Source organism: Mchenga conophoros, linkage group LG20 (genome assembly GCF_057382185.1).
Source record: "Mchenga conophoros isolate Kocher_MC1m ecotype Shallow Benthic linkage group LG20, M_conophoros_male_GT1.1, whole genome shotgun sequence".
NCBI lineage: Eukaryota > Metazoa > Chordata > Actinopteri > Cichliformes > Cichlidae > Mchenga > Mchenga conophoros.
Genome location: NC_140545.1, coordinates 34,264,384 through 34,408,562, shown reverse-complemented (window position 1 = coordinate 34,408,562; position 144,179 = coordinate 34,264,384). Strand labels below are relative to the sequence as shown.

The following is a 144,179-nucleotide window of genomic DNA, read 5'->3' as shown; positions in this document are numbered from 1 at the left end:
CACCATTTTTCTGATGAGAACACATGAACTTTTATATTAGTATAAACTGCCAACAAATCCAGCTGAAAAGGCCTGAACAGGCTGCTCCTCCTGTCATTAAAATCCCATCATCTTCCTTATTTTTTAAAGAGGATCTAAAGGTACCTCAGTGTGAAATTCACATCAACCCCAACATGTAGCCTGTTTGAGAACCTGTATAATGACAGGAAGAAATGAAAGGATCAGGTGAGCTCCTCCACGCCAGCTTATAAATGCACCACCGTGATGTCAGATATTGGTAAGTTCAAATGGAGAGGAGCACAAGTCTTTATTAAAACGCTTGTTTCAATGTACGTATTGATGTACCGACTACTATCACTGGATTGCTGTGACTCTGATCATGATTTATGATTTATTTCCTCTTTGTTTTGTTTTGTCTGCTTGAGTCTCACCATCTGTACAGATGCTGGCGTTTCCCACCAGAACAGTAACTTAAATTAGCACGGAGCTGCTCACGAATGCAGCGACAGTAGTTTAATAAGAGCTGATGATACCTCCTGACCAGTAGAAGGTGCCAATGTCCTGTTAATACCTGTTGCTGTACCTGATGATTAGCAGCTTGTAATTATGGCTCTGTACGCGGAATAGTTTGCCACATTCGAAGGCCTTCGACTCAAGTTTCTACGTGTATTAGAAGTATTACATGGTACGGGAAGTAGAAGTATAAAAAAGTAGAAGTAAAATATAAAGCTGGCAGAGGTTTGGCCTTTCATGTTGTGCCTGAGAGCCTGGAGCCGGACGATAAACCGGACACATGGAAGATTGCACTTCTAGCCTTTGCTGGACCTCCAGTCTTAGAAAAGTTCAGCACATTTTTATTCACCGATGTTTGACAAGGTTGTTGCAAAGTTTGATGAACACTGCTCGTTCAGTTGCACACAGAGCTACCGAAGCTTTGATTCTTTTATTATAGACCTGGAGTTAAATGTATTAGACATTTAATATTTTATTTTCGACCTTTGCTGGCTTTTCCTTTTTTATTTTTAAAGTGAACAACATCAGGGATCATCCGGTATTAAAGCTCCTACAGGTTAACCCAGTCTATGAAGACATTTTTACATCATCTCATGAACAATTTAAAATGTAAATTATTTTATCAATGTTTCCATTCACTGTTGTGTGGAATAATGTTGTTGGCTAATAAAGACAATCAGCAGGTACAAAAAGATGACACTTGAAACTTTGTGGAAAACATATAAAAAGATATTTTCTTCCTATTTTTTCCAAATGACTGCAGCAAACTGTTGCATCTATGTGGAAAACCAAAATGAAGCCCATACATTCAAAGACATGTAACAAGGCTGGCAGCTGTTGACTCACTGGTCTTAGCACCTTCATGCTGATTAGCACTTACTGTGAGGTTATTTTATGCTCCAGATTGTTCTCCTACTCTGTGCAGGAGAAGATCATTTAAATTAACAAAAGAAACACGGGGAGGACAGGAGAAAAGTGGTGGGAAAAGGCAGCGTAAATTTTGCATAAATGCACCAGGATGCATGTTATCGGAACATGCAGAGCGCGACTGCGCTTTCAGATAACATGCAGCTCCACGCTCACTGCTGAGAGCTGTGTCCATTTTTTGCACAAGGACTGATCTATAGCCGGCTCAGACCATTTAAATCGTACGCATGTGCTATTTTATGTTATTTTCTGTGCCGTTCATTTATATCTAGTGGCTGCTCTAAACTTTTAGCTGACACACAGTTACATCGACTCACTGAGGTGAAGAGCCAGATATGTGTTTGTCCTTAAAATTGACAGATTTGCTTCTTGGTTTGCGCTCTGGCTGCAGCCAGCGTGGCACTGCTTTCACACAGCAATGTACCCGCGAGCTTTTTGTTACTAAAGCAGCCACTGTTGGGTTTTTAGTGCGTACTTGACTCACTGAACAATCCAAACCATATGGTATGAACACGTTTCTCTGACAATTCAGATCTTTAACAGCATGTTTACTCCGTGTGCAAATAGCACTGAACACTGACTTTTCATCAGCGAGTTGCACATAAAACATCTGGAAAGGAAACTCTTCTAACAGAAACATGTTGCATGTTAGAGACTGGATTTGAAAACTATTCTGGGTTCTGATATGAAACTTTTTTAGCATGTAGCTAAAGGCTAGATTATACTCTATTGTGGATGCTGGACAGCTGGAGACCCCACGGCCGAGTCACTCCTGTTACATTGTTTGACATCTGCTTGAAGTCTGCTGCCTGATCCGAGTGGACCCTTACTGCCTTGCAGACGTGGAAAGTATGATTCCTTCTTCAAACTAGACCTAACATTACTCCCTGCCTCTAAATATTGACCTTAGGGATGATAGGAGGTTAATGCCAAGCTGTCAAATTTTATTTACGCAATATAAATGTCAAAAGATGCCCTCCACCATCTGAAAAAGATGCGGTGTGACCCGCCACTCTGATATTCACGACTATGGAGGCAAAGCTCCATAGTCGTGAACTTTTCATCTACTAATTGGAAGGTTTGTGGTTCAATTCCTGGCTGCCCCAGTCTGCATACCAAACATCATCTGGCAAGACACTAACCCCATCTCCGATGCACCTGCTGCAGTGTGAATGTTCAATAGAAAGCACTTATGTAGAAAAACTATAGAAAAGCTTTTTGTATGAACGGCTGAATGAGACGAGTGCTCAGGTAAAGTAGAAACGCGCTGTATAAGAACCAGCTTACACAAAATACACAAATCCTTGCTTTATAGAACTGCATTAATTCTTTGCTTTAGTCCATCATGCTAATGTAATGCTCTGTAATTGCATCAAGCTTGCTAATGCATTGCCAGTATTCCTGAAATGAAGACATATGCCATTTTTCTCATTTTCACAGCTCTGATCATCGGCTCGGAAGTCTTCAGCCGTTCCTGCGTGCGTTCCAACACAGTCCGCTCACTTCCACTCACGATGGCAGAGCAACACAAACACACCAGAGCAACATCGCCCAGTACAGCAAAGGCTCTTATCCAGTGGATTAAATGTGCTGCCAAGGAGGAGTTGACCAAACTCGCATTGATTAAGTATTGCATATGTGTCATATCAGGATATCCTGCAGAGTTTCACCAAAAAACTGTTAAAGTAAAAGCACATCACAGCCTGTGTTCCTCTTTCACTGTAAAACCTCGAGTGAAATTTGTTTAGCTACCAAAGTGTGCCCGCGCATTAAAAAGCAACCTTAAAACCAGTTAAAGGCCTGTGCAGCATCACATTAGCTATGAACTGGCATAGATTGAATTTGAAGACGTTTCACATTCGATTATTTACCGTCTGCTTCTCAGCTGACTGCTGAGAAACAGACCGACTGCGTCACTGACACAAATCAGGACCAGCTACCATGAAACAGTCTGATAACACAGTGACTTCACAACAATCTTCATCTTTGACAAGAACAAAAAAAACATTTATTTAGCCTAAAATGTTTATTTTCTTAAAGAACGTTGTGCTAGAAACGACAGTGTCCACATTTAGGAAACCACAGAGCCTTACAGGGGAAAAGGATATTTTTCACTTTCCCTTATTGGGCGAAACAGAAAATGCCACAAATGCTCTGCGGAGTACAAAATAGTCATTAATCTGCAGATGAAATTAGTCCCCAAGAATGCACTGTTTACTTGAGCGGCTGTTTCAGAATAAAAACATCAACTTTTACATGAGTGAGGTGTTTTTAAAGATGTACACCTCTCGTAATGGATTGAAGCCAGACGTGAGGCCACAAAGTATCAAGACTACAAAAGACGTTCGAGCGTGCAATGGCATCAAAAATTCTTGACTTGCACGATTTGAATCTTTCCTATCGACTCTCAATGAAACTTTAAAAGGTAAAAAAAGACAATAAGTGAGTTAGGAAGCCTCCAACTCCCTTTTGGAGGTTTAAAGAGTTTCAGGACTGCAGAAGCAGGAGGTGTGTGAATATTAATGAGCACAGTGTGTGCACATGTATGTGTGTGCACGCATGCATATGACAAGTGTTCAAGCGGCAGGTGTGTGTCTGTGTGTGTATGCGAGACTGCTAACCACTGTTAATAGCAAACACACAGAACTTCATCACTAATTCATACAGCTGGATTACGTCAACCTCAACACGCAGGCGCACACACACACACACACACACACACACACACACACACACACACAAAGGAAAATTATCCACATTTATCTGCTTCTATCTTCTATCTAAATCTTAATCTTGAGGCTTTGTCTTAATTATTTGTCATAAATTGGTGAACTTGCTGTCTCCTGTTTATCCCAAACACCTCAAACCTTTCTTTTCTATTCTTTTCTATTCTGTTTTATTCAGTTCTATTCTTCCTCCCTCGTCCTGTTCTGCTCTTTTCCATCTACAGTTTTTAGTCACAAACGCCACTTTTTTCTTCTTTGCTCCTCTTTATTCCAAGTTTTCTACTCTGATTTTATTCTCTTCACCTCCTCGCTCCAAACTCTTACTCACCCCCTCCCACCCCCCACCCCTCTCCACCCCCACCCCTCTCCACCACGCCATCCCGTCCCGCTCCTCTTCCTCCACTCGACTTTTCCACTCCCTTCTTATTCTATTCTCAGCAGTGGTAGCGGTGTATCTGGAGCAGTTTCCATCCTACTTACCACAGCTGCTGGTGCTGGTGCGGCTGCTGATGATGAAGGTGAAGAGTAAGGCGAGGAGGAAGAGGAGGCAGGTTTTCCAGGTGAAACCACTGTGGACGGATGCAGGAGGACAGAAGAAGAAGAATAAAAAAGAAGAAGAAGTAGGAGGAAGAAGAGGAGGAGTGTTGTTTTACTGTCTCAGATCTGTCCTGCTCTGCTGCCGCGGCAACAACCACATCTCCTGTCATCCCTCTCTGTCTCACTCTCTCTTTCTCTCTCTCTCTCTCTCTTTCTCTCTCTCTCTCTCTCTCTCTCTCTCTCTCTGTGGCTCCACCTCCTGTTTCCTGCTCGACCCTCCCCCTGTCTCCTTTTTGTTTTCTCACTCTCCTCTCTCTCTCTCTCTGTTCGTTGTCATTTCTTGCTCTCTTCCTCGTGTCCCTCCCTTTTCTCATCACACACACACACACACACACACACACACACACACACACACACACACACACACTGCTCTACATTAAACAGACTGATGGGAGTTTCATGTTGGAAGGAGAGAGAGAGAGAAAAATGGACAGAGAGAGGGGGGGGGAGGAAAATTACAACTTCTGATGTAAAGTGTTCAGATTACATTACAAAATCTTTCATATCATTATCAAAGAAAAACCCTCATCGAACATACAGTGCAATAAAGTTGCAATTTAAAAACACTATTTATAAGGAAAAAATGTATATTTGTTATTAGAACGACACTTAAAATTACAGCGTTTGTGTAATAGAGACTATTCTATACTCCAAATTCTAGCACGTGCTCTGCATGCAAACTTATTTCTTTGTTAAATTACTAACTTTATTTTCACTTTAAAAACATAAACGTAGCTATGACCTTTATTCTTTATGGTGTCAATTTTAATTACTTGTGACAATTTTATTTTAAAAAAACAGAGAGGTGTTACATGTTCGTTGGGGTTGTAATGGGACAGATTTTAGGGATGTGTCATGAATGGAGTCTTTGTTTGTTTTTATAATGACTATTTTCTGTAACTTTACCTCTTGAGATACTTTCACACCACCTGATTCTGAGAACTTCAATCTAAATATTATAAATTAACATAATTGTATTTAACTGGCAACTGATGCAATATAGTCTCTATTGATTTATTCAAAAGTAATTTACTTACAAAAGTTAAAACTTTACATTGTGAAACCTTACACAGCATTATTTTTAGGCAATATTGAAACGGACAATATTCCAATAATGTTCCATTACACAACACACTGTTGTGACTTTTCATGCACAGTGACATGATGACATTGACTTTACATAGATCTGATATTTTACCCTGACTAATGCTTTGGTGAAATTACAGTTTTAACCCAGGTAAGATTTTTTTCACATATTTAAAATTTTATTTCCATATTAATTCTCAAAATATCTTTTTTTTCCTACATATCCTACAATGACCATCTGCAGCCCATTCAAACATCACGACTACATGAGGATCCATATAAGTAGAGCATCTGACAATACTCAATACGACTTTAAGTTGCAGTCATGTGTAATCTATTGACACAAAGTACAGAAGTTTTTAATTCAAGTTTGAATGTAGCAGGTTTCCTTGAATCATCTTAAGGGTCGGGTTTCGTTTGTTCCCTTAGACACTTGAAGGTAACACAATCAGCTTAAACACTTAATCAGACAAAACACTGTCCATACGCGCAAACACCCACACAGCCGGACACTGGAGCTGTGCACTAAAACATTTAAAGAGCCAGTGAGCTGTCCTGATGACAAAGCAAACCATGTGTTTTTCTGTATTTTGCTTTTTAGATTAAATGTGGAGCTGAGAATTAGAAGAGTTGGTCCCCTTCAAAGTATTTCTCCTACTACCTGTTAATCATCTTTGCATCACAGATATTGATCCATCCATTTGCTTCCCCATAAGAATTTTTCTCTAATATCAATGTTCAGTTCTTCCTGGAGGACCTCAGGGCACTCCCAGGCAAAATGAGATACAACCATTCCTGCAAGTCTGCCTCAGGATGCCCTCCTAGTTGGGGTGCCTGGAAAGCCTCACAGGGGAGGAGGCATTTGGATCAGATGCCCCAAACATCTTAAACTCAAAGTGTAGTCTGAACTTGCTCTGGATGTCCAAGATCCCCCTCACTGTTAATCTCTAAGGCTCAGTCCAATCATCCTGAGAAGGAAACTCCTTTCAGCTACTTCACCTCATCCTTGAGATCATTACCAAGAGCTGATGACCAAAGGTAAGAGTTACAGCAACTGATAAATCAACAAGCTTTACCTCTGAAGTCTCTCTGTTTGTGAAGTTCAAAAGACTGCATGCAGTTGTGTGAAAAACTAAATGTGTCACATGAGAGTTTGTAGATCCACTTATATCAGCATTTGAGTTAAAGTAATTGTTTTCTGTATGACTTTATCAGTCTGTCACATTTTTGTTGAGGACTAAGGAGAAATATGCAATGACCAAGATGAGGTTTTTTACTGGCAACCCTTCAACACGAGCCATATTTGTTCAGTGTTCTTCTAATTATGCGATCATGAACTTTAAAATCTAACAAAACTGAGACCTTTAAAGACTGAGATGGTCTGATCTTGGGATGAATCTGCTGGGACACCGACTCACGGGAAGAGCATTGTGTTAACACAAATAAATGATCCAACTTAGCAAAGCTTCTGCTTTTACCGGGGGTCACACTTGCTGATGATTACTTAATAGAGGCTATTTGATTAGTAGCACATGGCTGCTACTTACCCTCTTAATTTCTACGGAAGCAGGAAGAGTTTACTAAGTTTTCCAGGACTGAACAAAATCCTGTGTTTAAACTTTCTTTTTCGCATCACTGTAGGTATAAATCTTATCTTGAATATACAATGATTTGATGGGTTACAACAGGGGTGGGGGAAGTCCAGGCCTCAAGGGCCAGTGTCCTGCAGGTTTTAGATCTCACCCTGGGTCAACACACCTGAATCAAATGATTAGTTCATTACCAGCCTCTGGAGAACTTCGAGACATGTTGAGGAGGTCATTTAGACATTTACAGTTTTTCTCAGTTGCTTTGGTGCATTTCTCACAACAGAATTGATCTCTGCACCACTACTAAGGCTCTTCTCAAAACAGTTAGTGCAAACTGCAAAACATGGTGGATAACTTGCAAAACTGAGTCACTTCATCAAAAAGAAAAGTCAGTTGTTCAAAAGCAAGTCCCTTAATCAAAACAGATCATATATTCATCAAAAGCAAGTACTTATATCAATCAAAGTGTCAGGGCGTCACAATTACAAGTCATTACACCAGCACCTTTGGTCACAAAATCAAATGGTTTGAACATGTTCTCATTGTGACGGATTTCTTTGTAGGTGCTTCCCAATGACATGTCAAGTCTGGACAGCATGCACGGCATGTTGAAAACCATTAATTGTAAAGGAAAATCAAGACACTTCATATGCACTCTTGATAATATTTAATTGAAACTGTTCACAGCATTGTGCAACTGGGGAAATACAGTAAATCAAACATTTTACAGCAAACATAAACTCACTTAGACAGTAAACCTTACTGCAGTAGTTATGAAACAAAAAACAAACAAACTGAAAAACAGACACTGCTGCATATCAATCATTGATATCTAGATGCTCCCATCTGTCTGCCCACATATTTGCATCAACATCACAGCGAATGTCAGCTCTATCGATGCATCGGGGAAAGCATCTTCTGGAGTGTCGAATCCACCCTCTGCAGGACTCTGCTGTGATGTCATCACAAGCTGCATCCATAGCTGCTAGCAGGGTCATTTGGGTATGTGGATGCCTGTCGTATACCTTCCACCTCCAGGAAGAGAAAAACTCCTCAATTGGATTTAGGAATGGAGTGTAAGGAGGAAGAAACTCCATAAGCATCCTGTCGTGTGCTGCAAACCACTGCCTGACTACAGCAGAGTGATGGAAGCTAACATTATCCCAAACCACTACATACATTGTCCGATTGTCACCAGGATCATCCCTTTCATTTTGTGGGATTAGGTCCCTATAAAGAGCGTCCAGAAAAGCCAACAGGGGTTGTGTATTGTATGCACCAATACGAGGAATATGGGTGTGAACGCCATTTTCTGAGATTGCTGCACACATCGTAATATTTCCTCCTCGTTGGCCTGGGACATCAATGGTGGCTCTTTCGCCAATGTGATTTCGTCCACGCCGTCTGCCTTTTGCGAGATTGAATCCCGCTTCGTCAAGATATACAAATGTGTGCAGGGGTTCCCTGGCCTCCAATTCCAGGATACGCTATCCAAAGGATGAGACTAAAAAAGTCTGTAATGGTCCATTTGGCACAACAGATTGTACAGTTTGAACTGTGAATAGGATTACAGTAACATGCATAAATGTAAGTGCAGTACATGGCCTAAACTTTTACAGTAAACAGAGGTACATATGCAAACATGTTTTACCTGTACATACTGGTGACGGCGCTCCTTCACTCGATCACTGTTCTGTTCAAATGGTACTTTGTACAATTGCTTCATGGACATTTCATTCCGTCTGAGGACTCTGTCTATGGTGGAAATTGATATTGACTGAATATTTCCGAAGATGGTGTCATCTTCTACGACAGTTCTTTGTATTTCTCTCAGTCTCAAAGCGTTGTTTGCAGCCACCATTGCACAAATTCTTTCCTCTTGCTGCGGAGTCAAAAGTGGACCTCGTCCACCTCTTCTAGGTTGTCTGGCAGTCCTTTAAGCGCAAACACACTTACAGTAATTGTTACAGGACTATCATTCAAAACTCCTTTCTTTACAGCATTACTGTATTGTACCACAGCACACTATGCCACACCTGGGCCAAGTCTGCGCTTCAGTTACAGTACGTCTATACTGTATGTAAAGATCTATAAGGTCATGTCCTAATGCAAGTCTCCTGTATGACTATGAAAGTGCAGAGCAAATTAGTTTGTGCTGAATAACTACATTACAGTATGCTCGCCTGTTTTCCCGATGAAATGTCTGAATAATGGAACTTACAGTAGTTCTCCCAACATTTGGCTGCACCCTTCGACCAGCCTCGGCCATTGTGAGGCCATGGTTTATCACATGATCCACAAGTGTTGCCCTGATTTCGTCAGGGACGTGTCTATGTGGTTGGCCTCTTCTTACCCGGTTTTGTCCTCGTCCTCCACCGATCCTCACCCCTCTTCCACAAGGCTGACGTTCCATGTTCTGCAGTTTTGTAGATTCAGTATGCACCTCATGCCAATCCTGTCTGTTGGTTTACATTATATATATACTTGTAGAGTAGGGGATACTGTAACGCGATTCACCCGTGACTGGGTAGAAGAGGCTTTTCATTGGTTGCAAGTAAGAGTAACACACACCAATTTTCATTAGTGTGATTTAAGGTTCACCTGAGAAAAGTAATTTATGGAGATTTTCATGGAAACTCCTTAAAAGTAGGGTTTTCAAAATGGGTGTACAAATTGTTTGACAAGATGTTCAACAATTTTGAGTGCACTGACACAAGCAATGAAATGAAGACTATTAGTTGTAAGGACAATGACTATTCAGCCGGTACAAGTATAAATAATTGTGACATTCATGATAAAAGCAAGGAGATAGTGATGAATAGCAAGTCAAAAGTGACCATTCTTTAGATATTTGTACTTACTCAACTGCTTCATGTCCAAAGGCATTTGCCGAAATGAACATGAAACCGCCACAAGGTTGTGCCAAAACGACTACATGTTGTGAAGGTTGAACTGACTATTGTGCAAAGTTTAATTCTGTTGTGAGAAATGCACCAAAGCAACTGAGAAAAACTGTAAATCAGCTGTGTTGGATCAAGGACACATCTGCAGGACACTGGCCCTTGAGGCCTGGACTCCTAGCTTACAACAGTGTACCCAACACCCTGTGAGATCCCTTTGGTTACAATCAGAATGCTCTTCGCCAATAGTTCAGATGTGGGTCCAGCTACACACTTTTGTCAGTCGCCCAGTCTGTTGTTTCTTGGGGAGCGCTATGCACTCAAGGCCTGCTCATGAGGCTCCCAGGGTCCCTGTTTCCTATCCAGGGAACGTTTTCAAGGTTCTGGGGATACCTCTAAGTCTGTCCCGTTAGCTGGCATCAGTTTGCTTTGGGAGACCATACAAAGTCTACTGTCCCAGAATACATTTGAGTGAGCAGTACACTACAAATATCATAAAATGACAAATTTAAAGTGAGAAATAAATAAAAAACTAAAGTTAATTCAAACATGAGGCAGCAACATGTTTGAAAGTGTGAGTGCAGCAGGTTTACACCCCCACACTGACAACTCACTCCATCACGATTAAAGAGACAACATGCACACCCGCACATATACACACTTCAATTACAACTAAATAATGAATGTGAAGCAAAAAAACCTCTTGGTCAGCTGCCACTCACGGTGTCATCACAGACACACAAACCTAAAGACACATCTTCAGACCAGCTGGATGTCTAAAATAAAATAAAATGTTTTGTGACATACACAAAACATTTTATTGTAAAGCCTGACTGAGTGAAGCTTCACAGGGTCAGATCACACAAATCATTGCATCTTTGACCGAGAGGCTTCTTGGATGTTTTTCACATCTACACGACCCTGAGACACAGCAACTCCTTAGTGTTAACACTGTAACTCGCTCTGCTGCCCTTCAGGGTTTTTCTGCGATACTCATTTTGTGATATCTTTGCTTTTACTTTGCACTGAGAAGACCAACAAAGACCTTTGTGTTTTTTAGGGGTTTTGTACAGAATTCAAGCTCTTGCCACACATGCTTTTGTTTCACTGTGACTGTGCAACAGTGTTGATTACCCATGTGTCTTTGTTTAACCCGACTCCTGCATGTAAAGATCTGATTTTGTTTTCTGGTGACATAATACTGAAACCTGAATAAAGCTGAATGGAAAGAATGAAAAGTGATCTAAGAGGTGATGAGATAGCAGGATTGTTACATGTACACCATTTATAGTTAATGGGCTGAAAGAACAGAAGTACATGCATGGCCCTTTAAACGAGTTTTCCATTGATTGAGCCCTCAAGCCCTGGGCAATTTTCTTTAATTTCAGCCTGAAAAATATCCCTGAAATCAATCAGTAACAGCACCATAATGTCAAGACCAAAATGAACAACTCTGAGCTCTATATGAGACCCCCAAGTGCACAAAGCAAACAACCGGCCCCCAGCACAACACTGATAGTCAGAAAAACATCATAAAGAATCAAAAGAACAATTAAACTCATATGGTTTCATATATTACGCTGGTGAAAGAAAAAGCTAAGGTTAGCCATCATGTTGTTACATCGGGTATAAATCAGTATTTAGCAGGTAAGTCAGTGTTAGCGAACATTGCTGGAAGAAAGATTTACCCATAAAATCTGAAATTTGACAGATGCCGGGGGAAATGAGGGTCCGGATAAGCAGGGAATTTCATTCATGGACAGGTCTTGGTTTGGGCTAATATTAGCTGATGAGCTCATTTAGCTAACACACATAAACTGCATGTCATCTTCCCCAGAAGGAAATATGCTGGGCAAGGTCAGAGCATTAATCCAAATTTCTAGGTCTAATCTTGCTGGTAACTTAGTGTCAGGGTCCTGGGTCTCCTGACCCAGCGTTTTAGTTCTTTGTGATTTTTGTATTATTGTACTTGTGTGAGTTTCTATGGTTTCTAGTTTCGATCCCTTGCCCTTCATGTTTCTCTGTGTCCCCTCTGTTCTGTGTAAGTCTGTGTCTGCATGTTTGAGTTCCCCTCTGTGCCTCTCGGTTCTTAGAGTCCTCTGCCTTATGGTTTATGTCTCTGTGTTTCCTAGTTGCTGTCTCCACTGTGTCAAGTTTGCGTCTCTGTGTGATCCTTCCTGTTTTACTTTGTAGGTCCGTGTCTTATGTGAATGTGTCCTGCTTTGCTTGTCTCATCAGTTCTAATTTCCCCCAGCTGTGCTCTCCTTCTGTGTCTCATTCTCCTCGTTACTTCCCAGTGTATTTAGTCCCTGTGTTTCTCTGAGTCAGTGTTGCGTCGTACCCTCAACAAGCTGTGTGTGTTTTGCCTCCGTGTTACCAGTGTTTTGTTTCCAGCTCTAGCTCCAGTTCAGTATTTCTGCTTCAGTGTTTTAGTCCACCAGCGTTTTTGTTGTCCTTTGGTGAGTTTAGTTTAGTAAGAGGTTTTCCCAGCAATAAAGCTGCGCTTTAAGTTGAACTTCTGTGTCTGAGTCCTGCATTTTGGATCCACCACTCCTGCTTGCCTGCCTGCCACACAGCCAACCATGACACTTAGCTCCAGATTTTCTGGCTTCTTCATCAACTAAAGCTAAAAATTAAATATCACCAAATGTCAGTTGACCGGTTACTGTGGATAATTTCACCTTCTAACATAAGCCATGATGCTCTGTATTTGATACTGGCCAGCACTAAATTACAAAAGCAAAAAGGACAATAATTAACATTTGCTTCATAAGGTATCGAGCAGGAGCTGCCACCAAACTGTCTCAGCTACACACTGTCCATCAGCTGGTGGCTGACGTCTTCATGCTGACACTCAGATGTACATGTGAGTTGGTTTCTCAGTTACGGTACAAGATAATTATATAGAGTGCAGCATATATGACAGTCCTCTGTAAGTCTGCCAGTATTTTGGCCAGTGCTGGTTTGGAATAAGCATGAGCTGCACACAAATGCAAACAGCTAAATGGTAACTGCAGTTCATTTACGACAATGACTGTCATTAACAACAATGGCTTTCTGGAAGGTAGGCTGAGTGCTTCGAAATTTTAGGGCCAGCGTCAGATGTAGAGCAGTGAGTCAGGGCACAACTGCAACATACCAACGAAAATAGATAGATAGATAGATAGATAGATTCATTCAGGCAAATAGACTTGAAAAAAATCCCTTCCAAGTGTGGAAATCAGAGTGATGGATATGGAGTGTAAGTCTTGTCTGCTCTCACAGCTGCCATGACTTTTATGAAATTATGATTCTTTATGACACCATCTGGTCATTTTTCATAGCCAGTTTGGATCTTCTTACATTACTCTGCAGGTGTATTAATATTGCACTCATTTACTTTACTGTGTCTTTGAAGCCTCCTGTGTTTCATTTTTGTCGTTTTTTGACTGTTTTTCCATTTTGCTGATGCACTTATGTGTCTCCTTTTGGATATTTTACATCTCTTATGGGTATTTTGTAATTTCATAGAAGCTACGTTTGGCTGGTCCCCTGTGACGTGATTTGCAAAGTTTCTATTTGAACCTTTCAAATGAGTGTTTTTTCCAGTAACACTTGGCTTAATGGTTTCATTCTGGAGACTGAAGTTACATCCAGCTTTTATACTCATGCTGGTAAAGATCACAGCCTGCAGACTCCAGCATTTGTTTAGTGTCTGTCCATATATAAAATTAACCAGCTGACTGTCAGTCACTGTTGTCGATATACAGCTACTAATCAAAGTCTTCTATAATCTTATTACCTGCATATTTGTCTCCAAAGATCTATCCGAGGGTGTGCAAACCGCCAGCATCTACTGGGTTTAATAGAAGTGAAATGTTCATCAGATAACAATGTGTCACTCCCCCCGTTACACAATGTAAGGAGTTTAATGAGTTTTGGATTTGGTCTGAATTTATTTTTGCATTTTCCATTTTTATTTGTCTCGTCTGGTTTCGTCAAAGCAAAGGTTGGGCTCTAATTGTGTTGACTGACTTGCTGTAGGAGACACAGGAAATACCACGCACACACGCACACACACACCATGCAATTACACTCATTTTTGATGAAATATTATTTCTAAAAATGTATCATTTGAGTGATTTCATGAAGATGTGTGTAATAAATAGTACAGGAAAGGTTTCCATTGCACACCTCCACAATGGCCCAGAGGCCTGATTCATGTTCCCAGTACCTCCAATTTGGTTTTGGGTTTCAACAAAGACAGCAAGTCCTGGAAATAGACACATATTAACCACAGGAAATGAACTCAAGGAGACATAAGAAGGCCAAGAAGAAATCAGCAACTATGAAATAACTAAACTACAACAAAGGATCTACACATTACATACAGTGAAGCTGCTCAGTCCTCGGCATGGATGGTCATATAGACTTATATACATGAATATTAGGCTGGAAACCAGTCTCCAACAAAAAGCCAGTATTTTCTACAATTTCACACTACCTCCACCTAACCAGTGTTACAGTTTTGTTCAAGTTCATGGTCAAAACACAAAAAACTGCTGAAATCATTGAATGCAGTTTTAAGAAGTTGTGGTGCTTCGACTTGATCCTTTTATGAACAAGGTGTCCTGTAACGTTGCTGTGCTGGCTGCAGCTGTATTGACTGTCAAGTGATAACAGTCAAGCTTTAGGGAGCTGAAAGTTCTGCACTAGGAGGTTGGAGGGATGACGGTGTCAGAAGTTGCAAGTTTGTCCACCAAACTTTTACACCTGCAAGCATTTTGTTTCTCTTTGTGTCAGGGCCGAAGCCAGAACGTGAAGTGGACCCAAACGCAGACTCAGAGGCTCACAATGAAGTGAACAAGAACTTTAAGTGATGTTGTGACAGCAATATTTACAAGTGCTAAAGCTAGGAGTGAGGCTAGGGTAAATGAACATGAATGGGGAATACTATGAACAGGAGCTATGAGATACTGTGAACATAAGCTGTGATAGACAAAGACCAGCAAAGGGAACTGTGGTGCGAGAGCCGATGGTGGAGAGGCACTGAAACAGAAGCTGAGTCAGAGTTGGTTTGGGAAATTGGTTCGGCAGATCCGAAGAATGGAACAGCCTTACTCGTTCGCAGGTAGAGTTTAAAAAGAGGGGGAGCGTGGAGACGAGGCCTGGGTAAGTCCAGTAGAGTAACGATCCGAGATTCCAAACAGAGACGGCAGGTGAGACTGGAGAAGACAAACTGAGAGGCAGTGGAGACCTGAGTAGAGACCAGCGTCCATGTTAGTGAGATTATTGTGATGATGATGGAGTTTTCCAAAGAACCACTGAGAGAGCAAAGGTAAGTACATGAACTATGAGAAACATGGAAGTCATGAAGCCGCACACTAACGTAGGTTAGCAGACAATCTGACGAAGGCTGGTTGTGAACGCTGGTCTTAAATACAGCTGGCTTGATTAGTCTCAGGTGGTCATCCTGGGAGGAGTGATGAAGACTCCGAGAGAGCAGGGACTGTGGAAAATTACTGTGACTCACCCACACCATGACACTTTGTTTCATCTGTCACTTAATTTTTCCTTTCTAGTCATGTTTGGAGACTAAAGCTACCTGGGCAGGTTTGGGTTCAAACATGCACCTTTCATTGCCCTGCAAGTTGGTAGATGGCAAGTTGGGAGTGACAGACGATCTACAGCCAACACTAAGTACATTTTGTATGTAAATGAGCCGAGCCAGCAGATTTGACAAACGGCATTAAGTGACACCTGGTGAATGAGAATGGGCTGAGGGTCATCTTCCCCCCTTTGAGGGTAAAGGTGAAAGTTGTTAAAAAGGATTTCAAAGTACAAAGTGGAAATTAGTCTTTTTGTTTTCATAATTTATGTTCACATTTCCACATAATCAGTTCATCTGATTTATTCACCTCTTACTTTCTTCATGATGCTGAATGTTTTCATCACATTATCATCACACTTTCATCTAAGTAAACACTGAACAAAGAAAACAAGCAAACAAGGCAACAGCAGAATCTCAAAGCTCATCACTGTCATCGTTTTGGTTTCTAAAAGGGTTCATATGTGGGTGTTTCTATCTACGAGGCTGCTAACATTTCTGGCTTTCACAGTTATAACACAAAAGTCAAATTTCACAGAACAAGTTAAAAGGAAAATTCACTCTAAAATACAACAGCATGGATCTGGAGTAGATTTCAATTCATGGGAGATTTTTTTTTAAAAAAAGTAATTGCAGCTAAAACTACTACTTGGATGTGATTGAAATATGCACAGATTAAACTGACCAGGACTCGTAACATTAAATCCTCCTACAGAACAGTTTGTGATATATTACCATGGGTCCCAGTTATGCACAACATGGAATAGAATAGAATAGAATAGAATAGAATAGAATAAAATAGAATAGAATGAGCCAGGAGTAAAGCGGAGAAGTAAAAGGAAAGATGAAGTGGAGGGAGGGTCAGAGGAAAAGCTTTTTGTGGGTCAGAGGAAAAGCTTTTTGTGGCTGTATTGATCACAGAGGAAGACATAGTGTGTGTGTGTGTGTGTGTGTGTGTGTGTGTGTGTGTGTGTGTGTGTGTGTGTGTGTGTGTGTGTGTGTGGCCTCATTAATAATTCAGAGCGGTCCAGTGCAGTCTTGGCAGAGGGATGGAGGGAGTAATGAGGAAAGAACAGAATAGAAAAAAGGAGGAATCTAAAGAAAGGAGGAGAGAAGAACACATGAACAGTGTGTGTGTGTGTGTGTGTGTGTGTGTGTGTGTGTGTGTGTGTGTGTGTGTGTGATGCCTATATATAGACATCAGTACTGAGTGGACTGACATTTCCCAGACAAACCGGGAACTCCCAGTCTCAGGGTTCAATGAGGGGAGATTAGAGTCAGACTTCTTCTCTGGACAAATCTTTCTTTGAGAAATCAGGATCATGTGTTACCGAGGAAGTACTGGTCATATAATAACTGAACAATATCAATGAAGATAAAACGAAAGACAAACTGAAAGTTAATACAAATATCAAAGGCTGAACTTTATAAACCAAAACAAAAAAACACTTTTATTTTTTTATTTTACTCTTCAGTTTTCCCACCTGGCCGGACAGCGTCCTCTGAGGCTGATAAATGAAGCTAATCTGAATGTGCCAGAAAGTGCAGTTTATCTGATGGCCACAAAGCAAGTCAGCTTTCATAAACAAGTTTTCAGCTGGTTACAAGAAATGATTTTGGTCTCTGGAGCTTGTTTCCTGTTCTTTACAACTCCACACTGGTGAACTTTTGTATAATTCAAGCATTTCAATCTTATCAAAGCTTAGAGGTAACGGTGGCTGCTTGACCGACACGTTTGCCAGCACAGGAAGTTTATCATTGGACCTTGTTAAAAAGCCAAAATCCCGATTCCAAAAAAGTTGGAATATTGTGTAAAACGTAAATAAAAACAGAATAAAGTGCATGTATTGATTTGCAGTGCTCATAAACTCATATTTTATTCACAATAGGACATAGAAAAAAGGAATAGATGCTTAACTGCTTCTATTCCAACAGCATGGCTTCACAGTAGAAGAGTCCAGCTGCTGAACGGGCCTGTCTGCAGCCTACACCAGCTTCACCAGCTGAAAACACATCATGAAATGAATGAAATATGAGAAAAAACCAGGGCTGCTGAGCAGTTAGAAAGTCCAGCAGCTGGTGTCCTCAGTTCCCAGATGTTTACGGGATGTTGTTAAAAGACGAGAGGATGCTGCACAGCAACTGTGTTGCTGCCATCAAATTCAAAACATACTAATATTGATCATGTTCCTCCCCTCTGATGTTAGACTTCAGAGTCACTTCCTACCTTCAGTGTAAAAAGCCATCAAACTGCTGCTCACACCATCATTCTCAGTCCTGACTGAGTCCATCCAAGCCGAGGTTATTAAACAATCTTGCCCATGATGTCCAGGACTTTTCATCTTTTTCTGTTTATTGACATATTGAAGCAAAAATGCCAGAGGACCAGGGCAAACAGGTGAGAATACTCAGGAGAATGGCCAGGAGGCATACTGTCTGGAGGCTTGGAGGTGGGGAATGCAATCAGCATGACTCTGGAGGGCGACTAAGAGGCAGAGCAAACATGTGATTGGCTGAGCACACTGGAGACACCGAACCTGCAGGCACAGTCCTTCAGAACCCGAGCAGGAGACTGACTCACAGCCAGTATGTTACACTGGTATCTGCAGAAGCCTTTAAAGACATCTGGAGTCCCTCCTAACAGCAGCTCCGTCATCAAAACACCCACTTTTCATTTCACTCCGAAGCAAAAGAGTCACTCGCCGTCATCGGTCATAAGTTTATAACTCATCTCATCAACAAACACTTCGCCACGCCGCTCTGTCATCCCTGTTGAATCATCTCCAATATCGCGCTCGTCCTCCTTGTTTAATAGTCTGGTCTGAAGCCTCCAGAGAGAAAAACTAATAAACTCACTGACTGTGTTGATATGTATAATGTACTGATGATCTATGAAGTCAAGCTTATTTCACTCTGGACATTAAAAAAGCGGCAGTGACTGTGAAGTATTCCCTACCCTCGGTGCAGGAGTTTACTTTGGAAACACGCCACTCTCCTACAAAAAAGCTTCACTCTAACGTCTTTCAGCCAATCAGATGATGTTTTTTTAGAGTCCAGCAATAAAACCTGAAGTGGCTTTGTGTTTCTTGCAGAGGGCCTGAGGTTGTAAATGCTGGGCTGAGAGATTGTGCTAATGTAGTATGTACCCAGCAGCTAAGAGTTTGTTTCATGTGTAATTTATAAGAGTTCCTTCTCGATGAATCATTCATGCAGAGGTGTAAATAGTTCTGTGGAGGTTAGCCGGGATTAGCTGAGCGGTGCCCTGCTACACCTGCGCGCCAGGTGTCTCAGCGTTTTCCATTCAGGGAAACCAGATTACTTTTTCAGAAAGTAGGACACTTCTGACAACAACAATAATTCAACTGTTGAATTAGGAATACTGTCTATATTGCTGTATTATTAATGCATGAACCTGTATTTTGAAGCCAAAAGTTCTGAATTCTGAAATATAACACAAGTTCTCTGAAACTAATTTTATTCTCAGTTTTAAAAACTTTCCAACATTTCACCATGAGTTCATGATCTCTGTCCAATAAACTACAGCTCACTACACCAGGGCGAATAAAGCTTTTACTTCCTCCATGTGTTTCACAGCTTTTTTACACATCTCCTGTGTGATTTACATTTAACTGAATGATACTTTAATATTGTTAATTTAATTTTAGTTCTATTTTAATCAACAGGAGTTCCCCTGATTACAATTTCTTGTGATCAACTAGTGGATATCGTCATTCTGCAAGTTTACATTGTCTAAAAATTACATTTTCAATCCATGAAAAAATATATCAAAGTTTTTAAAAAAATAGTCAATCTATCTGCACAGTGCTGTATTTCTTGTGCTAAGCCTTGTTTTCCATAAAGACTGGAAATATAGCAAAACAGCTAGCTTGGAACAAACTTCAAAACTAAACATATGCATGCAGTTCAGTGGCTGACCGGTGGATAGCTATAAGACTTCAATATGAGAAGGTAAGCAATACGTTATGTCTTGTTTTAATAATTCTTGTTGTTAATTATGAGCTAAATCTAGCAAGCAGGATCGACGCACACCCCCACTTTTCAGTTATTTATTTGTAAAAAATGTTTGGAATCATGTATGATTTTTGTTCCACTTCTCACATGTGCACCACTTTGTGTTGGTCTTTTATGTGGAATTCCAATAAAATTGATTCATGTTTGTGGCTGTAATGTGACAAAATGTGGAAAAGTTCAAGGGGGTCGAATACTTTTGCACTGTATGCCTTCTGTGCTTCTGTGGAACCTGTGACAGTCTTGACACTTGGCCAATATCTTGATATCGTCTACTGGCAGTGATGTAGACACCTATTCTAAAGTTTCTATGTAAATCAACGGTGAAGATTTCTCTGGTCAGCAGACAAATCAAATCTAGTTAAAAAAGCTTTTAAAAAAAGTTTGTTGACTTTGCCCAAGATGAAGTTAAAAAACATTTTTCTTAAACAAGTTATACTTCTACTGTATGTGCACAAAGTAACACAGATTGTCTGGTTCCACCCAGTTGAAAAAAATCGCTGCATTTTGAGTTACGGATACAGAAAGCCAAGACAAAGTCAAATATCTAGTGTTTAAAATGTCTACGGTTTAAATCTCTCCTGCACTGTGTTGTCTAACAGATCCTCCCATAGATTTCTGTTGATTGCTCTGATTTTATCCAAGGCCCAAAGAGGCTTAGAGACTAGTTAGTGGCCCCCGAGCAACCACAGGTTGCTAGGGAAAACTATGCATACCCTGACTGGTTGGTGACTGGTTGCTGGAGGTTGCTAGCTGTTGCTGTGGAACTGGTTGCAAGGTTACCAGTCATAGGGGCCTAAAGACTAGTAGCCACTGGTCGCTAGAGAACGTGTGCATTTCCCAACGACTTGTTAAGTGGTTGCTGTAGGCTGCTGTTGATAGTCACAAAGAGAAGTTAGATGCAAATTTCACCTGGTGACAAAGCATTCACAAGCAATCCTTTCAGCAAATCTCTTTGCTAGTATGAGCCGCGGCTTTTGAAATGTATTGATTGAAACTTTTATCTTGAGGACAAACATCTCCAAGTATCACTTGGAAAGTAGTTGGTGAGTGTTTGCAGACAAGCAGGGTACCTAGGGGTCTTCCAGGCAGCAACAGAAGTCTGTTGGTGACCAAAACAAATGCAAAGAGGTTTCTGGTGTAGCTCTTTTGTGACTGATTTCACCTGAAACCCAAGAAACTTCAGCAATCACTGGCTGGGGAACACACCGGATCACAGTGACCTGGTGTGTTCAAAGAGGTCAAAGAGTCTTTTAACGCTCTGATAACATCTTAGAGACTTGGTGCAGAAACTATTTTTTATGTGCCAAGGGAGAGCAGCAAGGTCTTTTTTAGGATGATTCAGATCCCCTAAAATGATACAGAATCCCATTCCATTACAGACGAGGAGCAAGAGCCCAGTATAATGTTTGAGTGCAAGGTAGATGGAGAATGGACAACACCAGCAAGTACCCCGATAACATCGAGGCCTGATATCCATCTACTGTTTACTCTCTCTCTCTGCTAGTTTATGTCTCTCTCAGAGTCAAGGGGATGTCAGCAGAGGGCGGAGCAGTGACCCACAGTTTATAATTTAACACTCATGAAAGATAGATGAGCCACTCACACAGAACGAGCCAAATTCAGACACAAAGTCCTGCATTTAAAGGCTGAAAGACGGAAGAGCAGAGGGAGGGGGTAAAAAGATTTGGACAGAGAGAGAGAGAATATCTACAGCAAAGGAGAATAAGAGAAGAAATGCAGGCACAAATATAGTTGCACACATAGTGTGCAACTATATTTGTGGGTTTAAACAATAGAGAGAGAGAAAAGAAGACTGTTAGGAGGATGAACAGAGAAAGATGAGACAAAGTGACCTCAACAAGAAGAGGAAAAGATGGATAAATGATCTGGTTTGATAGAAAGATCAAAAGGGGGGACTAAAGATTAAAGAGATCAATTAAAAAGAGGTGAGAAAAATGAGCAGAAAACAACAGGAAAGCAAAGAGTAAAACAAGGAGAATGACAGAATGATAGAAGATACTCTTCTGAGGGTCACACTGCATGAGGAAGCAAATCTACTAAAATTAAGCTGTGCAAAGTCTCAGCAAACATACCGTGGGAGTGACATATGCATAGGCTGTGTATAAAATAGACAACAAGCAATTAAAGAAAGAGGTGTCAGCATGCAGGTTTCCAGAGGACAGTTTGGTTTATGGGGACCGGTGTCAATGAGAGAGCGGAGAGGTGGGTTGATCCAGGTAAGGAGTCCAGAGGAATGTTTCAGAGTATTGTGTATGAGTCGAGTACGATTTCTCATTTGTGAGAAGCACAGAAGGATTCTTAGATGGGGACCAATGGTTTGATTGAGTCCAGTGAACAGAGTCGTAGTTGGACGGGCAGGTGAGCTGATGTGGTGAGATCGCCGATAAAGAAGGACCAGCTCAGCAGGAACAGGTAGGTTATGCTGGAGGAAAGAGTCAGCGTCTCTGAAATCACCGTGTTGAGTGTTTTTTGTACAGTAGAGACCATCTTTGTATGAGATCAGCTAATGTTAGCAAGCTTGGTTAGCAAGCCATCTCTATAAACTACATTGGAACAGATATAAAGACATGCTAATCAGTACCAGTCATACTAATGCCATTACTGGAGTATATGATTTTGGGTGGGCTGCTTCTGCAGTCATCAGGTCCTGTTCTATGACTGGATAGATGAGCGATAAAGAACAAAATTAACATCCATATAGATATTATGAAGTACCAGAGTAATAAAATGCTAGAACTGAAGCACATGTTGGTCTACCCCACATAATGGAGATAGAATTAAAAAGGTGAGTTATTTAAGTTCACCCACTGCAGAGTAATTACAAGGGAGAAATATTCATGGGGTCAAAACTGTTTTGTTTTAGTTTTTGTATTAAGCTGTGAACATAATTAATTTCTGCTATGAGCTCGGCCGTTTTAAAATAGGAGTCTATGGGACTGACTTTCTTGCTCAAGTCAGCCTCAAGTGGCTACAAGAGGTACTGCAGATTTTAGAGTCAGAGCTTGCCTATGTGATGCTTACATATGCTCATGTAAGCATCACAGGCTTTTTAGATGTGTTTCTACTGCCACCATCTAACAGTCTCATGGCAGTGGGCAAAATTAATGTTAATTCATGTTTCTTGAAACAAAATTTTCCATGATAATAATACAATCAGACAGTATATTTTACTCCAAGGTGTGCTTGTCTACTGTGTGACCCCTTCCACAGCAGGCATTACAGAATAACTCTGTGTTAATAGTCTGACCCTGGGGATGATTACACTCATGCAGCCAAAATTCATGCACTTTCAACACACTGTGAGCATCTGTTGTCATTGTAGAGAATCCCAGTCTTGGTCGTTTGTGGTGGTGTTCCCTCAGGGCAGACATTTGCAGACATCCATCCCTGAAGGAATAATTCACAGTACAAAGCACCAAGTGTCATGGTCCTGCGGCCATGACTCAGTGACTTTGTGTTTGTGTTCTTTATTGTTATTATTCTCTTTATTATTCATGGCTGTTTTGGGATGGTTTGTGTTTTGGGATTTTAGATACTGGGTTCTGGGTTTGTGCTCCCTCTATTGGTCCCTGGTGTCAGTGTTCCCCTGTCTCGTCGGGTTAACCAGGTCCAGCTGTGTCTCCCACCTGCGTGTGATTTCCCAGTGTCTCTGTGTACTTATAGTGTGTGTTTGCCTCTGTTCCTCGTCGCGTCGTCTGTGTTCATACCCTGTGAAATCCCCCGCGTGCTCTCCCTGCTGTTCTCCCTTCATGTTCAGGTTTGCTACTCCTTTGTGTAGTTTCTCCCAGTTTAGTTCGTCCTTAGTTCTGTTTTGCCATCTCCACTTTATGTTTGGTATTGTTAATAAATTACCCTCACGTCTGAATAAGTGCTGCATTTGAGTCCTCCTTCCACTCTTCACACAGCCGCTGCCCCGAGCGGTGACACCAAGAATGTCAAAACATCTGACTTTGCTACTCTTTTTGTAAGACATGCTTCTTTTCTTAGTCTTTGGGGCGATCGTGGCTCAAGAGTTGGGAGTTCGCCTTGTAATCGGAAGGTTGCCGGTTCGAGCCCCGGCTTGGACAGTCTTGGTCGTTGTGTCCTTGGGCAAAACACTTCACCCGTTGCCTACTGGTGGTGGTCAGAGGGCCCGGTGGCGCCAGTGTCCGGCAGCCTCGCCTCTGTCAGTGCGCCCCAGGGTGGCTGTGGCTACAATGTAGCTGCCATCACCAGTGTGTGAATGAGTGGATAACTGGATATGTAAAGCGCTTTGGGGTCCTTATGGACGAGTAAAGCGCTATAGAAATACAGACCATTTCCCTTTAAAGACAAAAAAGTCTTTATGGTGCACACACAACTATAAACACAAACTTTATTATAACCTTGACCTTGCAACCAAGTCAGAATCCTCAACACGCAACAATCTAAAGACTAAATGTCTCAGTGTGGAGGTCGAAAACTGCAGATGTTACACTGCACGACAGTGTTTTTGCACACGATCAGGCAACCAGAGGCCAACAGATGCAGATCCTGACACGCAAACTATATGCTTGAACACACACACACACACACACACACACACACACACTGGAAGGTCAGTGAGTGGTCGATTTACATTTACAGAGAAAGCAAAGAAGCACTTCCTTCTCACGCAATCCTCTCTACCTCTCTCTGTCTCTGTCTCTCACACACACAGAGTCATTCACACACTGTCTCTAAATCTCATTCATATTCATTCATATTAACTCATTCATGCACTGAAACAAACTGGGAGACTTAATTCCCATCCTGTTTTGCATCATGGACTCTTTTCATTATGGATGGACTGGGAGGCAATCCCAGGGCTCCTGGCACAAACAATGTGTCAACCCCCCCACGTAACAACCAACCCCCCAAGACCTCCACTCTGAACGAGATAAGAAGACGACCACAAACCAAAGAAGTGTCGTTCATCTTTATATCCCTTTGTACCTCCAGCTGTGTGTCCTACAGATGTGCTGTGTCATTCAGTGTCTATTTGGAGTTATCATTATTGATTTAATGAAGGAAATTCAGAAGATCAGTGTCTAAATGTTTTGGTTTATTAGCCAATAGTGATCTGAGGCCACAGAGCTGCATTTTAGGCACTGTGTCAGGACGAAATCAGATTCTCCTAAAAACTCAGATGAGAGTAAATAATTCACGGTGCAGGAAGACCCAGACATTTATTTTTAGCACTCTAGGCTACTGTACTCGTGCTTTGAAGGTCGTTTTGGAAAGCCGAGCAGACAGCTGCGACCCACGTCACTCTGCACTGTCTGGTCCACGGTGACAAAACTGTCATTTGTTTAGAAAGAAATTCAATATCAAATCAAATCTATAGTTAACACCCACACGCGCTCTGAGCCAGCCCTCACTCTGAGGCTGGTATCATCTTCTTGACATGCTTGTTCTATAATTAAACTGTCGTCCTCAACATCAGACTCCAGCTGCACGAGATACACAATACCATCCTTCCTGCCACAGTTTCACAAAAATACACACGTGGATGGATTACTCAACATGTTTGAGTTGAAATTCAGCTCTGCACTAATTGCACAAGCTTACATAAAGAGTACATGAACAGTTAAGTTGGAGCATTTATTAGTGTACTAATATTTAAGCTTTCCAACTGTGTTTTATAATAAACTGTTTGTCAGAAGCAACAAATTAACCGAGCTATGATTCGGTTAATGCTTAAAAGGAGCCCATCAGGCTGCTCTGGAAAAGTTGTTCTACATTTACGGACGTTAATATGTATATAAAAGATTGACATAGCCGCTGTGATGTCAACCGTGAGTCTGAATGTCAAGACTAGCGTCAAAGATGTCTCCATGGTGGTTTTTTGTTTGGAAGTGATCAAATATGGATGAAAGCAGCATCCATAAACTCCGCAAGTGCAACACACTGAGTAAACATCCTTTAAAAGACTCACACACAACAGAGGCAGTCAGGCGGTTGGTGTAGTCAGTGTAGTCCATGACCAGAGATGGGCAGTAACACATTAAAAGTAACGTGTTACTGTAATCTGATTACCTTTTCAAGTAACGAGTAAAGTAATGGATTGCTATTGTCCAAAAAGTAATCAGATTACTGTTACTTTCCCGTAAGCACGCTGCGTTTCTAAACCGTGTTCTTGTTTGTGAGAGTGTCACATGACATTAACGTAGGAGCGTGCAACGTGGAGCTGCAGTTATGTTCATTTAATTATTCAGCTGCAGCCTAACAAGCAGAGCTACTGAAAGGAAAGCAGGTGAAGACCTGAGATCATGAAAAACCGTGTGAAGCAGCCTTTATCACAGCCTGGCACCAGGAAGTAACAACGACAAGACACCAAATGATTTCATATTGTATCACAACACAAGATAACGCTTTTTAATGTACCATTAAATGCCATAAACAACATCCTAACCCTACATCAGATTAGCCATTTACTGTAATGAGGCTGTGATTGATCAGTAACAGTTAAAAGCTGATTTCAGTCACATTTGTTTGAAGTGGACTGAAATGAGAGGAGTAAAGAGAGAGCTGCATGGTGGTCTCAGCTGAGCCAAAATTAATGAGAGTTCAGAGAAGCTGGGAGAGAGTGCAGGCGGGTGGATAATGGGGTGTTTCACAGAATTGGACTGTAGAAGAAAAAGAACATGAAGAAGTAATTATTGGTGTTTAATGATCTACCCACTGATACAAGGAGGAGGAGCAGGTCAAGAGTGAGAGGATGGAGTAGATACATGAGAAATAAGGAAGTGACGGTTGGAGGAGGAGCGCAAGAAAGCTTCTAATGGTTTCTCTCTCTGGCTTATGTGTCACGGTCTGGGGGGCAGACCGTGGGGGATGTTGGAGAAAGGACCCAAACGCTGGACTTAATGAAATGAACAGTGGGTTTATTTACAGTGAGGTAAATGTACACCACACATTGAATCTCCAAAAGTGCTCCCTCGACTCCCGTGACGTGTCTTCTCCCAAGTGCTGGTATCCCGTGCTCTCTGCCCCTGTGCCTTCACACACCCCGTGTGTCTTGCAGTCCTGTGTTCCACTCTCCTGAGGAAAAAACACAGACACAGCCGTTATGGCACCAACTCCAGCAGGCATACACTGACCAGCACTACAAACACTGACATGGAGTCTAACTCAACGATCCTGCGCCGGAGGAAGCTCCATCGCTCTGTTAAGTAGCTCCCCCGACGATCCTGATCAGAAGCAGGTGTGTGGTAAGCTAGGCGTGACCAGCAGCTGGCAGGGCCACACCCATCAGGCCTGCAGGTGGCTGTCCTTCATCCTCCAGCCTCACACACATACACACACCAGCATTGAACACAAGAACACAGTGCAGCAAACATACATCCAATACACTAATAACAATAAAGGTCCACACTGTTCACGAACCCCGAGTCCCCGGAACCGGGTCCGTGACATTATGTAGCCGCACAAAGGCAGCTTTACACACAGCAGGCAGGAAACCAAAGACGGAGAAGAAGATGAAAAGAGAAATTTGCATTCAAAACATAAACTAGCTCAAATCAATATATCAAAAAAATACATTAATTTAAAATGCGTTTTGCTGCAGGCTGACAGCTCTGACCAATCACAAGCGCCGTTGCTGCCCCAGGCGATGACATTATCTTCGGGAAATCCAATTAGATAATGGGACATGACAAGATTTTACCAAGTCTGTGCTGCTTTAATGTTAATACAGAGAAACCAATCAAATCAGGTCAGTGAACTTTACCAGGAAAACTGTGGCGTTTTTATTTTTAGAGTCAAAAGAGCTCAAGTGCAGTTTGACAGAAGCGGCTGTCCTTGGTTTAAACTGCGAGTGTGTCCACCGTACTCAATGTGAGAAAAAAGACGGCAGTTTGCTGCCACGACACGATCTACACCATGTTTATGAAATATTGCAAAAAACTATATTTTAATGTCACATGAATAATATCACTCAGCTGGAAGCTTCAATTTCAGAAACTGTTGATTCCCACTAATGGAAACAAATGGTGCCGTTTTTGTGCCACATAAATCCATCTTCTCCCTCAGCTGTCGCACAAACAGCAGCTGCAATGAGACTGAGACGTATTTTTATCTTGCAGTGACGACTGCAGAGACGATCTGACTCTCAGTGTTAATGAGGTTCCATCTGTACATGAAACTTATTTTTCATAAGTTTGTCTATCGCCTGAATATGTGACAATGTATTTTTCCTTTATTTTGATGTGTATATTTAATAATCTGCCATCGTTAAAAAATAGACACTGTAAAAAGCAAAAGAAACCTTCTGAGAGCAGTCCACCTGACCCACTCACTGGGCTGTATTTCAAGGAGTGATGCAAACTTACTGTCAAATGCATGCACTCGTTTCATTACACCTTGCTTGTGCTGGGATCGGCCAGGTTTGCCTCTGAACTGCACAGATTAAAGATTTGAATGCTGGAAACGTCCCTCGCAGATCTTCGTCCATGTTAACATGACATCATCACACAGTCGCTGCAGATTTGTCAGCTGCACATCCATGATGCGACTGTGGTGTTCCACAATAACCCAAAGGTGCTTTATTGGACTGAGATCTGGTGACTGTGGAGGCTGTTTAAGCACAGGGATTCATTGTGATGTTCAGGAAACCAGTTTGAGATGTTCTTTTGTGACAGGATGTGGTATCCTGCTGGAAGCAGCACTGTGATCATAAAATAATGTCAGCAAGGACATCCTGGCAGGCTGCGATTTTTAAACAATGCTCACTGAGGCTCACTAAAGGGCCCAAAGTGTGCCATGAAACCTAAACCATTAACACAAGCTGGGATGGATGTTGTTTATGGCGAATTCTGGCCCTACCATCCAATGTTACAGCACAAACAGACTCATCAGACCAGGCAACGTTTTTCCAATCTTCTCCAAATCTGGTGAGCCTGTGTTAATTGTAGCCAGTTTCTCTAACAGGAGTGACACCCAGTGTGGTCTTCTGCTTCCAGGTTTGACGTGTTGTGTATCCAGAGATGTTGCCTTCCCATCAGCTCAGAGAAGTCTGGCCATTATCCTCTGACCTCTGACATCAACAAGGCATTGTCACCCACAAAACTTCCACTCACTGGATATTTTCTCTTCTTCAGACCGTTCTCTATAAACCTTAAAGATGATTGTGTGAGAAAATCCAGACAGTTCATCAGTTTTTAAATACTAACACCAGCCTGTCAGGCACAAACTAACATGCTGTGTTAAAAGGATGTTCTGATGCTGAGTCTGAGATTCAATAGATCATGTCTACACACCCAAATGCACTGAGCTGCCTGATTTCATATTTGTTTTACCAAACAAATAACTTGGTCTATCGAATCAAGTGTAGGTGGGGATCAAATTGGGGACCATTTATTTTCGTTTTAAGTTATTTTGCCATATTTTACAGCATTTCTGAGCGCTCATAGCCTCCAGAGTACAAGAGCTCCATAATAAGTCCTAGATTCCAAAATATACACTGTACTCATTGCAACGCTCTACAGTAAAATAACAAATGACAAAGTTTTACAGTCACATGTCAGTGGTCACTATTTCACCTCTGTAATATTCCTGGTATTTATAATTGATCTATTGTAATATATCGTATTATTTAATTAGTTTAGTCTGTTACTGTTACTGTTACGGTCTTGGAGCAGCTGTAACCCCCATCATGTCCTTAGGGATTATTAAAGTATTCTTTTTTTCTCTCTAGTCTAACTCTTAGGCATTAAAATATTGCAGATTCTCTTTTGAAACTAACAATACTCAGAAAATATTACTCAGACTCACCTAAACAAACAAGGTTTTGTCTTTAATTTGGAGTGGGTGTGCCAATAAATTTGATTGGGGAACTTAAAGCTCAGCTGTGAAAAATCAATATTTCTATTTCCTGTTGGGTTTAAAACCCCACTGACCAGCACCTATGTATTTCTAGTGTCTTCCACTCTGTGATCTGTGAACCAGATCAGAGTGACAGAAAGGCCCAAAACCTGCAGCTTCATGGAGTATTTTATGAAGTATTTATGATTCAGCCTGTCAAGACTGAACAGCAGCATTTTATTGAAAACATTTTAATTAGTGACCTCACTGATTTTTCACACTTTGCAACAACATCCAGTCAGCTGATTCAGGCACCGCCCACCACATATTTGAAACTCCTGCTGTGGGAGGTGTCTGTCAGTCTGCAGTTGAGTGTTTGTGGAAACTTTGAGGGACGAAGGAAACCCGATGCTCTGTGTGGTTCTGCCTGTCTGGTCCCCAGATCCTGGTCTTTGTGTCCAGCTGTAGTGTCACACACCACAGGAACAGGATCAGTTGTGACTCTTACCTGTCATTTCACCTGTCCATCCATCCTCCCTGCACAGTCTTACCTGTTCAGACCCGTTTGTCTCTCATATGTAACACGATGCTTTCTGTCTGCAGCCGTCCCTCTCAATCTGTCTGCTGCCCAACGGTGCAGCTAACAGAAAACCTCTTTAAAATACATGCAAGTTGTGTAACAATGTAACTACTGTATTTACATGGGGGGAAAGAAAAAATAAAAACAATCTAAAAGTAACCACGTATGTTATGAAACATGAACCCTGGACTGAAATCTGCAGCAGGCATGAGGGTGGACGTGTAACTATGAGGTGGGAAAAAAAGGTTATAAATCCATCAAGTGTTCATCAGGTTTGGTTCGCGCAAAACAGTAAAATCTATTTTTTCCATTTCATGAAACATATTAGTTTGTTTTCAGTGTTTGTAGTTGTGGAAGAATTTGGACTTCAACTTTCCATTAAATAAAATGGTTTCGTTTATCTGTTTGTGCATCCTTCCTGCACTCACAGCAGAACCATGACTGTCACGGGACTCATTGTTCTGCTGTGATCATAAATGCATAGAACAATTACATAATATGTGATGTGTTGGCACAAAAGAAGTGAAGCACAAACTTGTTCCATGTGGAATCTAAATAATTGCATCTGTGCATTCATGCTCATGTTTAGATACATGGAATTTAAAGAAATGCAGTATTGTCCAGTGATTCAGCCGAATGGAACAAAATATCCTACATCCCGTTTATCACATAGCTCAACACTAAGACTTCACAATAGAGTTAAATGACACAGAAAATGTCCCTAAAGCATTTTTAAAGGTTTCATATTGATTCTTAATAAAAAGCTTCACAAAAACTTTAAATCTGACTTCTGTGTTTTGTGCAGTTTTGTGTATGTGGGTTGGAAATCCTGTTAATGTAACATGTACACATCATCCATCGTAGACTTACATCTCATTGACTTAGACATGAACATTAATTCCTACACATGTTTAATCATCTCTTAAACAGATGCAAAGAGAAACTGTATACTACAAATTACTTAAACTTGTGAAATTAACTATTAACTAATTAACTAACTAATAAACTAATTTTCAAAAACAATCTTTGGCCACATTTTTCCAGGGTTTCCCAGACCAGCCGAGAGATATAATCTCTCCAGCGTGTCCTGAGTCTGCGCAGGGGCCTCCTCCCGGTGGGACATGCCTGGAACACCTCACCCAGGAGGCGTGTCCTCCTTGTCAGATGCCTGAACCACCTCAGCTGGCTCCTTTCGATGTGGAGGAGCAGCGGCTCTACTCTGAGCCCCTCCCACTTCTCACCCTGTCTCTAAGGGAGAGGCCAGCCACCCTTTTCCGCTGCTTCTAGCCGCGATCTCGTTCTTTCGGTCACTACGCACAGCTCGTGACCATAGGTGGCAGAATAGTTAAGTCTGAATAACATTATTTAGGTTATTCAGTTTTCACAAACAGCTGTTGGACGCGATGCCCCAAAACTGTGCTCACCCTTCATTAATACATGAGTAGAAAGTACGTTCATGATGCGCACTGTTCGGTGCTCATAGTCAGCCTGTGTTCACCATCTGCTTGCTGCCATGCCACCACTTACTGTGAAGTGGATCATGGAGAAAACGATAAAGGAAAAAAGTAAAGAGAAAAAAATCACCTGGTCTGTCAGCCTAAGATGAGAAGCGTCTAAAATCCTGAAAGTCTGAGAGATGGATCCAGCAAAGCTGCCACAGTGAACGAGCTAAGCGGTTACACCTGAGGTATGATCACATGTGGGTGGGGTTGCTGGTGAAAGGGCTGAGAACAGGTTATAAAAATAGGGCTGGCACTTCAGGCTGCACCTGTTCGGTCAATATTTAATTCTATGAGCGTGAATACATAATGACCAAAACCAACGTTATCATTTTATTACAGTTGTTCACAAAGTACAAACTCACACGAGAAAATGTTGAGTCCCACAGCATCTGAATGAGAGATTACTGAATTAACCCATGAACCCATGAAAAAATGATATTTTTTACTATAATTTTATCATAAAAATGTCCGGCCCTGTGTCCTATGCTCATCTGCTCTGATGTCTTTTTTCACTTTTCTGCAGCAGATCAGTCTGCGAGGCGTTCAGGTGTTCAGGGTCAGGATTTCTCTCAGCCTGACGGCTTCATTATGTTCAGCGTGTGTCCATCAGCCTACCTGTCGTCCTTATCTACCTGTGGATCAGTCAGTGACGCGCTGAGTTGACACTCTGTCTGTGCGCTGCAAAGCTTTGTCTTCGACCCCAGATTCAGTTTGTGTTCGGCTGTCAGAGGTGGCGACGGGTCGTCCTGTCTGCCAGCTGGGACATTCGTAGTGTTTTGTTTTACTAAACACTCACTTGGCATCAGGGCTGGGCTGGTGTAGGGTGGAGGCAGGATAAACTTCTATGTGCAGTGGAGACAAAAAGAGATGCTAATAATATTGCCTGTAGTAGAAATGATCAGTAAGCAGGACAAACTAAAACAAGAACGTACAAATCGAAATAAATGTTCATTAATTCGCTGAGGAAACATTTAAAATAACTTTCCCAATGAACAGGAAGCATCCAGTGGGGGAAAGATCTCCAAAGCATGCTTCCACCTCCGTGCTTGACCGTAAGGATGTGCTCCTTGGGTCAAACTCAGGTGTGGGCATTTATGAGACTGCAGGTGTGGTGCACAGAGTCCACCTCTTCTGTGGAATCAAACCACACAGGTCGGTTTTAGCTTCAGCGAGCCTGTCACAGCCTGTGGTAGATATGATTCACTTCATTTTTTGCAGTTTCTCTGGGCATTGCCGGTCTGACCTTGGGGTGAATTTGCTGGGATGTCGACTCCTGGGAAGATTGGAAACTGCCTTGTGAATAATCTAGAATCATGGTCGTATGTATGACCCTTTTCAAACTAACTTGCAGCAACAGTTTCTTTTCTAAACCTGCTGCTGAAGCCTTTCCTCCTTAGCATTGTGCTAAGGAAACGCCAGGACTTTTGCTTTTACAGGTGCTGATGACGATTTGATCGAGTGCATTTGACTGGCAGCACCTGGCTACTACTTTTTTCCACATGACTGTAAATAGTCTGGTTATATATATATATTTTTGTTGTTGTTGTTAAGTGCAAAAAAATGTTATGCTGGGGAAAAAAAGCAAACTAAGCAGCTTCACTGTAAAGTTGTCAGGAGTCGTCCTGCAGCAGCTCTGGGGAACCTGATCCTGCTGCACCAATGAAACCTCATTAAGTCCAATCAGGTCACATAGCAAAGACAAGAGGGGGCGGGGGGTGAGGCAGACAGACAGTAGGGTCATGTGACCTGGTAGTTAGGTCAGTCTGGTTTGATGTCTGAACTACACACACACAACACACACCTGCACCAACAACAAATACTGAGTGAGCACGCAGCAGGCTTCACTCGTTAATCTTTCAAATGAACCAGCTGATACATAATAATTATAGAAACAGAATAATTATTTAACCTGCAGCCAAGTCACTGGGAAAATACAGAGTATGACAGTCCCGAAGGCTCGGGGGTTAAAACAGTCAGAGGTTTAAAATACTGTAACTAAGCATGCAGAGAATAAATGAATGAAATCAGATTTCGATCTATAGCAGGACATACATTCTATGTGTGTGACCCAGAGATGAACCTCAGATTTTATTATTCATCACGTCTGATTCATACATGCAGCTGGGTTCATGATCCTGTGCTCAGATCTGATGTATGGAATTATTCACTGATGTTTAAGACTTCATGAATTATGTGCAGCTCGGGTCACTTTCGGGGTCGATGCAGCTCTCTGGGTTATCATTTATTTACATATCTGTCTCTGCACACTTATATTGTTCTTACTTTAAATGAGGATCATAATGAGGTGAAAATAGTAGCTTGATCATCATCCTTTCTGAATTTAAAAAATGAAGTTTTTTCACTACAGCCCTACAACAGATTGCCAACCTGTGCACAGTGTACCCCTCATTTTACATGTCCGCTGTGCGTGGGAAGAAAACTTCTTTTTACAGCGAAAAAAACCCCTAAACCTCCAAGCAAGCACCGAGTGCGCAACAACGTAATGGGAAACTCACAGAGAAACTCGCGGATTCTTCAACTGACCGCGGCACACCTGCACCAGGGTAAACCTCCGCCTGCCCCACTCCTGCTTTACAGGTGAAAATAGAGCAACAGGACCGCTGAGTCTTTGACTTTATTTATTTTCTGCTGTGTTTTACTTGCATCTATTTGAAAGACTGAGTGTAAACACAAAAAATATTTTATGTGCTGGAATTTGCAGAAAATAGGTTTAAATGTTAAACTAATTTCTTCCAGTCAGAGAATGTTGCATATAATTACATTTTTGCTTGATGCATAAAGTTAAAAGATTAAAACTAATAAAACAAATTTTAAAAAGAGACTTTTCCATTTGATTACATTTTGTATGATGGATTATGTAGAAAAAGTAGAATTGGGCTGAAAGATCTATCACTTTATCACCTACTCAGGTTGTAAATCGGGTTTTTAAAAAGTAACTAAGTAACTAAGTAATTAATTACTTTTAAAAATAAGTAATCAGTAAAGTAACGGGATTACTTTTTGGGGGAAGTAATCAGTAATTAGTTACTGATTACTTTTTTCAAGTAACTTGACCAACACTGGTGGTCATTGTCACAGCAATGCTTCCAAGCAACTGTGCTGAGTCAGTCTGGGTACTAATGGAAATGGGGCTTTTCTGTTACGTAACGATCTCCAGTGAGGATGAGAAGTGACCAGGGTGCACCATCTGTGTAGTCATTCAAAAATAGCTACTGTATTGACAAATGCAACTTGAGACACAGCAGCTGTGATATTACACAGGAGGCTAATTTTGGCTAGTAAAGATCAAACAGCTAACTCCTTAGAAAGACTTTCAGTAAAACCAAGCACACCTGCCTGTCACTCAATGAGGCCACACCCTTAATGAAGCATAGCTTTGATATTGTTAAGCAATGCATGTGTCGTTAAAACTGTAAAGTGAAACCAAAACTGCAGTTTTGAGCACGTCTGAGGTTGCTTCCTATTCAGCCCTCTGAAGGTGCCGCTTGGCAGAGACCAAAACCTGAGCTAAAAGTTACTACAAAGAATTTTCCAACACATTCAACTTTTCCCTTTGAAGGTAACCAAACACACTCACAAAGGTTCACCTCGGTTAAAAAGTCAAAATAAAGGAAATGTCAGAGAATCCCAAACGTATCTGAACTTCATGCTCAGGGGTAGAATGGATGAAATTTCATGGAAATCCACTTAGAGTTTATCCAGGTATTGGTTTGGAGGCTTAAAGGAGACCGGACAACAAATCAAAGAGAAACAAAGTGAATAGAAGATAAATTACATGAAGAAAGAAAGAAGTGAGGAAAGTGGAGAGCGGTGGTGTAATCAGACCTCAGGCTGTTTCCTCTCAATTACAGCCTCCCACACAGCTCACAGTGAGTCTATATAAAGACATGTACATCTCTGATACTGCATGTGTGTGTGTGTGTGTGTGTGTGTGTGTGTGTGTGTCTTGCCGCAGTGCCACATCTCTCTCCTCCCACTCTGAAGCTAAAAACAAACGCAGCGGCTTTCATTACACACGCTAAGAGTCCAATCAATACTCAGAGGCCTCTGAGGCCACAGTGCACTCTGAGTGTGTGTGTGTGTGTGTGTGTGTGTGTGTGTGTGTGTGTGTGTGTGTAGTTAAGTCCGTTTAACGCAGCAAGTCTGAAGCTGATGTGAGTTCAGGTTGTTGTTGTTTGTCCTGCACTGCTTATTAAAGATGGATGTGGCCATGGCAGTGAGGCCTCAGACGTGATGACTGAGGGGTGCACGCCGATGTCTTAGCAACTTGCCAATCACAAGGTAGCCCCGCCTTAAAGCTGTGTTTGTCATCCTTCCGGAGACTAATGTGGACATTTATTCACAAAACAAACATCGTGTTGCTTTCAGCAGAATGTAAAGCTTGTTACAGAGACCATGAACTCATCAGAAAAGTCTTTAGTGAAATCAAACATCAAGCGAGCAGTAAGGTCGTTTTCCTGTTGAGTTCAATCGGATTTCTATACAACCACAGAAATCGCCCCCTGCTGGCCATAAGAAAGAATGAAGAAGAATCATGTGTTAAACAAGACGTCATAGTTTAGTCCCGCCCACTAACAGGTGCCATGATGAAGAAATAATACGCGTCATTCACTGTCGGTGGTCTTTATTTACGCCTGATCGGTGTATTTGTGTTGCGTCTGAGTTTTCCCGTCAGGGTGGTGTAGTGGAAGACCACAGTGCCTTCGGACTTCACAACTATGGACTCTCCCACTGTCCACTTTTTCAGTAACTCTGCACACCTCTGAGGTGAATCACAGAACACACAGGTGTAAAGATGCAGCTGGAAGCTGAACATCTCTGAGAAGATGACTTTGAATCTGAAATCAGCAGATTAGCAGATTATGGTTCAGTTCATTCATGGTTTATTTGTTTGAATTTGCCAATGATGCCTTCAATGTCCTCCACTGTGATGCAGCTAGCGTCTACTGTGGAGGACTACTGCGTGTGTGTGCAGCTGATGCATTTACTTCTTTCCTCCTTATCTCTGATGATGACCTTAGTTTCATTTTCTTTTCCTTTCTCTCATATTTGACTTTATTGCTCTCCCTCGTGATGCCGATTTTCTGCTGATGCATTCATCAGCACGCAGTTCCTTCTTACGTCATGTTTGCAGTCTGTTGGTTGTGTCTGTGTTTCCTCTCATGATCATATGGTGATGTGTTCACAGACTTGTTGGTCTCTTGGCTGTGTGCTGTGGTGATGCGTTTACTGTTCATCCTCATGATGTCCACTGACTATTTATGGTGCATCATTTACCAACATCCTGTGATGCATTTAAGACCTCTCTGTTGTGGAGACGGATTCTGTATCTCTCTCTCTCTCTCACACACACACACACACACACACACACACACACACACACACACACACACACACACACACACAGTCTATATTTAGCAGTCTGCTGCAGGAGAAAACTCGTGAATTTTTTAAACTCTGTAAACCAACTTCCTCCTCCCTCTCCGTGTAACTGTCGCACCCTCATTCAGATATGAGGGGATCTCCACGGCAAGCCCCTGGTTTCCCGGGGCAAAAAGAGAGTCCAGTTACATAATCACCCCGACCTCACACACGTCTCTGCATCTGGATTTGTGAGGACGTTCCCCGACACCCTCAAACCAAAAGGAAACACGACAGCTTGTCTTTTCACCTGAGGAGCTTCAGCCTGTCCGCTTCCATCTCATCAAGTCTTCAGTCTGACTACTTATCAAACATCCACTAATAAGTTGATCCCACAGTCTGCAAATCTTTGTTCTGTGGCATTGTTATGAATGAAAGTCTGACTTTGGAAATGCCGGTGTGGACGACGTTTTACTCAGGAAACAGCAGTGATCTGAAAAAATAAAGGCAGTGCTCGAAAAACTGAAGTTCCCCAAATGGCCACTTGAGGCTGGCATCACTAGTTGAAATGTTCAACTTTAGAGCAGAATTAAAAGGTTTGCAGTCTGCTACAGTCTTCATAATTAATATTACTTTTCATAATAAAAGTGCAGTCATAACTCACCCGTGTGTCCGGAAAGAAAAAGGTCTTTGTGTCACAGCTGGGAGTAAAGACAAGCAGCCTGGATAAACGGGAAGCTTGAGTAAGGAGGCCGGTTTGTTGTGAAATCTCCACCAAATCCAGAATTAAAGTAAATCCATCTCCTGGTGACCCGTTGGGGAAAATGGTTTGAATTAAGTAAGCATCTAAGTAAGACGTCTGTGTGAGTAATAATTAAGTGCATTATTAGAGGCGTGGCCACTTTCCATTAGGTCTCATCTCTGCTATTCAGCTTTGTGTGTGGTCAGTTCGACAAATGTCTCTTCCACACTTGGTGAATGAAGTTCTAGTGTTTTAGTACTAAAATATTACCACTAATCAGCAGGTATCTGTATCTGAGTCTGTGAGACTTCCACCTTGCTAACCAAGATGAAACCCTCCATATTACACTCTTAAATATGGTCTCTTCTGTCTCCAACTCCAAACACTCAAATTGAGGCTTCAAACTTTATGATGTCACAGTGGCTACATCCAACTTTTGTGTAACGCATGAGCATGTCGAGGTTAAACGGTAGATTAACTCTGGCAGTGCACCTGGTTCATGTCTGTGAAGCGGTCTGCATGACTCCCACTCGCACTTTTACTCTGCATGGGGTCTTTTATTTTGAAATCTGAGCACATTCTTTATTCTGTTCCTCTGTCGGACTTCATGCCCTTGTCATCCGCTCTGTGCAGCCCTTCAATAAAAAATAAACCCAGCACTATATTATTTTTTCAGTGAGTAGCTGGGCACCGTTGGCGCTTGGTGCTGTGACGCATCTGATGAGATTGAGACCGTAACGTTGACGTGTATTTCTAAAGTGAACCTCAAAGAAAGAAAATAAGAAGAGTGAGTTTGCACTTTTTACCCACATACTCAAGTCCTCAAATCTCTACAATGGAGACGGAGAGTGTAAAGTTCATGTAACCCATAGCAACAAAACAGACAGTTTATAGGACCCTTTTAAGGTTCTTTGAGCATCTTTATGAACAGAAATGAGTGAATTTGAGATTTTAATGCAAACGATCACCAGAAGATAACCTTCCTCTCCTCATCTCTCTGCTACTGTTTCACCTCCTCATCTTATCTCCTCCCCTCATCACTGTCATCTTCATCTCATCTCTTCTTTCACTTCCTGCCCTCTAGGCCTCAGGTCCTTTCATCCTTTTTCTCTCCTCCACTCATCTCCTCCTGTCATTTCTATTTTTTATTCCATCCTCTCTTCTTTCATTTCCCAGTGTCTCCTGCCTTTTTTGCAGTTTGTCCTTCTTTTGAAAAACATTTAGTTACAGTGATAATTACTGCGAGGAAGAGTTTAGGAAACGTTACTAATAATGAGGCAGTGATTCACAAGATTACGGAGCAAAGCATCAATAACACTGTTGGATCCAAATATAGGCCTAAATTTGACAACTGAACAAAATCAGAATATGATTAATATGTGAGAAAAGAAGGAAGCCAGAGTATCGGAGAGAACCCGTGAAAACTCAGAACCTTCTTGCTGTGAGGCAACAAAACCACAGCGTCACCGTGCTGCCTCTATAAAGTTAGAAATTCATGAAAATTTGAAGATTAAAGTCACAAAGTTAGTAGAAAACAAGTGTTTCTTATTGAAAAACTGCAGGTTCAGATCAGTGTCATCAAAAAACGAATAGTTAAAAAGTTTGAGAGTAAAGCTGGTGACGAATCAGAGAAATACAGCTCTCGGGCTGTCGGCCTCCCTCTGAGGTTTCCTTTTAATTAAAACTCATCACTTTCTCCCCTTCAATTAACCCACAGCCTGGCCAATCAGGCGCTATCTCGTTAAGGTGGACCCCGTCTGCGGTGAGCGGTCACCTCTTTAATCCGCCTCTCTCTGTGGGACAGGAAGCGCCCGAGAGCTAATTAGTGCTGAGCCAGGCGGCATCTCCCTGCAGAGAGCCGCGAAGCTCGACCTCCATCTCCAAACTTTACTGGGAACACAAAGAGTTGGATTCTGAAAAAAAGGAAACAGCGAGGATTGTGGGATGGCAGAGAGGGCGGAGTCTGCCCTCCTGTACGTTTGTCTGAAGAGTGAAACTTCAGAAGAAACCGAACTTCATTCAACTTTTAGAAGATTTTTAGGAGCTGATCCTCAAACACGTGGTGCCAGAACTCAGACTCCTTCCTAATCCAGGACTTAGACAGAGCCCTAAATCATTTCAAAATAATAATTCTTCAGTTATTTTGATCAGGACTGTCCAGCTAAAGAAAAAAAAACTAACACTTCAACTTCATGCCGTGCCACTGATTAAAGTAGCAGAAATGTTTAAGAACTAAAACTCTGAAAAACACCTGTGTGTGATTTCCTACAGCGTCCTTCAAAGCCCGACTGCTCCCTTTCTCCTCTTCACTCCTCTGTTTCTTATTTTTCTGTCCATTTATCTTAATTTCAGGGCCTCCCAAACTGGTCAGACACTGCTGCTAAATTATGGGAGACTCCAAAATTAGGATTTTATTCAACATGATGATTCATATTATTCATAACAAGCGTCGGGCACTTTAAACTTTAAAAATATATGGATTTCATTGAATTTAAAAATTATTTCAAAAGGCAAACAGATAAAATATAAAGTCTGGGGTAACAGGGGAGACAGGGTTGTACTGGGGGTGATGATCATGGTAAACGAACCAGTCTTTCGTCACACACACACACACACACACACACACTCCGATGTATATCAGGGGCAAATTGAGATTCAGCATCTTGCACAAGGATACTTTGACACATGCACAGGAGGACGGGATCCGTCCACTCCCTTCTGATTGAAGTTTGGTAAACGACCTGGTCGACCACCTGAGCCGCCCGATGTCTGTGAGACAGATACCAATCCAGCACAGCGAGCTGCAGCCAACAACCAACCTTTGTCTCGCAGACGGGCAAAAACAACTGAGAAACAGACGGCTGCAGGCAACCAGATCATCCTCCACAGATTAACCTACAATATTTTACAATGTTTACTGTTTGCAACATCTCACTTTTAGGTGGTAACAGCTGGTGACCCCTCGATGACCCCACAGAGAGTTTTTGTGCTGTTGTACAGTCTTTAAACTTCAGTCTGGTAGGACTTCTCAACACTGGATGAATTTAATAATATTAGAAAGGTTTAGTCTGGACTGACACAAAGAGCTGAAACTAAAGAGAAATAAGCCTTTGGTTTCTTTTTGAGCTGCTTTATCAAATGCCACCACTGAGCCCTGTTAGAAATGGGGCGCGCCTGATAAAATCCGCTTTCATATTCATTGGCAGGCAAAGTCGTAACTGAAACTAAAATCTGATAAAATGTCCAGGCCTAATCAGCACCACCATTCGTCCTGCATATTTGACGGCATGAAGGAGAATTCTGCGTTCAGATCCCCAAAATCAAGCTTTGATTTAAAGGCAGTAAAATGTTGGAAAAATTGAGCCGAAAAAACCCGAACACGTGATCATCATGTTCAGACAGTATTTTTTTTTTTAAATCACATTTCGTCATAGTTACAATAATTAGCGTCATGATCATTATCAGCTTCATAAATAGATCAGTTGATTTTTCATACAGTTAGAAGTCATATCGCAGCGTTTATGTACAGATTTAAACATTGCAAACAAAAAGCTCCAGCCGAGTCCCTGTCCAGCACATAGACCAATCCCAGTGGATCAGGTTAGTGCCATCTTTGAAGCAAAAGTGGAAAAAAAAAAAAAGATCTGATTGTGGTGCAGCTCAACTGCTAAGTGATCATTTTGGGGGAATTTTCAGTTGCTTAACGTTTGGTTTAAACACCCTTGAGCTTAAGATTTGAAAATCCTTAAAGCTGCACCAGAAACAGCTCGAGTTTTCCTCCCACATGTTGACATTTTAAACTCCTAACATCAGACGGTGCTGGATATGTGCTGCAGTGTACCCAAAAAAAACAAAAAAAAGCAGTGATATACAGGCAGTTATAACATAAAACACAAAATCTGTTACAAGCATAATGTCCAGGATATAATCACAGCCCAGTTAGATGGAGCTAGCCTGGGGCAGAGTATAATCCAGGGCATAGTCAGGGCCCAGGGCCAGAGTCCAGAAGAAACAAAGGCAAAGCAAAAGGGAAGTGTCTGTCACTTCCTGTCAGATTTCACGAAACAGAAATAAATGCAACGATACAGTCAAAGTCAGTGAACATTATAGAGCAGGAAATAGACCCACCCTGCAGAAAAGCAAAAAAACCCTGAAAACTGTCTTTGTTGTGTGCCATTTGGTGACTCCGGTAAAGAGGGAAGTATTCACAAACTGATAATAGTGCAAGAAATGTTAGAGCTCTTTTCATCCAGGATATAGACACAGACCACACCAAGGCAGTCATTTAGCTTTTGTTGAACCATTGTGGATCCCAGGCTGCGTCACGCTAATTAAAGCTGTGCAGATTTTTCCTTGTCCAGCTATTACTGATTGCTGTTTGTCATCAATGATGTTTTTAAACCAGGTTTTATCCAGAGTAACCCGACTAAAACAAAGGGAAACATAATCACCAAATCTGCTGTTTTAATATTTTAGCATTTCAGTTTTTATTTCTCGGAGATGTTATTTTGAATAAAAGCCATCGAAACACAGAAACACGGTCACACTAGGTTCGACAAAAGAAACTGTGTCTGAAAATCCAGCTAATAGTCTAAGCCTGGATCCCTTTGCCATCCCTGATGAATTTTAATGACTGTTCTGGTGGCAGGCGCTGAAACACACGGGAGACCATTTTGCATCCTAAAGTGTATAAAAAGCAATAAATAAAGGCCGGGACGCAAAATAGCTGCACAGAGAACCTGTGACGCCTAAGACATTTCACACTGTGAACTCCTGGACGTAGCCACAGCCCAACACAGACAGATAAAGCAACTCTTAATTAATCTAAGGACACAATCAGTTAACGTGTGACACCAGCTGACAGATTAACAGGAAGTTTAACGTGAACATTTGTAGGTAGTCTTTAAGGTACAGGCATTTATTTTTTCTGGTGGTTATGTTAAATCTGTTAAAGCAAACAAGCTTTCCTATGGAATGAAGTTCTTTTAGAAAAACACTTAATAAGAAGTGTTTTTTTTTTTTTAGTGTCATCACAGTTTCACTATAACGTGTAAAACTTGAGTTTCACCAAAGAAAAGGTGATTAAAGCTGCAACAGCTGGTGGATTATCGCTCATTCTCTGGTTGAAACTGCTTAAAAAGTCCAAAGTAAGTATTTTATTTTGAAAGCTCAGTTGCTGACAAACAGCTAGCCTCGTACTACTTTCCTGGCCTAGTTTCTGTGGTGTCTTTGACGTCATTCACCTCAGAGTCTACGGTCTGCTCTGGAGGTCTGTTGGTGGTTAGATGGTCGTAGCCACTGATATAAAAGTCAGAAGTGAACACATCTGGACGAGAGTTTGAACGACATAGAGGACACCACAACAGAGACCTGACCACCATGCAGGCAGGAAAGACAAGGCAGTGGCGAACTGAACTTTCAGAATAAAATATGCAAATACTGCATCTTTTAATTTGGGGGGGTGGGGGTACTCAGGTGTCATGATGACCTCATAAAAATCTTACATTTGGTTCCCTAAGAAGATCAAAAAGGTCAGCTGACAGCATAGACATAGCCCACATACTCAGTAATGTGCGATTCGTTAGCAGACGGGACATAATCAGATCACAACAGAGTTACTGCATACAGGAACCAATGTCAGTCATTTAGGATAAGCGTCCTTCAGGATATAGCCAGGCCCTGACAGACAGACAGAGTGTTAAGACATAAAGTAGAAACCAGTGAAAGCAAAGATTTACAGACAACAGAAAGCACGAGTCTGTTATAATGTGACCACTGCAGGTCGTAGCCAGGACTCAGAGCAAACTGAGCAGTGCGCTCTAATGACAGTACATTCAACATAGACGTACATGAGTTGAGGCCAGCTTTTAATATCCTCAGTGTTTCCATTCAGTGTCTTCTTCTACGCCTTTAAAAAGTACTGCTTCCTCCAGGCTGAAAAGCATGACATGGACATTATTTCAGCATTTAGTCACAACCCAGGCTGAAATGGTGAAAACATAACAGCTTCAGGCAGTAGTCAGAGCCTACAGCAGGTCTTAGCGCAGAGATGGGGTAAGGAAGAAAACTTGGTTCCAGGTGTTAGCCTGAGTCTGGCTGACACCTTCCAGCTGAGGTGAATGGTAGTGGTGAGATGGAAGTGACTGCATGGATTAATCCAGGTGATAGCCTCATCCTGACCCAGCAGCACTGCTACCGGGACTGCTCTCTTTACTGAGACGAACTAATTCCTGGGACAACAGCTCCAGGTCCTGCAGAAAACAGAAAGAAAATGTTTATATATCAACAGCTTTACAGCCCATCTCTGAAACAGCAGCACCCGTTTTTGGATAAAATCTTACTCTGAACATGAAGACCAGGAGATACGATGTAATCTTTTATCATTTAATTCATCTGCAGCTAAAAGAAAATAACAGCAGAGCCCAGACTATAGTCTGTATCACAAAAGTGAATTATTACAAACCTATAAGCTATAAATTTGTAAACTCAGTAATTGAAATGATTTCAAGCAAGTGCCTCAAGTAAAACATCATTTTGTAATTTACAACATCTGTTACTAACAGCTGCAGTACGCAAGTACTTAATAAGACACATTTCATGGAAAAAGGTTGTTCCATGATTAAAGCCACTGATCTGTGCTTGAAGGCTCTGAAAACTGAATTTTCTCTCAGCTGATTGATCAGATATGTAGCCATTTTATTTTGAATGGGATGTGGCTGCACTGGTCAGCAGAAAACGATTTTTCAAAATAAAATGTTGACAAATGGGACATTTAAAGTCAATTCTTTGAATTTCTCCCCCTAAACCAGTGGTTCCCAAACTTTTCTTTCGCTAGGCCCCTCTTTGTTTTACAAGAAAAATGCCCCCCCCCCCCCAAGAAAAAAACAAAACACGTCCTCCAACCACACACGCCCATATTTTGCTCCACTGCGGTTTATTTCACACCTCAAATATTTACTAAACAATTAAGCAAATACAAGTAATCTGCAGGTAGTAAGAAAATAAACTACAAACTCTTTTACGTTGCGTCCGCACCTACACGGGTATTTTTGAAAACGCAGCCGTTTCGTCCACGTAAACGGCGTTTCGAATCACCGAAAACGGAGATTTTTTTAAAACTCCTTTTTTCCGTTTATGTGTGGACGAGGAATACAGAGTTCGTCACGCAGCGTCAAAGGTATGACCCTTTTTTCACGTCATGCTGTGGCCACGTTATTGTTTACATGAGATGAATAGCAGATAGAGACAAAATACTGTTAATCTGACTGTCTGCAGGTTTTACAGGCTTACATACACACACAGTTACTGTCCCTCCATTTACAAAGGCAGAGGTGTCACGGTGTGATTATTTTGCGTGTAGTTGTTTTTTTCCTGTGTAATAATATTCAGTATTACTATCAAATCAAAAAATGCCTCTCTGTGCAAAATGGGTTCAAAAACAAACAGCTGTGGGATCCTGTTTGTCTGTGATTTGAACCGGGGGAACAAATTACGGCAGGATCAGCCTGATGTTATTTGTATCCCGCTGTAACTTTACTGTATAAAGAGCAAACATCTCTAAACTGTCAGGAGTAGGGATGGGTACCGGTGCCCGAAGAGGAGAGTCCTGGCCCCTAGCCCTGCCAGTATAGCAGAAATGATGAGGATGATGATGCAGCAGCAGCCGTTCTTCTCTGCGTGAGTAGCTTAATGTTGTTCGTGTGTAATTTACGTTGAGTAGGCTAACCACGTTATTACATTAATGCATGTAAGGTGAACTAGCAAACATCATCATAGCTACATGCGGCTGTCTTCTTGTTTGATGGCAGATACTCCCTTCACCCTGGCTAAAAAGGCTAAAATGACCAAAGAAAAAGTGGAAAACAGCTAAACATGAGAGGTTTTGGATAAAGTTTGTGTTTTTTTCCATTGTTTAAGCTTCCAGCCAAGAGTGATACCATATATGCCCCATAGCTGCAGAAAAGGCTAACATTGTTATCTTTTTACAAAAAACCAGCTGAACATGAGAGGTTTTTGGACCAATTTTGTGTTCTCCATTCTTTAAGCACCGGTTTGAGCACCGTTTGAGCACCGGCACCGTTTCAAAAGTACCGGTTTGGCACCGGTATCGGATAAAACCTAAACGATACCCATCCCTAGTCCGGAGCAGTTAGTCATTACAACAAGTGTTTGTGAACTAAAAGCCAAGAATGTGGGATCCTGTTTGTCCGTGATTTGAAGAGCCCAGCGCTGCTCCCGATGAAGGGAAAACCAATTCTGCAGGGAGACCTACTTTGGCACTTGTGCAGGTGAAACCAAAGGGAAGATGCTTCACCATATTTTCTAGTCTTTGTCTTGGAAGGAAGCTGGTTTGGAAACATATTCAGCGATGCTTCATCTCCTGCTTTGCGTCCGTGTGGAGCCCCGTCAAAAACCTGTCCATTACGCTAGCAGTGTCCAAGCGTTTTTGTTTTTTTTCCCCTTTTCATGCCACGCCCCCCTTGCAATGGCTCTGCGCCCCCCCTAGGGGGCGGGCCCCACACTTTGGGAAGCTCTGCCCTAAACCAACTCGCTCTCTAAAAACTGATCTTAGATGCAGCAGACTTATGGGGGGTTGGGCTTCACCTGGCCGAATTTTTCGATTACTTTTTGAAGTCGTCCTTGGCTGTGCATCTTTCTCCTGTTTGTGCTCTCGTTTCTAATCCAACACACAACATCTGCTTCCTCCGTTTTTGTCGGAACTGTAAGCTGGCAAACAGCTGGCAGATAGATTACAGCCACCTTGTGGTGGTAGTGGTACACTACATGCACAAGACAGATCGGACAGATGTCCGTAAAAACGTAAATTTTTTTTATATTTTATGACAAACTTGTTTTTGCGTAAGGTTAAGCTTTGTAAGCTATTTTATTTTTATTCAAAAACCATGAACATCCCCATTTATGGCTGATTTAGACTTCTGAGCGAATCTTTGTACAACTTCACCGTGTGTGTGTGTGTGTGTGTGTGTGTGTGTGTGTGTGTGTGTGTGTGTGTGTGTGTGTGTTCCAGCCACGATAGAAAAAAAGAATATGTCAGGACTTTTCCCCCCATTTTTTTCTTGTAGTGTGTTTTTTGTTTCTTTTTCAAAGTCAAACGTGTTTGTCCCTGAAGTGTTTCCACATCTTTGGACTTTACCTCACGCCTGATGCTTTCAACGATCTCCCTCTAGGAAGATCTGACACTTGAAAGAGCGATGATTATTCCTTATGCTGAGACAATGATTGATATTCTCTCAGTGATTCATTCAAACCTGCGGTGAAATGCTATATGAGGAAAAAGCATAGGAGGAATCAATGTTACGGAACAGGCCAATCACAGCAGTTGCGTTGACGTGGCGTGCTGTTAGATTTTCATCAAAGCGCCCGTATGCACAGCACAGATTGCTACACTTGCTGTTACTGCGTGTGTGTAATTGTTTGTGTGAGATAAAAGCGAGTGGTAGACCATGGACATTCGCTGTTTTGGCGATGACCTCGCACTGGGGCAAAGTGGTTTGGATGAGAACCATCAACTCCAAGTCTGAGCTGATGGTTCTTAGCTGGAAAAGGGTGGAGTGACCACATAAAGAAACCCACAAGGCTGATGGTCTCCGTGTGTGTACATTACCTTAATGAAACTGTACATACATTGTTTACGTGTTTCATCTTCAGTCTTTTATTAAGTGTTTATTGATGTTTCTATCAGATTTCTTTCAGCTGTATTAATTAATCATTCTCAGTAATGAGATCAATGAAGATTTCCTGGACAAAGATGAATGCAGCAAACTGATGGATTAGCAGATTAAAAATTAATAATAAGACCTGTGGAAACACTTCAATCAGTCTCAGCCAATCTGAAAAAACATTGTTTAGCCACCTGTGAAACTTCCAGGCTGTTCTTTCTGCTGTTATTGGTCTAAACAGTCAAGTCGGTGAAGATGAAAATCATCCACCCTGTGTGTGTTTGAATCGGTAATTTAAAGGATATTTTATAGAACTAAACCCTCACCCCATGGAAACTGTCCATGTAGCATGTTGGTGTGGACCGTTACCTTCTGCAGGTGCATGTTCTTGGTGAGCTGCTCCTCCAACATGTGCTGCAGCTTCTTGTTCATCTCCCTCAGATTCTCGTCTCCTGGTTTCACCAGCTCTCTTAGGACCGAACCCAGACCTCCCCGGTCTCCCTGAGAGCCTCCGTGACCTCCGACTGTGCTCCCCGACACATCTGAGCAGAAAAGCAAAGACGCGAGATTCAACAGAGATTCGTTTTAAAAGAAACATGCTGGTCAAACGGCCCGAAGAAAACACCAGAAGCAGTCACAACAGGGAAATAAGGAGATAAGAACAAGGAGATGAAGAGGAGGGTGAGGAGTGGAAACAGGAGGTTTGTTTGTTTTGGTGTTTTCCTTTATTTCTAACCAAACGTTGCACACAAAAACACAGAGGTGAAGCTCGCCACCAATCATGGAAACAGACATTAAAAACTGACTCTAACGGTAAGAAAACACAGCGTGGCTAACATTAGCAGTGCTAATAGTACCAGCAGGCTCACCTGCTTGGTTACACACCGCTTGAATAGTTACGTCTGTATTTACTCGAGCACAGCAGACACACAGCCATTTATGTTCTACATCAAAAATCTTCCCACGCTGCTAGTTTGCAACACAGATCATGGACATTATCTACGAGGTCTGTGGTGCAGGACACTCTGGGTAGTTACAGGTGGCTTTGAACATTTCGTTTTTGGTAGCCGAGTCAGCTAACCCCGTCATCAATCATCGGCAGCTCATCTATTCGATGTGTTTCCTATCATCACAATAAATCGTTTATACGGTTTACTGGGGTGACTCTGTCATCCCTCCAAAGCTGTTTCACCCAGATTCTGGCGATCACAATATCAGTGAGTCATCATCTCGCCAGGAGCTGCCGAGAAGCCCTCAAGCAAGGCACCGCCCACTCAACTGCTCCTCGTATCATGCTGGAAACTCTGCAGCTGGTTAAACGGACTGCAGCGCGCTCAGTCAGCTTTTCAAGACAAGTTTTAAACAAATGTAAATGAACACTGAATGTAAAGCATATAACTGTGTGTGCGAGTGCTTTTCTAACGAGTGCAGTTTGAAATATTCACACACACACAGACAGTCCAGCCTTTAGAGAAGCAGCTCCGCTCTCAGTTTTACTGCCCATTAGATTTACCATCATTACTGCGTTAATGGGAGTGGAATGGAGAGACAGAGGAGGGCTGAAGCAGTCAAACATGAAATTGAAAACAGCAGGAGAGAAAGGACAGCGTGAGGCAGCGGGACGAGGGGGGGAGGGATGGAGGAAAGGTAACTATTTATACAGCACATTTCCCACAGAGTCGTTCAAAGAGTTTTACACTGAGGGGAGCGAGAGGATTAACATGAGAAGCTGCTTTTTGTTTACTTCTGTTTAAAATCCAAACCTGCCACGTTTCAGTCCATCTGCAGTTCACACTCAGACTGCACGATTGTTCAGATTGTTCTATTTTACGGCTTTAATTTGATTTTTTTACCACAGAAATCAAAGCCACAAAAATAAGGCACACAATATCTATCATATCCTTCTGCAGCAGCGACCAACTTTCTAATTCATTCTAAAGAGCCACATTTATTACAACACAAGCTGAAATCAGTCGCTTGAAGTGGACCTCTGCACCTCTTACACCTGTGCGGTGAACACTGGTGCTCCTCAGGTGAGTCAAAATCTGGCAAATGGTCCAGGTGTGACCAAACAAAGTGTATGTGAGGCCAGGAATGATGACCTTGAACATAACTTCAGCCAGACGAGGAGGATGATACTTAATTGAAAAATAAGTCTGCTGATAGCTGAACAAGTTATTAAAAACACTTCACACACGGCAGCGTCACCTTTTGAAGACGGACGAGCGGATAAATATAGCAGCGGTGAAACATCAAAGACGTACAAATGTATTTACAGAGACGTGGGAAAGTGAAAATCACTCAGACCAACGAGTTTCTCCGTCCTGACATCCGTCCAGCACGAACTTCTCTCCGTCGAGTTGCAGTGGAAACGGCTCGGCACGAGCGGCACATGAAAGTGTTAAGCACGCCTGTTTTTTCCACCGCTTGTTCCTGTTTTCTCCAAACACAAAGAGTCCATGTAAACCTGAGCGCAGGTAAGTGAAGCGGCAGATTAAAGTGGTTCTAATTAAGTGTCACTGTCAGATAAACGACGTGCTGAGCTGGCTAACTTTCTGCTGACTGACGCACTTTAAGTACCTCAGAGTTTGGATTAGCACTTTGCACCAGCGACTCTTCTCTCAGTTTTACCACTGAGACGAGGATTATTTCAAAGACATATTAAATAACCGTTTTGTACCTCGGTCTGTTAAATGTTCCAAAACACTAAAAATGAAGATAATCAGCATTTTAAAGAAAATCTTTTTCTTTTTTTCTTTGAACTACATCACACTCCTACCTGGTGCTTACTTTACAGATCATAAAGCAGAAAAAGAGCCCGGAGTCGTTTAGCAATGGTGATGTCATAAAGTTTGTGAGGACAGCATTTCCAGCTCCGGTGTTTACAAAACTGTAGCAGCAAACAGAGTATCGATAGATATCATATCCATTTCCAGCTCCATGTTTTTAGTCTTAGGCTCAACTAAAGTAGCTTTTCGTGACTCACAGTTAAAGATGAGATGACCATGTTAACGCTCAGCTCTCAGTGACAATATACAGACCCAAAATCACCACACCTCACACCTGTGAGCATCGAGCACGGCTCCACAGAAGAAAAAAGCTGAAATGTAGCTAGCTAGGTCAGGAGCTAACTATTATTAATAATGCTGAGTCACAGAGTGGATGTCCACAGCAGTCCTGACATGACATTCATGGCTGTTTCCCATGAATTGGGACTCGACACCACATCTCCACTTTCTGACCACTCCTGCCTGCACACACGTTCATGACGCCAACAGCCGTCTTTGACATGTCTTTGCCTTTTTTGCTAAAAGAAATGTTCCTGGTCTGTGGTTGAAACAAAAACTGAATCACAGATGCTCCATAACTAACTACAGTTAAGTTCCAGATGTTTCTGTGAGGAGATGAAACGATTTCTCACCTCTGCGGCTGTCCATCACGTACGTCTCTATGATGGCGCTCTTTCTGCAGATGTCTTCAGCCATCGATGAACAGCTCACCTCCAGATGTTTCACCTGAAACAGACAAAAAACACAATTAGTATTCACTGATGTCACAATGTGTTTATGTAACAACAAACTAAGTCCTTTCTTTAGCATCATTAAACCTGAAACAACTTATTAATATTTAAGTGATTAATAAAGTTCTGCTGAATTATCCACTGGCCTCACAGTGCTACTATACAAACTACCTAAATATTAAACAGACATTAATAATGCATCTAAAAATACAAACCTGCATCTAAAAACAGGACAGACGTTTTACTGTTGACTCGAATAACAAAGAGAAGCATTAAAGCCTCTAAAAGGCACAAGTGAGGCGTTAAATCAGGACGTGGAGAATGTTCTGCTTTCTCTGTTAGTTTTCCACTCCTGTGTCATGTGCTTAGGACTTCAGGAACAGGACATATAGTTTGCTTTCTGGTTTAGCCAAAGACTCCTCACCTTCTCCTCCAGCATCCATTTCTCCTGCTGAACCTCAGCGAGCCGCTGGAACAGCTCTCCGACCTCATCATCGGATAATTCGGCGGGGCGCTGAGACTGAGGGCTGCCTCCTCCGGACTGACAGACACACACAGAGGCTTCAGTTAATGTGAAAGCTCTGCTGCCTTGCTTTATAGCACTTCAGAGCTCATTCAAACCCAGAAGCTCATTATGCAACCAAGAGGGAATTCGTCACATTATTGGACACGTCACAGGGAAGAGTCCTAAAGAATCGGATGAGGTTGAGGCTGCCTTATCGTTAACAGTTTATTTGTAAAGAAAAAGTACTGAAGCTGTGTCTGATGTACTGCACATGTGTGGAACGCCAGGACTGAAATAACAACACTTTTATAACCACTCTTTTAAGTTGGGTTAAACACACTGGCCAGAATCATCAGGAAAACAGACACAATAATGTTTGGTAATAGACTCGTCGCTGTAACTGCTTTTTCTGTGTTTAATCAAACTCAAAAGCTGATCATTCGCTGTATCTCAGAGGTTACAGTGTCTGATGTGCAGCTTCCTGCTGGTACAGTCAGGTGCTAATGGCAGGACAGTGAAGCCAAACTACAGACGTCTTAAAAAAAAAAAAACTTATGGTGCCACATGAGGAGACTCTCAAATGCAACTGTGAGAGTGTCGTATTTCCACCTGAGAAAAGGTTTCTAAGACAGAATTTCTCCTCTTCCATTATGGAGGCATGTGAGCTATTTGATAAGAGAGCTTATTAGCAGATTTACACGTTGGTCAATCAATAAAGTTGTTCCTCTTCTCTTAAGTGTTCCTGGAGTTCCTGCATTGTGAATCGTTTCATCCTCTCTATGCATCTTGGAAGCAGGTGAAGTTGTGCCAGAAGCTTTTGCTGCCTTTCACAGGCTTGCTAACATGAACATTACCTCAGTTGTGTGCGAGAGGATCAAACTGCTGCCACAGTCTGTTCTGCTTTTACACTTCGGTACAGCAGCTGCTATCACAGTTTGGGTTCAAGATAATAAGCAGACTTTGTAGTCTCGCGTGTTAAACTCTGCTGAGCCGAACTTTAAAGTCGGATGGAAACAAGCGAAAAAAGTCATCATCATCAGCCCACTGAGATCTATATGTCTGAATGCACACAAAAGCATTCAGTTTGTAGTTTCTCATTAAAATTTAAAGTGTGGACCAAAACAGGACCTTTGAAGCACGCTGAGGCTTTAATCATCACAGAGGTGTCTGATGGGAAAGGACATCATCAAACCCTCTTTTCTCTCATGTGATGCTGTTGCTAATAACAACCGCATCACCACAGTAAACTGAAGTGATGGAGGACTCTGCAGTGTCATGTTTTGACAGAAACACTCATCGACATACAGAGAGTCTGTCAGCTCTATTTACAGTGTTTCTATCAATAGAAACACACACACACACACACACACACACACACACACACACACACACACACACACACACCACTGACAGAGATAAATATGGCACCAGGAACTTTAAAGATAAATCAGTTGTAAAACGTAATAAAAGAACAAAAGAGAGGATGACGGGATGTTACAGTTAAATCTGTCTTTCAATACAACCTGGAGGTCAGAGGTCGTGATTTGACCTGACACAGAGCTAAGAGGTCAGGAGCAGAAGCTTGTTTAGCTTTCACTGAATACACTAAAAACACTAATTAATCCACTTTTAACATGACAGTTTTTATCTGTCGAGGTTTCAAACTGTGACTTTTTCTTACATTTAGTTTTAACACAGCTTTAATAAATACCACTGTTTACATTTTAATGTGATGAAAGCGCACAGCCGGTCAGAGCTATTCTCCATTATTCTGCCAAATTAATTTTCTGCTTCACTTTCCTAAAGCCTGAAGTATTCAAACAAAAAGGCAAAAGTTATCAGAAGGTTCTGAGAGCAGCTCCATAAAAACCTGTTTAAAATCCTACTCTTGGGCATATTCACACAGCTTCCAGCATGGCTGAAATTTTACATCACATTAACTGAACTTTGAGTTGAACCTGGGTCTTTGCAGGAAATGGTCCAGAGGTGAACAAGAAGATGGCCTTGAATGTGAACATATTTTAATCACACATTTTACTCAGTTTATTATTGTAGAAGGTTAAAAAAAAAAAACCTCAGATGTTAACCTTTTATAGCTGTTGCTATGAAAACAATGTGTCCTTCCAACAGCATTAGTTTGTAGCTGCAGACACAAAGTAGCACTTCAATTAAACCTTCATCTGAAATTGAGATTTCTTCAACTTGCCTGAGGTTTTGTGTAAGCACTCAATGTGTGCTCCAGTAGCTGAACAGCAGAGAAGTCGTATCCAGTAAAGCCTTTAATGATGCGTAAATCTGTCACAAAGTAACATCAGCAAACTGCAGCTGGAGCATTAAAAGGCCCATCAGAAAATTTTCCTTTCACTGTTTCCTCAATCAGTCGATCTGTGATCTCGCTCACGGCTGAATCCAGAGCCGGCCGGAATCTCCACATCCTGAAGACGATCCAGCTGCTGTTGCTGGTCATGTATGAAGTACTGATGGAACGTTTTCAGCATTTTCAGGCGTTCAGCCAGAACGCCATTCTGGCTTAAGCAGCTGCTGACTCCAGGCTGACAGGACATATTCTCAGATGTTCATGTTTGTGTTTGGATTTTGAGATTCATGATGTTGATCACATTTCAGCCATAAACCACCATCAGTACAATGAAAAATAAATAAATAATAACGTGAGATATTGAACCAGACGAGGTCCAAACACCAGTCAACAGAGAGAACAGATGAGTGCATGGCAGCCATTCAAACGCACCATGATCAGGCAAACTGAAAAACACTGCCTGCTCTGTAAGTTGGAGCTGAGTGTGCTGGCTGGGATAATGTCCACACCAAAGCCTGAAGTGTCACAGACATCAAGCTCTGTGTTTAAGGTGGCGAGGAGCTCCACCCACCTTATTCTGATTGGTCGACTGAGACTCCTTCATCATGTCTTTGTAGGAGAAGGAGGACACGGAGGACGAGTCTCCGGTCTGCTGAGTTCGACTGGGACTGTTGATCTCTGACAGAACTAGCTCCTCCAAACCTGAAAGAACAACAATTTCACTCTAAGCATCAGGACATATTCACCTCTTTAAAGCTGCAGTCCACCCCAGACAAACTCTAAATCCCCCAGCTGTTTGACAAAGACTTTTACTTCAACTGCCTTTAATACGTAGCCTTTTACTTTGAGTCTGTTCAGTCCTGTGAGAAATTAAGAACACTCCATGTTTCAGTAGCTCGTAGAAACACTTTTAGCAGCATCTATATGACTTCATCAGTCTCTCACATCACTGGGGAAGAATTTTGGCCCACTCAACCTTGCTTCAGTTCATTGAGGTTTGTGGGCGTTCATGTTCGCACAACTGTCTTAAGGTCCTGACAGAGCATTATAATCCGGCTGAGGTCTGGACATGGACTGGAGCATTGCAACATCTTGATTCTTTTCTTCTTCAGTGTGCTTAAAGCAGGACACTGTTCAAAGCACAGCAGTAACATAAGGTCTATTTATGGCAATAAATGATCCCTTTAAGCAGTGGATTGGTGAATATACCTTTTAAGAGAGCATACGTTCTTTGAAAGCAGAAAGCCGTCTCTTTAGAATTGCAAACATCCCTTAAAGACAGTAAGTTGTCTATTAAAACGTACACTGCCCCTTTAAGACTGTTGTTTGAAAGTGGCAAGTTGCCGTTTATGGCAGAAAACTGTCTTTAAAAACACCACAGTGTTTCTGTAAGATACTGGACCACCATGTTAAGCATGTGGACAGTCCATTTAAAGACCAAGACTATTCCTTTTAGTATATGAACATCATTTTAAAGCCTCCTGTTCATATAAGACCTATTTATGGCAATAAAGGCTGTTATTGCTTTCAGAAAGCAAACTGCTCTGTTAAGCTGCTGGACTGTCAAACAATCTTTTTAAAAAAATGTGGACATCCTTTTAAAGCAGCAAGCCGTTTCTGTAGGAATGCAAACAGCCCTTTAAGGCAGTAAGCTGCCCATTTAAATGTGGGCTGTTCCTGTAAGAGTGTGATTGTTGCTTTGAGGTAGTAAGCTGTCTGTTTACGGCAGTGAAACTGTGTTTTTAAAGCAGCAAGTTGTCCAAGTAAGACAGCAGTGAGAGAACTGTCCCTTTAAAGGACAAAGTCACTCCTTTAAGGATGTCCTTTTAAGGCAACTGGCCGACCCTTCAGGCTGTCCCTTTATTGTCCAAGGCAATGAACTGTCTCTATAAGACATCCCACTTTACCATTAAGACCGTGGACTGTCACTTTTAAAGCAGCACGCTGTCCTGTTAAAACGACAAACTGCCCCTTTAAGGCACTGGGACGTCCCTATAAGGCAGGTACTGGGAGAGATGGATAAGTAGCTACTTTAAAATGTCTGATTCTCAGGTTTGTGCAGAAGAGGCTTTTAAACATTCAGCACTGCTCATAGATTATACATGAAGCTCAGAACTACCCTGCACCGCTCCAACTGAGAGTGTGTGTGTGTTTGTGTGTGACAACAGAGAGTCTGCTAAATAAGCACCAGAGAATAAGAAAATATGCAATAAAAGAATAACATTTAAATAATATTAAGTGGAAAAAGTTAAAACTTTCAAAATTTCATTTGATGCAGGTGTGGGCAAGAAGTGTTTTGGTTGTGTGTGTATTTGCTTGTGTTTTGCCAGCAGACGCCAGTGTGTCCAGCTCAGCTCTGGGAACCAGAGCGCTCCATTAAATATTAAGCAGGAGGTTCCGGACTGAGCCAGAACCTCCTGACGCAGGGCTAGCATGCCGCTTATTATCGGACTGGTCACGTTACAATCACATCTTGGCCTCACACACACACACACACACACACACACACACACACACACACACACACACACACACACACACACACAAAACTGCTGTCTCTCCTTCCTGGAGTATTTAAATGGGAGCACCATCCTGTTCGGGGATTTACGTCCTCTACCTCTAAGTTTCAGAGTCCCGTCAGGTTCAGCTTTATGGAGCTCTAAGTGTGCAGCAATCGATAACCTGCAGAAACATGCAGTGCTAATGTCTACAGATTACTCGAGAGAGGAACAGAGTTTCCCATCCAGAGCACATCACACCAGGTGTTTTACAGGACATGAAACTGGTTTTAAAATGCCCAGCTCTTCCAGGATAAGTGGGTCGCCTGCTTTAGACACAGACTGATTGCCATCCAGGGCTCCAGCCTCCAGCACAGATGCTGATGATCATGGATGAACTTGTGCTGCATGAGCACAAGGCTCTTGGCTCATTGGTTGGAGGCATGATTGTGACAAGTGTATCATCGAGCAAAAGCTTGGACCACTGTTACTGAAACGACACCTAATAACTGTGACATGACTTCAGGTATGGTGTCAACATGTTTCATGCTTCTCATATACCCTGTGTTTGTGAATGTTTCGTCAGCAGCAGACGTCAGCATAATCTTGTACATTGTGTCCTGAGGCATCTCTGTGATGACTTTTAGTTTTTTTACTGGAACGTTTTTAACAATTACAGGCATAAATCAGGACAAACCTACGTAGACTCATTTTTAAAAAGCTATTATTAGAATTTATCAAATCGTCATCAAAAACCTTATTTACACCAAGGGGGCAGTTTTTTCCTTTCAAAACATCCTGAGCCTGGAGGCATACAATAATGTTGAAGTCTCCATGTAATGTACATGTGTTACTCCACAGAAGACTCACCTTTTAAAACTACGGGCTGCTTACTTAACATCTGTTCTGTGAAAAAGGGCGATTCTGAGCATAATGTGCACATGAAAGAGAATCGGTAACGATAGACAGCAGTGCTATGAACAAAAAAAAATGTACGCACATATCAAGCTCCATAGTTTCCTTTTAAAGTGTACTACAAGGCAGCACAGGAGCACAGTGGTTAGCACGGTCACCTCCCTGTCAGCGAGATGCTCCTGGACTCAAATCCACAGCCACCTTCGGTCTTTCTGTGTGGAGCTTGCACTCTCTCCCTTGCGTGGTTGCAAGTGGACTGGCTCTTGTACAGCACATTTATACTAGGCACAAAGCTTTATACAACATGTCTCATTCACCCATTCACACACACATTCACATATCATTTTTCTATATCCAAGGCCTTTCTATTTAACTTCCACACTCCAACAAATGCATCAGGAGCAACTCAGCAACTACAGTATCTTTGGCACGCAGATCAGAGCAGCCATGGAGAGAACCACCAACCTTACGATTAACAGATGACCTGTTCTACTTCCTGAGCCACAGCCTCCCCGTCACACTGTTTAAGCCTCTAATTGGTTGCCCTGCTAACAGCAACTACCAGAGCAAATAGGTGGGGCTTCTTTCTGGTTTTGTAAATCCTGATGGGAAAATTGACCATTTCACCGAATGAGAGGAAACAGATTAAAGGTTTTCAGACTCTGAAGCTGATGTTGCGTCAGTGGGACTGAAGAATGAACAGACAATACCAGCATTTAACTAAACGTAGGGGCATGCAGACGTGAGGACAGCATCACAGTTCGGGGTGCGTACAGTACCTGTCCTGGTTTTGCTGTTGGTCAGAATCTCCTGGAGCCTCTCCTGCAGTTTGTCTGCTCGCTTCCTCTCCAGCTGCAGCTGCCGCTTCAAATCCTTCAGCTACACACACACACACACACACACACAGGTTTATTTTCTAATTATTATTTTCCATGCACCACTGCTCTCAAATTACTCTGCTAAATATTTTTCCTTTCTCATTGCTATTCAGATTCTCGTCTTGCAGTATCGGTTCATCAGTCTGCGTCTGTCACTCACACAGTCCATCCGTCTCTTTGTCTCTGGCAGCATCAGTCAGATAAACAGTAAACTTACCGCTGCGCTTCCCTTCTTCTCAAGAATCCTCTGACCGTCCACAGTGTCCTTTATCTCCTAAACAAAGAAAGCAGGTCAGAGACATCACTGTCAGTTACTCTGATCGTTCTAGTTCATTTCCAAAGTAAAAACGCCAGAAACATTTCCTGAACTGAGAATTTACTGCTTCTGTTTGTCAGACATTATATTTTCTGACTTTTTCAGGGCATTTTATACTATTAAAAAAAATGCACAATACCAAACATGAACACCTGGGTCCATACTGTAAACGTGCCAGATCTAGCTTAAAATGGACATTTTCATCTGCAGTCACGATTGATGAAATTATTAAACACGAAAAAAACCCCAAACCAGCAAAAACACAGACACCAGCCAGAACCATGTCAAAGTGAAAGCAAGCCTGTAGCTGATTTTAAATCTGCTCAGCAAATTATTTTGGTTCCTTAACATTTTGGCCCACAAATTCTGTGCTGTGATCTGCAGAGCATCGTGCAAACACCAAGCTAAACAGACGCTCGCACCTCCACACAGCATAAAGGGAGGGTGACGCTAAAGGCAGACACTAAAACACATAAGCTGGGTGAATAAACAAAGAGAAGAGTAAACAGATTTTGGTGCTTTTTAAACAGGTCCACAGTTCCTGGGTTCAAAGTGACACATTTGTAAAGGTTAAAAACCTCGGCCTCAAAGGGACCGTCTCCTTTTATCTCTAGCGTGGGCCGCTGCATCAACCATGTAAAGACCTTTCAGAGGACCTGCTCAAAGCTTTGCTGCAGTGCTGCAGACCACTTCAGCTCTGCTGGGAGAAATCCTAGTAAAGGTGATCGGCTTTTTCCATTAGGACTCCTAAACTGTGGAACCGTCTGCCCCTTCACACCAAAATACTCTTTTAAATCTCGTCTTTAAATTTTCTCTTTTAAAAGGCTTTTGTGAATCTTTGGTGTGGCCATGTTTTCGATCCCGTTGTGTCTCCTCATTATTGTTTCTTTTTATCATGTTCTTTGCTTTGTTCTTGTAGAAGTGTTTCACCCTTTATCATCCAAGTATCATACAGTGATAGACTTGTTTTAGAATTCTGAATTTTCTCTCTAGCTCAAAAAAGATGAGCAGCAGCGCTAACGTTAAGCGTACCTACTCAAGTCTCGGCAGAACGGATTTTCCTGCCCGTGTTCAGACAGCAGTGCGTTGTGAATGCTTTGTGATCCCTGAAAAGCTCACCTTGGAATTTTGTCTGTAGCACAAAGGTTACCGGAGTTACAATGATTTAAAGAGCATTCGAAAGGCTAGAAATAAATAAGTAAATGTATTTGTGTATTATTAATTTCTTATTGTAAAATTCTTTGTCATTTATTAAGAAGTGTATGTAAGAAGGGGGAGGGGTGGGGCAGAGACTCATGATTGACAGCTTCTGTGTAGGGGTGGGTGTTGATTATCGATTTATCGATTAAAATCGATTCTAGCTTGGATAACGTGATATCGATTCATTAAAATCCTGAATCGATTTTTAAATATACATTTATTTTGCCCTCAGGTTAAACCTCACAAAATTTAAACAACCATCAAACAGCTAAAACAGTAACTGAGAGCAGGAACACGGATTCTGCACAAAGACGTGAACACAAAGCTCGACCCGCTGACCGATCAGAATCAGCGAGATGTCGCCTTTCTCACCGACACGTCGGGGCTGAAAGCCGACAGCGCGCTGATTCTGATGTTTCAGTGGGTCGAGCTTTGTGTTCACGCCCTTTTTGCTCTAGATTCAAAAGCTGCAGGTTTTATCTCTCTCCAAACAATATTGACTGAACCGGCAGCAAAAGAAGATCCAAACTGCGCTTCACATAAACATCGTCATGAATTCACTCTGACTTTTGCTGTTTTGCTTCCACCAGGATAAAATCACACTTCATGCACAGCTCTCTCTCTCTCAGTACTTCAAGAAGTTTCCCGTCTAAAAGTCTGTTTTCTGCATTATTCACTTGCTTGTTACGCACAAGTTGTTTACAGCCTGTCGGCCCCTGGTTTGTTTTTTTTTCTTTTACTTACTTCCAAAAAGAAAACCTAATTTCTGTCGTTCAACAGGCTGCTGAACAAATGTAAACTTTTTACATTTATGCAAAATTGCAAAACTCTCAGCTGTGTCTGTAATCAAACCTCTGTAACTTTGCTCTGCTTCACGTCAGCAGCATCAGGTCACGTTCATATGTTGATTAATGGTTTTCCTCCGTTTTTGATCGACTGCAGAATATTTGTATAAAATCTCAGGCCAGGAAAATCTCCTTCATGTTTTTCTGTTTCATCCTCAGCTACTTTGACACAAAGGCCTCTGCTGTGATGCTCACACCTTTGATAAAGTCTCACAAGTCTCAGCTTTCTTTTTATAAATATAAAAATATGGAAATGTACTGATGCATGATCAGAATTATAATATTTCTGACTGTCTGAGGCAAAATTTCCCCGATTCAAATCTAATTGAATGGGCCGTTTAGAACCACCACTTCATCTAACCCCACTAACTGCATGTCTTTGGACTGCGAGAGGAAGCTGGAGAACCCAAAGGGACCAGTGCTAATCACCATCCCACCGTGCTACCTGCTTCTGACAAATTAAAAAACAAATTAATCAATTTAAATTTACGAGTATTAATTTCTGTTATGTTTGTTTCTCATAGCATTTTACTTGCATATGAAACAGCAGGTATTTGTGTCTGTTTATGTCCATCTTGTACATACAGTGTATGGTCTCAGCCCGCTGGTTCATACTGTAAACATCAACCTTTATTTACAAAAAAAACGAAAAATCACAAATGTAGTTCCATTTTTATAAAGCTCCTAAAAGCTGCTCTCTGTTCTATCATTATAAACAGTAGGAAAAGGACTATAAGGGACTATTTACAGCGGCGTATTAAACCACATTTGGTCTCGTAGACAGAACCGTGTGAGTGGGTCTGAATTAAAGTTTGCAGTCTTTGGACACTGGAGGAACGAGATATATCAGCTCTGATACAAAGCTATTACCTGTTTGAGTTTCCCGATGGTGTCCCCGTGCTCCTCCCTCTGCTTCTCCACCTCCACCAGCTGCTGCTTCAGTTTCTCCATCTCTGACTGCTTCTCCTGCAGGACACAAAGCGACACATCAGGATTTCGTTCAGCAGCTCAAACATCTGGAGGAGAAATGCGGCGAAAAACATTTAAACAAGCTACATTTGCACCTCCAGCGATGCCCCCATGCTCTTAATCCATCTGACACAGAGATTAATTTGAAAAAGGAAACTGCTTTTAATTCCCTTCTAATCTTCTGCCGCTAATTAATTTGACTAAAATCTACATTAAAAACATCTGCAGGCTGTAGCCGCTCACCTGACAGAGGGAGGGGGAAATGTCATTCTGGAGGAAAACAAGAGTCTGTTAATTCCCTGTAACGTCTTACACCTCTATCAACAGCTCACCACGTGGTGGGAGAGAAGCTCTGAGACTTTACTGAGATGTATGACATTATTTATTTAAAAAAAAAAATCACAAATAATAATAAAAACTCTAAACTGCAGGTTTTAAACTCATTTTGTAAGAAAACTTGTTTATTCTTTGCTTTCTTACAGGATGCTACTGTAAATAAAAATATGCCATTGATGACCTGCCAGCTGTTCCCTCTTCATTGCAGCACACAGATGTTTTAGACATAAGGGCACTGACACAGTTTTTCATACTCGATTTAATTGCATTAGTTATTTTGGAAGATTGGAAACAGTTTCTCAAATACAGAAATTTACAAGAAGTACAGCATGTGGACAAAAACCCTGAGCCACCTACACATTACACCTGCAGGAGCTGCTCGACCACAGAGACCCTTGGCATGAAGCTCCCGGTGCAAAGCTTTTGTGCTGATGTTAAAGCCAGAGGAGGCTTGGAGCTCTGCAGCTACTGAGTCAGCAGAGCGCTGGAGACTCTTCATCATTTTGGTTGATGGCTCCCCTTGGTAGCTTTCTGTGGTCGGCCACTTTTGAAATAACACCACTGACAGCTGATCGTGGAACATCTGGGACTGAAGAAACTTCACAAACTGTTTTGCAACAGTGGCATCCTGTTACGGTACCACTCCTAACTTCAGCAGGATCTTAAGAGTGACCCATTCTTTTACAAAAGAAAGCAGACTTCATGGCTAAGTGTTTGATTTTACACATCTGTAGCAATGGGAATTAAAACACCTGAATTCCAGGATTAAGCCTTGTGGAATAAGAGATAAGACTTGCATTTAAATACCTGCTTCTCCAGCCTCTATAATTTTGACTTAATTTCTTCCAAACTATCATTTTTTTTATTATAACTGTGTGCATCAGGTGAACATATTACAAGATATAATTTATAACATCGGAAAAAATGTATTTTCATGCAGATGATTAGATATGGTGAACAGCGTTTACAAACAGAATGCTTCGAGCAGTTTGAGTGATTTAAATTTGTAAAATCAGGCTGCAGGACTCGTGTGCTTTAAGGTTTATGAACAATCAGCTATTTTTTTCAGCATGTTCTGATGTAACTGGAGAGAACAGGGTGAACTGATTATTTTTAATTTGCCATTTAACGTTCGGTTTAACAAACCTTAGCATTGATGTTCAGGAACGAAGACAGGAAACGACATGTGACGGCTGAAACTCAAACCCCCGACACGTGGAGCACCTGCCCGGGACCTGACCTGCCCTCTAATTAGACTTCTTCCATCATTAATTAACTTTTCCTATTAAGTTTCCTCACTCTGGTTTCAGTACCAGGCTGTTATCCAGCAGATAAAACACACACGCACACGCAGACAAACTAATCAGTGCAGCAGGTCTCTGAGGAGAGACTTTCTCACAGACGTATACACGATCACCGTGGTCATCTAATCTGCTGAAAGGGCTCGTTACTGATAACCAATAATTACGCTCATCAGTAATGAGAATTATTATTGGTTATGAGACTCGAATGGTAACCACATATGGAGCTTGTCGCGAAATCAATCAATGTAGAGCAGTGAGACAAACCACGGAGGCCCCAGAGAAGTGCAATCAAACGATGAGTTTATTAACAGCCCGGAGAAAACATCAGCCTATGTCTTCTGACCAAAATACATGTTGTGGACACTTATAAAGCAGTGGGGTACACGCCCCCCCATGGCGTCAATGACAGATTAAAATAGGTTCCAGACATTAGTCACAGTTAATGGTACATCTTTAATGCCTATAAACAGACATAGAACTTCTCTTTTCTATAACACCTTCCATACAAGGTAATAAACTTCAAGCCCTCAGGGTCTCTGGGGCTAATTATTGACTCTGATCGTCTGTTACCAAGTAGAATAAAATATATTAAGACACCAAATGAGTTAAGGCCGCAGGCCTGACACATTCCTAGATTATATGTGTTATATGTACTGTAAGCATGCATTGCAGTTATCCTTCTATGTTCTGGTTTCCCTCAGCATGTATCACCTGGACAGTCACGCCAGTGAAGCTTAAGACCCTTAATGAACCGAACATCAACTCGAAATAAGCACAAATATGCAATGTGTATAAAATACTTCTAACCGTACTTGTAATAAAAGTTAACATAGTGGAAGGATCCTCAAATGAACATCTTCAATAAACAACTGTAATGCAGTATCAATACTGTGAGAAATATTATTAGATGAAATAATGCTGTAAAGAATGTTATTAATGAAATTATAATGATGCAGATTATATGGCAGCATTTCTGTATCTCCACAAGCTGTAGCCACAATCAGACTGTGTTAATATTTGGGTCTTTACTCCTTTCAGTTAGTCTTTGTGGAGTTCTGTACACTAAGTGTGTTTATATCCACTGCAGGAATCAGAGCAGGTGGCAAGCGCTCTCCTTTCAGTCTTTGTTTTAGCTGCAAATTACATTTAGTGTTTATGTTTGGATTATTTGAACTTGTACGCAGCCTGGCGGCCCATCACATCACCTTACATCAATAACAACAAACATCTGCAACGTTTAAAAATCTCAGCATCTTTTGTCTGTTTAGTGGAGCCATTTCATTTACAAAACTCTTCTAGAAACAGTGTTGACAGAGCTAATCCAGTGCTTCTTAATACTGACAGTGTGTCACAGTGACCAATTACAGCAGCGCGGTCCAAAAAGCGCCCTCCATCCATCCTCGTTTCACAACAGAGATGTCTGTAAACACTGCAAACAAAATCAATCAGCTTCAAGACTGGAAACAAACACCACCGCGTCGAGCGGTATCCACTCGTCGCACGCTGTAAACAAAGCCTCGTCTTTGTGCTGTGAGTGCACGACGACGACGGGTCAGTGTGGAAACGAGAATCACGGCGCTGAACAACAAGCTGAACTCCGTCCTGCTGACAGATGGCGTGAAGCGTTCAGGGTGTCTGCAGCAGACTGTCAGCGTTCACATGAGCCGCCTCCACTCTGATCGGCTGTTAACACAGCTTAACCTCTCCAAGTTACCATGGAGACAACTACGCTTTAATTAGAAACGTTTTCAATTAGAGCGCACACACAAACGTACATGCCTACACGCACTGTGTGCCTGTCTACACACACGCACACAAGTGTTGATATTTATAGAGGCGCCTTCTGAAACGTCTTGTTCTGGACGCGGATGCTCCGTCTTCACCTGAGCTGCAGTTTAACATTCAGAAATGATTTCAAGCCTCCGTAGAAGCTTCAAAAGTGCAACTGTTAAGAGGTCACAATTACTGAAAAAATTGTCTATGCATTTGATTTTTCTAGGCTGAAATACTACAATTCTTATCAGCAGGCCGTTCTAAAGCTCCCTGAAAGATTTCAGTTGATCAGAAAGGCCACAGTCTGAGTACTGACAGGAACCAGAAAGAGAGATCATATTTCTCCTGCATTAGCTCATCTTTATTGGCTTCCTGTTAGATCCAGAATTTAATTTACAATACTTCTTCTCACATACAAAGGCATGAATGATCAAGCGCCACCATCTCACATCACATCGCTCTCAGACTGCAGCCTTGCCTGTGCTCTGTGGATGGAGGCAGAGCCTTCAGTTGTTCCTGTACATTTGGGAGACGAGATTCTCTCAACTTTTCAGAAACAGGCGTCAAACTTTCCTTTTTGATAAAACTTTTAGGTAGGGCTGGATCAGCTGACCCTCAACCATCCCTTAGTCCTGCTCATGGCCCAAGAAACACTTAGCACTTTTCTCCACATCCACTCTCCATGGATATTATATCCCACTACTGCAAGCCCTCATCTTGTGCCTTTTCTCTCCTGTAGTTTATATTTTGTTCTCAGCTTTCTATCCCTTTTGTTCCTGTTTTCCCCCTCACCGCTTGACTGATCATAGTACATGGCTGCCCAGCCCTGAGCCTGGTTCTGCTGGGGGTTGCTCATAGAGGTTGGTCTGACTGATGGGGTCTTCTCTCCTATATTGGAGTTCAGGCTTCTTAATCTAACTAAAGCACCTTGACATGACTGCTGTTGTGAATTGGAGCTTTACTATATAAATAAGACTGAACTAAAGTGAATAACTATTAAACCAGCTACAGATTCTGTATCATTTCATCTCATTCTGCACAGAAATGTAACTGATTCTCTGACAAATTAAATGTGTGCTGATTAGCACGAGTCATTAATTAAACTGCATATGTCTCACCAGATTATCAATGTTTCATGCAGTCATGGGGACCAAAAAAAAAAAAAAATCACAGAGGAAAGCATCACTTGTGGAAACACTACAGAGCACACTAACACATGAAAAATTATGATAAATCCTCTGTCCCAGTGCATGCTGGGAAGCAATCACACAAATCATTGCACGGTTCTCTGATGCACCACTGCTGTGTGTCTCAGAGAGCAGGTTTAGCTGAGCCCGGCTCTGCAGTTATATCTGCATTTCAAACCTCTGAAGCCCGTCAGATCTCCGTAACTGAACAGCAGGTTTGCGACATCGCTGTGAAGTGATTGAAGCGATTGTCTTACTACAGGCTGTGCACTAATGCAGGAGGCCAATCACTGCACGTATGCACACAGGAATCCAGTTTAAAACCGTTGCATACATGGTGTGTGTATTCTGGGTCCATGAGACCAACACGCTGGGATAAATAGCACAATATCTCCTAGAAGAAAATATCCATAATAACTACTAAGATGGGAAATTGTATTTTTATAGTTCACAGGTGTGCAGCAGGCAGTTTGGGTTTGATATCATCTCATCCACATTACTGCTCAGCAGTTTAGTCGAGGAGTTCAACTGATTAGATAAAATAAATGCAAATGGAGCAAAATGTTAAACACAGCTCACTGTATTCATTACTTTTCTTGTTACAAATCCTCCATTTGGAGTTTAGAGAGACATGATTATTCTACCAGACAGGCTACAGGAGGAAACGTAATGTTATGCAAAGGAACGGTTATGCAGTGGGTTATGATAAACACAGTTTACTGATGATAAACAGAAAAACTGACACAGTGCCTGAAAATTGACCTAACGCCTGTCAAAGGTGTGATGGTTGGATATAAGGAGCTTTTCTTGTCCGTCATTTCAATCGAGTGACTTTTATACATGTTTGTAACTCCACCCCAAGATGATCTTCCTCAACTGTGCTGAACATAAAGAAGCGACATCTATAAAATGTTGAGTGAAGACAGTCTCGGCATCTTTTCAGCATCTTTTTCCTGAGGCGAAGTAGAGACGGAGGTGAAACTGTCAGAGCTGATTACTGCTGCTGAGTTTAAGTCACTTCTACAGGATCTGTTAATCAATGTTTCTGTGCTCGCTTTAATGTGTGTAATCTCATCAAGTGTGACAGTCATCGTCTGTTGTCTGCTTTTGTTCTTATAACACCGGCTTTCATTCTGTGCTCACAGAAAACACATTACTCTTCTCAGTGACACCTTTACCTGATTAAATAAAACAAAATGAAAGTGTGTGTGTGTGTGTGTGTACCTCCAGCTGAAGTTTGTGTTCTTTCCACAGCTGCTTGATTTCCTCCTGATGTTGCAGATTGTTCTTCTCTATATTCTCCTGCTCGCATCAGCAGACAGATAAAGTACAGTCAGTCACAGAGGAACACTTGGAATCAAAGGAACTCAGAATCTGCTCAGCCGAGAAGCTAAAAACTGTAAATGTTGGCATTTTCACTTTAAAATAATGATGCAAATGTGCAAACTCGACCTTTAAACTACGGAGGATTTGGAGGACGAATTGGCGGAAAAGTACCGCTGGTTTATAGGGTGACCAGCCAGCACTCAGCAGATACTGACCTCAGCCTCTTTGAGCCGTCTCTCGAACCATCCTTTGGCTCCCTCCATGGACTGGACCTGACTCAGCAGCTCCTCCACTCGGGGCTGTAAACCCTCCAGCTCCTTCGTCCGAGCCTGAAAACTCACAAAGCGTATCGTGAACTTGTGCGATAACGACTCTGCTGCTCGTGTTATACGAGACATCTGGAAGACACACATCAGGAGTTTTCTTTTGTCTCCTTACCCACTTTCACCTCCTGCGTGCCTCTTTACCTTTTCATCTCTAAGCTGCTGTCGGATTTCTTCCTCAGAGCGATTCTTGTCTTCATGAAGTCCTCTGAGCTCCTTCTCGTATCGAGCCCTCACTGCAAGAACCTGAAAGAGAGGAGGAGACAGAAGAAGAAAATGAGTCAGGGAATACAGAGAAGAGACAAAAGCAAAAAGAATTCACTAAATCTGATGAAAATTTGTGGCTTTTCTTTATTTTTGCACATTTTAAAAACTAAAAACCACACAAACAAAAACAGATCAGCGATAATTCAAAGCAAAGAAACTATATAGAGAAACCAAACAAAGAAGACATGAAAACTGTGATGGATAAAAGCCATTAAAAGCAGCAGATCCATGGCCACTCGCCTCTTTCTCGTGCTGCAGTTTGAGGTCTGACAGCGCCTCCTTGTGGTCAGACTTTTCCTGGTTCAGCTGCATGGCCATCTCATCCAGCATGGCCTTCCTCTTCTCTGCTGTCTGCTCACACACAAACAGGTGTAAGTGTGTTTACTGGTTCAGCTGGTTTGTGTACAGACACCATGTGGCACTCTGTGTGTTGTTGTTGTTTATGTGTGTACCTTCTTAGCCTCGTCCAGCTCTCTCAGCAGTCTATCCTTCTCTTGTCCTTCTTCGGTTAACTGCTCCAACAACTTCCTGTTGGCAAAACTCGACTCCTGAAGGACGTAAAGTGAGAGAAGCAGGAAGCCACGTGTAAACAAACAGCTGGAGAGTCGTTTATATCGGCAGAACGAGCTGAGATAAAACCCAAAGGTTAAACAAACCACTGTTTAATCTACCTGCAGCTGGGAGTTGAGGTCATCCCTCTGAGCCAGCAGATTCTCCTGTTCAGTTCGTCTCTGCTGCAGTTCGCCCGTCAGCGCCTCCTGCTGCTCTCGCAACAGGTTCATTTCCTGCGTCTTCACCGTTTGGATCTACAAACACATTTCAAACACTTTATTTCTCTTTACAGTGTTCACTTTAATTCCTGAACGACTCTTTGCAGTACCTGTCCAACTTAAACACGTACATGTACAAGAATGTCCTGGACAGATAACAACTGCCAGAAAATATTAGATAGAAAAGAATGATGACGACAGATGATTAAGATGAAGCAGAGAACAGTAAATGACCACAGGTTAAATAAGATGTAAGTTGTAGCATTAAATCATTTGGCCTTTTAGGTATAACAATGGCATGAACCCCCACACACAGATCATTTATCTACATATAGATCCATGTCGGAGGTCCATCTCTATAGGTCACCCACATCAGCTGACCCTCTTTTATATCCCTTCAGGCTGTAGGATTACACCCTTTGGAGCCACCACGGTGATGGCTGTCTAAGCAGACTCTAGAGTTTGTGCCACTGCACACTTCTGATTGGTAGCAGCCTAGCTGCAATTTTCAGCTACTAATTCTGATTAAACTGGTGGTGATTTCCAAAAATCCATTTGCTTACTGTAAGGTATTTCAAAACATTCATTTCAGTTTTTTAAACATAACATTGTCCAGTTCAGAGAGCGAACTAGCCGGCATTAGTAAGACCCAAAGCAGTGAATCTGATAAATACATTTTAATTTCCAGTTTCTTTGACAGCAGTCATGCTCTCATGTTCTAAAGCAGCACAGCTCCACACGGCCAGGTTTGGTGTGAACATCAGTGTGTGTGTGTGTGTGTGTGTGTGTGTGTGTGTGTGTGTGTGGGTCTCAGAGGAAACACAAAAAACATTTTACTACCATCACAAAGTTCCTGGGAGAAAAATGTTTTTGTGTTATTTTGATTTCTAGTCAGAATATTCACGTGTACAGCACAGTGACTTTAAGTGAGAAGAGTGTAAATGTATACTTTGGCTTTACAAACCACACAAAGATTTGTGTAAGTCAGCACATGGATTGTTTCGTCTGAGAACAGAGGATGAAGCATTTGGAGCGTCTCCTGAGTCCAGGTTTCTAAGTTTAAGAACGTATTTAATCCTACAGTGCGTTTTGTATCGGACTTAATGATTTCACCGGCTTAACTGTTCTTTGCAATTTTCCGTTCTAAATCAATCTTCCAGTTTGAGGCTAACGTGGAACATCAGAGCACTTTAACTGTTGCTGGCTCATGAAACCATGCTCGTCAGTGTTCAGGACTGTCGTCAGCGACAGTGTTTGTTCACTGACGGTACGGACATCATAAATCCCGCCCCTTCTTATTTTTTTTAGTTAAAGTGGTGACACTGAGGAGTGCAGCGATTTTTTAAAGCTCAACTATTTTCAACTTGTTACTCGTTTATGAACAACAAGTGCACCAACTCAGTCCTGCAGTTTCTTATGGACGTGACGAAAAGTGCCAACGTAAACACCAATGATGATCATGAGACCTTTTCTTTAGTTTATGACGACACAAACAAGAGTCACAGGACACAAATTATACTTAAGTAAAAATTTTGTATTTGTATGAATAATCCGGTGAGGTCTATGTCATGGACAATGGCAAAAGGCCTAATCTTTACCTCTGAGGCCCAACAGTATGCCATCAGAATATGCAACTTTTACTTTGAAAAAGTATTTCTCCAAGTCTTGGGATTTGGGTGGAAAAAGTCTGACTGAAAAATCAAACACTATTTAGAGTTTTTCTTTCTAAAAAGCATTTAAGACATCAAAAGGTGAAGATGTTGCCCTCCAAGTAACCTGAAAACCTAACATATAACACAGTTGGTTCCTGATTTATTCTCCAAAATAAAGTGTTTCAGAATGACGACAAAGAACAACACGAACAGATCTAATCAGGCCAAAGGTCGTACATTTCATCAAATATATATCTTGCTAGACACAAACAAAGAAAGCAACATGGACCATGGATGTGAACCCTAATGAGCTACAGCTGAGGTTACTGACCTCCTCCAGCATCAACATTTTCATTACATAAATCAGAATTAAAGCAGGAACCTGCTGGAAAGCAGGAAAAACTGATCATCGTGATTACTTTGAGGAGCTCCAACCAACTAATCTCAGTCACTGTAACCAGTCACTCTACTTAGGCTTCTGGTTCAGGACATCAACACATTCTACTCAGCATACACAGTCATGTTATTTTATTTTTAAGGGGATCAATCTTTAAAAAAAAGCCTCTAGAAAAGATTCTAGGAATCAAAGTTCATTTCAGGACCTCAATCTAATGCTAAACTCTACATGAGGAGTCAGGAAATAATTACCTGTTCAAGAGCGCACAGATTAGTCCTCAGAGCACTGTTCTCCTGCAACACGTGTTCCACACTGACATTAAAGACAGCTGCTACAATAAACAAACAGGTTCTAGATACTCTCTCTAAAAAAGCTATTCTAGATTAACTCCACCTACCATCATTAGTTGGGCAGCCCTCACAGATCTATCATCTAGTTTCCTGCAAGCGCTTTGAATTTTACACTTGCACAAAAGATTTAATGTAAGCCTCTCTAAAGTGTTCTGTTGTTAGCACTCGGTGCAGCAGTATGTAGTTTAGTTTTCAAGAGTCACATTAGTCCAGAAAAACAAGCTACGGTTAGGGTCCTAGATGAGGGCTCTACTCTAGGGTCAAGCGTGCACAGATCAGTCCCCAGAGCACTGTTCTCCTACAAGGTGAGTTACAGTTTGATAGTGTGTGAGTAAAGTGTTCTGGATGATCCTGTTCAGGGTCAGATTTACAAAACCTCACGTGAAATGACATCAATTACAAAAAACAGTAAGTGGTTCAAACCAGCGTTTTGAGGTCAGAATTATATAAAACATTAAACTTCTTTCTGATTGGGCTGTCTGTCTTTAACCTGTAACCAGTAAATGAAGCTATTAAACAGCTGAAGCTGAATGCGCGGAGCATGACACGCTTTTCTTTGCATTAACACAGCCTGATCCAGTGTTCCATATTATACATATACACATATACACTGAACAAAAATATAAACGCAACACTTTTGTTTTTGCTCCCATTCCCCATGGGATGGACGTAGAGACCTAAAATTCATTCCAGATACACAATATAACCATCCCTCCCAAACAGTGGTCACAAATCAGTCCAAATGTGTGGTAGTGGGCACATCTGCTATATTGAGATAATCCATCCCACCTCACAGGTGTGCCACATCAGGATGCTGATCTGACATCATGAGTAGTGCACAGGTGTACCTCAGACTGCCCACAACAAAAGGCCACCCTGGAATGTGCAGTTTTGTCTCACAGCAAAATGCCACAGATGCCACAAGCAATGAGGGAGCGTGCAATTGGCATGCTGACAGCAGGAATGTCAACCAGATCTGTCGCCCGTGCATTGAATGTTCATTTCTCAACCATAAGCCATCTCCACAGGCGTTTCAGAGAATATGGCAGCACATCCAACCGGCCTCACAACCGCAGACCTCGTGTAACCACACCAGCCCAGGACCTCCACATCCAGCAGGTTCACCTCCAAGATCGTCTGAGACCAGCCACCCAGACAGCTGCTGGAACAATTGGTTTGCACAACCAAACAATTTCTGCACAAACTGTCAGAAACCGTCTCAGGGACGCTCAACTGCATGCCCGTCGTCCTCATCGCGGTCTTGACCTGACTCCAGCTCGTCGCCGTAACAGACTTGTGTGGGCAAATGCTCACATTCGATGGCGTCTGGCACGTTGGAGAGGTGTGCGCTTCACGGATGAATCATGGTTCACATTGTTCAGGGCAGATGGCAGCTGAGAATGTCCCAGTTCTTGCATGGCCAGCATACTCACCGGACATGTCACCCATTGAGCATGTTCGGGATGTGCTTGACCGGCGTATACGACAGCGTGTACCAGTTCCCACGAATATCCAACAACCTCGCACAGCCATTGAAGTGGAGTGGACCAACATTCCACAGGCCACAATTGACAATCTGATAGACTCCATGCGACGATGTGTTGCACTGCATGAGGCAAATGGTGGTCACACCAGATACTGACCGGTTCTGGGTCCCCAGACCCCCAATAGCGCAAAAAACTGCACATTCCAGGGTGGCCTTTTGTTGTGGGCAGTCTGAGGTACACCTGTGCACTACTCATGATGTCAGATCAGCATCCTGATGTGGCACACCTGTGAGGTGGGATGGATTATCTCAATATAGCAGATGTGCCCACTACCACACATTTGGACTGATTTGTGACCACTGTTTGGGAGGGATGGTTATATTGTGTATCTGGAATGAATTTTAGGTCTCTACGTCCATCCCATGGGGAATGGGAGCAAAAACAAAGGTGTTGCGTTTATATTTTTCTTGAGTGTATATATGGAACAAGTCGATTACAAGTAATTCTTGTAACAGCAGTTCATTCTAATAAGCAAAATTTCCTCTTTTTTGTAAGATGCTAATATTTTGTAGATTTTTCTTAACCTTTAAAAAGCTTCAGCTGCTTGGTTCGCACGGCTCTGATCTTTAACTACTTGCTTTGTGTTAGCATGGTCCAAGTCCAGGTGCTGCAGACAATCACAGTAATGTGAATTTATTTTTCCACTTGACACATTTTTGTCATTTCTTTCTAAAGCAACAACTGGGATCAGGTAACTGTTGTGTGATTAGCAGCAGCGTGATGGTCTTTGAGGTATTAATGACTTTTTCCTCATTGGTCAGTGTAACGTTCTTGTCAGTTTCTCTAGTACACAGAGATGATGTACTGTCAGGGTTATGGTACTGTTCATCAGTTTTATTACATGTTAAAAGTAGCTGGGTTAGTGCTCAGAGATGACGTCATGCTTATGAGGGGTTCTCCGGGTTTCATGGCCACTAAGTTAGTGCCGTTAACTCTCTCCATGCTGTGTAACGTTTATTACCTGTTCTAGAGCAGCTAGGTTTGTCCTCAGAGCATCGTTCTCCTGCAGGATGTTGTCCACCTGTTCCTGACTGACTGCACTCTGACTGGCTACCTGCAGTTGCACCAAACCACCAGCAGGGGGCGTCAGAGGGGAAAAGATAAGATGGGAAAGAAACCAGTAAAGAGCAAATAAAGAAAGCGAGAAAAACAAAGGCAATATAGGAGGTAAACAAAACAAAAAGAACACACACAAACGTAAGAGTGTACAGGTAAAGAAATTTTAAATGACAAAGATGACAGAAAGAACAGAGTCGAGGATTAGAGAAGGATAAAGCAGTTCAGAAACACACAGAAGTACCAGTTCCACTACCAGAGTGATATTCCAAAACATATTTGTACTTTATTAAGAAAAAATCATCTGTATTAAGGAGCTTTCTCCATCCCACCATCTCTCATTTCATTTCCTTCATTTTAAAAACCTGTTTTTGGTGAAAACGGATTCTTTTTAAACATTTATATCACTTTGGCAGAGAAGCAGCTTCACAGAGAAGTGAAAGAACCGAAAACAGTCAGCTTTAATCAAACTCCTACAACCTTCACACTGTTTCCTCCCTTGTCCCCTTTTCCCTCAACCTTATCCTCTTCAATTTAAAAAAAAGAAAAAGAAAACTATTCTAATATGTGTGTGCAGAATTTGGATGTGGACAAATATCTAAATAAGAGTGCCGTCACGTCTTTATATGTGTGTGTTTTACTGCACTCCTGCTGCGCCTGAGACATGGAAATATGTTCAGAAGTCTGCCTGTCTGTGGCAGGATTCACGATCTCTGACTCAGAGTGTGTGTGTGCGTGCACGCATGCATTACCTCGTCCTTCAGTGTGTGCAGAGCCACCTCATGTTCCTTCTCTTTGCTCTGTAGCTGCTCTCTCAGCTCTGACACCGTCTGAACAAGAAAACGCACAAACACAAATGATTAGTTTATAAAGTAAAAAGTCAAAGTTCATAACGAGGGTGAAATGATCGTTACAGAGGAGAAAACCGAACAGAAAGTGACTCTTTCACTATGTTCACAATGACATGTGAAGTGTGCAAACTTTGGAATTCAAAGTTTTTTTGTTTTTGGACTCGTACAGAAAATGTGACGTCACGTTTAAATGAAAAACAGCATGAATGTTTTATTAATGCATGTTTTAATTATTCAGTGTGTCCAATGGATTCAGTCTGATTCAGATTCTCCAATAACACCCAAAGGTGTTCAACAGACGTCAGCCACAGACATGAACTACTTTTCATGATACAAAGTCTGATTTTTAAGAGTTTCTGTCAATTAAAAAAAACATAAAGTCCAAACAATGAAGACATGGTGTGTTCTTAAACAAGTCCAAACTTTCATCACTGTGTAATTATCTCAGCAGCTCACTGATTCTTTTCTTTGTTAGATAAGACCCAAAAGTATTGTTCTGCTTTCACTTCAGACATAACTGAAGAAAACTAAACAGCAGCAATATCTGTGATGTCATTAACGCTGGGCTAGTTGGTATCTAGCTACAGAGCTATAGCTAGGACAATATAAACACATTAACACAGCCAAGATGGAGGATGAACATTAAAGTTTCCCCCTCAATAAAAGCTATTGTGGTGGTCCCAGATGGACAGAGACAAATGAAATCATAAGACAGGAAAAAAGCACTAAAAGAGGACCCAACTTCAGTCAAGAGAACATCTGTGATGATCCATCCACAACACCAGGTTAGTCAATAATATGCTGCTGCGTGGTTTGGATTACTCGTTATGAACAATCTGCACATAAAAAATTCATTTCAGATAGAAAGTGCTTTGTTTGTTTTCAGTGGTTAAACTTACACCACACAACATCGAGCAAGACTTCCTGTGTTTAGTTTTTTGTAAACTTTTATCGTACATAAATAATTCCAACATGGTTACTTTTCCTTGTAGGACATTACCCTGACTGGGGAAAGAATCATAGAGGAGCTGGGGGAATGTACATAGTAATGGACTGGTGCGATTTCTTAGCGAGATCGAACCTGATTGGCTGCCATGAGGTCCGTCTGTAGTTTCTGGACACGGATATTCATGGCCTTCAGCTCTTCTTCTTTTCTTTGGTTGATCTCATCGATCTTTGTCCTGCAGAGAATCAAAACCACAAAAGGTCAACATTTCCACAACAAGCAGCACATTTAAAGGGGAAAAAAAAGCAGACACCCTGAACCGTGGACATTAGAGCCGTCAATACACTAGTGGGAGTAAGAGCAGCGGGGTGCCGGCAGTCCTGACCTGCTGTCGTTGTACAGAGCCTCCTTTTCTGTCTGCAGACGCTGGAAACTGCAGGAGAACAAAAACATAAGCTTTCGTTTAGTTGCCCAGAACAGATTAACATGATGGTGAATCTGTTTCCAGACCGGGATATATATTCTTTAAATCTTCACCTCTACTCAAGTAGCTTTGATTCACAGTTTAAGACGATCCTTATTCATTTCTTACTTGGCTGGGGTTCTCTCTCTCTAGTACTGCAGGGTGTTCTACCTACAATATCCAGCTGCTGTGAAGGTTAAGTGAACTGAGCCACGCCTGAAGCAGTTTATACAGCACTGCTGCTACATTACTGGCCGATAACTGTGTCAAAAAGCTGTGAATGTGACTGCGGTTAGGTCATCTCACCTCTCCTGCTTCTTCTTTAGCTTGTCAGACAGCTGCAGGACAAAGAGACGGAAACAGCATTAAAAAGCTGCACCTTTAATAGCCAATATCAGTTCACTGGCATAGTTACTGCAAAATAAATCTCTATTACACAGTGGTTGTGTGTTGTCAGCCCTGAGAAGATTTACCTTTGTTATTTCTTCCTGCAGTTTGGTGATTTCAGCCTGTTTGGACGCCTGGAGGCAGACAGAAAGCAAACGTTCAGTCAACTGAGGAGAGAGACACTTACACTTACAGCATGCTCAGTGCTCACTTTATAGATCCTCCCCACTTTATTAAGTACACCGATGCAGGCTAATGTCCAAAGAGTCTAAAAAGTATTGCTCTGAATTACATTTCCTTAACTTTTATTAATCAAAGTGAACTTATTGCTCCTCTGAATGGATGTCTCGTCTGTTCCTAGACCAACGACGGTAACTGCAGTCAGAGTTTTGGTTCTTGGAAGTCCGAACACAAAGAAACTCAGTTTGCAGCATCACGATAAGTTTTTCCAAAAATCTTTGAGCCTTTTAGGATTACGTGCAGCTCTTTCAGATTCATTTGCTCCCATTAACAATTTTACCATCAAGGTGATATGAAAATAAGGCCCAGGTTTAAAACTTTAATAACTCTGGTTAAACAGATAATCCTGCAGCAAATATTCACAAATGACTTTCCAAAAGAAATACAGTTCACATATTAAAGTAATCTTAAATCGCATTTGGGTGATGAAAGTGGATTTTGACAGGTGTCATGTGACCAACAGATCCTTCTGTTATCAAAACCTTTAAGCTGAATATAAACCGTGAGAATCTGGAATCATGAAAGATCTGTGGTGATATAATGTGTGAAAAATCAGGAGTGTGTCAGAGATTAAATCAGAGCATCTCATAACGCACTTCTACCACGATGCGCTACGACTGAACAACCAATAGGAAAGCAGCATGACGATGACATGCTGATGAACTCGATACCAACACTTTTGGAAAAAGGAAAAAAAAAAAAAAAGAGCAAAACAAGTCAAACAGTCCAAACAAAGCTACATGTTTGGAAATCCAACAAAAAAGAAAATCTAGCTGAGCTGTGGCAGCAGAAACGTGTTTATATGATGTGGAAACAAAGGCTATGAGAAGTGCAGCCTTCTGTCCAAGCTCAGGGTTCACGTATCAATCACACAGTCATCATCCACCAAACAAAATCATTTCTAGTGTGGGTGACCCTGACAGAGCTAGCAGCAGTTTTCAAAATCAAAAAGTAAAAACAGAAACCTAATTTAATGACACGTTAACAGCAGACTTGTGACTTTGGCTCAAATTGTCAGCTGTGCCTGCTGGCTCATTTGAAATGCACACTGTAGCTCTTCTGTTTAAATACTGTCAAGCATTCAAATTCAAAGCTGGACTCAAACAGGGGCAGCACACAGCGTTTTAGCTGTTTTGGTTTACAGCACGAACACTCTTGATCGTGGCTCAAGAGTTGGGCGTTCGTCTTGTAATCGGAAGGTTGCCGGTTCGAGCCCCGGCTCCAACAGTCTCGGTCGTTGTGTCCTTGGGCGAGACACTTCACCTGTTGCCTACTGGTGGTGGTCAGAGGGCCCGGTGGCGCCAGTGTCCGGCAGCCTCGCCTCTGTCAGTGCGCCCCAGGGTGGCTGTGGCTACACATCACCAGTGTGTGAATGTGTGGATGATTGTGTAAAGCGCTTTGGGTCCTTAGGACCAAGTAAAAGCGCTTTACAAATACAGACCATTTACCACTCGAGATGTTTTGTCCCCTCCTCCTTAGTACTCATTTGTCAAACCTGTAATGTTCAACCAATTTAAAGGTCAAGAAATCACAATCATCTTCAGGCATGTTTCCCATAAAAAGCCTCAGTGTTTCCATCAGCGGGTGAACGCTGAGGAAAGGACACAGTCGTCCGTTAGTCACGCTGACATTTCACCGCTGCTCTCCATCTGCCGTTTATGTTCCTGTCATGAATTAATTAGTTTCCTCTCTCACTCACGACATACAACTGTTTCATCTGCCAACATTTAGACTTTTTTTATTCTTTGGGCTTTTTGGATAAGTGGAAGTTAATTACACAACAGATCGAGCAACATTACACCACAAAGAAGCAGTATGAAAAAGAAGAAGTAGATGTTACTGTAATATTCTATAATGTTGTCTAATATTTAAACGTTATTCCTGTTCATATGCCGTTTACTGCAGAATGGAATCAATTTTAAAATTTGATCCGATGATCTGCTGTGATCGGCCTGGAAATACGTCAATACGTTCATCTGTGAATATTCTCATTTGAGATTGCAGAACCAGAGAAAATACTGAACCAGTCCACACGTGGAGCTTATGGAGTCCAGCAGCAGACGTCCACAGACTGAGACGTCATATTTTTGTGTTGTTTCAAAGCCAAAAACTCAGGAGGAGAAATTTTAGGAGTTCACTCTCAGCTAAATCCATCAAAAACATGTTTGTTTGGCTCAGTGTGGGATGCTACCTAAAATTAGCTTGCTAAGGTATTATCGAACAATAATTATTGATTGTTACTTCAAAGTTATTTCTGGTAAACATGATCCAGTGTACTAATCGAGCCCGCAGTGTTGGAGCAGCCTCCTTGTGTAAGCATCCATGTACTTCTCAGAAGAAACACAAGTGAAGGTGAACTAACGCTGAGTTACACTTCTGCACATGTCCTACACAAACATTGGACAATAAAACAGGAAATTATGACCTGACTTTGGTTTGCTCATTTAGATTTTACAGAGTAAAACAGTTCATTTTAAGTAGTTTTAGTTGGAATTTTTTTTCTTGGGAATTTGAAAGCATTACTCTGGGGAAAGTTTTTTATCGCTTTAGACTTTTAGTGAAGTAAATATATAAAGGAAGTACTCGAGTAGAACTTACTCTGATATATGTGAGTGCAAATGTGTTTTTTGTGTTTGTTGTGTGCATGTGTACCTCCAGGGTGTGGATCTGCTCCTTCAGCAGCCTCTTCTCCTCCTGCTCGGTGTTCAGGGCCATCTCCAGCTCTGGTCCAAAGCAGTGAGTTATTGGACAGAGAGCAGCCGACCAGCCTAGCGCTGCCTGCTTAGCTACAATCTTCTCTACGCTCTTCTCTGACAGGCCTAAAGGGGGCGCCGCACACAGCAGGGGCAGTCCGTTAGGCCAGACACACACTACACCAGCTCCTCACTTTACACGCCGTCTGAGAGGTTGGGCTTTTCTTTTGTTTTGTTTTTAATCTCTGGAGGAGGCAGACAGAGTCGGAGCCCAGGATTTTCCGGGTGAGCTGCAAAGTCAAACATCAACTGCTGCATCTTGTGAGTTTGCGTTCACTGACAGCATGCTTATATGAACTCTGCAGGTTTTCACTTTCAGGTCCATTTGTTTGTAGAGAGGCGGTGTCATCCAACATTGATCAAAACAGAGAACAGCAGCGCAACATTTCTTCACTTCACTTATATGTTACCAGAAAAATAACCAGTGGTAACTTTGACTCACAGGCTGCTGCAAAATACAGCTATTTTTTACCATTTTCAGTATGATTGTCTCACACTAATTATGTATTGAAATTAATAATCACTTGTTCATATTACAAGAAATTCTCTGAGCGTCTCCATAAAGTGCAGAGACTGCAGGAGTGACTGCCAAAAACAAAGATTTTATTTATAACAGGTGGAAATGAGTTTGGCTCTGCAGCTCTAACAGGGAATACCTGCTCAAGCAGCCTCAGCTGTTATATCCACATTAAAGCCTAATTAATCTGCGGCTTCCTAACAGATTTCGTTGTTTTTCCCTGCTTCAGCTTGTAGTGTGTGTCTGCCCTGAGCCAGCTAGCTGCTCTGCACCTATAAAGCCAGCTGTGGGTTCACCTTACAGAAGCCAAAAATTCAAACTAAAAGACGGCTGTTAAAACACAGCGTGCGTTTGTAAGCTTGACAGATTAAAGCTTTTCTTCAGACCAGCGTGGCGATCAGGTTTTAGACTGTTTTCCTTTCAGCTGCTGGCTTCAGGTGTAAATCGGTTTATAAAGCTCGCTGCACGAAGATGACCTTATTGAAGTCTGAGCTGTCAGATCCATTCACACACAAAATAAAACCATTTTGATCATCTTCGTGCAGCATGTTGATACAGTTAGTTTGCATGTAATGTGGTAATGAGCACATAAATAAAAATAGCTCAAATGCTAAAGCCCACATGTTACACCTAAAATCTTGTGATATTCAGCATTATTCTTCTTGTCAACAAACCCCCTGTGCAGATAGAAAATAAATCTATCAACTCAGAGCTCAGTGCTGCTTCAAAGACACATCAGTGAATCACACTGCTGTTCAGGCACCTTCATTACTACCAAGACAGGGAAAAAACACTCAAGTGTTTTTAGAGCCAGTGTGCTCAAAGCTGAGAGGCTCCAACAATTAGAACGTTCAGTAAAACAGATTAAGGTCCTGTTGCACAGGGGCTGCCAACTGCAAGAAAAACCCTGAATACCATCAGAAAATTCTCTCTGTAACTCAAAACTCCATTTGACATCAAAATCCAGTGTTTATGTTTCGAGGTTTATGTTAAGTGGAGGCAGAAAGCAAAGCTCAGTGTAACCCACTGTGGAGGATAAATCCTGTCTCTGCATGTGAAGCTCATACGGTTCATTGAGCTTCCTGTCTTCTATAAGTACGTCATGGTCATTTTTTCAGGGCAATAAAAGTACTTACAGTGAGACAGACACCATTACAATACTTTAGTCTTTAATTATGTAATAAACAGCATATATTTTAAATGCTATTCTTCAGGAAGTTACTAATTACCACATGAAAGAACAGGAGTTATTCCTCTGAGTGGAAACACCGTGTGAGCAAAAGAGCGAACTGTAAACTCACCGTGTAGCTGTTTCTCCGTCTGCCGCAGCTCAGGCTCCGCCTGAAAAACAGACAAGGGAAAAAAAAAACATACTTATTACAGTATAGTGTGCTATAACATGAGCACACGTGACGGGACAAAATATTAGAAGCACTCAGTAAACTCTAGTCCAGCAGCACTACATCAGGTGACTCGCACTAAAGTCGAAACAAGATTTCAACTTAAAAAGATTAAAGCACCTTCTTCATCATATCTAAACTGTAAACTTAATATTTGAGGATTTTGGATTTTTGGTCAAAGAATATATTTAATCTGAACGCATCATCTTCGATGGCTGAAAATATCACAAACATGCTGCATCGGCTGTGTCTTTGACTTCCAATCACCTGTTCCAGTCTCTCATTGGATCCTCCTGGCAATGACTCCTCCCCTGTCCCTGTGACATCAGAGACTCCATTGGTACCTGCTGATCCGTCAGTCTCTGTGGTCGCACTCTGGGTGCCCTGAACGGACGCCTGTCTCTGCAGCTCCTTGTCGAAGCGCTCCTGCAGGGCTGGAGGAGAATTGCAACTCACATCATTCATTCATTCAGTCAATCATTTCATGAAGGACTAACAGGAATCACAAGGTTTCCACAGCTGTACTACAAGCCCAGCGGTCACTGCACCCAGGTTAGCTTCATAACTTTTTACATGAAAATGTATTAAAACCTTCAAAAAGGGAAATAAATAACCAGGCACAAGTTATAACTCTAAACCAACTTTACTTGTTCATCTGTCCACTTGTCACAAATTATTTGTCACTGTATGTGAACGAGGTCAACCGTGAATGCCTGATGTTGCAAACATGCTGTGATCAACCAGATCAGTAAATGATGTCTGTCTGGCCAATAGGAGCTTCTACCTAAACTTCAATCTAAAGAGCATCTAAAAATCACACCCACGTACCGACAACGTTCCCCAACACACACAAGTTAACTCTCACAGTGAGAACATTAAGAATTCATGAGTATGATGACAATGTTTTTGTCCATACCTTCAGTCATCAGTACACAATACACCCAGCTAATTACACACTGCTAACACATGTGCCGTTTCTCCATCCGTACAGATTTATACAAGCTCGTCTCATCAGTCTAGTTTCTAGCATCCTTCTCTGAGTCCTGTTTGGGGTTTTGTTTCATACAACACTTCTCCTTTCAAAATTACCTAATTTCCTCAAAAATTACTGGTCAGTTAAAACTGAGGGCAGCAGACGAAAATGACTAATGTTTGCATATGTCAGCAAATGTTTAATGATAAAGGCCTTCTGTGGACGAAGAGTTGAGTTTATATTGTAATGTGTCAGGAAGGTTTATGATTACATTTTTTTAAATGATGAATTCTAAACCTGTGAAAATTAATACTTATATGCCGAAAAACAACAGTAGCCTCTGTCTGTCTCCTGAACTGCACAGAATACGACGCTGTGGGGAGTTAAAGGAGCTCTATCCACCCCCAACACTGCTTACTGCGTGTCAAAGTCTTTAAATATACTGCTGCTGATGCAGGAAGAGAGAGAGAGAACACAGGTGGGCGAATATCAGCTCGACACCTGAAGATAAACTATCAGATCGTGATATTTTTCCTTTACTTGTCTTTGGCTCTACACACCTTCAGGACGATTTTTATGTGAAAAAAATATTAAAATATGAGCCTCTAAAACTGCAGAGATGATAGATCTACACCTTTTAAATGTCACCTCACCCTTCATTTTCTTCTGGAGGGTGGAGTTTTCTGCTTGGAGGCGGAGCAGTTCTCCATCCACGGGGCTGGATGCAGGGTTAGGTGGGGGGCTGGATGCAGAGGCTGCTCCTCCTTCCTTCTTCAGGCACTGATTCTCCTGCTCCAGCTGCTCGATCTGTGTACACAGCTGGAAAAATAAATGTTATAATGTTAAGATCACAATAATGATATGAAGCTTCTACAGTGCCTGAACTACACACAAACACTCAGACTCACCTTGGAGAGTTCAGCCATCAGTGTGCTGTTCTGTAGTCTGAAATCTTCCTCCTGACTGTGGAGTTTCCCCTGAAGCATCTCATTCTCACTCAGCAAAGCATCCACCTCCTACACACAGAGAAATAACACACAAAATAATACATTCAGAATAAAAAGCTGACTGCAGGTTACAGAAACTCCAACTGAGATCACTCACACAGACAGACTGACCAAACTTTCATGATGTAGTATTTTGACATATTGTTATATCTCTGTCATTTCTTTGCAACTAAACCATCCAAACAGTGGCGGGTGATTGGGTGTCTGTGCCAAACAATGCGACAGAAAGCTAGTGGAACATGTTGCAGTCAGAGTGAATTAACATTTTCGGTGAAAACACTACAGTGCCAAAAATAGAGAAGACGTCAGCACCAGGTGAGAATAAACACAAACTTTAAAACCACAGTTCAGTCGTACTTCAGGTTTTCTTCAGAACAGAGAAATGACACATGGCCAAAAACTAAACTCTTATTTTTCTGATGCACTTCCAGTTCACCTATTGCCTGAATGACCTTTAAACATTACAGCTTTCACCAGAGAAGCAGAGCTTAAACAGCTCCTGGGATGTGACGGTACAAGAAGACGCGATGTTTGCACTGCGGTTTGTCTCAGTTACAGAAATAACCTCCAATAAGCAGATTATTGGTGATTGTGTTAGCATAATAAGGAAGCCATAAAGCATTAACAATGACAAAATAAGGAACAATTAAAAGGACATAATTGAAAAATGTTTACTCTAGAAATTCACTGAGGTAACAATTATCATCAAACAACAGCTTACCTGAGCTTTCTTACTCTTAGTCAAGGCCTGAAAAGAAGAAAAGCGGAAAAACATTTAATGTAAATCAACAACATGAAGAGATGAGGAAAACTCTTCGCTCAGCTTTGTTAGAAAATAAACCCCCAAATTCAGGTCAGCAGGTTATTTTTTTCCAATTACTCATCTACAAAAACAACTACATAGTAATAAAGTGTTCGTTACCTTCTGTGTTTTGACAAAATCTCTTTCCAAAACCACATTCTTCTGACGGACGGCATTCAGCTCTGAAATGCACCAGGACGACATTTAATTATAGAAAACACACGTTTCCTCTTCATTAAAGTTTTACTGCTAACATGGGCCAATCAAATATTTATCCGATGAATGATTTCATGTTCGTTAGCTGAAGTGGAGTCTGTACATCGACTGCATTTAAAGCCTGCTTGTATCGGTGAATGTCAGGGGGCTGGGGGCAGATTCCCTCCTGTAGGCTTGCGTTTTCGTAGACCGTCTCATGTTGTGTTATTTTATTCTAGTGAAGGACCCTGCTTGCTTTCATGCAGGCTATGCTGTGATATGTACACACTTATCTGTGTGCAATTTATTTTGTGTGAATATGTACATTTTAAAAAGTGGGACAGAAATAAAAATACCATCACTATGACTATTGGACCATTCCACTTAAAATGCTTCCCACCTGAGCCCCTCCGTGTATTTAACAAAGCCATGGAAATTTTACCTTCATACCATGACTATATTACAGAATGATTACGACCTAGAAGGAATTGTGGCTAGAGATGAGCCTGATATCAAAATGTAGGTAGAAAGAAGACCTTTCTGTTTATCTATTTATGCTGTCTTCTTTTTTTGTCCAGCCATGTAAATGTGTCTTTTAACTCTGAAATTTGTGGATATCCTTGTACTCATGGACCTATGAGGGCTTAAAAGTTTTTGACCCAGATCTGTGCACTCTTGAGGGCCTGTTACTCAAGGCACGGATTCATTTTACACAGGACGGCTCCAAGTTAACTACACCAAAATCCTCCTCTGGCCTTACAGTGTTTCCAACTACACATGTTTATTTTATGACTTTTTAAAATCCAGCTAATCCCAGCCCTTTCTACACAAACAAAGATTCATCTATCCGGTCCTGTTTTCCTGGAATAATATGCAGACGGACCTGAAACGGTCGTAAACAACCCCACAGTTAACGGTTTGCATCAGTCACTTGTAAACCCTGAGACAAAAGCTTCTCGGTCAGTGTGGTTTCTCTGAAACTTGCAACAAAATGAGTTTGAAGTCATTTTGACCTTGACCTTTTATTTTGTATTTCATATAATCTCAATGTTGTGTTCTCTCTCATGCACTGTGTGACATTTGCACTTGTCCTCTAATGTCTCTTATAATGTCTGCTGCCCCGTTGGCAAGGTCGCTCTCGAAAAAGAAATTTAATAAAACTTTCACCTGGACAAAAACTGCTCAGGTGGAGCAGGAAAACTGGTTTTATGCTGTGGGTCTTCTAATCAGTGTTTTTAAAAAATCTGTTGCTTTAAAGAGCCTCTCGTGTGCTTGTGGTCATTTCAAGTGTTGATGAGATGAAACAGCAGGAACAAGAAGGACAAAGAGTGAAAGGTTTTACCTGCCGTGTTCTTCCTGAGATCATCAGACAGCTGGTAGTTCTGCGTCCGCAGCTCCAACAGCTGGGCCTGCACAAGGATACACACACACACACACACACACACACACCAGTATTAATTTATGACCGGCTTTACTTAGAAACTGCATGAATCATGTTGTGTTTTTGATTGGCCAGTAGGTCAACTGAAGATGAGCTTATTCATCTTTTTAAAAACAAATCTAGCATGTAAATAAACTGATTACTGTAACAAGCAGCAGCATGGTGACCAGAGATCAATGAATGTCAGCAAGAGGCAAAATAACCGCTGGTGATGCACAGGTGGTCCCACCCCTCCCCAAAGAGTTAAATACCTGGGACCCCCTATCAGGTTTCAGAGCTGAAGATGCCCCTGAGATGAGAGATGAAATGTCTTCATGAACCAAGAAGTCCAGCTGCCTTCAACTGAAGCACTTAACACAAGTGGATTCATAGTCGGATCCATCCCAGATATCCAGTTTCAAGAGGGCGACATTAAACACCCTGATCTTGAAGCTTTGTAGCAGGACTTCGCAAACCAACGGGTGACATCATGGCAGCTACACCCACCCAAAATGCTGTTTATGCTCATTATAGAGCACTCTATTCACTTGCCTAAATACACTCACTGCTGACACCAAAAAACACAACAATGACAGTTATAAAAGTCCAAAACCAGCTGCTGACACCAGTGGCTACCTCCATCTTTTAGAAAGATCTTTCTTCCTAAATATTTCATAAACAGCATGACGTTCTGAGGGGACCCACCTTACTGCCCCAGAGGGGCCTTACAGCTGCATTTAAAGAAATTAAAAAATGCGTTTACTACAGTATAACAGCTGTATTAACGGCTTTTTTGTGGTAAATATATTTGAACTCTTCCCTACTGCTGTTTACCATGTGTGAAGACAGTCAAGATTCCTGTTCTTACACTTCGTGCAACAACAGAGAACAACAGTCCTATTAAAGTAGTCGGGGAGGTCAGTGGTTAGTATGTTAACAGGTGTTTGCGCTTCCCGGCCCTGTCTCCGATACAGAGGAGCCCACGGCAGCTTGCCTAGGACCCCGTGACTCTCAGCAGGGCGAGAGTCCCGTGAATGCTAACATGTTAGCCCGCTGTCAGATAGAAATAACGGTTAGCTACGCTGTGCTTTTCTTTACAGGGGGGGTGTAAGCTAGGCTAAGTGTTGAACTGAGCTCTCTCTCATTGTGTCTGCTTCCTCCCCTTCTTAAGTATATCGCCCGGAGGCATGTCAAAGCTCTGGCTGCCCGTTACCTTCCTGCCAACGTTAAATGAATAATGTCAGCCGAGCTAGCCGTTCTAACCGCTCCCACCTAGCAACGGCTCACGATTAGCAGACTGGGCAAACGCCCCTGGCAGTGATGCTGCACCGCACAGGTGTTTTTCACCACACTGACACCTACACACCAAAAGAACAATCGCCGTAGTTTTTCTCACCTGCATCCGATGGAACTCCTCCTCGGACAGAGCCTGCGACATAGCCATGTTTACCTTCCCTGCTGCTGCGAGCTAGCAGGCTAAGCTAGCGGAGGAGGAGACGCAGCAGCTGACACAGAGGAAGAGACAGGATGGAGGTTTCACTCTGACGCAGTTTCTGAGAACCGAGCAGCTGACAGAGTAGCCGCCATGACAGAGCGCTCACTCTGATGCTGTTTCCGAGAACCTAAGAGAAACCTCGATCACTCAAATCACATTTACTCAAGACCTGCGAATATTAAGAGGTCAGATTTAAATATATAGCGATATGTCCATATAAATGTCATGAAAGATAACGAAATACGAACTTTTGTTTAACATTCAAAGGCCAAATGAGTGATGCTTTTACAAAATAATTCCAGTAAATAAATTTAAAAACCTTTCGCTCCCAGCTTCTCACATGTGAGGACGTGCTGTCCTTTTCTTTCTGAGGTTCTTCATTATAGATTAACTCTGGGTTTCCTTAAGGCTGTTGTTTGAATACTGAGCAAAACAAGCACTGTTGAGGTGTCATTTTAGGTTCTGGACAGCTGTAATAGATGTGCAATGGTGAGCCAGGGTCATTTCATTACTGAATTAATAAATGAATAAAGAAAATATCACATCCAGAGTAATGGGAATTAGTTGTGTATGTGGCTTTTAATGTATCCATATTTAATTATGTTAATATGGACAAAAATTGTTGAGGAGTGTTTCCAGCACTCACTGAAGAAGGTAAAAGGGAGTCAAACCTGTTTCTTGCAAGGTGTCTGAGTGTATTTGATGGTTTTTGCCTCTAGTGTTTTTAGGGGCTGTAGCTCAGGAGGTAGCGCAGGCCATAAGGTTGGTGGTTTGAGCCCTGGCATGCCAAATATCCTTGTTAGATAGAAAGCACTTAAGGACAGGAAAAGAAAAATGCTTATATGAGTGTGTGTGAATGAGGTGTGTTCAGGTAGAACAGAAAAGAGCTAGATAAGATTGCCTCCAATTTATGTGAGAGTGGTTATTCAACTTTTGAACTACATAAGATCTCTATCTAGTAACCTTTCCACGCCTGGTTGGCAAAAAGCAGAATTAATCACGTGTCCATCACAGTTCAGTGTTTTTAAACACGTGCCTATATCTTTCAGCTTCAGACAAGGCAGTTGTTTTAAATTCCACGTCTGTCAACACTTCTCTATCAAGATTATCTATCTCTGCACGCTGTCTGGTGAACACACAGGTGAAACAGGTTGCCTGATTGCATACATGGGTATGCAGCCTGTACCAGATTACTCACTAGCTGTGTGCTTCAGGAAGGAAATATATTTCTGTAACACACGCTTTAAAATTCAGTGAAGTAACCAGTCATAAAGTTTTTGTATTTCCTTCAAACTGTCCACATACTTCCTTGTTCTTCAGACAGGGAGAGAGAGAGAGCAAGAGAGAGAGAGGCTCAATTAGCTGGTGTTAAATTATTAACTGACAGACAGAGGCAGAACTGAGACACAGAGAGGGAAAGAGACAACTAAGAGGTAGAGAGAGAGAGAGAGAGAGAGAGAGGCTTATTTCAATTTCAGTTTTGGCTGATCAGCCTGCAGCCAGGAGAGGAGAGTCAGTGAGGCGCACGAGCTCGGCTCAGGTGTTGGATGTTACTTGACTCGACATGGAGCTGCTGCCCTCGCTGCTGTCCAGACTGAAGACAGTCGATTCCAGGACTGTGGATCAGGAGTACAGTGTGAGTGTTTGTTTTCATTCCTCAGTTTATGGGAAAGCCGGCTTGAGAGCTTTCACATCCTCGACAATCTAGTCCAACGTCTTATTTGTCAGAAAAGTATTTATAGAAATAAAAGTGCAGTAATAACGCACTGTGAAGTTCAGATAACGATTGAGAACAGCTTGAGTAACTCTGAGGTCGTGCTTGACGTTAGGTTTTCTCCTATACGCCACATTTATACGCAATGCACAAACTTCTGTATGTTGTGGACCTTTCGCTGCTTTTCATCTCTGTCAATGACTTCTTTTATGTGCTTTCCTGGAAAAACCTGCCCCTAGTTTCAACTCTGACCCATCTAATTAAATGAGCTGCAGCCAATAATCAGATAAACTCAGTCACGTGAGGCTGGTGTGTGTAAAACATGCAAAGCTAAATAGGTCGAGTCTAACATGCACACCATGTTAGGTTGTTTTCAGACTGGAGATATTCTTATTTTCATGAACCCCCATCAGCACTATACCCTGTTTTTAGTATTAAGCATTAACATTAAGACATTAAGAGGGTCCTGAATTCTCTAAGAGCTCCAGCTTTTCCTCCACCTATTCAAAAACCTGCTCTGTTAATCCTACCTGTCTTCATTCAACACAAAGATTCCTGCTTTCACTTCAGTTAAGTCTCAATGACCTCAAACCAGATTTTGACAGGTTGCACGGGTGTTCCTCAGGGGTCCAATCTCGGTCCATTTCTCTTCAAAGTTTATTTTTAGAATAAACACCTGCGGTCCAGACCAATTCTTTACAAACCTCACACAGGTCCAATAGTCCTCTTCATTGTCAGAAAGGTTATGACTCGGTCCATCATACGTCAAACTCCTCTGTGTCACTTTCAATTACACGATACTCTTCGGCATGCCATTTAAAATGCAAAGGGTTAAGACTGTGAACATGCTTATCTGAACCCAAAATAAGGCCTTTTTCTAATCTGAACCGAGTCACACTGGTACCTTACCCGAACAGTGAGTGAAAACAAAAATAATGTCTCTTTTTAATTTTAGTATGTTATTAAGTGTATGTTCGGCCTCAGAGGTCAAACTCAGGCCAAGAAAATACTAAAAATAATTTCCACTGGATCACAAAAGCCACAGCAACTGTGAGCTATCGGAACATGACAAAGAGACGAGACTCACTTCTGTAGGCGTTTCCAGGTTGATGTTTTACCATGATCATACAAACAGACACACTTATGGTAATTTACCAGCAAAGCTGTAGATGGTCCAAATCATCATGTGCCAGATAGACACTGACAGAATATCCACTCGTGCTCCTGAAAAAGCTGCAGGAACTAGATTTATATGCAGGTGGCCAGTTTGCATAAAAATTCAATCATCAGCGTCTCCTGTGGAAGTCACTCCTGTTTCTGTGTCGTTACCCTTTCTCTCTCCCCGGTCACGTCCCCATGTCTGTCTGGTCTCCCAGAGTTGTGTCTCCATCATTGTCTGTTTTCCCTGTTTGTTCCATCAACTTTGTATAGCCTCTTTTCCATCACTACCTACTTGGATCAACTCGCCAGGGCGAGCTGGACTGACCAGTTTTCCATTGCAATCAAGTGCCACCTAATGCTCGTGGTCATTGTCACAGTAATGTGATGGTATGCAACACGAACGCTACAACAAAGGTGGATGTCAAGGTGTCGATATACGTGCTGGTGAGTCTTTGGCTTTTTGTCAGACTCGGGGATCAAGGCGTTGTTTTTTGGGGGGGGGGGGGGGTTGTAGTAAATTCCCTCGTTTGTGGCTTTCAGAAATTTTAACTTGTCCTCCATCTGCATCTTCTGGGTCCACTTTGTGCTCTGTTCATGAATGAACCCGACCCCACTGCACAGTGTCCTTTATCCTGTTGTCTTTCCAAAATGGCTGCTTGGATAAGAGACTCTTTAAAAACGTTGTGTAATGAAGCTTCAAAGTCACATACAATTTATGTCCAGAAACAAATCCAGTGTAATTATAAATTTAAATATCAGGTAACTAATTTTCCATTTTACTGTTGAATCAAACAAGGAAGCCTGTTTTTGCTAAAACAAACTGTTGACATTGTCCAACTATCATCTTATTTCTCTGTGAAACTAAAATTACATCCTTATTTTATAACATAAAACAAGAAGGAAATGCATTTTATTTGAGAGGACTGGCTAATTTATTTTACAGCAGCAGGACGTACAATAACTCGGACTATAAATGCTTTAATGCTGTGGTCAGTCTGAAAGTCATGTATGTCGCGTGAGCGCTGACCTTAAACTGCTCAAACTGTTTTCCATTATTTAACATGTCAAACCCAACGTCCCTCTGTGGAGGAACAGCAGACGAGTGTCTGAAATATCAATGCTGAGAGATTTCCACCTTTGCTTTGTCTGCAGTGCAGCGCGGTACTCGCTAATTAAGATGAAATGTTCCTGACATCAAACTGATGCTGTCCTCTGCTCTCAGGCTCACTGGTCAGAGGAACATCCAAACAATCCTTTCAGGACGGTGTTGTCCTCTAAATGTGTTATTTATCTTCATACATTTAAGTACACATTACAACTCTTAGTCGAAATGATGAAGCATGATGACATTGTGCAGCTGTTGCTGCTGAGCTGCAAGGAAACTGCAGCTTTCTGCAAATTTTCTTTAATTTTATTGATGTTAGGTTAATCTGTGTGCGGCATATTTCATAATCCAATATTTAAAATGGTCACCCTGCTATTGTTTTCCTGTCTCTTTATATCAGAGTACAGTTCACACCTTTTAGGGCCTTTTTTCTGCTACTTTTTAATCGGTGTGTGGCTGAGTCACATGGCCTGATCGGGCATTACATCCTATGTAATTGGATCGAGTGAATAGTGATGTGAACTCGCATGGCGCTGCTAAATTAATTATTTTGGGGCACAAAACGTATTTGTGTTCAGGCCTGTCACTTTGCCGCTGCTGCTCTGCTCACATATTTCTGAGAGAAGATGAATTTAAACTCACGGTGAGGTTAGAAATGAGCAGAAACAACCTGCGGAGTTACTAAAAGCAGAGTTTAGTGTCAACATTACACTGAAACCATTCACCACAAAACATACGCACACAAGCTGCTGTTTTTTCTTCAGGGGCCATGACGCTAACTCATGTACTCATGGACTACAATAAAAATCAATCACATTTTATTCAAACCAAACATGTGAAAATGAAAACTTAAATTAAGTTTAGGCGTTTTCTGTTGTTTCTGCCTTTGTAGCTCTATATTAGCGATGAAGTGCCAGTAATTAAATCTAAACACTGGTTCAAATTTATTTTGTCTTCCTTCTATTTTAGAACTTGGTTTCATTTTAGGTCAATATTCTTAAAATATCCAACATGAGCTGAGACTTACTTTGTGACATAAATTTAGCTTAACCCACAGGCCTAGGTTTCTGTTTTTGTAGCTTTTGTAGGTAAAGCTGTTATTTGTCTCAAATTTGTGTGGTTTTATTTTGGATAATGACATTTAATGATGCTATTTTTGTCTTTCGTGTAATTAAATGACAGCAGCAGAAAACATGAAGCTACAATTTACACACGTCTATACAGACTACAATCTTTTTATGAAAAAAAAAGTGTTCTTCATGTAATATAGCATTAAATGAGGTGAGCATGCTCTCAATGACAATTAAAATCATTTAAGATTAAATCTGCTTCCCTCTAGTAACCAAGACTGCTGTGTGTGAGTGACACGTTAAATGATCAAGGCTGAGTGATTCTTACAAAGCCATTTTCCAAGTATGTGAGCAAGGCTCAAAGGGTGAATATAAGAGCAGTACCGCAGCTGAGTCTCCAAAGCAGCATCCTCCGTGCCTCGTTATAATCTTAACATGTTGGAAAAACTATTTTGATTCTAAGAAATGTTGATTCATTTCTTCTGATTTTTCTTTCACCTAAAAAAAAAAAAACTTTTCATAGAACAGTGTGTAATACTCACCCACAGAACACCAGAAATAATCTTTACCCCAAAGAGAAGGAAGTGGGATGCACCGAGTGCTCCAGCGAGCATGACGACACATTCAACTAGACAAATGTGTTGGTTCTTTAATCAGAACAGAGCAGTGCAAACATCATCATCAACACGTCTACTCCAGTCTGGGATCAGGCCTGTCTGTCTGCAGAGGGCTCCGCTGCCAGATGGAGGCGCTGTACAAAGTCTGTACAACCGCTCACTCTTCCTTGTGCTGCAAACAAAGAAGCTGAAGTGAAAACTGGTGTTTTAAAAACAATGAAAAGTGTCCACTGAAGCTACTGTCTGTGCTTTTTGCACGTTCTCGGTGAACTTCTGTTGCTCTACGCCCTATTCTGGACTACGTGTTAACCAATCAGCATTCGGCAGACGCATACATCATCTGTTTCTAGCAACACGCAGTCAAGATCTTGAAGGACTGCACAGGAGTGCAACTCTGGTGTGTGAAACCCCCTCTCGGAACCGAAACATGTATGCAGATGGATATATGCTGGCCTATAAATTCCACTTCAGACACAGAAGCTCCACCCACCTGTAGTTCACAACTTCTGTTGAGAGGGGCAACCAACCAGAAGAAGGCTGACTCACAGGAGTTCAAACTGCTCATTTGAGACATGTTTCCAGACTTGTGACATCTGGTTTCAAAACACTAAGAAAGGTACAGTCTCATCGTGGTTGCCATGGTGACACTGTCCATCTTTTATATACAGTCTATGTGCATAACCATGTGGCTTTAAAACATCATCACTTCAATATCTTTTTATTATTATGTCTCCTTGAGCTGTTCAGGAAACATCACGTTAATAAGACCTGGTTTTCCCAAACTTCCTGTGATTTGGAGCGACTCCCAAACACTATGATTGAAAACATCGCCAAGATTTCTCTGGAAAAAGGAGAGAACTTGTTGTTTATTTGAAGGGAGCTAATGAGATCGAAACGGAGAGGAAATGTCCTGAGTTTCAGTTTGGCTACGGCAGCAGCCTTTTTTGGTTTCAGCATCTAACTGAAAACAACCTGCTTCTAAAATAAAACCACCTTCACGTGACAAAAAGCCTCGAGCTCATTTGAAATGCTGAGTAGCCTACTATTTTTCACGCATTACAAGATTTTAATTTCCTGCTCTAAAAACCTGTCGGAGCATATGAAACCCTGAGGGACTTTCTAATTCGACAGAGACACACCCTTGTTTTAGCCGTGCACACAGAGGCTGCTTTGCATTTCTTGAGCTTTTTTCTGGCTGTCTGTTTTAAGGTGAGCTGCTAGGTTGGTTTTTTGTTCCTGTGTGGCAGCAGAAGTTGGTTAGTCAATAATCCTGCTTCCTCATTCTGTCCCTCAGGTTGGTTTATGATTAACCCACCACAGCAGCTTCCTTGTTGTTGTTCCTGAAATGACTCATCCAGTGAAAGTGCTGAGGGACACACCACTGTTCCTCACACTGGTCTCAGCTTTAGATTGCAGTAAGTGTGTGGTGTTTGCTTACTGGTGCAGGACATGTCGATGCAAGGTTTAATAAGGCAACAAGTGAGATTTGGAACGAGGGGAACAGGGACCTGTTTGTGGTGCCTTTGCACTTCTGTTTCACTGCAGTTCAACATAACTACATGATTATTATGGTTTAATTATTTATATAGCACATTTAATTACAACAGGAGCGTTGACCAAAGTGCTGTACAAGAATACAACATACCTAATAAAATAACAAATAACTCTGTATTAAAAGCCAGTAAATAAAAATGTTTTAAGATAAGATTTGAAGAGACCGACAGTAGGAGCCTGTCTGACATATAGGGGCAAATTATTCCACAGCTTAGGCGCTACGACTGCAAATGCTCGATCGCCTCTATGAACCAGCCTCGACCTTGGTACGGCTGAAATGACTGAAAGATTAATTGGCTCTGTTTTGAGTTTTGTTCAAAAAAGAATGACTTCATATAGGGAAAAATATATATCACATATGCAAAGTCGGGGCTGTATCAAGACACGAGGACTAAACCCCAATTCAACCAGACCCAGAACTGATCCGGAATTAAAACAGGACTACAAGAGTTCAAAATCAGGACTACTGAGGACTTAACCAAGACAGAACCAGAATCAGAACTAGATGATAGCAGCACTAAAAATCATCATAGACCTGCACTACACTTATTTTTTTAATTCTACCAAAGTCCACTATTTAGATTGAGAAAAGTTTATATAATTATTTAGCCTTGTTGTGCAAACAAGCTGCATAACTTAATAAATGTAGAATTTGAAAAATAACAAACCTAAAAAGAAACACTAGGTACGAGATACATGAGTACCTATGATACTTTTGGTAAACAACCATTTGACTAACATGTGTGTCTCACCTGCTCTTGTTCATCTCTGTTCTGTCCTCATTCTCCATCTCCCTCTCTGTTCCTCTTTGTGCTGACAATCATCAAATATACAGATATTTACAAACTCTTCAGATCAAAACACTTTTTTAATTGTAACATCAAATCAGACTAAATGTTTATTTTTTTTAGATTGATAAATATATTATTTATCAATAACATATTTGTTAACTTTAAGAGTAAAGAGAGAAACTATCTGTATTTCTTAATTGTAAATGGCACCAAATTGTATTCAAAACTGAGCCACACTTATGGAGCTCCACAGTTCTTTTCCTGGTGTTTTGGTTGACATCTCCTGATGTTCCCATGTCACAGAAACAGCCTCTGTGTTTTGCCTTATATGCATCCACAGCTGTGCCACCAGTTTACTCACATGGACTCTACGAACCTATCAGAAGCTTCTTCAGCTCAGAATGGAATCGTCTGGAGTTTCTTATTAATTAACAATAAACTTAGTGTATATGTACTCTTAAATTTGATGAAAGTGATAAAAATAGACAGCTGTCTCTCTTTATTCTGACATTTAACTAATTCAAAATATATTTCAATATTTATTTAACCAAAACAAACAAGTTTACTCTAAATTGATGTTGTACAGTAAAAAAATGTTCTTGTGTTTTCCATAAAGTGTAAGTAAATATCTGGTTTCAACTGTGAATATCCTGCTGTGTATTGAAGTTCCTCTTGTTTTGCATAGAAATATATATACAAAATATATACAAAGCATAATATATAAAATACTACCAGAGTTTTTTCTTTGAAAGAAGCCCCTTATGTCCATTCTTGTATATCAGTACATAACTGAAACCGATTTATTTAGCCATCGAGGGAAACAACTGAAAATATGAAATAAACACATGTAAGCTAAGACTCTAAAAAAACAGCATTGTTGTTGTTCGGCTTTTCATTTCGCCATTTGTTGATTCACTTGAAGAGCAAGTAACGTAATATGGGTCAAGCGATCAGTTTGATATCAATCTTTCGTGATTCACCGTCATATTTACATTATTTGTACGGTACGAATGGTTTGCTTTGGTACCTGGTCAAACTTAAGCTCTCCTTAGTATGGCTGGCTCAGTTTCTCCAACAGCGCACTCACAGGTAGCAGCTGCCCCGCCCTCTGCTCAGTCCTCAGTGCCTGAGCTCGGATCATACCAATATCAGGGGGGATTCACGCACAGTCGTAAATTCCCACAGTGTGCACTATGTGCTTCGAATATTGTGTGTACTTTTGTTGTCAGCCAGACATCTAACTATGAAAAAATTACACTCCAAAAGACCCCGGGCTTCTGACAAAACAACCCGGGCTTAAGCCCAGTAAGCCACCCCCACGCTCCGCCCCTGCATGCATGCATACATGCATACATACAATAAGTGCAACACAGACATGACAGCATCGTGCAGAAGACGCACACATCACAAAAATAATAATAATAATAATGTAACTACAGGGGTCCAACAAACAATGGCCACGCATCAAATTTATTTTTCTCTCTCTCACTCTTGTCTTCAGACACCGTGAAAACTGAAGAAACACAAAGTTTACATTTATGTTTACAACATAAATGTCCTCTTATTACCAGTGTAGAACACGTATGCAACATTATGCAAACAATATACATGAAAGCATACCGTGTGCGCCTCTTGGACCACATGCAGAATGACATTAACGTTGAGGCTGTAGATGCATCTGTAGCCATGTATCCATGCTAGCTCCACCGTGCCATGGTTGTGCTCTCAACCAAACCTGGTCATGTGACCATTACAAACATTACAGCACTTAACAAACCCATATTTTGTAATCACATATTTTAGACATGTTTTTTAATCAGTGTTACACTTTTATCATCGTATCTTATAAATAAATGAACTAAATTAAGCATGAATCTATTACAGCAACATGAAATAAACAACTTTATTTTAACTGTCTCAGGGACAGTTACTACTACTACTACTACTACTACTAATAATAATAATAATAATAATAATCCACACTGCTCACAGACACCGGGTCCGTGACCTGTATATAAAAGGCTGAAGCAGCTGTGACATCACTGTTTGATGTCCTTATTATTTAAAGATAGGAAGCCATAAACGATAAACATGCAGAAACACCTACAATAAAGCAATACATTATATAAACTGTGCAAAATGACATGTGAAAAATAATTTTCACAATACATAAGTTATCATTAGTCTTTCATATCGCTGTGGGGAACCTGAGACCTGTTTATGCACAGGTGTCTGAAGGTCCCACCACAGCCTTTCAATCATGTCGGGGTCTGGACGTAGAGATTTGCAGCTGACCTCAGGATCATTGTCCGAGCACAGCTAAGTAACCCAAAGTTTTAGCAATTAGACAAACGTCCTCACTTTTATCAATGAAATTATCCGAAACAGAGTTCAAGGTCGATGACTGCAGGGTGCCGAGAATCCTGTGGCTGCCAAACTAAACCAAATCACCCATCTACTGCTGTGGTTAACAGCTGGTCCGAGGTGTTTGTGCCGATACGCTGTGTTTGGTTTTCTCCACTTGTGGCATTTTGCATGACAGCCAGAAAACTCCACTTTGGTCTCGTCTGTCCACAGGACATTCTACCAGAAGACTTGTGGTTTGTTGAGATGTTACTTTGCAAACCTAATCCATCACGTAGATTTCTGTAGCAAATGAGTAACTTACAACATAATCAGAAACCCCTTTTTCATCTTACGCCACAACCTTTCACATAATCTGATGTCATTGTGCGTCAGGTGGACGCAGCCCGCAAAGACGGAGGGGAAAGTTGCGGTCTAGGGTTGAGAGGTTTCTGGGTGAACTGTAAGTTTGGAACTAGATTTCCTGCAGAAGTCTAAATCAAGCTTAAACTTTACTGCCATGTTCTTTTTAGAGATAAGAGGCATCGTGCTAGCAACCCTCCTTTGTTCAGTCTTTTTCTGATTAGCGTCATCGTGTCATTAACACAGCTGAACGCTCCGGACCAGCAAACTGCCAAAGCGTCTGCTTTTGCAGAGGTGCTGACATGCTGAACCTTGCTGCTACTGAGCCTCTTATTTTCCATTGAGGCAGTGAGGCTTGATTTCTCACAGGACAGTTAAAGATGTGGTCACTTGAGGTAAAACGCCTGCAGTCAGATTGGTCCATGTCTGCTTCAGAATTTAAATGGATTTAAATGAATGCTTGTTTGTCCCACCGGTGTAGGTTATACTAATGAAACTAATTAAAACATGTTTACAATTTAGTTTGACTGTGAAACTGACATGTATCCCCAAGAAGGACTTTATTTAAATGGTAAATAAAATTCCAATGATTCAATCTGAGGCTGCTTTTCCAAACATTTAAGATTCAAAGTGTTTATTGTCATGTGTGCAAAGAAAAAGTATTTCTCTGTATAATGAAATTCTTTCTCTGCTGTCCACACACAGATGCCAGTTAATATGTACAATAAAAAATACAATACAAATAGCATGAATAAATAAATGGAGACAAAAAAATTGAAGTATTAAATAGATTTATGTGCAAAAGATCAATGAGCTTAATATGCTGGTTTGATATGTGAGATTACCTGATGTGCAAAAATTATTATTACTGTTAAAATAGGTCAGCTGTTCAAGAGTCTGATAGCAGTGGGGAAGAAGGAGTTGTTGAGTCGAGATGTTCTGGGTTTCACACTCCTGAACCTTCGTCCGCGAACTTCAGTATGCTGTTATCACTGTTGGAGGCGACACAGTCGTGGGTGTACAGGGTGTAGATGGGACTGAGGACGCAACCCTGTGGAACGCCAGTGTTAGTGATAATGCTGGCTGAGGTCCTGTTGCTGATCCTGACGGACTGAGGCCTGCCAGTCAAAAAGTCCTGCAGTCACAGAGGGTGGGGGTGCAGGCCGAGTGTTGCCAGCTTGTGTGGGATGACGGTACTGAAGGCGGAGCTGTAATCAACAAAAAAGTACCCTGATGTATGAGTCTTTGGTCTCATCAAACATGCAACAGAAAACTGATACTGAGCAATTTAACACTTTAAGTCTGCTTCACTCCTTTCGTTCACCTCGTGATATTTTCCAGGTCAAAGAAAAATTATGGGAATAAGAGGAGGGAACTTTGTGGACTATTAGACTGGACTCAATTTACAAACCTTTTTTGTAACCATTTCAAACACTGAGAATAGTTTTCAACATTTTTTTTCAAATGCTATAATGTATGTGTGTGTGTGTGTGTGTGTGTGTGTGTGTGTGTGTGTGTGTGTGTGTGTGTGTGTGCGCGCGCGCGCGCGCACATAATTTATTTTATGTTATTTTTTTAACAGCACCGTGTAATAAGTTTACAAAATGTTCAGTTCATGATGTGAACACAGTCCTGACTCACTGCTGACACCTGTCTCTTATACATGAATGTGCTGCACTGCATTCATACATAAGGAGTAAATTCTCACATCACATTTACACAATTACAACATGCACGTGCGAATAGACCTCTAACTACATACTCTGGAGCAAAAAGGATCAACTTTGTCCCTGAAATAAACATGAATGAATTGAAAAAGTTCATTTCTTTGTGACTTGGACTTGGTGTGCATTAGACCTGCACACACACTAACCTGTGTGTTGTTGTTGTTGTGTCTTGTGACAGATGGTGCGTTCACGGTCTTTGGGGTATAAGAAAGAGCTGGGCTTGACCTCTGAGGCTGGAGCTCTGAAGGAAAACATCAAGAAGAACAGATATAAAGACATCCTGCCATGTATGTCCTCACTCTTCTCAGCCTTTCTCTCATTCATACCTCCATCCTCTTTCCTTTGTTTCCCTCTCCTGTAAGGATTAGCTTATTTTCAAGTTGCAAACAAGCTGAACAGCGAAGGAGGAAAACATTTTATCAAGAGACACAAAGCTTTGTTTTGCATCTCTGGAAACTTTCATGAAATCTTTCAATTGCCGTGCATTTTTTTCTGGTTGTTGTGGGTCCCTGTGGCTGTTCTGTAGCTCGACTGCTTGTAGTGAACACGGATCCTAACAAAGTGCTTTACGAAATCAGTTTGGGCTCAGCAGAGACTGATTGAATATTTATGAAGAACAGTTATAGTGAAACCTGCTTTAATGGTCTCAAATACGTGTCCTTTAAGTAAGTGTGTGTGTGTGTGTGTGTGTGTGTGTGTGTGTGTGTGTGTGTGTGTGTGTGTGTGTGTGTGTGTGTGTGTGTGTGTGTGTCTGTCTGTAGATGACCAGTCTCGGGTGGAGCTCTCTCTGCCGACCACAGACTCCAACTCTGATTACATCAACGCCAGCTTCATCAAGGTAAACGCTGTCTGCCTTCACACAAATCATTCAAAGCTGTTCCTCTAAATGTGAAAACATCACCTGGTTCACACGTGCAGCACGGTTTGAGGCCCCTTACATGTTTCTGTATTCTATTAGGCATGCTCTTTAGATCATTTTAACTCCACACCTGTCAAACAATCAGATTTATGTCACACTGCGTTCAGTTTGCTGTGTTTAACGATTCGTGCTTGGCTGTTTCTGATGGGGTTGTAATGCTGCCGTCTGTCCTGCAGGGGGCGACAGGAGACTGCAAATACATTGGCTGTCAGGGGCCCCTCAGCTCCACTGTGACTGATTTCTGGAGGATGATCTGGCAGTACAACGTCAAGGTCAAACGCACAACGCAAACCATTAGCATTCAGTTAATATCCACGAATTAGTCTGAGCTACAAATGGTGTTTATAAACTTTAGTTTAATCATTAAAGCGGACTCTTCTTTTTCTTGTTATTCTTCCTGAAACTTAGGCTTCAGGTTTTGGTATGACGTCACAAAGAGCAGGTCTTATACTGTTCAGCCCTGCTGCTTACGGGGGGCAGCCAATCAGAGCAAAAGCTGGCTTAAAAGGAAGCTGCTCCAAGATGCATGATGAGACAAACAAGGCTTGTACTGAAATGTAAATCAACCAAAGCCACTCTGGCAGAAACACTAGATTTTTATTTTATCTTATTTTTTTAGGGCTTCCACTCTGTTGCATTTAAAGGGAAAATTTTTAAGTGTTTTCTGTGCTCAGATTTTTGGATTCCAAACAGATGAAGCATGATGTTTTGGCTCACGCTAAACTTCACATTAGTAAGCAGCGCTGTAACAGTCTGCCAGTTCTTTCAGATCCAGCATCCCAAATGTGTCGCGATGTGATTGGCTGCTTCTAATCCAACCAGACGGTGCAATAAAATGCTGCCTACACACGAATGGACGACTAGTAACCAGTTAAACTCTCTCCGTCTTATTTAATGTTCTTCTGATGGTGGCTGATGGTGGCTGAATATGTGACTGCAAGCATCCAAAATATGGATCCAGAAAGGCCCAAAGAAATGTATTTCTGATGATAACAAATACAGTGACTGAAAGTAGGGTCTGCTAGTTTAAACTAAGGATTGTCTGGACCATGTGAGCTGTGTGTAGAAGTCTAGACTTGAAAATAGGAAATCAGAAGCTGTCTTTGTTGTTCATACCCTGAAGGTAGCCTGGATTTCCAGGTTTAGCACACAAAGCATAAATTTACACCTTTTTGTTTGCATGCCTCTACATTTCTAAGTAAATAATTATTGTAGCTGCATTTCTTTTTCTTTGTTGTCCTGTTCATCATATTTGCTGAAATCTGGAGAACTTGAGATTTGCAGTGTCCTGAAATTTGCCACCTGAACTCAGCCCACGATTACAGCCTTCCCTGTTTTTCACAGGCGCTGAATAAAAGCCAGATTTTAGAAATGTGTCCCAAAATGTGTAGCAGGGGAACAAAGCGTACACACACACACACACACACACACACACACACACACACACACACACACACAGCTGTGCTCTTTTCAGCTTCTTAGGTTGTTCATGTCAGACGCACTGTTAAGCTGAAGTCGGTGATCGCTGAGGCACAGGGACGTTTTCTTCATCAGATCAGCAGCTTCTCCTCAGGAGGCTCTGACTAACATCTGACTCTGTGTTTCAGGTGATAGTCATGGCCTGCAGAGAGATAGAGATGGGAAAGGTAAACTCCTTTTTGCCCTTTGATCTCTTTCTTGGCTCAGACCTTTGACTTCAGATTTTAAAAACTCTTCTCTTTTACTTTATTTTCTTTAACCTCTCGAACCTCAAAGCTTTTTCAAGTTTACTCAAATAGAGCAAATATGCAAATCTATAACTACCAAAATATCATTGCATTAGTGAGTGAAGTATGGCATAGTCTTACCTGAATAATGAAAGGGAATCTCACACTTCATATGCATGTATTTCATCACTGATTGTACATGTGGAACAGCTGCGTGCAACCAGAAATAATAAAAACAGAATTAAAGGTTCGTGTTCTTAACTAACAAGTCTGTATTTTCCTTTGCAGAGAAAGTGTGAGTGTTACTGGGCTGCAGCTCAGCAGTCGGCTTCATTTGGACCGTTTACTGTCAGCAATGTAAGAACAAACAGGCTGCTAATAAATCTGATTAACACAGAACATACAGCACAGTTCACCTCCTCATTAACGATGTTAACTGTTCAGACTGTATTGAGTCCTTTTATTTAATACAAATCCAGAATAATCTGGAGTGATTCTGACGTGTTGTTCCTGTGTGTCTCCAGCAGGAGGAGACACATCCCAATGAAGATATAGTGGTGAGAAATCTGACCGTCACATTCCAGCAGGTAGGAAGTTTTCACATGAGTGAGTGGTTTCAAAAAGCTTAACAAGAAGTTTGGACCTTACAAAGCAGAATGCTTTCATTGGCTATAGTTCAAAGACAACGTTTTTCATCACGCCTTCTTTTGTGTGTTTGGAAACTGTTCTTTAAAATCCAAACTTCTCCTTTCTGTTTCATAATCTGTGCTTTCAATGGGCGGGATATCTGGAAAGGCCACTTAAGCTCCCAAATTTTTCAATACAGAGCCATCCTGTTGGAATAAACCAGTTTAGACGCACAGCCTCCAGAGGACACAGTGGCAGCGATTTCTAGGAGACGTTTTCCTTTTGACGAGATGTTTCTGCTTTAGTCTTAATTAGGAGGCAGCAGTGTTTCGAGTTTATGGGTTAATGCACTCAAAACTTTCTTCTCCTTTTAGTTTTACAAACATTTTACAGGATTTTCTGGGCCATCAAAACCTTTTTTGAAAGAACTGCTGGCATCACATCCAACAATGATCTCAATTTCAGTTTTTTTTTTCAGTTTGTACCATTTTCAGTTAAACGGAGAATGATTTCATTTTCGTTGCATTTTGTTTTTAATTCTGAAGTTTCTTTGGAAACGGACCTTTTGAATAACTTAAAGCATCATTATGAATGCTAATATCAATGACTTGACCTTTTCAGTTTTAAAATAATTTGTTTTCTCCTCCTCCTCCAGGCCAGCCGGTCAGTGATTCATTATCAGTTCCTTTCATGGCCGGATCATGACGTTCCCTACGAGACTGCTGGAGTCCTGGACATGCTGGAGAGAGCCAGGAGCAGCCGTGGAGCCAACGTCTCACCTCTGGTGATACATTGCAGGTACACACACACACACACACACACACACACACACACACACACACACACACACACACACACACACACGGCTGGTAATGCCTCATCATTACTGCAGCTTGTTTGTGAAATTGGTGCAGATCGCAGGTCAGATGGTCATTAACATTCAGCAGGATAGATCACACATATGGCAGCTTATCTCACACACACACACGTGCACAAACAGACACGCACTCACACACACACATGCAAACACATGCCCACACATCGAAAGCAGGAGGCTGTGAATATGCAGCAGGTAACACCTGCTAACGATGGCACAGTTAACATGCATGCTGCATCTGTTGCTGAGTGTGTGTGTGTGTGTGTATGTTTGTGTGTGTGTGTGTTACAGCGCAGGCTGTGGGAGGACAGGAGTCATCTGTGCACTAGACTACATCCATGACCTGCTGGTTACCAAGGTAACACATGATAACACATCACATGGCCTCAGTGCTGGTCCGCCGTGTGGCTGCTGAATGTCTGAATCTGACGTGTCCTGAATCTTTGTTCTCTTTTCATGTTTTCACTTTTTTAAATACACATTTCACCCTTTTTAAAGATTTTAAATGGTTTTCTTTTAGTGACCTAAGAGTAATAAATGGAGTTTGATCAGAAGATACAAACGTCTCAGATTGAGAAGCCTGAGTTGAGCTAATATCAGTGTGTTTAAAAGCTTCCTTTTAATGAAACCAGAAGATGAGGCCGGATAAAAGCACGTAGTCTGTTTTCCAGGAGATCAGGCATGTCAGATGTAACGTGTGAATGTTGCAGCCTCTCTGTGTTTTGGGGCGGCTCTTCAGTGTTTGTTTGCTCGCTCTGCAGAAGATCACACCAGAGTTCAGCATCCTGAACATCGTCCTGGAGCTCAGGAGGCAGAGACCCTCAACAGTGCAAACTAAAGTAAGTGCTTCATCGAGCAAGTGTGAGAGTTTAGGAGTTATTTAATCCCCAGGAACAGCACTTAAAGAACATCAGCTGCTTTTTAACAGCAAGGGAGTCAATTTCACATTATAATGGTATTCGGTTAAAATGTTGTGAAATCACTTTATCTCATAACGCAACAGCAGCCATGACACACAACATCTTTCTCTTTGTAACTCTTTAGCTTAAAAAGTTAAAGTTTAAAATTTTTATTCTTTTTCAGTTCATGAATTCGTTCTCTCCGGGTGCTCCAGCTTCCCCCCACAGTCCAAAGACAGGTGCTTAGTGGGGTTGGGTTAATTGGGGATTCTAAATTGTGGATAGGTGTGAATGTTTCTGGTGTCCTTGTGTTAGCCCTGTGTGGCGACCTGTCCAGGCTTTACCTCGCCTTCCGCCCAATGGTAGCTGGGATAGGAATGCATGAATGGATGTACATTGATCAGGCATAGCATCATGCCATAATGCCCCCCTGAAGCATAGACTCCTGAAGGTTTGCTGTGGTGTCCACACAAAAATGTTAGCAACACAGCCTTTAAGTCCTGTACGCTGGGATGTGGATCTTTGTCCAGCACATCATACAGATGCTTGATTGGATTTGGTCTGTGGAATTTGGAGACAAGTCACCATCACAATCTTGTAGCTGTGCTCCTCAAACCATTCCTCAACCATTTTTACCCTTCACCCGTAAAAGGCTGATGGGGTATTGTCAGCGGCATGCAGCATGGTCATCTTAGTTTGTGAACCTCAAGGTCGGCTTCAGGTTCTCTGAAAACCTCGTGAATGCAACAACTTGAAAACAAAGCAATGGTTTTTGAAATTGATACCATAATTGTATCTGCTGACAGGCTGAGGGGCAGCACTGCGACAGGGCACACTGTCCTGCTGAAAGAGGCCACAGCCATCAGCGAGCACGGTTTCTGCAACAATGCTTGGGTAGTTGGTACATGTCAAAGTAACATCCACGTGGATGGCAGGACCCAAGGTTTCCCAGCAGAACACCGTCCAAACCAACACACTGCTTCCACCAGCTGGCTGCCTCCCAGATAAGCGATGTAGGCAGCCAGCCATCCACCAGGATGTGAAAGCATGTTCATAAGACCGGGCCGCCTTCTTCCATTGCTCCATGGTCTACTTCTGATGTTCATGTTCCCATTCTTGAACACGGGTCAGCGCGGGCACCCTGACGGGTCTCTTGCTATACAGAACCAGCATTAGCTTCTTTAGCAGTCTGAGCTACAGTAGCTCATCTGTCAGATCAAACCACACGGGCCAGCCTTCGTTACCCATATGCATCAGTGAGCCTTGGCCGTCCACGACCCTGTCACCGGTTCAGCACTGTTCCTTCCTTGGACCACTTTGGATTGACCACTGCAGCCCGGGAACACCCCACGAGAGCTGCATTTTTGGAGATGTTCTGACCCAGTCGTCTAACCATCACACCGTCTTACACTGGCCGATCTTTCCTCCTCCTAACATGTCAACTTTGAGGATAAAATGTTAGGTTGAGTCCGCCCAGTAACAGGTGCCATGATGAAGAGATAATCAGTGTTATTCCCTTCACCTGTCAGTGGTCAGAATGTTACGTCTGGTTGGTGTATATTTATGGAGAAAGTTTGTCTCTTTTCCTCGTACTTTAGATTTCTGTAATGGAAACATTTCATTCCCTACTTTGTGACTTTTAGATTAAAATGTATTGTGTTGCACAGCGTCAGAATAACAGTGGCTTTCTTTCTTTCTTTTTCTTTTTTTTTTGTTAGTGGCTTTATTTCTGCATTTATGACTCGTCTTGTTTTCCGACCCCAGCGCGGTCAGCTTCCATCAGTCTTCCACGCTGAGAGGAAACTTTTCTTCCTTTGTTCTTCGCAGGATCAGTTCCAGTTCATCTACACAGCTGCCATCTCTATGTTTGAACAATTCCTGCAGACATCTAAGGAGCAGGTCTACAGCACCCTACAGGTAAAACACGAATATCTATTTGTGTTACAGTAACAACAAAATGAGTATGCTGGAGTCAGAGGAAGTAGACTGAGAGCAGCTGCAGAAAGAGGAAATGTTCTTTAACTCCGAGTTCCTCTTTGCAAATCCTCTGCTGCACGCAGTTTGACAGCAGAGTGCTCGGAGCACAGAGGCGGAAGGTAGGTCCACTCCAACAAACATGGCTTATTTTTGTTGTGCTTTTCTTCTGTGCTACATCAGTTTTGTAGAGTTTTCTGAGGTGATCTGAGTTTAACCTTGTTGTTTATGTCACTGCTTCAGTGGTATCTCTGCTTTCACCTCGCGAGCTGAGAGCCATGGCTCGCTTTTCTATTGCTGAACAAAAAAGGGAATTGGTGATATTTAGAAACACTGGCACATTCCTTCTTTTATTTTTATCTTGGACTTGAATTTAAACTGAGAGCCGCCTTTTAAGTTAGAATTGTACTTTATTTGTGCAAGAATGGTTTTTTTTTTTTTTTTTTTTTTTTTTAATGTATTTGTGTTTAAGCTGACATAATAAAAATGAGTACAAATGGAACAAAAATCCAGCAGTGGGTCACACAATAGAGAGAAACTCTGATAGGAAGTAGCACACAGATGGTTCTGTTTATAGTAGCATAAATACAATTATTAATAATTGACATTTAATTTTATTAAATGTAAATGTAGTTCCAAATTTTCTCAAATGCCTTTATTTATTTATTTATTTATTTATTTATTTCTACGTTTAAGGCTGATGGGGTGATTTCCAGTGGATCATATTGGCATTATTAAAGTAAATATTTTTCTTTACCTGGTACTACAGCTTCATTCTCGAAGCTCTTCTGGGCATCAAACTTTTGTCGACATTGCCACAAAATAGCATTCATGATCTTTATCCTTTTATTTCACCACCTTCAGCTACAAATGTGCGCCGTTTTGTGACGTTACAGATTCATTAACCTTCGATCCAGAGCGCCGACATGAACAGCAGCTCTCATAAATACTGTGAGAGTTCACTTTAAGGACACAGGACCCCGAGGAAAAATGACAGCTGTACACTTATCTGTGTCTTTACTGTGATATGTAAAGTAATATATGTACACAGTATTTGCATTAAAGAAATTTAACTGGCTTCTCTTCCAAAAGCTCGCTTTCTGGAAGCCTGTCCGGGGACAGGACCCAGTATTAGTGCTGCGTGAGCGTGTAAAGAAATTCAGTGCAGTTCTAACTTGTAACGTATGCAAACCAAACGTACAACCAGCTTTTGCCTCATGTTACTTTTTCTTACAGAAAATTTGCCACATTAAAACTGTGTATTGTGTTAGTGTAAGTAAATAAATTTAAGAGTTTATGTAGTATATTTAAATGACTAACACGTTTGTTGTTTTTAGTTCATTTTATATAACCTCTTAAAAACTCTGATGTAAATTTTTGAATACAGCAGTAAGTTTTTAAACAGACCAGAATGAGCGTTTCTGAACCATTTTCTGAATTTTAGGTTAAAATATTTTTTTATTTCTGTGCAAAGACTGTAGATAAATGATGGACAGATGCAGGGGTTAGATCACTCAGTTGTGAAGGTTGTGTTTTCACTGTTGCAACAGCACAAACAGGCCACACAGGTCACAGAGCCACGCCGGGCTGTTTCCCATCGACTTCTAAACAATCGGGTCTTTTTCAGGACAAAGAAGCTTCGCCCATCAGTGGGTTTGTGGACGTTTACAATCGAAAAACCTATATTGAGTTTTAAATTTAAAACCACACGAATAGAGTAACAAAACATATTTTAGACTGTTACATATAAATTAGCTTCTCAACATCACTATTAGATGCAAATAAATCCTATTTTATCACATACGAGTGCTCTGCAGTGTGCTGTTTAGGTGTGTGGTTACCCTCCAAGTCCAACTGATTGAAGGCTAACGTGTTGTTAGCTTTAGTAATATAGCTCAGTCATGTTGTGTTATTTCTATTTATGTTTTATCAAACCTCTTGAGACGGGGGAAGCTGCAGGTTTGTGATCCGTGTATTAAAATAGCCGAACAGCACGATAAACACAGTCAGAGGTTTGTTGGGCCGTCCTTATTATGTTGTACCTGTGACTGGATTAAGGATCTGATGAAGGACTTGCTGAATTATACTGGACAACATAACATCATGATCATCAGATAAATGACAACTTCATGCACCTTTTAACCATTGCATCAAAGCACATGAAGCGGCACGTCCTGTTTCCTTACAAAGACGGCAAATGGGGGGGGAAAAACGCACAAAAAAGCCCATAAACAACCTCTTAAATCAGTGTTCCTTCCCCAGTTTGAGCTGCTGTCTGCAGACACACAATGGCTATTCTAGATCTAAACACACACAACAGACATCAGAGTTTTAAAAGCAGCCTCTCCAGTGTTGTGGTTTGAATTATTCTGATCTACACATGAACCACTTACAGTGCTCGACGCAAACAAAGCTGACGAGCATCTTCTCTCACTTGCAGCAGTCTCTGCTAAAGCTGCAACATGCAAATCCCAGCCTGCGAAGCCGACACGTTTTCAAGTCAGACTCGGAGGTGATCTTCATCTCCCGTGACCTCATTTCTGTGGATTTAGGTCCGAAATAAATAAAAGGAAAGCGCTTAAGTTCAGAAATGAGACGTATCGATGTGCATATTGTCAACACGGGTGATCTGAAAAAACTGAATTGAATTTCTGCTGCTGCATTTACTCTGTGAGGGGTAGCGTTGGGACACACCCCATAAATATGAAAGTGATGATTGGCTCCACAGTTGGAGGCCTGTGTGCTACATACGTTTACTCAGTCATCTTTGTCTCACTCTGCCCAGAAGCCCTTTTCCATCTGCTGTACAGAAATCCTTCATTTCTTCTTCAAGATGAACTGAACTGTTCTTTTCTATTTTCAGACAAAGAAAACCACAACAGCTGCATCTTCCAGCAACAGGTGCGTGCATGTTATCTACAGAGAGGCACCATACATATATTAAAAAAAACACACAATCTGCTTTTACACATGAATCTGTCTCATTCCCGCCAATTTTGGTAATGCGGTTTTGCCAAAGCTGCTGGTGTGTTTGATTTCTACAAAATGTGTCTTTCGGTATCCGTGCCTAATGCTGTCATTGGTGAGAGGTGTCTGTCGGTAATGTGAACCCAAAGCACTTTAACCACGTAGTTCATGGTGTCAAAACCTTTCCAGTGAGTAAAGCTGAAAGTAAAGTGTAATTGGAAAAGTCCCAAAACACAAAAGGTTTCCTGCACGTGCCCCTGCCAACCCTCCGACCTCCTCACGTGGACCTCTTTGGTCTCTACAATGTTTAGGAAATGCGCCGTTGGGTTTAGTGAGGGTGCTGCTCGGATAGAACATGGAGCCAGTGAGCGTGAAAAACACTCACTAGCTGTGAATGCTCCAGACTATTAAGCTAGAGCCCCTCCTCATCCTTTTCTTCTTCTTTGGTGCAGCCCTATAGGTTTGGGGTATCCCTTTGGCCTCTCCCCTTTGCTACAATTCCCCTGTGGGAGAGGTCGGTGTCATTTATTTTCCAAAAACTAATTATATCTTTATCCACCCTGATGTTTCTGATTGTGTGTTTTAGTTTGTTATTGTCGTCATTACACCTGTCTTTACTAGATGCTGTGAATATGTGATGCGTGTGTGTATAGGCACTGTTAGTACGTCTTGCTAGCTTGGAAGTTGTAGTGAGGTGAGCTAACTCTCGACCCAACTGTTTATTTTTGGTTATAGGAGTTGGAGCAGGCAAGTTGTTTACTCGGAGGTCTTTCTTTTAACCTTTCATTGTCAGACACAACGCAGGCACACACCAGTTTCACTCACACACACATCGTAATGGGGAGCCAGTAGATTAAAGGCCATTTAATGCTGAATTTGAGTCATTTGCTTTGTTGCGTGCCCTGCAGGTAACGTGTGGAAAAGTTGTAGAGGAAGCTGTAGAGCCATCAGGTGCTACCAGAAAAGAGTCAGTTATATTTACCATGATGGTCTCAGAACAGCAGACTGTGGCCTGTACCATCTTAGGCACATGTGTCAGGTTAAGTAGGTGAATGGATGGTTCTTATAGCGCTTTTCTACTCTGAGCACTCAAAGCTATTTATACAACATGCCCCGTTCATCTATTCTTACAACCACTTTTTTCTATGCTTAAGTGCTTCTAACATTCACACATTAATACTCCAGTGAAGGCATCAGAGAGAAACTTGGGATTCGTTTCTAGAACAAGGATATTTGGCAGAATAGTAGCTGACCTGCTCTCTTTGTTTTGGCCCAACCAGCATAGCTGTGGTCTGAAAGGTTTTCACTGAGGTGGGAGACTGAAAACTTTACTGGGTGTAAACGGAGGCCCGTGTAGCCGCCTTGTCTTCAAAGAGCATAATTTGCGTTCTTGTTTTGATTTTCGAATCCACACACCAGCAGAGAGACGGAGTCACAGGGAGAGAACAGGCGCTCCGGAGAGTCACTGAGCTGAAAAGAGGCATGCAGCTACAGCAGAATGTTACTTCAAGGCAAATCTCAAAGGGACGAAGCGCCAAAGGCTGGTTTAAGTTTTATGTGCAGCCAGCTTCATGGTATAATGCTGGACTGTTTGTTACAAGTGATCTATGCCATCAGGGAGCTTTCATGTTCAGGCCTGCGAATCAGGCTGAGAGACACTTGCATGCACATTTGCAAGAACAAATGTAAGGGTCCATTATTTTGATTTAGCGTCAGGATATATTTGGTGTTAGCGAGTGCTCCATAGAACCAGCAGCTGTCAGATTCAGCTCTATGAGCTGAATAGAAATGTAATCAGTTGTTCTGGAAGCAGAACTGAGGGTTTTATATGCACCAAAATGTACAAGGAAATGATTTATGGCACGTGCGCTATTGACTAAATTAAAGCTTGTCGATAAACTGCGTGACGGGCCCTCATGTGATTTGTATTTCCCAGAGGAGTAGAATTGGTCTGAGATCGAGTTATGGCATTAGATTGACATCGTTTTCAGTGAGCACTCATGTCCTATGAATGGAGACGTTGTCATTGCAGAGAAGGGCACATCCATCAGATTGGAAATGTTTCACTAAAACAGCTTTTCATTGATTTGTATTGACCTTTTGCCCTGAGGAGACAAGAGCACCCAAACCATGTCAGCAAAACGACCCCCGCGGCAGCAGAGTCACCTCATCCCCTCACTCAGGGGCAAAGATTTTAGTCCCTCATACACGTTTATAATGCATGCATTCATCCTGCTGCAGTAAAAGCATTAAGGAGGCAGAATAGTTACAAGATTATTCACAATGTTCTTTCGGCTGGTATCAGTCGGTATTTTTGAGTCTCATGGAAACTCCCAGTGTGTTTGTGATAAGTGGTCATCCCAGCTGCATTGCACACATTCAGAGCTGCGATCACAAACGTGGAGAAGCCAGAAGGAAAATCAGGAGGCCTAATATCAGTCAGGCTTTAAACCAAGTCTTTAGATAATCCTGTCATCTTTGTTTTCAGTCAGCTTCGGTGACAAAGCTGCGATCTAAAGCACAGCGATAAGAGATCTGTGACTGTGCAGCACGTTTTAATTAAAACCTACCTGAGCTATTAGAATCCAGGGATCAAAAATCAATTACACAGATTTAAGATATCACAGAGGGAGACAGGTGCCACACGTGCATTAAAGCAGGTTTCTTTCCCAAACAAAAGACGCACACGCAGCTTCATATGAGACAACGGGCAAAAAACCAGAAGAGTAAATCACGCCTGCATGTGTGTAAGGGGCAATAATAAATGAGAACGTCGAGGAGAATTAGGCTTTCTAAGAGTCTTTTTGTGTGTTTTCTTTTTGCAAAGACATTTTCACCATAAATTCATGCACAAGATTGTAAATTGGTGCATAAAAATTCACCACACAGGAAAATGTCCTCGTTTTAGGGGGTCGAGAGTTCAGCCCCTTTCTTTAATTTGACACCCATCTGTGTAGGCAGAGAGACCGATATAGACAGCATGCTTCACCCCGAGGTGTTAAATTAGCACCTTCCCACCCTCCATTCCCATATGCTATCATGTTTCCGTGGAGACAGAGTGAGCGGGTAAAGAAGGGGAGGAAACGGGGTGAGGAAGTAGATGTAGGAGGTGAGAATTGGAGGACAGGGATGCTGAAGGAATGACATAAAAAGAAGAGGGGAAGGAAAAAAAGGAGAACTGAAGGGAAATGTGAGAGGGAGAAAATGATGAAAGCGCAGAGGAAACATGAGGAAGTAAGGAAGCAGCTGAGCAAGGAGGTTAGAGTAGGAGCAAATGATGAAACTCAGATCAAAGCTCAATCAATTAAACAGTCTTTACTTCCTTCCGGGACCACAGTTGGTGCACAGTGTTTGCAATCATTGTAACCACGACGACCGTGATCACGAGGCTGCAGCAGGAAGTAGAGTTGTGATTTCCTGCAGAGATGCAAATTTTAACCGACGGCAGCAGTGCTACAGTGACAGCATGAGCCACAATATAAAGATATCAGATCGACGGTGTTAATGTGAACGCTCAGTTCTGCAATGCATCATGGGGCTTGTAGTTTACAACGATACATTTTTATAGTTCCACAGTGCTGTGCTGTAAAAACTCACTTCATGTTTTGTCCACTGTGTGAAGTTCAGCGAGTGGCTGAAGTCTAGAACCTGTGGACATCACCAGTGAGATAAGATAAGATAAGATAAGATAAGATAACCTTTATTAGTCCCACACGTGGGAAATTTGTTTTGTCACAGCAGGAAGTGGACAGTGCAAAAGTTATGAGGCAAAAATTAGAATACAATAAGAATAAATACAGTACACAGCTGTACAGAATAGAATAAAATAAAATACTATATACAGTAGAATAAAATAAAATAAATATACAATAAGATAAAAATAGAATACAAATACAAATACTATATACAACTGAGTAAAAATACAACGATGACAGAAAGGATTATTGCACTTAGTATTATTGCATATGTATGGATGTGTGTGCTTGATCAGTTAAAGTCTTTATTATGGAGTCTGACAGCAGTGGGGAGGAAAGACCTGCGAAATCTCTCCGTCCCACACCGTGGGTGCCGCAGTCTCCCACTGAAGGAGCTGCTCAGTGCTGTCACAGTCTGCTGCATGGGGTGGGAGATGTTGTCCATCAGGGATGACAGCTTAGCCGCCGTTCTCCTGTCACTCACCACCTCCACTGGGTCCAGAGGGCATCCTAGAACAGAGCTGGCCCTTCGGATCACCCTGTTCAGTCTCTTCCTGTCCCCAGCAGAGATGCTGCCGCCCCAGCAGACCACACCATAAAAGATAGCAGAAGCCACCACAGAGTCATAGAAGGTCTTCAGGAGTGGGCCCTCCACTCCAAACGACCTGAGTCTCCGCAGCAGGTACAGCCTGCTCTGCCCTTTCCTGTAGAGGGCGTCTGAGTTATGAGTCCAGTCCAGTCTATTGTTCAGATGAACACCAAGGTACCTGTAGCTGTCCACAGCCTCAATGTCCATACCTTGGATGTTCAGTGGTTGCAGTGGAGAATGCTTGTGCCTGCGGAAGTCTACCATCAGTTCCTTGGTTTTACTGGCGTTGATCTGGAGGTAGTTCAGCTGGCACCAGTCCACAAAGTCTTGGGTCAGACCTCTGTACTCCTTGTCGTCCCCATCAGTGATGAGGCCGACTATTGCAGAGTCATCAGAGAACTTCTGCAGGAAGCACTGGGTGGAATTGTGGGAGAAGTCTGCAGTGTAGATGGTGAAGAGATGCTCTGCTAGTTACATAAAATGACAACTCGGATATCAGCACTTTCCAAAAGCTCGACCAAGAAGGAAGTGTTTAATTATCTTTGATTTAAAGTGGGTCACAGCTGATGCTTGTCTGAGGTCACATGGATCATTCCCACAGTCCAAAAGGCCCTTTTGAGGTGAACTTTGAGCACAGGATGACGGACGTCTGGAGGGAGTGTTAAGGCTTTAATTAAAGCAGCACCACAGGGATCCCATGCAAAGGTGCTAACATTGAGTAATCTGAGTCCAAGTGATTAATCTGGGCTGACTGCAAATGAGGAAGTGAAACTGACTAACCTGAGTAAATGTAACCATGCGTAACCTTTTCCACAATCTGATGGGTTTTCAAAAAAGCTTCTAGTCTGTAGGTTTTAGAGCCGGAAGAAACTGTTCGTGTACATGACTCGTTTGTCACATTTGAGTCGAAGCTTATTTTAAAGTTTTAATAATAGGAGTTAAAAGGTCACGCCATCCTTAAACCTTTCAGTTAACAGTAGAGGATCAAATGATACACCCACTGCTTTGAACTCATTTAAGTATTAGAAACTGTGTTCATATCCAAGACGCACTCATCAGCTTTCATAAATGCAAACATACGTGTTAGCATTTAGCTGCTGTACTGAGTTTGACCACATTGTTTCTTCATCCCAGCTCTTAGACGGCTTTCTTGTCATTTTGTAGTTAGATGTTATGGTGGAGCAAAATCTGACTGACGCTACTTTGAGTTCATTTTTAGCAAATGGTTCATCGGTCAGTGTTAAATGGCGTTTAAAAAAAACAAACCCCAAAAATGAACCACTCATGTGAAAATGCTCAGTAATAAGTTTGCATTGACGTTGGGTGAGACAGCAGCCACAAAACCTTCGGAAAGCCCGGACAAAGACTGACACAAGACTTTTGCACAGTACTGTATATTACTTACATTTCTCAAAATAAAAATGAAAAGCTGTTGACGAGTGGGATGGTATGCTGTTGCATGTGGTGTTGAGTAGCACATTGGCAGCACTCCCCATCTGCTCAGTTTTGCAGCTCATCACATATGAAACCACACTGCTGCTGTTGAGTTCTTACTTTTAATTGCAATATTTAATTCTTTTTTTTTTTTTGAGTTGGGGGCAGGGGAGTTCTCTCTTTTTTTTTTTTTTTTTTTTTTTTTTTAGTTTTGCCTGTGAAACTCAAGCTTCCTCTCCTCTGATCGCACCAGTCTAACAGTTTCTTCGCACTTCTGGTGTGCCTCTGGCACTTTTCAAATTGTGTCTACTTCAACATTTTTATTTCTTCTGTTAATCAACAGTCATATTGTTGGTGGGAGAAGAGTGAAAGCATGTCACGCCTTTAAACAGTCATTTTCAGGTTAGTTTAGGAAGCTAACGTCATGCTTTTGTGTTTGCTACTGTCAGGAAGTGGTCACCTATCTCTGTCCAAAACTAGAAACATACCTACTATTAATAAACAACGTGGTGCATCTTTGTTCTGAAGTCAGAATATAAAGATGTTTCTGTGAAAACCAAATTGGATACAAAGAATCCAAACTGGAAACAAGCTGACGTAAATAGGAAGATGTGATGCAGGGGTTTTGTGGATTCTATATCTGGTCTTCTGAAACTAAATGTGGCCACATTTGACAGGTGCTCTCAGGAGCTAATTCTGGTGCGCCGTACAGGTGCAATGTACACAAATAAACACGCACTTACTAATTAACATATTGAAATGCTGGGATTTAATACCCCAAAACTGGAAAATAAACTTTGTGGACAAGCTGTGGAATTTTCTGACATGTTATTTGGTGCGTTGTTAAAATCAGTCCAAAAGGCAACAACAGCACAAACATGGTCCAGTTTAGAGACTTGGCTGGGGTGAGCAGCAGCTACAGCTTCCTGTGTTAGCGTTCGTCGGTTACGTGTCATTCCCCTAAAAAGAAGTGTTGCAAAGGGGGAAACTAGCTGCAGAAACCAAAGCTGTTTTTAGTCACAGGCTGTGGAGTTGTTGCTGCTGTAAACTTGGACGTTTTACTGTAATTTTTACCACCGCTTGGTCCTGATCATCACTGAGCTGCACACGATTGAAAATGTGGCCTCATACAGCAGCTCAGATGTACTTGTCCTTCTCTCTGTCTGCATGCAGATTATCACAGCAGGTTGTCATGAATGATACGTACGCTGTGGTCAACAAGCCCAAACACGCCCATCCACCCCCATCGGCTCCCACCTACTCAGCTGTACCCCTGTCCAGATCCAATCCTGGAAGCAGGTAAAGAAACTAAAGTGTGCTTTATGCAGACATTTTAGGATTTTGTGATGCACAAACATGTAAAAAGAATAAATGGTTATTGTTTATGAAAAGTCTCATTCCACACCCTAAATCCTCGCCGTCTTCTACTTCACCACAGCAGTTCGTCTGCTGTCGTCTCAGCATATCGCTTGCATCCTGTGTGGACAGATCTTCTGTCACACTAACCCTGTGCTGGTCCTCCTTCACTACATGATCCTTCTCCGTGGTCGTGGCTGCTCAATCTTCAGCTCCTTTGTCCAGTGTATCCGCTCTCCTTCCTCTGGACATGTCCAACCAATCGCAGCCTTGCCTCTCTAACTTTGTCTTATCCTCGCCATTCTGCCTGCAGTCTATTCCCGACCTTTCTTTGTTGCTTTGGCTGATTGACCCCTTCACTCCCTCTTGCCTCTTTACACCTCCACCCTAAAGGCGTGGCATGCTTGCTGGACGCCCTTCCTGACACAACCGCAAAGGGATTTGTCCCAGGATCTTTCACTTGTTACACTATAGAGCCACAAGACCTCCACTCACTGATCATGGCTGTTTTGTCCTTTCAGGACAATGCCCACCTCCCATCACTATGACAACGACCCCAAGAGTGTGTCAGCTGCTCCCATCTACAGCACCGTCAAACCCCGAGCTAAACAGCAGAGCCTGCCACCCTCAGTGACACCCATCTATGACATAGCATCACCGACCGGTCAAAAGCCTGGGGAGGGCTCAGACTATCAGCTGGTTGCAGGTAAGAAGAGGGTGGTGAAGGAGGGGCGGGCGAGTGCTGTTTGGGATTTAAGGGGACGTGAAGACTCGAAATGTAAGGCAAGGCAAGTTTATTTGTATAGCACAATTCAACAACAAGGTGATTCAAAGTGCTTTACAGAGACATTAAAAACAACAATAAAAAGCATGATTTAAAATTGATTAAAAAAATCAGTAGATAAAATCAGTAGTTAAAATATAAGTTTTGAAATTTAAGCTTAAAAGTGTGGATTTGGTGCAGCTGAGAACAGGTGAGTCTTCAACCTGGATTTAAATAAACTGAGTGTTTCAGCTGATCTGAGGCTTTCTGGGAGTTTGTTCCAGATATAAGGAGCATAAAAGCTGAATGCAGCTTCTCCGTGTCTGGTTCTGACTCTGGGAACTGATAAAAGACCGGATCCAGATGACCTGAGGGATCGGGAAGGTTCATACTGGGTCAGGAGGTCACTGATGTATTTTGGTCCTAAACCATTCAGAGCTTTATAGGCCAGCATCAGAACTTTAAAGTCTATCCTCTGACGGACAGGCAGCCAGTGTAAAGACCTCAGAGCTGGACTGATGTGGTCCACTTTTTTGGTCTTAGTGAGGACTCGAGCAGCAGAGCTCTGAATGAGCTGTAGTTGTCTGACTGATTTTTTTTTTTAGGTAGACCTGTAAAGATGCTGTTACAGTAATCAAGCCTACTAAAGAAGTAAATTCACTCTTTTCTTCCTGCAGCTGAGAAATCTTCAATGGACTGTAACGATTATGAAGATTTTTCCTCTTCAGTCTCAGATGTGACCAGCTTCTGTTCGCCTGGTAGCATCGGTCAGTACACCTGTTCTCACAGTTAATGTAATAGTACCTCATTTTGTTGTTCATGTTGTCACACCTCACAGACTCATAATTTCAGGTCTTTCCCTCTCAACTTTTTGTATATAGACACTTGTAAAGTTATGCTTGGCCAGTGTTGGGACTAGAGATGGCACGATACCACTTTTTTATGTCCGATACCGATACCGATATCATAAATTTGGATATCTGCCGATACCGATATGAATCCGATATAGTGTTTTTTAATCAACAAAACTGTTTTTTAAATATCTTGCTGCATTTTGTATAAGTTCATACTCAAGTTTAAAACAACAACTACACTAAAGCTATTCTGTTATACCTGTATGCAAAAAAAAATATTTCATAGTTCAGCAATACTGATCAATCTAATAAACTTAAACCTGCACCATCCTCCCTATTCTGGTATTTTAAAGAGTACTTAGCGTAAATATTAAGCAACCTAACTAATAGGGTTCCAACTCCCAGCAACAACAAAAATAAATAAATAAAAAATAGGGAACCACCCCTCACGCTCCACCTCATGATGCTTAATCGACGTAATCAACCTTAATTTGATGCAGTGTGGAAAAAAAATACACAGAAATCAATTATTTTTCAAGAAATATTAAATAGATTCAACATCTTTCTTCAACAAAATTGCAGACTGCACAGATGGTACCTTCCCAAAGTAAAAAGTACTATAGCTTACTAGGGTATATATATTAGACTTAACAGTTACTATATACAATAATGGACTTCTATACATTTTACATCAGATTAAAACTTTGGGTGTAAGATTCAGATAAATATTAAATAATTAAAAGCTCGACATTTTAAATGAGAATAAGAAAGAAAAGTATGTCTTTGTGCCCCCTTTTCCCTGTTCATGCCCTATCAGCCCCCCTGGCTAAACTTTGCTAGATCCGCCCCTGCACAGTTACCAGCCGTCAGCTACGTAGAAAAAGATCCTCGAGTAGAAAGTAATAATAAATAAATTCTAACAACAGCTTATCAAGCTTAAACGTGCTGCTGTTGTTCAGCCGCTGGTTTCCTCTTTCTGGTGCAAAGTGGGCCAAAAGCAAACAAGAGACACGGACTCGCGACAGAAAAGCCGATCAGCTGATCATTAAGCAGTTTCATGATTGAAGTAGCAGCCGGAGAGCGAGAGGCAGTCGCTCGTTAAGCTTAACGCAGGAATGCTTTACAAACATTCAGAGATGGACTTACACACTTGCTTTACTTCTCTCGGGGATAACTTTGTCGGAGATGAAATGCGGGGTTGCTAAGCGAAGCTCCACATGCTATCCAGACCACCGACAGGTCCCGCATGCCACAGCCGCTCTATCACGTGATGCATACTGCTCCGACGTGCTAATGTTCTGAGGTGAGTTACGGTGTGTTGCAAGTTTTGTGAGGTGCTTTCGTGATATTTAATGGATCGGATTACATTTTTTATTTTTCTCCGATATCCGATCCAGTAATTTAGGTCAGTATCAGACCGATACCGATACGTAATATCGGATCGGTCCATCTCTAGTTGGGACTAACGCGTTATTAAGTAACGCGTTACAGTAACTACGTTATTATTGTGGTAACGAGCACAGTAACTAGTTATTATGCCAAAACCAGGAACGCGTTAGTCGTTACTGGGATTTAGATAGGCTCGTTATTCGTTGCTTCGTGTGGTGGCTATCGCGGAGCTTCCACAGATTCAGTAACATTAGCAAGTGGTGGAGGCCAGCAGGTGGATGAGGGAAAGGGGAGGCAGGAGGAGGAGAGACCCGAAGCGGCCGCCGGTCCGAGTGTCAGGTGAACTGAACTTCAGGTAAGAAGTTATGACCTGCAGTCTATCTGGGTCAGATATAAACCAAGTTTAGGTGGAGTTTATTTTCGTTATGCTGACGTTTTCATACTGCGTACTAGCTAGCATGACGGAGTTTCTATACAGCTGGGTGGGTGCTATGTTACTGATGTTAAACTTTATTTTGTTCATAAGGTTAATTATTAGAGTTGCCAACCGTCCCATAAAAAAACGGAATCGTTCCGTATTCAGAGAAAATATTACGCGTTTCGTATTGAGGTGAAAAGGAACACAGTTTGTCCCGGACTTCAGCTAGAATGAAAAAGACACAAAGCTGGAGTTATTCTGTGTTTACGCTGCACAGCTGCCTCTTCTTCTCTCATCCTCTCCCCTCCCTCTCCCGTTTCTACTTCAATCATGAAACTGATCAATGATCAGCTGATCGGCTTTTCTCTCTTGTTTGTTTATCGCCCACTTTGGGCCAGAAAGAGGAAACCAGCGGATATCGCGTTAAACAACAGCAGCACGTTTAAGCTTGATCAGCTGTTGTTAGAATTTATTTAATATTAATTTCTAGTATCAGCTGATGTTTGCTGGAGCCACAGCTGTAAAGCTGCTGGTCATGATATGGTTTGGTTATGTGGTGAGAGGGAAACATGAAGATGAAACCAGGAGATGTCCTTACTGAATCATCAGAGCTGAACAGGTGATGGAGAAACAGGTTTACCTTTTAGGTGACATGAATGAGTTGAAGGGAAGTTATGAACTGTTTCTGAGAGACAAATAACACCAGGATCCTTTTCTAAGTAGCTGACAGCTGGTAACTGTGCAGGGGCGGCTCTAGCAAAGTGTTGCCAGGGGGCAGGTAGGACATTAACAGGGAAAGGGGGGCACAAAGAAATACTTTTCTTTCTTATTCTCATTTAAAATGTCTCGCTTTTAATAAATAATTATCTGAATCTTACAACAAATGATTGATAGATTGATACATATATACCATCAGAACAGTGAACATCACTGTCACAACAGCGTTTGTTTTCATTCAAAGGCTTTATGATTTTTCCTATAATGGTGGGCGGTCTCTAGTCAAAATGCCCGGGCCGATTTATTTATTTTTTTGTCCCAGTCCAGCCCTGTAAGCAGCTCATCTGCAGTCTGGTGTTACCCACATCTTCCTATTCAGACGGCAGAATTTCTGAGTTCTGAGTACAATGAAAGCACCACGACTGCAGTTTTTGTGTTGGATGTAAAAGGGAACATGACGCTGTGACGTAGGCTAGAATCATGGCGGCGGTCAAAGTTACTTTGCCTAGTAACTAGTTACTTTGAAAGTAACGAGTAACTTGAAGTAACTGAGTTACTTTTGATAGAAGTAACTAGTAATGTAACTAAATTACTATTTTAAAGTAACTTACCCAACACTGCGCTTGACACATTTGAACACACTCAGTAAGCATCATCTTTCTACACAGAGAAGGGGCATCGTTTAACCCAGTCCAACTCATTCCTAACCTAATCAAATACTCTGTGGATTCTGTAACTAACCAGCTAACACACAAGAAAAAATAGAGCAAAAAAAGAAAACAAACACAAGATCCTGAATGGGAGATTCCACACTCTCGGTGCCGGGCTCGGACTACACAATATGTGTGTTGTAGTGCTCACTGTGTCACATTAGGCCAATTAGAGAGTCGGTGTGTCTAAAAAGCATGTGTGTAAATATAGGTTGAGTAATAGCAACTAAGAAATGTCATTTTAATGTGTATGTAATGATATAGTGGTTGCATGTTAGTGTTTTAAGGGCATGTATTGTGCTCATTCTAGCTTCATATATTTTTTTTTTTTATCCAAGGACTCAATGGGTAGTTGGCAGGACTTGCAGTTCAAAATAATTATGTCTTTTACTGGTGCTGTTCATCCTCAATCAAACTCAAGCCACTTTTAAGCTAACATACTTCTGACTGGCTGCTGCTCATAGGCAGAAAGTCTTTAAGCTAAGCATAAGAGTGACAAGAACGACAAGAAATACTCAGACTGAGATTTCGGTGTGGACATTAAGCTTTGGGTCAGGACTTTTTTATAGAGAGTAATGTGAACCATGTCTGACCTCTGTGTAGATGGATCGTCTCAGACGTTGTCTGGGCTCAAGTTTGGTCGGTTTTCAGTTTCTTCTTCCCGCCTGATTAATGTGTTACACTCTGCCCATCAGGGACCTTAAAAATGAACTTTCTTTAAGAACAATTTAACCCTCGTTCAGCATAGACACAGCTGTGCTAATGTGTTTTTAACCAGTCTAACCATAGCTAGTCACCAGGTATCACATCTTTGTTTGTCAGCCATTCAAACTATACTAACTCTCCAAACTGTTATTTAGTTTCCATCTTAGTTTGTGTCCAAAGTTTAAAACATGTTCTTACTGATGTATTTAATCTTTAGATGGAAACAAACTAGCTAAACTGCTAGCTTCTAGCTAAACTGCTAAACGTCTAGCTAAACATCTAGCTAAACTTTGTAAATCCTCTCTTTCATGGATGAAAGAGGATTAAGCAATATTATAAAACCTGTGACTAGTTACACTGATCATTTAAACTCTGTTGCCCAACCCTGGAGACCTGTCAGTCTAGTTAAAAATGTTTGTTTGTTTGTTTGTTTGTTTGTTTTTTTTGTCACACTGTCACTTTGCTGCTCTTGTTTGCACATTTGCACGTGCATTTTGTTGTCTGCTGTCTGTTAACAAAAAAAAAAGAAAAAAAAAAAGTCATCCTTAGATAGTTAGTTAGTTTTTGTTAATTTATGTTGTAATTCATGTTAGGTCAGTCTGTCTTGTCTCTGCTAGCCAGCTAACTACGCCTCTTAGTTAGCTAGTTTAGTGTTTTCTGTTTATTTATGTTGTAAATTTATGTTGCATGTAGCACCTTGGTCCTGGAGGAACGTTGTTTCGCTTCACTGTGTATTAACTGTGGTTGAAGTGACAATAAAGTTGACTTGACTTATTTGCTGACTGGGAACCACTTGCTGACCAGCTGGGGAAAACGCATTTTCCCAAGTGACTGAGGATTATCAGGGGGTCGCGATCTGGTCAGTAGTCCTGCGAAGAGAGAAAGAGTTTGGACTGTTTAACTCTCTGGTCTCTGTTTTTCAGAACTGAAGGAAGATTTTGCTCCAAAAATGAGTAAAGATGTCAAATAGGTGCTCTTGGAAACCTTTTGGGTGTTCCATTGGAGCTTTTCTAGCTGCTCAGAAATAAGGATTGTTTTATGTTTATTACTATTATCTGACAGCTACACTGTGGTGTGCTACTAACTATTTTAAATTTTGCTTATGAATACTGAACATGGTGTAGGTGGTATGGGGGAGGTGATGGTGATAAAAAATGTGCTAGTTGGCAGTGGTGATGACAGAAGAGAAGACGGTTTACTCACAGTTGGACTGCTCTCTTATTGCTGCATTTGTGTGTCACATAGTGAAGTTATACTTTCTCTGATTTTCTTTATTTTGTTATTTTTCAGGGTTTAACTGTCGGATTCAGAAGCCCAGAGGACCCAGAGATCCTCCAGCTGAGTGGACTCGGGTGGAGAGATGAACTGGTTTATCAGAGACTGTTGGACTGGACTGGACTGAATTAGACTTGAATCTGACTGTTTGTGTGATTTGATTTGCTAAACTGGTGTCACTGTGATCATCTGACCGGGTTCAGAAAGCTGCCTGTAAATATTTATCGAAATCATGCTTGACGTGTCTGTATTTTATGTATTTAAAGGTTCAATTTACCTTTTTGGTGGGAATAATTTAATATGTTAAATATTTCGAATAGACGTTTACAGACTTTGACCACAGTCTTAAATCATATTTGACCTCCTGACCAGGGGCTTTATCTTATTTTAGATGTTGAATCTTCACTGTCACTATCATTTGAAGACACAAAAGCTCAGTATCACTAACATTTGATTTTGTAACGTGAGTGTTAATGACAAATTGTAAAAATAAAAATGGAACATCACATCTGCTGAGCGTAATTAATTTTTTTTACTAATAAAGGATTTCTGTTAACTATAAGGTTTCATGGGGGAAAAGGATTAATTTGGCTCAACACACCTTAAGTTTTTATATTTGAAGGTTTTGTGCTTTGTACATTTTAAACAAATGCTACAAGAAGCTGATCCACGCAGGATTGCTTTTCACAAAATGGTGAAAAGTAAAAGATAAAACCTGGTTCTTTGGTCTGTGAAGTACCTAAAAAAAGGAAATTATATCAACAAGTGAAGTACTCTCAAACACACCAAAGCAGAAGTCCTCGAAGTCCTCAGAGCTAATCTCAGTACAGTCAGTCACTATGGAATAATATTCCTGGTTGGTTGCCTACATTTCCCTTCATACACCTGATGGGATTTTTCATTAGCTCCTGCCTGCAGCCAGGTTGTCCAAACGCCACACCTCATATTGGCCTTCCTCATGTGCTAGATTGCACATCCCTGACTCCTCTTGTCACTCTAAGGATGAGCCAAGGAAACTGGGATTTAACAAAATAAAACCACCTTGCTTTGCAGCCTCATTTTAAAGCAATTAAATGAAATCAATTAAATATATTTGAGCCAACTGCATCATAAATAGTTTTGTTCGAGCCCTGCAGCTGTATTTTATCATCTCATTTTAGTGCTCCTGACTTTTTAAAATATATTTAGGGTTAAATTCACAACAACATGAACACATTTGTTTTTAAAACACAAACACATGGTGAAGAACAAAGTCTGAGCATGAAGCTGAAACAGCTGCTGAATACAAAGGCCTGGCTGTTTGTAGAGGAGTCCTTCCTCCTGAGGAGTACCGCCCCTCTTTAATACACGGGGGCAAAGAACACATGGGATGCAGAGGCAGCCTCTTCACTTTGTAATGCAGACTTTCAAGTAACCCGTTCCAAAGCAACCTTGATGACATTACACATGTTCCCTATGAAACTCACTTGTTGTGTATGTTTGTTGAACCTGGTGTCTAAAACACAGTGTCCCAGATGACCACCAGGAGGCAGCAGAGCAACACCAACCAACAGCAGGAAGGCCTGGAGCCTGTTGGTGTGTGAAAGCAATAAAGGGAAGAAGAAGAACAGAGGCTCCCGAAGCAGTGTGAATGAACAGAAAGAACACACTGAGGGAGGGAAAAAGGTGGTTTCAATTAAACTTTTGGCTTCACTGGACTGTGGTCACTGTGTGTGTGTGCACGTGTGTGTGTGCACGTGTGTGGGGCTGTCTTTGTGAGAACCACTGTCAGTTTAAGACCTTGTGAGGACATTTGCTGACTTTGGCACAGAGCTTCAAAGAGCCATGTGAGGGTTCAGACCTGGTTTCAGGGTTCAGGTTTGGGTTATTTGCCACAGCGACATGTGGACACACTTGTATTACTCGTGTTGTGGGAACATAAATGTGTTCACACAACCACATTGTGGGAACGCAACTCTTTTAATTGGATAAAAAGAAGTCCCCATAAAGCAAATCATCAACTTTTAGTGTGATGCTGGAAATGAGTCAAAGTGATGTCCTCTGAAGTGATGGAAACACAAAAGTGTGTGTGTGAGAGAGAGACTGACATCATCAGATCTGAATCAGGTTCAAAAAAAGAGGAGATGATTCAGCACACACACACACACACACACACACACACACACACACACACACTGTACAACAAAGTGTGTGTCAGTGTGCATTTTTGTGTCTTTTGTCTTTTGCAACCACAGGGCTGAGCTCTCTATCATGCCTTGCTGTAATCAAAGAAGTCTACCAACACACGCACGCATCCATGCACATGCATATGCACACACACACATGCACACACACACACTTGTCTGTCCCTCGGTTTGAGTCTAAAAAACCACTAAATGCAACTCTCGTGCTGCCAGCTGCGCTGCCAGTTTGCCGCAAAGCACACTCCATTTATTACAGGCATTTTACACGTGCGCACACACACACACACACACACACACACACACACACAGGTCATGGGTGTTGGCTTCTTCAGTGGAGGAGAGACCACAGGCATCCATAGATGGAGAAAGAGGGAGGGAGAAAGGGAAAAGGAGAGCGATGAAATCGAGTGATAGACTGCGATATTGGAAATTAAAGGAGGATTTTTTTTTTAAACCCATCACTCACATGTCCACATATCTACGCCTGTGTGTATGTGTGAGCTGTACACTTCCCGGGCACTTTATTAGGAACACCTGTGCAGTATAATCCAATCCAACAGCACTGCTATAAATTCTTCCTCCACAAAGTTTTATACATTTCCAGTTCTTCCTGGTAATTTCAGGAAAGAGGTAGGGGGTTTTGGTGGACTGTGGGGGGCTCACTCTACAGTTGGAAGCACAGTTTGTCTTTGCATAGTGAGTTATTGTTACCTTAATTAACAGAAGTCAATGCATTTTTTAAACAAAAATGTGTTTTACATAAAACTTTTAACATTTGTAGTTATTTTGGGGGAAGGTCAAATAATATTAGTCTGTGTTTGTGTGTTTGTGTGTGTGTAGTTTTTTATTAGTGTAGTGTGATGAAAAGAAAATGGTGGAATAGTTCCAACTCTAATCGTTTGGTTAATCAGCTTCTGACTGAACTTGTGTCACAGTACTGATCGTGTGCTGTGCAGTTGGTGTAACGAATTTGTCAGTCACATGATCAAGCATAACCTTGGGAGCAGTAATTTTTTTAAAATCATGTTTTATTCATTAGGACTTGAAACTAGACACCACACACTGATAATGAAAGTGCGTGCTGAGCTCACAGATCAAGGGAAAAGTTGAGCCGTTTACCCAGGGACTTCTTTTTACAGCCACAGGAGGCGCCCCCTGCTGGACATGCAGTCTCTTCTGCATTAGCTTCCCTTTCCAGATCCCACATTCGTGCCTTAAATCTATCCCTGTTTTTATTTTTTTTATCCATAATTAAATTATAAAAAAATAAATGTTCATCACATATTTTCCATTACATGATGCTGACAGAGAGTGAGAGAGGGAAAAATGGGGGGGGCGAGGGAAAGAGCAACTTTAGATGAATGAGGAGACGAGGGGCTGAAACTCAAAGAGAGAGACTGAGAGAGAGAGGGAAACAGAAGCCTAGCAATGGAGTGATAAAATAGTGAGAGAAGAGATAAAGCCTGTGAGGGCTGAAGGAGAGACGGAGACAGATGGAAGCAGACCTACAGAGTGATGAAAAAGACAGATAGTGGTTTAGCAGAAAGAGAGAGTGATGAAACAGAGGGATAGATAGGGAGAGAGAGAGAGAGCGCAGTCCTGCCACTGAGCCTTGTTGCTAGGCAACTGAGCAGCTCCTCTTTGAAGTTTTCCCTCATTGTTTTGTTTTTTTTTTTGTTGTTTTTTTTCTTTTTCTTTTTGAACAATCAGGTCAGAGCGAGGCTTAGTGGCAACCATAGCAACCACCTCAGCACCACGCCTGGTGGCCATCCCATCCCTGAAGAGAAAGAGAAACTCTGGGCCAGGGGAAACTCTGAGGTTGAAGTTAAACCACAATCAGATGGCACGGTGTCAGCAGAGACGACTTTACCAGTGTCTGTAGACACAAACAAGACATTCACCAAATGTTTGGAGTTGAAAACGATCTTAAAAACCTTGAAAACAACATATTGTGTCTCCTTCAGTTAGAGGTGGTGCTCCTGTGTAGGAGAGCTGGGGGCAGACACATTACAACGGAGACATCGGGTACTCAGAGGACACTAAATATAAATCTGTGTGATGGCAAAGATGGCAGTTGGCCTCCGCCTCCTGTCAAAGAGAGCCAATCCACAGCTGACCCAGGAAGCAAATGTACCAATCGTATTGTTGTGCTGGCACATGCGCAGTAGAGTTTTACTAGTTTTAACTGTGTGGTGGAAATCTTATCCATAAGTTATCATAGTCACAGGGCAAACTTTTGAACACACACTCATCATGGGCATAGTGTCAGGGCAATTTTCTTCTTTTAATTATTTCTTTGAGCTTTTCTTTTTCCTACATTTTCAATGACTTTTAAAAACTCAAGAATTAGGTGAACAAGTTTGAATTTATTTTTGGATTTTCTGTAATCCATTCAGGGTCAAACGCTTACAGAACCCCCCACTAATATTTGGTCATAGCGAGCTGTACCTTGACCATATCCTTTTGGTAGCCATCACCAAACTCCTGATCCAAGTTTCAACTGTTGATCTGAGGTGAAGATGAAGAAGTTGGAAGTAGACCCTATTATTGTAGGATCTTTACCTTTAATAATAAAGGTCCTCGAGGCTACTGTTGTTGTGATTTGGTGCTATATAAATAAAACTGAATTGAACTGAATAGTTCCTCTCCTTCCTTCTTCCAGAGGATGATGCTACCCCCACCATGCCTGACAGTTGGTATCGTGGTCTTGGGTTTAAAAACCTCACCTTTACTCCTCCTAACATACCTTTTATTGTTTTGGTCAATTAGGTCTGACCATAAAACTTTTCTGGAAAAGATATTTGCCTTCTCCATGTGAGTGCTTTTAAATTTCAGCTGGTTTTGAATGTTTTGAATTTGGAGAAAGACCTTCCTTCGTTGGTCCTCTTAGTTCCTGGCAGTGAAACTAGAGGCTGACAAAGTGGTTACACATTCAAATAACGTGCGTACAACTGTTTCAGTTTTCCTTCTATTATCTTTACTGAGTCTCTTGGAGTTTCTCATTGTTTGGAACATTGGCCACTCCGATGAAGAGTGTTAAACAAAACCTTTGTATGCTGGCAGAGTGAAACTACCAGTTGTAGTCAATCATGGTCACTAATGGGAAGCTAATAGGTTTTGGCCTTGTCAAATTAAAAGACTCTGCAGAACCTTCAGCACCACTCATTAAAATAAGTGAGTGCATGTATGTATTTCTGTGTATGTCTTCAAATTTGGGCAACCAGTTTATGTTTTTTTAAACTCGTGCTGTACAATCATTCCAGCCCGGGGAAAAGAACAGTCCAAAAATATTATTAAAAGTCCAAAATTACTGTGACCACCATGCCCATGATGTGTGTAAACTTCTGACAAGCAACTTCTGCAGAGACCTCCTCAAACAACTTAATTCATAATCCATCCTATGCATCGGTAAATAACAATGACTCTGTCTCTGTTGTTAACAACAGAGTGTCTGTCTTCACCCTGGCAGCTTAGACTTCCTTCAGGCTGACTCTGTCACTAAGAAGCTTGATGATCAGCTCGGTGACGCGTTAACCTCAAATAATGCAAGCACCCACTTTTTTACAAAAAAACCAAACCAAAAGTAGACAAAGAACATGAATCTGATCCTTCAGCACCTCTTTTAATAACCTCGGGCTGTTCACTTACGATTTTGTCTTAGAATTAGAAGTTTATCTCGAAGCTTTATTCTTTTTCTGGAAGACACATCTATTCAGTATAACATCCTCTTTAGTCAGAGCTAATCATAGCTCAGCTCTGACACCTGTTCAGCACAGTATTTCATCTTATTCCTCGTATGTGCTGCATACTTCTAAGGTTTAAAGAAAACCTCACGGCATGAGTTCATGGCGTTCGTTGTCACGATTTCTTCACCTTTGCGAGCCGCAGTCTACGAGTTCTTCTTTGTTGTCATTAGCTTTGGCTAATGACAACGCTGCTAGCTAAGTTAGCACTTACCTTAAATCGCTGCTTGGTTTTCCCTGAACAACTTGTCAGAAATCACTGTCACAAAGCCAAGAAGAATAGATTGCATCCAAATATTTGAAGAACCAAGTGTTTCAGCTGTAGTTGCCTAATGTTGCAGCAGCCATGCAAAGGTGGTTTCACTTGGCTGTTGCAACATGAGGAAATCATGACCTCTACTCTTATCCGGGTCAGTTTGTGGTTCCTTCCTTCCTTCCCTTAAGTGGATAACTATTTTTAATCTTCGTAGGTGCTTTCTGTTACGGTGCGTTCACACCAAATATGAAATGTAGGCTTTCGTCCTGTTACTGTTATGGTGTCTTTGGTTTGGGGCCATTGGTTTTGCGGTTAGTTCATTATTCCTTTTGGGTTTTGAGAAGTGATTTATGTTCACATTCTACAGTTTTCTGCTTATTAGTGTGGTTTTGTGTTTCCTTGCACTATAGTGAGCTTTATTATCTTCTGATGACTATTTATTCTTTATTGTTTTGTTATAAAAGACAGATGGTGGTTTAGCAGAAACCACTTGAGGGTTCCCTTTCTGTTCTGAGCTCATCTTTGTGTTAACCTTTTTGTCCTTCTTCTTCCCCTTTTTAGTTGACCATGTTTTCCCTTTCCTCTTCCCGTTTATAGTTTAGTTGCTCTCTGTCTTGTGTTGAATTTTGCTTCTCGTCTGATTTGGTTAGTTGTCCTGCTTCCATTTCAGTCTTTGTCTTTTGTATATATTGCCTAGTCTCCCTTTGTCCTTTGTCAAGTCCTCCTCTGCGTGTGTCTCTTAGTTCAGTATTTGTATGTTTAACTTTTGGAAACCTTGGATTCCCAGACTTGCTTTAGTTTATTCTCCTGTTTTCTGGACTTTGTAACGATTGTTTGTCATTAAAAGCTCTGCTCTGTGTTTAAGCTCCTGATTCTCACCTCCTGCATTTGAGTCAGCAACATTAATAACACACCGCAGTATGACAGCTACATACATAAACTAAAGTTGTATCTGATATCCCAGTTTTGCTGTTGTCCTTGCATCATCATTATAATGTCGGCCCAGGATCAGCATTGCTACTGACTGATCATGTGGTGATGTCAAAGCTTTGGAATATGGAGGGAAAAGAAAGAAACATGTCTTTGTTTATATAAAACTCTCTAAGCATTTAAAGTGTTTCCTTTATTAATTTATGCAATATAAAAATATATATTATTAAAGTAGTTTTGCTGCTAGCCAAATTTAACTTGTTCATGGTTGTTTTTAATTGCATTAACTAACTTTTTCACTAACGCTAACTGAACTGCCAGACAACAGGATTGGTTAGTTGCAATGTTGATCCTGGACCACGCTAAAGGCAGGAAGCCGCAAATGTTCACCTGTAACGACCCACAGGACGAGGAGGAATGTTGGATGGACCAAAGTTACAGTAACACATTTCCAGAACTTAAGGGGGTCCAGACAAGAAACGATTTACTCATCGCACATCAGTTTGTTGATGATGGTCGACCGCTAGCAGGCATTCCAGGCTCTGGTTGCCTTGGTAACCCTCCCCACCCTCTGACATGTCAATAAAAGATATGCTGCACTTTCATTGACTGATGTCTCAATTATTTGCTTTGAAGTTGAGACATTTAAATCACTTCCTGTGATATCAAAGCAAAGCTGGACCATTCAGTTCCAGGTGCTGTAAAACAGGGTCAATGAGTCTGTCCTTTGTTTCTATTCAGGAAATCCCTCTGTGGGAGAATCTCAGCTGACAGGCAAATCTGTGTGATGCTAACATGTTATTATGGACCACAATCTCTGTTTCCTTGTAGAACTGTGCCACAAACAATAAGTGCAGGGCCAAAGACAAAAAGGTGTCTTTAGTAATGTGTCTTATTTAGTCCAATAAGCAGCTAATTTCACAACTCGTGTACAGGGATGAGTATCAAAACCCGGTTCTTGTTGAGAACCGGTTCCCACTGTTTCAATTCCTTGGAATTGTTTGACATTTTTGCAAGCGATTCCCTTATTCCCAACGAGTAGTTGGCTCTCAGCCGTCGCACTTTTTCTCCTCTCCTCCTCTCCCTTAGCTTCCCTGCTTAGCCTCTTATGTCCTTGTCTAGTCTCGTGGGTTTTTTTGTATTACGTTTCCCTGGAACACTCTCTCACAGTCTGTTCTCTAAAACCTAAAGGAGGAATTATGGATTTGGATTTGATCAACTGGTCTCTGAATGCAATTGACACCCCTTCTCAACGAGAAGTCTGGGCTCGGGTGAGCCTGACTGCTGAAGATATCTACCTATTCGGAACCATGATAACAGGGATCTTGCTGATCGGAGCTGGCTCGGCCCTGACTTATCGAAGAATTAAGGAAGCGGAACCGGCTGTTCAAACCCCACAAGGCTGCCCGCTGGGATTGAAATCATGGGATGAGGCGTGAGTTTCTAAAAATGGGCTCATTGAGTGCAGCACGGAGAAGATCTTGGAGAGGCTGATGGCTGCCGTGAATACTCAGAATAAGACCTCTGAGTGAAAAACTGGATTACATCTGGAGGGGCTAGCTCGAACAACACCTTTGAGCGCAAATTCGATCACATCTTGGGGAAGTGCACTGCGGTCGTGAGCTCTCAGAACCTGCTCTTTGAGCAAAAAGAATGACAACATCACGGAACGTAAGTTTGGATAACATCATAGAAAGCTCACGGCTCTCCAACGGGAGATTGAGAGACCAGTGTTGGACTGTTAGAACAGCTTTGAAATTCATATGAGTTGTTCGCACTAAAGTAAAAACTATCATCACTTCATGCGGAGACCCCTTCGGCGCCAGCTGCGGCCTCAAGGCTGGAGCTGAACAAAACGCCCTGATAACGACTGTGTTTAGTCTGTTTCTTCCCATTCCATGCAAGGCCACCTGGGTTGGCTGGAAGACTGTTTACTTAGCCTGGCAGGGCGAAGGACACTGTCTCAGCTGAACTCTGGACACACACACACACACACATACACTGATATGCACACACTGATCCCCCCTCCCTTTCCAAACGCCTTCGATGCTTGTGCCCTACCGGGGAAGATGGCAGTCGACTGGACCAGCGCAGACATGCTGCAGGACCGGATGCGCTGTCTACACCGGCTCTCTCTTACCCTTTACCCGCCCCTGTTGCTTGTCTTGTGTTTCTATGCTGTATTGATAGTCATGTGCTTTTGTGCTGAGGTGTTTTTTCTGTTATCAAACTGTTCTCCCATTAGGAGCTCAGTCTGAGTGGAGTTTTTTTTCTCCTTCTCTTACCTAATGTTATGTATTTTCGTTGTTTTTTTCCTATCAGCCGACCTTTCTGACATGTCTCCCCAATGTGATGTTTGTGTAAAGTTGGTCAGAAGGTTCCTTTGTAAGTGTGCATTCGCCATTAGCGTGCTGCCTGCTGTAACCCTAATTTCTTTCAGGATTAATAAAGTATTCTGATTCTGATTCTGATTCTGATTTATCGATTCCAGTCGCCCCGAATGACGTCACCACGTTGCGGCGCGTCATTTACCTGGCAGGAAACATGGCGGCTCAGACGCTCTACCAGTATCTACCAGTAGCGTCTCCTTTCAGGCCAGGATAGACGAATGTCACCGAGCAGTGACTCAGTTTGTGGTCAAAGGCTTGCACCCATTTGCCGCAGCAGATGCCCCGATTTTCAGTAAGTGTTTAATTGTAGGCAGGGACATTACTGGATATTCTTGTGTAATTGCTACAGAATAATTTATGTTATACTTTGTTATTGCTACAGAAGAATATTTATTTTATTATTTTACATTTACAATTTTTTTTCCTGGGGACCCTGTGACCCATTGAAGAGCCGTAGGCTGGATCTCTAAAGATCTCACTGTTGGGTTTGTAAGGCCATGTTACTCCTAAATTTCTATCTTGTTCAAAGAGAAGATATAAAACAAAGTTCTGAGCTAATCGACCTTAGTGTTCTCCTTTTTTAAAAATAAGAATCGAAAACAGAATCGAAAATGGAATCAGAATCGTAAAAATCGTATCAATATCCATCCCTACTCGTGTATTGATTGATTGATTTAACAAACATGTAATGCTACTGCAGTGCTTATGGGCAATGGATGATCTGGTTAGGCTGATGAGTCCTAGTAAAGGAGTCCTGATGTTTTAGCTCAGTTTTTGGCCTCCACCAGTGCCTGAGGGAAAGTAGCTGGTGAATGATTCACTGGTTGCTCACGAGCTTGTCTCTAACTGTGTCATTCTGCTGTTTGCTCATGGGCAGGTCAGAGTCAGAGGTTTTTACAGCTCCTAAACTGAAAACAGACGCCGCCAGAAACAAATCTACGAGGGCAGGGCGCACGTCAAGCTTAGAGCTGCAAACTGTGCTCCCTGTTCTAAGTGTGTTTGGGTTCTGGATTACACACACACACACACACACACACACACACACACACACGCACAAACAAACAAGCAGATGTGTTGGATACCAGGCAAACCTCAAGAGAAGTAAAAATAAATAAAGACAGAGACACAGAGAATTTGTTCTGCTCTGCGGCTTCAACCTCGTAAACTCCACTCAGGATTAAACTAACAGCTAAACACACACACACACACACACACACACACACACACACACACAAACACGTGTTTTCCATCACTTCAGAGGACTTTACGCCGTTTTCCATTCATTTCCTGACGACTTACTCCTTCAGTCTTCACACCAAAAATGAATAAATAACTTTGTTTATTTTCTTAAAGGAAATCAAGTCCCCACAATGCGATGTGTAATCTGGATTTTGCCCTCACAACATGGCTGATAGACTTGAGAGGACATTATGTTAACTTTGATTCTTTTTCCAAAGATTTATTCTAACCAAAAACTGTGTTTACATGCATAAATCTAATTTACACAGCGGGGCTGAGTCCCTGTAATGGAGGAGAGTTCCCACAACACAAGTAATTTGAGTACACGCACACATGCAGGGTCCAGATGTGCAGTAATAGTAGCAGCGATGTAAAAAAGGAAGCATACAGTAGGCCCTGAAACCACAATGTGCGCGCGCACACACACACACACACACAGAGCCATTGTCATTTACGCACATAGACTCACAGAGAGGACCATTGTCATGCATGCTGCTGGCTGTTTCACGGCAACTTAAAAAGATTAACGGGTGATCAGCATCAATTTACACTGAAGAATGGGAGTTTTGGGGGAGATGGGGGTCGGACGGGGGAGGGGGAGAAGAAAATGATCGAGAGAACGAAAACAAGCCTGGTGGAGAAATAAAAAGACAAATGCAGGAGACGAGAGTTTATCTTCTTTTTTTTTAATTCACAAAGTTTTGGTTCAACTGACATAAAAAAAGGAAATGAGCATTAATTTAAACATTTATCGTCACTTTTTTTCCCAAGCTTTATTTTCATTTTTAAATTGGAAAACAAACAAACACGACAAAACAAAAACATTTATCATCACTTTATTTTGACCCTTATACTCTCCTCCTCTTTCTCACCCCGAGTTACTATTGAAAGGAAAGGAAAGGAAAGGAAAGGAAAGAAAAGGGAAGGAAAGGAAAGGAAGAGCAGAAAAGTAAACAAAGCAAGACTGAAGAAACATAGAAAGGAGAAAGTGAATGATAGGAAAGGAATGCACTTAAGAATCAAAAGAATAGGAAAAGAAAGAAAATGAAACCAAGTCAGGGGAGAGAAGAAAAATAAAGAGAAAAAAATATTGAAAGGAAACCAAATAGGAGACCAAATAAAGGAAAGGACAGAGGAAGCAGGATGCAGGCAACATAGAAGGGAAAAAAAGGAGGATGAACTGAGCGCTCGACCCCTCAAGTGGCTTCAATTAAGAAAATTACAGAGAGATCGAAGGCGAAACCAGAGCTGTCAGCTGATTACAGGGCCAACCCTGTGCTGCAGACCCAGAAGTAACCCCAGCCTAAACCTGAACCCGGACCAGCCCGAGTCCCCCCTCTCGTTATTTTAGGCTCAGCATGCTCGGTGTGGAAACACTGAGTCTGCTGCTAACAGACCACATCCAACTCTCTCCGACTTCACTCATTTCTGCTGCTTTTATTTCAGTTTTATTTGCCCTAAATCATCCTCACGACGCCCTGAATGACACAGATCGCGTAGCCTCAGCTGGAGTTAGCTTCTATTAGCTTCTGATAGCTGACTTTAGATGGTTGATTTTAGTGTCTGATAGAAAAATTATTGTTTTTACTGTTTTGATGCTTAACTTGATTATATGTCATTATAATAACCATTACAGTTTTTTACAGACGCTAGGACACATGTCTCAATACTTAGGTCCCGTTTGCAAAACTCCTCACACAGTGAGCACAACAGAAGTCTATGTGGGCTAAACTGAGGACCAGTTATCATTGTTTTGGCACAAAATGCATTCAATGACTACATCTCTCAAATTTCATGAATCATCTTCTCACTCAGACACAACAACTGCCAAAAAGCTTTGTACGGACAGGACATTTTGCATGTGCTTACATACTGTTTTCAAAACTGTTAAACTCATGGTCAAAACAATAACACAATGCAAAACTTGAAAAGACAGCAAAATGCAACAGCAATATTTTAGTGAAACATATTTTAAATCTAAAAATGCAGTTTAACCAGCCACAGCTGATTCTCATTGTGGATGAACATCTACACAGGTGTTACTCCTTCAATTTTTCAACTCCTTCAATTCTGGCAGCCAGAAGATTCTTTCCTAGGTGTGTTGCCCTAGATGGCATAAGATGTGATGTGGATGAGAACCTGTGGCCAAATGGAGGAGACCGAGTAGATTAGCATTACTATTGTATGTGTATCAGTGGATGGTGTGTATACAAATTCTTGTATTTTGGGATTACTTAGTGCAAAAAAATAAAAATACATAAACATAAATACATGATGTCTGATTCATTCCAGTAACATATATTGAAATTATAAACAGAGATGTGTCCTTGTTTTACACAAGAAAACACTGTAATGCTACATGTTGTTAGTGTTTTTTAGGTCATTGTTTTGTGGGTGACAAAGTGTGTTTGTCGGCTGTCAACCTTTGCTAGTGTTCTGGAGGAATGAGTTTATTTGAGACCTGAATGAAGTGTTTTGGTAGTTGTAGTGCATTTTGAATGTGAAATAAACTGCTTTGCCAGGCTGAGGGTCAGTTAGGAGAAATGTGTGAAGAGTTTTGCAAAAGTGACCTAAGTATTGGGAAATGTGTCCTAGCGTCTGTAAAAAACTGTAATCAATGAGGGGTTTAAATGTGTGTCTGCTTTTAGGAGGGCGGCTGTGGCTCAAGTGGAGCGAGTCGTCTACCAAGTGGAAAGTCAGGGGGTTGATCCCCGAAGTTTGTATCTTTGGGCGAGATATTGAACCCCTGAAGCATCCAGTCTGAGTGTGTGTGTGTGTGTGTGTGTGTGTGTGTGTGTGTGTGTGTGTGTGTGTGTGTGTGTGTGTGTGTGTGTGAGATTGGGTGAATGAGAAGCGCTTTGGGTGCTCAGCTGAGTAGGAAGATGCTATATAAGTAACAGTCCATTCATCATTTTTCATAGACAGTCGTCCAGTTGTGTCAAACCCAGAACGTCCACAGAAGAGCGCAGAGCAGCGGCGAGGTCATCCTTAGACTGTGAAGTGAACAGAAACCATCAGAGAGATGACTAATCAGAGAAAAGAACACTGTGGTGTGCTCGGCACGATAAAGGAGTCCTGGAAGAATGACCCTGAAGACAATCACAAGGTCTTTTCTTCAGAATTATGTGAAGAGCCCTCTCCAGGAAGTAGACAGATCTTTGTCCATGTCTTTTATGAAGGGAAGTCTCCACCTAATAAAGTACAAAGGTGAAAACTAGTGACAAAATAAAACAAAAAGTTAAATAACTACATTTTCATGTTTGGGCCAGGCTGGCCGGTTCTTTCCCTCCTCTCCCTCTGGGTGGCTCTGGGAGGGATCATTTCAGGCTCTGCCTTTGGGCAGGTCTCATTCAGAGGCTGCTACGACCCAGCTATGGTGATGGATCTCTGCTTGATCGTTACCTCCACTCTGGGGAGCTTTATAGCCAGAAAATTCTTACCTGTGGAGGAGTTTCCAGTCACCGGTCAAGTCCAGCCCTTCATCCAGCACCACAAACTTTCCTTTCACCTGTAGACTCTGCCCGCCCTCTTGCAAGTACCATGATCATCGTCTGTCTTTGGACATCGGACGTCCGGCGCTCTCTTTTGTTCCTGGCCACCCGGCTCACTCATATTTACATCGCTTGTTGTAAATAAACTCCATAAATCTGCCTAAAGCCGTCTGGGTTTACTTCCTAGGTTCAGTTAAAAAAGAAAAAGAAAAAGAAAAGCGTCATGACACAAATAATTAAATAAATCTGTGGTGCTTACATCTCACCTTTAAAAAGCTAAGATGCCCAGATCAGCCGCTCAGGCTTCTCTGAACCAACAACAGCTGATAACCTGAAACATACATGAGGCAGGGCGATGCGTGAGAACATGCGGCGTCTACTCGGCCTCGCTTTACTGTTGATTACTGATTCTGTTTTTTAATGTGTCCAGAATGAATTCAGAAGTGCTCAGAGTTATGTTCTGCTCACATTCAGCCAAATGCAGCCAAGCTGACTGCACTCCACACTAATGACCCCAAAGTACTGTCGAGTTTTTGTAGGTAAAGGAAAAGGTAAAATTAAAATATTGACCAATGACAAAGAGATTTACCGGATCTCCAGCCAATCAAACTGTTTTTCATTCAGTGAAGACAAAACTAAAAGTAGAAAACAACAACAAAAACAGGAGAGAGCTGCAATAAAAGCACCACAAAGGAGGAAACACCATCTGTGGGGATGTCGGTGCCGTCCAGACATCAGACAAAGAAATCTCAACACAATGAAAATTTCATATCAGAAGATCCTGTTAGCTACTGGAAGCTACTGGAAGCTACTATAATCCTCAGTGGGTGTCCGATAGTTTTGTTCAAGCCCTGAAGTTAAAGCTGCAAGCCTGCACTTAAACCCCACATACATCAGATAACTGTGACTGAATTAAAAGTTTAAAAAAAAAGAAAAGCATTAATGTCCAAATATGTACGGACCTTCTTCTTTTTGTCTTATGGTGGAACCAAGTTCCTCAAAAGGTTTCTGTTTCTCGAGGAAAAGTCCCGCAGTGGAAACACACCTATTGTCTAGTTGTCGACTGACTCATCAGTCAGTCAGGATGTGACTAATCTGTAATCACGCACTTCTGCTTTATTACAGGGAGTGTGTTTTTCTGTTGTTGTTAGATTCTCCTTCAGCTGCATTTCAAGAGGCAGCGATGAAATGTGCTTAAAATTTTACACAAGCATCTACATTTTGTCTTAATTATACCTGTGACGTCCAAGTGTGTGCGAAAAAGTGTGTCTGACTGCTTTAGTTACCCTTTACTAATGGTGATAAACATATGAGTGGGTCTGTACGTACATTCAGTAATAATCCATATTATTCTAAACTGAGCAACGTTTTTACCACAACTGTATTTTAAATATCTTTGCACATTTATGTCAAATAAAAAGACTTTTACTCGTTACAAAAGTAGACACGTCTGTGTTATTGTACACGGATGTGCAAGACAAAGTCAGTATAACTCTATACAAGTACATATGGATATACATTAGACATAAAGTGACCACAAATAAATGAAAAAGAAAGCGGTAAAAAAATTACATAAAGGAATATAAAAGAATTACAAAGCAATTTAGAATATTTAAAAAGGATTTTAAGACACAAAATGATGTAAAAGATTACAGAGACACATTAAAAAATTATAAAAGATAAGAGCAAAGACACAGAAAACAACTCAAGGCAACTTGAAACAAGTAAAAATGACACACAACTGCAAAAAGGATTTAAACATCACAAAAAGCCTCCAAAAGACAGACGAGTCTTACCAACACTTACCAGGAGGAATAAAACGTTACAAAGCAACTTAAAATATATATGAATAGTTTTAAAACTCTAAAAGACCAGAAAAACAATTTTAAAATGATGAGAAGAGACATAAAAAACCGACAAAGCTATGAAATATATAAACGGACATCTAAAACTACACAATGATGTAAAAGATTACAAAATGTCTTAAAATGACAGCAAAGAGACAGAAAACAACTATAAAGCAAATTAAAAATAAACAGACAAAATAAAAAAACATGTAAAAGATTAAAAAATGATGACAGTTAAAAAATTAACAGACATGAAAACTAGGGGTGCAACGATATTCGTATCGATATTGAACCGTTCGATACAGTGCTTTCGGTTCGGTACGCATATGTATCGAACAATACAACATTTGTAATTTATTTTATCAACTTTCCTTCTGACGATGCTGTCTGTGTTGAGCGCTCAGTGAATCTGTGTTCGACTACTCCGCCTAGGCTGCACTGTCGAGCGCAGATCCACTGAGCGCTCAACACAGACAGCATAGTCAGAAGGAAGAGCGCAGGGCAAGCTAGCAAGACAGAAGTTAAGCTCGCCTTGCAACATGGACCTCCCCCACCCTCATTCAGATCTGGTGTTTGGAATTATTTTGGTTTTCATGTGACGTATGACCCTGAAGGTAAGCGAGTCATGGACTAAAGTAAAACAGTATGTTGGATGTGCCATGCAATGCTCAATTACATTGGTGTGAACTAGTGTGTTAGCGCAGTTAGCTCGTTAACGTGTTGGCCGTCTAGCCCCATGCACGGGGCGATCGGCGGTAGCTCGTTAACGGAGATTTGCCGTGTTGTGGTGTTAAGGTCATTTCAACGAGATTAACCTGAAAGCACTAGTGGGAACACAACGAGTATGACTGCACATTTACTCCGACATCATCCTAGTGCAAAGACAAAAACAACAAGCATGCTACTAACTTTAGCCGAGTCATTTAGACAGCTGTTAGCACATGATTCTCCTTATGCTGCTGAGAATATAGCCCAGAAGAAGCGGATAGTATAGCTTTTATTTTGGAAAGAGACATTTCTCTGTAATAAACTCTCTTTTCCAAAGATGAGTGATTCCTCAATCAGATACAGGGCTTGCAATATCGCTAGCCCGACGTCCCGGAGCTAGTGATTTTTTCAGGCGGCTACCAAAATCTATCTCTTCCCTGCCCGTCGGGCTATTGTAGGAAAAATATATGTCAATGCTTTTGCATTCTTTCAGAAATGTAGCTGGGTAATTATGTCATTGGCATCGGTGAGCCACTGTCAATATGTGACATATTGAAGTCGCGTTTGAATTTGCGCTTGTTTTTTTGCTTTCACTTTGCAATCGTGCGAACTGTGTATAGAGAGCGACAGCACTGATCTGTGAGTGATGATAATTTGTGCACCAATTCCTCTGACATCGTCTTATTAATCGTTAGCTTACTATGCAAACATGACAAGTGAAATCTCCCGCAGCTTAAACATGTGAGAGGTTGATCGCGCAGAGAATCGCTGAGCTTATGTGAGTGCGTGTGTAAAAGCAGCAGGAGAAGTTATGACAAATCAGACTATAAGGCAAAAAGAAAGTGCAGCTTTATGGTTTCATGGACAAAAGAATTTCTGTGGCTGCAATATGACGAGCTAAATAACCAGGGCTGCACATAAGTGGTCCGCAGGTGCGCATTCGCTGTCAAAATAAAAAACACACACAAGGGTTAGGGTTAAATTTAAAAACTGTACTTTTGAGTTAAAATATATATTTATAATTTTAATAAATGACAAATTAAAAAGGCATGAACATTTTTTTGTATCGAAAAAATATCGAACCGTGACACCAAAGTATCGAACCGAACCGTGAATTTTGTGTATCGTTGCACCCCTAATGAAAACGGTTACAAAACAGAAGATTTAGAACCACAAAATGATTGAAAACATTACAAAGAGCCTTTAAATGATGACAGAATCTTAAGATGACATCATAAAGACATAAAGCAACTAAAAAGAGACTTAACTACAAAAGACACGAAAGCATCAAGAAATGGGAGACACAAATTAGAAAGACCCCTGAAATTACGACAGAGAGACTTAAAACAACTAAAAGCACGTTTATAAGAAAAGCTGCTGGTTTGATTCCTGTTGCATGCATGAAGGCCATGCAGCGTAACGCTCAGGCGCTGCCAGCTGTGGCGACGCCTGTGGTAAGGCAGCAGCTGAAAGTAGCTTACTTTAAAAGACTTAAAATATCTATAAAGAGACAGAAATCAGCAGAAGCAACTTAAAACAGCTAAACAGAGACTTTAATTAACGCTCTTGATTTAATTCTGTCTCCTCTGTGAGACTCTGGGGGGTCCTTTTCACACCTGTGCTCAGAGGCTTCATGATCATGTGTGATAGAGAAAAAGAAATCACACTAAGAGCTTAAAATACTAGGGGTGCAACGATACACAAAATTCACGGTTCGGTTCGATACTTTGGTGTCACGGTTCGATATTTTTTCGATACAAAAAAATGTTCATGCCTTTTTAATTTGTCATTTATTAAAATTATAAATATATATTTTAACTCAAAAGTACAGTTTTTAAATTTAACCCTAACCCTTGTGCGTGTTTTTTATTTTGACAGCGAATGCGCACCTGCGGACCACTGATGTGCAGCCCTGGTTATTTAGCTCGTCATATTGCAGCCACAGAAATTCTTTTGTCCATGAAACCATAAAGCTGCACTTTCTTTTTGCCTTATAGTCTGATTTGTCATAACTTCTCCTGCTGCTTTTACACACGCACTCACATAAGCTCAGCGATTCTCTGTGATCAACCTCTCACATGTTTAAGCTGCGGGAGATTTCACTTGTCATGTTTGCATAGTAAGCTAACGATTAATAAGACGATGTCAGAGGAATTGGTGCACAAATTATCATCACTCACAGATCAGTGCTGTCGCTCTCTATACACAGTTCGCACGATTGCAAAGTGAAAGCAAAAAAACAAGCGCAAATTCAAACGCGACTTCAATATGTCACATATTGACAGTGGCTCACCGATGCCAATGACATAATTACCCAGCTACATTTCTGAAAGAATGCAAAAGCATTGACATATATTTTTCCTACAATAGCCCGACGGGCAGGGAAGAGATAGATTTTGGTAGCCGCCTGAAAAAATCACTAGCTCCGGGACGTCGGGCTAGCGATATTGCAAGCCCTGTATCTGATTGAGGAATCACTCATCTTTGGAAAAGAGAGTTTATTACAGAGAAATGTCTCTTTCCAAAATAAAAGCTATACTATCCGCTTCTTCTGGGCTATATTCTCAGCAGCATAAGGAGAATCATGTGCTAACAGCTGTCTAAATGACTCGGCTAAAGTTAGTAGCATGCTTGTTGTTTTTGTCTTTGCACTAGGATGATGTCGGAGTAAATGTGCAGTCATATTCGTTGTGTTCCCACTAGTGCTTTCAGGTTAATCTCGTTGAAAAGACCTTAACGCCACAACACGGCAAATCTCCGTTAACGAGCTACCGCCGATCGCTCCGTGCATGGGGCTAGACGGCCAACACGTTAACGAGCTAACTGCGCTAACACACTAGTTCCCACCCATGTAATTGAGCATTGAGTGGCACATCCAACATACTGTTTTACTTTAGTCCATGACTCGCTTACCTTCAGGGTCATACGTCACATGAAAACCAAAATAATTCCAAACGCCAGATCTGAATGAGAGTGGGGGAGGTCCATGTTGCTGAGAGCTTAACTTCTGTCTCGCTAGCTTGCCCTGCGCTCTTCCTTCTGACTATGCTGTCTGTGTGGAGCGCTCAGTGGATCTGCGCTCGACAGTGCAGCCTAGGCGGAGTAGTCGAACGCAGATTCACTGAGCGCTCAACACAGACAGCATCGTCAGAAGGAAAGTTGATAAAATAAATTACAAATGTTGTATTGTTCGATACATATGCGTACCGAACCGAAAGCACTGTATCGAACGGTTCAATATCGATACGAATATCGTTGCACCCCTATAAAATACCATCTTATTTCTTTTCTCGCGAGTGTTTTTTTTGATTTGCCAAAGATTTTACACCCTTCCTGACTCTACCTTCCTTATTTATCCGGCCTCGGGAGGAAACTGGCTTGTGGGTGACGATCCACGAGCAGCAGTGTGACTTCATGCTGAGAAAAAGCTCTACAGATGTGATGTTTGCTTTGAGGGTGTGTTGATGGAGTGTAGAGCTGGTCAGAAGGAGCTTTACTGTGTCTTTGTGGATTGAGAGAAAGATATGATATTGGTACCAAGAGAGGAAGTGTGGTGTTGCGTGAGGAAATCAGGACGTGTATGAGGACAGGGAGACTGTGGTGAGCTGTGAGAGGTAGGAGTGGCACATGGGCTCAAGGTGGGGGTGGGATTACATCAGGGATGGGCTTTGAGCCCCTTCTTGTTTGGGGTGGTGATGGACAGGATGA

At 41.6% G+C, this 144,179-nt stretch overlaps 3 protein-coding genes across 7 annotated transcripts in view; 1 reads left to right on the top strand and 2 right to left on the bottom strand.

Annotated features, from left to right (window-relative positions):
- Positions 1-4,880, bottom strand: part of kcnd1 (potassium voltage-gated channel, Shal-related subfamily, member 1) — an 81,134-nt gene extending 76,254 nt beyond the window's left edge. The window contains exon 1 of the mRNA XM_085259162.1: positions 4,647-4,880. The gene's annotated coding sequence lies outside the window, so the exon portion shown is untranslated. The remainder of the gene's footprint in view (positions 1-4,646) is intronic.
- Positions 4,881-41,373: 36,493 nt separating this feature from the next.
- Positions 41,374-87,422, bottom strand: gripap1 (GRIP1 associated protein 1). Of its 3 annotated transcripts, none has more exons than XM_085260959.1 (29): positions 87,267-87,422; positions 85,793-85,859; positions 84,376-84,437; positions 84,175-84,201; positions 83,355-83,462; positions 83,100-83,265; positions 81,741-81,907; positions 81,375-81,414; positions 79,456-79,622; positions 76,650-76,697; positions 76,483-76,514; positions 76,099-76,146; positions 75,849-75,948; positions 74,669-74,746; positions 73,822-73,914; positions 68,816-68,950; positions 68,597-68,692; positions 68,385-68,495; positions 68,022-68,123; positions 67,770-67,883; positions 67,453-67,530; positions 61,530-61,625; positions 58,516-58,572; positions 58,200-58,299; positions 54,579-54,709; positions 51,610-51,726; positions 51,087-51,180; positions 48,035-48,207; positions 41,374-44,236 (listed from the first exon to the last, which is right to left on the bottom strand). In XM_085260959.1, exons 1-29 carry the CDS (start codon positions 87,312-87,314, stop codon positions 44,156-44,158), a joined length of 2,736 nt encoding a protein of 911 aa, XP_085117085.1. In that variant the 5' UTR covers positions 87,315-87,422; the 3' UTR covers positions 41,374-44,155. The 3 variants fall into 3 exon arrangements, with proteins under 3 accessions (XP_085117085.1, XP_085117087.1, XP_085117086.1); XM_085260961.1 differs by having other exon boundaries at positions 79,456-79,526; XM_085260960.1 differs by lacking the exon at positions 73,822-73,914.
- Positions 87,423-88,574: 1,152 nt separating this feature from the next.
- Positions 88,575-124,194, top strand: ptpn18 (protein tyrosine phosphatase non-receptor type 18). Of its 3 annotated transcripts, XM_085260964.1 has the most exons (17): positions 88,575-89,001; positions 99,989-100,097; positions 100,572-100,648; positions 100,906-101,001; positions 102,337-102,375; positions 102,724-102,792; positions 102,960-103,022; positions 103,718-103,860; positions 104,231-104,297; positions 104,701-104,778; positions 106,666-106,755; positions 106,899-106,934; positions 109,676-109,713; positions 116,671-116,796; positions 117,375-117,559; positions 118,294-118,383; positions 123,700-124,194. In XM_085260964.1, the coding sequence occupies exons 1-17, from the start codon at positions 88,930-88,932 to the stop codon at positions 123,771-123,773; spliced, it is 1,452 nt and encodes a 483-aa protein (XP_085117090.1). In that variant the 5' UTR covers positions 88,575-88,929; the 3' UTR covers positions 123,774-124,194. The 3 variants fall into 3 exon arrangements, with proteins under 3 accessions (XP_085117090.1, XP_085117089.1, XP_085117088.1); XM_085260963.1 differs by lacking the exon at positions 106,899-106,934 and having other exon boundaries at positions 88,576-89,001; positions 102,963-103,022; XM_085260962.1 differs by lacking the exon at positions 106,899-106,934 and having other exon boundaries at positions 88,577-89,001.
- The last annotated feature ends 19,985 nt before the right edge of the window (positions 124,195-144,179 follow it).

What these genes read in the sequence shown, in the direction of transcription:
- gripap1 (XM_085260959.1), bottom strand. Translation starts at nt 87,314, where the DNA reads ATGGCTATGTCGCAGGCTCTGTCCGAGGAGGAGTTCCATCGGATGCAG. An exon ending in CTAAGAGTAAGAAAGCTCAG is followed by an intron (nt 83,463 to 84,174) that starts GTAAGCTGTTGT and finishes CTCTGTGTGTAG; the next exon opens with GAGGTGGATGCTTTGCTGAG. An exon ending in AGAAGAAGGGAAGCGCAGCG is followed by an intron (nt 58,300 to 58,515) that starts GTAAGTTTACTG and finishes GTGTGTGTGTAG; the next exon opens with CTGAAGGATTTGAAGCGGCA.
- ptpn18 (XM_085260964.1), top strand. Translation starts at nt 88,930, where the DNA reads ATGGAGCTGCTGCCCTCGCTGCTGTCCAGACTGAAGACAGTCGATTCC. An exon ending in AGATCCAATCCTGGAAGCAG is followed by an intron (nt 116,797 to 117,374) that starts GTAAAGAAACTA and finishes TTGTCCTTTCAG; the next exon opens with GACAATGCCCACCTCCCATC. An exon ending in AGACTATCAGCTGGTTGCAG is followed by an intron (nt 117,560 to 118,293) that starts GTAAGAAGAGGG and finishes TTCTTCCTGCAG; the next exon opens with CTGAGAAATCTTCAATGGAC.